Raw genomic sequence first — 144,179 nt, 5'->3', positions numbered from 1 at the left:
CAGGGAAAAGACAATCAATCTATGCCTTTCAAAATCAGTCTAAATAATCACTGTAATTGACTATATCAAAGATATCCCAATTGAACAGTAATGAAGGTATGAATCCGAGCACTGACCCTTGCAACCACCGTTTGTCACAACATTCATGTACAAAAGACACAGAGTGTTCCTTCAAGTGAACAAAAGTAACAATTTATTAAATCAAATAACAAGAATCAATTAAACAACTTGATTCACCAACATTAAATATCCAAGGTTAATGGAATGATCTAGGTCAATGAACATTAAAGCATAAATGATAATTTGGTACTTTGAATAAATAAATCCTACTTGCTAAAGCTAAAATCACACAAACTATGTACAACATAAACACCAGTGTGTATGTGTGTGTGTGTGTGTGTGTGTGAACAAGAAGAGATAAGATAAGAGAAGGGAGTGACGCGGTTGATAGTCACTCCCCCTTTTGACACCAACATGGTGGAGCATGCGCAGTAGCTGTGACTGTAACGCACGCCTCCACCAAAGATGGCGCCAAACCACATTAACATCAGGCTGCTGATCTTAGACCGAACATGCGACAGCATGGCTGTAGGAGCGCGTGTTCGACTCAAGATGGCGCCTGTGAGACCTTTCATTCATGAATGAAAGAGAGAGTTTGATTTTGCGTGCAGACACAGAGGGTGGTTCGAGCCCAGTGTGTTCTGTGACTGAAAAACAGGATCGTGTGTAAGTTGTAAGTTTTATTAAAGGTCGCCAAACACACGATAATATTAGAAGAACCCTCCATATTCTAGACAACGCCCAAAAAAGTGGCACAAGTACAATTCTGGTTAGTTTAGATGCTGAAAAAGCATTTGATAGTGATAGTTGGTTATTCTTGTATGAGGTACTAAAGAGATTTGGCTTCAATGAAAAGGTAATCCAATGTATTAAAACTTTGTATAAAGAGCCCACAGCTAAGATCAGAGTCAACGGAAGCTTGTCCAATTCGATTCAGTTAGAGAGGGGCAAAAGACAAGGCTGTTGTCTGTCTCCCACTCTTTTTGCCTTATACGTGGAGCCTTTAGCACAGGCAATAAGGCAGAGTGGGGAACTGCAGGGTGTCAGGGGGGACTGAACATATCATTGGCCTGTTCGCAGATGATGTCATTATTTTTCTTGAACAACCAGATATATGTTTCCCACACTTAATGTCTCTTCTGGGAAAGTATGAATACTATTCAGGGTATAAACTGAATATGTGTATTATTATTATATTGAAGAAGATGTGGCCATTTGAATGTAGGCACTCCTCAAACTGCTTTAGGGAGAAATTCAGCCTAAAAGATTTTGACCTACTTGAGGAGCCAGGCCAATAGCTGCTCATTTGCATCACATTTACATGGTCACAACCCCCCACCCAGTCTAGCTGTCAGTGACATCTGATATCTGTTAGCCCACAGGACAGAAACAGTGTAGCAGTTTGAAAACAAAGGAATGAATGTAGTTCATGTCAATGTAATGTTATTTGCCTTAAGTACTTCAGTGGACTGATAAGAATCAGAATTTACTTTATAGATCCCCAGAAGGAAATTCTTCTGTTACAAAAAGCACTTGAATAAAAATGAGAAACAAGAAAGGTGAAAGATAGATACATACTTCAAATATCAAATAAAATATATCTAAGTGTGTGAAGAAGAGTTCAATATTTTCCAGACCATGGACTATATTATCATCTTCAGTACCAGTTCCTCCCCCACAATGTGGCTGTACCCACTCTGTTCATCACAGTTGATATGCGGGCTAAATGTACAGGACGGGAAGACTGTCAACCTGGGTTGCGCAGTAGCAATAAGATAAGAGAAGGGAGTGACGCGGTTGATAGTCACTCCCCCTTTTGACACCAACATGGTGGAGCATGCGCAGTAGCTGTGACTGTAACGCACGCCTCCACCAAAGATGGCGCCAAACCACATTAACATCAGGCTGCTGATCTTAGACCGAACATGCGACAGCATGGCTGTAGGAGCGCGTGTTCGACTCAAGATGGCGCCTGTGAGACCTTTCATTCATGAATGAAAGAGAGAGTTTGATTTTGCGTGCAGACAGAGGGTGGTTCGAGCCCAGTGTGTTCTGTGACTGAAAAACAGGATCGTGTGTAAGTTGATGGCTGTGTAACTCACACAGACTTGACGTAGGCAGAACCAGGCCAGTCTGTGAGTCGTGACGTTTAAACAGCCATTATGATCTGTCGTGATCTGTCTGCTCGTTCACAGCAGGGGAGGATAACTGCGGAGCTGTTGATCCTCGTTGTCTCTGAGTGGAAGCAGAGCGGGCGTCAGGTATGGAGCGATGCGCCAGCGGAGATGCGGGCGGCTTCTTCAAAAGGCGCATAGTTCGTGCTGCATGGGAGTGTCGCATGTCGGAGAGCACGGCCGGAGCCGCGTGGCCCGAGGGCCAGGGGCCCAGAGCAGGAACCAGTGCAGCAAGGAGAAGAGCAACCAGGAGAAGAGGAAAAGAGAGCGAAGAAAGAGTGTCTCTTGGTTTTATATGGCTGACCAGTCGGGGGTCATAAAACAGAGATGGCCAATGAGACTTAAAGGAGCCTGCTACCCCCTGTGGGGCTCTCCGGTCATAAACCCCAAGGAGTTTGGGGGTTGCCGATTGTGAAACTCAAATTCAGGCTTCAAATCATGAATACAGGCCTTAGTCAGAGAACAATAGATTATAGCCACATGCTTTAGGGCCCAACAGAACATTTCTGGCTTTCATGAACTTTGGTTGGGCATTGGGTTTCAGTTGCAGCTTGACTGTTATCCCCTTCAGACTCCGAGTTCATCCTTAAAAATTAATTTATGTCGCTTCAGCACGGCAGACAGTGTTTCCTCTGAGGAAACCAAATTAACACTCTTCCAGTCCAAGCACAGCTTCTCCAACCTTGGTCTACCAAGCAGTGCTGGAAAATCCCCTTTAGCTATGTAGATCGGGAGTCTGGCCTTTTTCGCCTTTATCTCCACATTGACTTCTGTCATTCCAGCTGTGGGTACAGCCTGGCCAGTATAGGTTCTAAGCTTAGCTTTTGGAGGCATAAGGTGAAGGTAACTTAGCTGCTCCCTAAAAATCTTCTCAATGACACAGCTGCTCCTGTGTCAACCTCCATTCTGACAGGTTGCCCTTCCAACACAGCAGTGACCTCATAAGCTGGTGAGGATCCTTTAACTTTCAATACTTTAATCGGCAGCTCCTCTTCTGAGTCTGTGTCAGTATTTTGAGTCTTTAAAGCGTAAAGTGTTTTCTTCTTTTGACCATAGACAGTATTTTTCTCCTTTCCCTGTTTTCATTTGAAATAACTTTTGTTTGCTGTCTCTTTTAGCTTTACATGCTCGCTCCACATGTCCTTTCTTTTCACAGTTGTGGCAAATTAATTCCCTTGCCCAACACTCTTGCTGGATGGTGGCCTGACTGTGCACATCTGTAACACTCTGTGGTGCTTCCTCTTTGGACACTTTGTACTGCTACTACATTGTGTACTCTGGTAGAAGCACCTAGCTGCTGTGCTTCCTTAGCTGCTAGTTCCATATACACAGAAATCTCCACTGCTTTATGTAGTGTGAGGTTATCTTCTGTCAATAGTCGTTTCTGTATGGCTTCACTTCTCAGCCCACAAACACGCCTGTCCCTTAGTGAGTCATTTAAAACAGCATCAAATTGGCAATGTTCAGTCAGTTTCCTCAGTACTGCCACATACTGGCTAACTGTTTCACCATCCTCCTGGTTTCTTTTATGAAACCTAAATCGCTCGGCGATCATGAGTGGCTTAGGACAAAAATGCCCCTCCAACAGGTGGACAATTTCCCTGTAAGATAGTTCACCTGGTTTATCTGGCTGACACAAGCTCCTCAACAAGCTGAATGTTTTAGCTCCCATCACACTGAGAAATGTTGCCACCACTACTTCAGCTTTGATGGAATTAGCTTCTACAAAAAATGTAAAACGTTCTGTGTAAGCATCCCACTGCTCCACTGTTTCATCAAACTGGCCAAATGTGCCTGTCAATGGCATTTTCACAGCCTCTTTTCTTCTGGAGAAAGCAACGATTCCCCCTAAGACGTGCGCGTGTGGTTACAAGATAGCCGGAGCGGACACCCATGCCACTTGCTCTGCGTGCCTCGGGCTGCAACACGCCCGAGATGCCCTAGCATCTCCGGTTGCCTGTGAGCACTGCGCCTGTCTTTCAACTAAGACCCGCCGACTAGCGCGCCAAGCTAGTCTGTCGATCGCGGATCCTATGGTGGGGGTATCCATTCCCCCACCACCGGAGTTAACGGAGAGCACCCAGGGAAACAGCATCCCGGCGGGAGCCAGCTGGGGTGACCAACTTGACGCTGCCGACCCACTCTCCAACGCTGATGATCAAGTTCCCCGACATGTTTATGGGACACGATGACAGCAAAGATTGTGACTCCGAGATAGGAGACGAGTCCGTGAGCCTTGGCTCTGATGACGACGAGCAGGGGACCGGTCTCTTTCTCCTTTCACCTGCTGCAAAGCCAACGCACGGCGAAAGCACACGCATCGGCTCCCCAAACCCGACTGACGGTGCGGACCTGCACGTAGTCTGTAAGAGGGCAGCTGCAAAGCTGGGCATTACGTGGCCAGAAGTCCCCATGGAGACCACCACGTCTCGTTATGAGGGAAAACGGCTACCTAAAGCTAAATCAGCCTCTAAACAGCTGCTGCTGGCATTCCCCGAGTGCCTGGAGGAGGCGACGCGGTCGTGGAAAAAACCCCTTTCCACCAAAAACCTGGACTGGGTAGGCATGGAACAAGATGGTTTCTCCCACCTGCCACTGGTCGAGCCCCTGCTGGCGTCTCACCTCCACCCCACATGGAAGTCCACCTTGACTCCAGTGGGCCCAGCCCTCCCCTCCAAAGCTGATCGTTTTCTGTCGTCGCTCACTGAAAAGGGGTACAAAGCTGTGACCACGTCCATGAGGGCGCTGAACGCGTCATCGCTGCTGCTGTTGTACCAAGCCGAGTTACAGGATGACATGTCAACCTCACCCACCCCGACTGTATGGGACGAGCTGTGCGTGGTCACGGACCTCTGCCTTCGCCTACACAGATGTGCTGTCCAAGCCTCCGGGAGAGCTATGGCTCTTATGGTCGCCCAGGAGAGAGCCAAGTGGCTGAACCTGTCTAGCCTCTCCCCAAAGGAGAAAACACACATCCTTGACGTTCCTGTGGGCCCGAAAGGCTTATTCGGCCAAGCGGTGGCCACGATGCAGAAACGCTGCGAGGAGAAGAAAAGGGAAGGTGAAGCGCTTCAGTTGTGTCTCCCCAGGAAAGTGCAACCGCCCCCTCCTCCTGCACCCCAGCACGCGTTTGCCCGGCCGGCCGAGGTTGGGGCAAGCGATCAGAGCTCAAAGGTGCGTGGGCAAAGAAACCCTTCATCCCCAATGTGACGGTAGACCAAGCGGCTCCTCAGGCACTGCGGGCGGGAAGAAGAAGCAGCACTCTACCTAAAACGCTTTCTCCAGGGAGGGAAGTCAGGTGCAGCCAGACACTTGCTCTTTCCCCCCCGACAAATGTTCTGTTCCAGGCCCTACAAGAGGCGTGCAGAGGCCATTTCGGCGCTCGCCGTTCACGTCCAGGCGAAGAGGGAAAAGGTCGGACCTGCACAGAGTTCAGTGGGACTACAGCAGCGTGGATCACGCACACACCAGTGTACAAGCACACACCATTGTTTTTTTCCCATACCAAAATTTTCCATAAAAATGTTTGCAGGCACGCATCCAGGCCATATACAATGGGCGCAGCCACGAATGTTAATAAAAAACATGAAAACAAACATGAAAATAAGAGAACAATGACAAACGAACAGAACAGGCCTGTGCACATGAGCCCTCTAGAGGGAGTCATCGCGTTTGGAGTTTGGAGCTCTCAGATGCGTGCGGTGCACATACATTGTCTGGAGCTCCAGGCCGTCATACTGGCGCTGAAACATTTCCTGCCCTATCTGAGAGGGCGACATGTTCTCGTCAGGACAGACAACACCACAGTGGTGGTGTATATCAACAAACGGGGGATTACGCTCACGTCATCTGCACACGTTGGCGCACAGACTGATTGTATGGAGCAGCTCTCACCTGTTATCGCTGAAAGCCACGCACGTGCCCGGCATCCTGAACCGGGGTGCCGATTTGCTGCCCAGAGGCAGTCCCCGCTACAAGGAGTGGAAACTCCACAGCGCGGTGGTGGCTCAAATTCGGGAAAGATACGGTCGGGCGGAGGTGGACCTCTTTGCGTCAGAGGAGAACACACAGTGTCCTCTGTTTTATTCCCTGACCGACCATGACACACAGATGGGGCTGGATGCTTTGGCGCACACATGGCCGCATGTTATCCTGTACGCGTTTCCCCCATTAGAGCTGATCAGTCCTACTCTCGCCAGGGTGAGAGAGAGGGATCTCTCTCTGGTTCTGATAGCTCCCCGCTGGCCAGCGAAACACTGGCTAGCGGAGATACATCTGTTGCTATGCGTACGACCGTGGCCGTTGCCTCTCCGCAGGGACCTCCTGTCGCAGGCAAGCGGAGAGATTCATCCTCATCCAGAGCACATGGCTCTGTGGGCCTGGCCCGTGAAAGGCTGAATCTGACGACGGTCGGGCTGCCACAAAATGTCATTGAAACTATTCAGTGCGCCAGGGCATCCTCTACACGTTGTGCTTATGATGGCAAATGGCGTGCGTCTAAGGAATGGTGCGTAAAAACGTTATTGATTTCCAGAGTCCTATTCCTGTTGTTTTGACATTTCTGCAGAGGCTGGTGGATAAAGGACTGGCTTTCTCCACCGTTAAGGTGTATTTAGCCGCTATTTTGGCTTGTCACGTGGGCTTTGGGGACAAAACGGCAGGTCAACATCCTCTCGAGTATCCGTATGATCGTAGGAGCTAGGTTGTCCGGGGCTTAATGCCCCTGGTAGGGTCTCCCAAGGCAAACAGGTCCTAGGTGACGGATCAGACGAAGAGCAGTTCACTTACCCCCTTATGAGAATAAATTACATCAAGACGAGTACGTCTCCCGGACTGGCATTACCGGGCCCCATCCTAGCCAGGCCCGGGAGTGGGGCTCGCAGGCGAGCGCCTGGTGGCCAGGTCTTTGCCCGCGGGACCCGGCCGAGCTCAGCCCGAAAGAGCGATGTGGGCGCCCTTTCAAGTGGGCCCACCACCCACATGAAGGGCCATAAGGGGCCGGTGCAATGCGATTTGGGTGGCAGTCGTGGGCGGGGGCCCCGACGGCCCAGACGGCCCAATCGCGGGACAACAACCCTATCTATGGGGACATGGAATGTTACCTCGCTAGGGGGTAAAGAGCCTGAGCTTGTGCGGGAGGTGGAGCGGTACCGACTAGAAATAGCCGGGCTCACCTCCACGCACAGTCTGGGCTCTGGAACCCAACTCCTTGAGAGAGGCTGGACTCTCTACCACTCTGGAGTTGCCCAAGGTGAGAGGCGGCGGGCTGGTGTGGGCTTGCATATAGCTCCCCAGCTCAGCCGCCATGTGTTGGAGTTCTCCCCGCAGAGCGAAAGGGTCGCATCCCTCCGTCTTCGGGTTGGGGGTAGGTCTCTCACTGTTGTTTCGGCTTACGGGCTGAACGGCAGTGCAGAGTACCTGGCCTTTCTGGAAGGCGTACTGGAAAGTGCTCCAACCGGGGACTCCGGAGTTCTGTTGGGAGACTTCAATGCTCACGTGGGTAATGACAGTGTGACCTGGAGGGGCGTGATTGAGAAGAATGGCCTCCTCGATCTGAACCCGAGTGGTGTTTTGTTATTGGACTTCTGTGCTAGTCATGGTTTGTCCATAAGGAACACCATGTTCAAGCATAAGGGTGTCCATCAGTGCACGTGGCACCAGGACACCCTAGGCCGGAGGTCAATGATCAACTTTGTGGTCATGTCATCTTGCCTCCGACCGCATGTCTTGGACACTCGGGTGAAGAGAGGGGCTGAGCTTTTCAACCGATCACCACCTGATGGTGAGTTGGATCTGCTGGCAGGGGAGGAAGCTGGACAGACTTGGCAGACCCAAGCGCGTTGTGAGGGTCTGCTGGGAACGCCTGGCGGAATCTCCTGTCAGGGAGGTCTTCAACTCCCACTTCCAGGAGAGCTTTGACCAGATCCCGAGGGAAGCTGGAGATATTGAGTCAGAGTGGACCATGTTCTCCACTTCCATTGTGGACGCGGCTGTTCGAAGCTGGACGCCGGAAGTAAGGGATGCTGTCAAGCTGAAGAAGGAGTCCTATCGAGCCTGGTTGGTTCGAGGGACTCCTGAGGCAGCTGACAGGTACCGACAGACCAAGCGGACAGCGGCCCGAGCAGTCGCAGAAGCAAGAACTCGGGTCTGGTTAAAGTTCGGGGAGGCTATGGAGGAGGACTACCGGTCGGCCTTGAAGAGATTCTGGCAAACTGTCCGGCGCCTCAGGAGGGGGAAGCAGTACTCCGCCAACATTGTTTACAGTGGAGGTGGGGAGCTGTTGACCTCGACTGGGGACATTGTTGGGCGGTGGAAGGAATACTTCGAGGATCTCCTCAATCCCACTGACACGCCTTCCCTAGAGGAAGCAGAGGCTGGGGACTCAGGGGTCGACTCATTCATTACCCAAGCCGAAGTCACTGAGGTAGTTAGGAAGCTGTCCAGTGGAAAGGCACCGGGAGTGGATGAGATCCGACCTGAGTAACTTAAGTCTCTGGATGCTGTAGGGCTGTCCTGGTTGACACGTCTCTGCAGCATTGCGTGGCAGTTGGGGACAGTGCCTCTGGAATGGCAGACTGGGGTGGTGGTCCCTCTTTTTAAAAAGGGGGATCGGAGGGTGTGTTCCAACTATCTGGGATCACACTCCTCAACCTTCCGGGGAAAGTCTATTCCAGGGTACTGGAGAGGAGAGTTCGGCCGATAGTCGAACCTCGGAATCAAGAGGAACAATACGGTTTTCGTCCTGGCCGTGGAACACTGGACCAGCTCTATACCCTTCACAGGGTGCTTGAGGGTTCATGGGAGTTTGCTCAACCAGTCCACATGTGTTTTGTGGACTTGGAGAAGGCGTTCGACCGTGTCCCTCGTGGCATTCTGTGGGGGGTGCTCCGGGAGTATGGGGTCGGGGGCCCTTTGTTAAGGTCCGTGCGGTCCCTGTACGACCGGAGCAGGAGCTTGGTTTGCATTGCTGGCAGTAAGTCAGACTTGTTTCCAGTGCATGCAAATCTTCCCTTACTTTCTAAAATCTTGCTGTGACAATCCATCCATCCATCCATCTTTCCATCCATCCATCCTCTCATTGACAGTGACGTTCAGTAATTACCTCCATAGCTCCAGATCTCATGATCATCAAAGTGCGTGTCGCCAGCCATTTCATCTCTGCCAGGGAAGAAGGCATGGGCCAGGGTAACTCCCCTCCCGTCAAATGGGTATCCATCATCATGAAGAAAATGGAAGAAAGACACTCTGATGTCACCTCCGCCGCTGTCACTCTGCAGCCGACGAAAACTCAGGGGAGCAGCGTCACTCCAGGCTTTGAAGGCATGGGTCAGGATCCCCTCCACCAATTCATGATTAGGGATGGAGAGCGGGAGGGTGATGGGAATTAGTGGAGACTGCAGACAAGAACAACACAGATGTGTAATGTCATGTTTATGTGTAGCTTCTAAATCTTCTTCTTCTAAAATTTAAAAAAAAAAATATATATATATATTCTTTGAATCCTATTTATTGTCTTTTTATTCATCTTCTTTTATTCTCATGGTTTCTTTTGTTCTATTGTTGTTAAGGAAATGTATTTCTATAAGAGGAATTTTCAAAAGTAATGGTTTATCATGACCTATTTGTGACCTGGGATCATAGAAACCTTTTGTGTTGTTTTACGACAGGTTACGACTCAAATGGTGGTGTTGTTCCCTCCTTTGCTGTAGGAGGTTATAAAGTGGTAATTAATATACAGATAACACACCCAGAAAGACAGTTAAATGCAATGCTTTTCTCCTAGATCTTTGAGTCTTCACTGGTAACAGGACCTGTATGTTGCTCTGTGAATTTCTCCTCTTGTACAAGATTAAACCCTTGTTTGATTCCTGAGCTGGCTCCAACTTCCTTTCTCCATTACTAAATTATCACTAGATTATTTTGACAAATGTCATATATGGCTTAGTGGTAGAGCAAGTCAATGTTCAACAGTGGATTGTGGGTTTGAGTCCCAGTTCTGCCAGTTTACATACCGATGTGTCCCTAGGCAAGACACAACCCCACGTTGCTCCTGATGGCTGTGCCGGCAGCGTGCAAATGGGTATCAAAGATGAGTGATAAAAAAATGTGCTCTACTGTATGAACGTGTGAGTGAAGGCTGAATGACAAAACTGTAGTGTATAGCAGATTTGAGCGGTCATCAAGATTAGAAAAGTGCTATATAAATACAGGATACTAACTCAGTGTAAAACACAGATCTATGTTATCACTTACAGCTGTGCTTTTCCTCCACAAATATGTAAAATGCCTGCTGTGAAAAAGGAATGTTCATTTCATTTATGACAACATGAATAGAATAGATAAATAGAACACAACAGGATCTGTACATCGTGTAAGTATTTCCCCCTGAACACTACCCCCCAAAAGAAAAAAAAAATGTTCTTCTATCTAAAATTGTGTTTACCTCTACCATAACAGTCGCTGACTTTAAAAAAAAATAGACTTTTGGTTAAAGTTAAGATATTAATATTTTTGGCATTAAAGGGACACTGCCTAGTATTTATGGGTTTATATTACCCAAAATCCATGTTTGTATGTACTCCTGCATTGTCTAGTCGCTGTATAATAGTTTTTGTTTCGTAGTGTTTCAAAAAGTCATGTAAAATAACATGTTCGCGGGCCGGTGTTGCATTGCCACGACGCCATGTTTCTAAGGGAGCCTGTATAGACAAACCCGAGAGAACAAATCGAGCGCCGAGACGAGGCTGAGAGCGGATCTTTTTACGCGTTTACAATGGAGGACCACACACGTATTTTACAGCGGATAAAGGAACACCAGTAGCTGACCGTACGCCCGCACCACGGAGAAAGACGACGAGGACGACATTTGACCGGCTGAGGATACCGTATCGCTCAGGGAAGGGAGGGGTAGAGCAGAGGAGCAGTTTGTTGTTGTAAATTTCAGCCTCTCCTCTAGATGTCACTATAAACTACTTACTTCACCTTTAAACAATTATAACTGCATTCACAGAAAGCCTCCTGAATTCTGGGTATGATATTCACATCACTATGATTCATACAGAGAAGTGACTAAACCACAATGAGGCATGACAGGAACCACACTTCCATGTGAGGTCGGTCTTATGCCACTTGAGGCCTGACAGCGCATATCTTCTCCTCCTCCTCCACTTCTTCAGCATATCCTCACTCCCAACAATGTCCGGCAGAGAGCAACGTGGTGTGGACATGAGTTTGAGGTAGGGATGTCACGGTTAACGGTGTGACTGTAAACGGCGATAACATTTTTGACGATAATAATTACCGTCTTCATTTAAAAAAAATTATTATCTTGGTGAATAACCGCGCCCGCGTTGTAGGCACCGTGAGCCTTTCCAGCGTCTCCGTCTGCTGAAGTTGCCGCGCAGGCGCACTCTGTAGCCTACAACCTGATGTTCAAACTTTATCAAAGCTGGAATCATTGCCGAAGGAAGAGACGACAGCCCTCAGGACATATACGTATATACAGTTAGGCCCATAAATATTTGGACATCGACACAGTTCTCTTTATTTTGGCTCTATACACCACTACAATGGATTTGAAATGAAACGAACAAGATGTGCTTTAACTGCACACTTTCAGCATTAATTTGAGGGCATTTACATCCAAATCAAGTGAACGGTGTAGGAAATACAACACTTTCTATATGTGCCTCACACTTTTTAGGGGACCAAAAGACATTGGACAAACTAAACAATCATAAATCAAACTTTCATTGTTTAATTCTTGGTTACAAATCCTTTGCAGTCAATTCCAGCCTGAAGTCTGGAAGGCATAGACATCAACAGACACTGGGTTTCATCCCTGGTGATGCTCTGTCAGACCTCTACTGACACATTCTTCAGTTCCTGCTTGTTCTTGGGGCATTTTCCCTTCAGTTTGGCCTTCAACAAGTGAAATGCATGCTCAATCAGATTCAGGTCAGGTGATTGACTGATAACATTCCATATTTGCCTTAAAAGACTCTTTGGTTGCTTTTGCAGTTTGCTTTGGGTCATTGTCCATCTGCACTGTGAAGCACCGTCCAATGAGTTCTGAAGCATTTGGCTGAATATGAGCAGATAATATTGCTGGAAACACTTCAGAATTCATCCTGCTGCTTTTGTCAGCAGTTACATCATCAATAAATACAAGGAAACCAGTTCCATTGGCAGCCATACATGTCCACGCCATGACACTACCACCACCATGCTTCACTGATGAGGTGGTATGTTGTGGATCATGAGCAGTTCCTTTCCTTCTCCACACTCTTCTCTTCCCATCACTGTGGTACAAGTTGATCTTGGTCTCATTTGTCCAGAGGATGTTCTTCCAGAATTGTAACGGCTTTTTTAGGTGTTGTTTGTCAAATTCTAATCTCGTCTTCCTGTTTTTGAGGCTCACTAATGGTTTGCATCTTGTGGTGAACCCTCTGTATTAACTCTGGTGAAGTCTTCTTTTGATTGTTGACTTTGAAACACATACACCTACCTCCTAGAGAGTGTTTTTGGTCTGGCCAACTGTTGTGAAGGGCTTTTTCTTCACCAGGGAAATAATTCTTCTGTCATCCACCACAGTGGTTTTCAGTAGTCTTCCAGGTCCTTTGGTGTTGCTGAGCTCACTGGTGCATTCTTTCTTTTTAAGAATGTTCCAAACAGTTGATTTGGCCACACCTAAAGTTTTTGCTATTTCTCTGATGGGTTTGTTTTGATTTTTCAGCCTAATGATGGCTTCTTCACTGACAGTGACAGCTCCTTGGATCTCATATAGAAAGTTAACAGCAACAGATTCCAAAGGCAAATGTCACTCCTGGAATCAACTCCAGAACTTTTACTTGTGTCATTGAATATGAAATAATGAGGGAATAGCCCACAATTGTCCATGAAATAGCTTTTCAGTCAATTGTCCAATTACTTTTGGTCCCCTAAAAAGTGGGAGGCACATATAGAAAGTGTTGTAATTCCTACACCGTTCACTTGATTTGGATGTAAATGCAATTTATAAAGTGCAGTTAAAGCACATCTGGTTTCATTTCAAATCCATTTAGGTGGTGTATAGAGCCAAAATAAAGAGAACTGTCTCAATGTCCAAATATTTATGGGCCTAACTGTAAAAACTCACCCATAACAGTATAGCGTGGTGCTGGCGTCACGTCATCAACTCAGACAACTACCGTGTGTGTCCTGCTCTCTTTCAGCCGCTGAATAATCCATCTGTTTGTTGTTTTTGTGACGATGAAGTCTGCTAACACGTTAGCATAAAGATCACTAGCTTAAAATGCTAACAGTCCACACACCAGCAGTCTCTGTGCTTTCGCTGTCATTGTGAAGATGTTCAGCCACAGACAACTAGTGTCATGTTCTCCTTGCCTTCCTTTGTCAAACAAAGCTTTTGTTGATGACTGCTTTGATGACAATCACGCTTTAATTTCGCACTGCACACACACACACACACACACTGCACACATAAGCACAGGAAAGTTCCATGCACTATCTCTCCCCTCCCCTCTCTCTCGCTCTCTCTGCATGCATATTAATTAGCCATGTGTATTCTCCGTGATCATCAGCTGATTGGCTGAAAAAGCAACAAAAGCAAGGAATGTGAGATCGCCACACCCAAACTAGGAGTGATTCACAGCGATAAAACAACCTTAATTCAAACACAAAGTTTATGGTTTTAAGACCCACAATACTGTGTCAATAATGTTAACATGATAGTACAGCTGCAGCGCCCGCGGCCAGCATATTAAAAAAGCATAGCTTTTAGGACTATCAATGCTTTCTGAACATATTCACACACTTTTAAAAAAATACCGTGATAATACCGAAAACCGCGATAATTTTGGTCACAATAACCGGGAGGTTCAATTTTCATACCGTGACACCCCGAGTTTGAGGGTTTCACTGTCTGGAAAAGAAGTTCCAATAATAAGATATTGTTAAAAACTCATGACACTGCAACAGAGGTAGGACTAACTTACTGTTTTGTGAGTCACAGTCTTTCCTAGACTAAAGTCCAACACAAGTCACAATAAGTTTTTTGTAACTTATTGTGAAAACTCTGAGTCTGTTAACCCTGAAATGAGGGAAACAGAGTTTTCCGTTTCACAAAGGGAGGTAACTCAAACTAACTTAGTTAACTTAAGCTCTGAGTTAACTTAAGCTCTCGGTCAGTTACCATTGCAACTTAAGCTCTCGGTCAGTTACCCAGTTACCATGGTAACATGCTCTATGAACCTAACCTGGTCGGGGTTTTTCTCAACTAACCCGAGTTTTCTCTGTCTCCGCGCTCTTTCAGACACACAGTATTTGATTTCCTCATTCATTCAGTCAGCAGGCGAGTTTTGAAGTCTGTTCTGCCATCTACATTAGAAGTTATATCAGGTGGCGACTATTGGCATGTACTTTTGACAATGATCACGTGGATGAAGGTGCAGCATTACTGCACAGAGAATTAAATATTCCTTGGGAGATGATTATCAGACTGCGCATAGATTTTCAGACACTTCTCTTTTTGAGCGGTATAGTTTCACGTCACAGTCCATCATTTACATTCTTCAACCTAATCCGTCCTTACATTTCCAACATTATGTCATGCTCTCACATCCCAGCAGAAATTGTGTTGCGCCGCGTCTTTTTGCAAACGGGAGGTTTTTTTATACAAAGTCGGAGATGCAGAGCACTTGAACATGATATAGATGAGTCATTTATGTGTGTGAAAACATCATTATGTTGGGGATAAAACAACTGTATAGTCAAACAGCCACTTCATATTTACTTTACAGTGTAAAACATGATCAAAATGAGGTAATCCCATGAGATTATACCTGTTTATACCTGTTTGAACAATGTTTTTCTGTTTCATCTTAAACTGCTGCCAAGTGCACTTCCACACCTAAAAACACTTAAATGAAATAAATTAATAGTCTACCACTCAAGCAGTTTCCCCCTGTAATATTGTTGTGATTGTGTAAAGGACGACATTTAAACTTACGCATTGACCCGAGCAGCAGCGTTCTCCCTCTCATTTGCTGCTATAGTGGTGTTACACTCTCTTCTAAAAACATGGTCAAACTCACCGCATGAGCGCATTAAAATTTCCAACTCCAGTGGGGTGAAGAACGTCATCCTACGATTCCCCTTTGCCATGGTGACTCGTCGAAACGGGGTTCCATTGATGCTGTCTTTTTATACTTGTGGTGCACGTGCTTAACTTCAGGTGAAACTACTCCAAGTGGATCAAACTAACTCAAATCAGCTGTTGTGGAACCGAAAACTCAGTTTCCTATCTCAGAGTAGATCAACTCAGAGTTCAGGGTTAGACTCAGTTTGCTGAACCTGCTTTGTGAAACTGACCCCTGGGCCCGTATTTATCAAGCGTCTTAGAATTACTCCTAAGAACCCTGCTAAGAGTAGACTTATGAGTAAAAAAATTATTCGCTGAAAGCTGCACTTAAAAGTTAGTTATCAAGCGTCTTACTCACACTTTCAGCGAAGTGTAGGACTGAATCTTAAGTGTCACTCTCAGAGCTGAATTATGACAGTACTATGTGCCGTAAACTGAATTTTAGGTGACGTCACTTCCGTGTCCATAGAAATGACCAATCACGAAAGGGAATCCCTTGTCTAAGAATAAAGAAATATCGGAGATCGTCGAGCACTCACATGTGCCAGCCTACGCTTGTCATTGATTTGTTAATGATCACTAACTATCAACGGGTTGCATTGTAATGTCAGAAAACCTATCTGCGGTCCACAATGGACCAAGGCTGAACCACCACAGGACATTGTAAAAGAATAACAACCTGGAAATAATAGCGCACCAGTTTATAAGACGCACCACTACCAGAGGAAACATATTCGTCACCAAGAATTAAAAAGAATGGTGAGTGACAAAACAACAAATTAAATATTTGTTATAGGATGTGTCAGAATCGTTTTGAATTGCGGATTTGGTCCATGATTTGCGTTTATTTGAGCCTTTTTGCTGTAGTTTTGGTGGTTATGATGATTTCTTTCTGTGTGTGTAGTTAGTAACACTTTAGATTTAACCTACATTTGTCTCATTAAAGCCAGTTTTGATCATTGACAGTATAATTAATATCAGGTTTTGATTAATTAATGAGTGAAGTTCCTGTTGAGTCGGTAGGCTGTTATTACCTAAAAACTTATAGGCGGTTACGGTAGCTACGCTGTTCAATCCAGGCTGTGGTGTTGGGTTGTCGATTTTTCTTTTTTCTTCTTCAGTCTTTTGCGTTAGGATTGCATAATTGAGATTAAAATCCTCTTATGCATCACCAGTGTGTAGACTGTGTTTGTGAAAGAGATCGTGTCCATGTGCGTGCGTGCGTTCATTGCGGCCGCTGCTGTTAATTGATCTAATGTGTTTTACTATGAGAAGAATGTGCGCGTGTCAAAATAGCAACAATCATGCAAACACGATGATGAGCACCCATCAGCAAAAACATAAATTGGCGCCCCTGCCGTTTGATCAGCTGCTCGTCGTCTAACAAAGCCAGGACATCCTTCTCACCTCAGTGCCATCCCCTGCTGGCAACTCCTAACCACTTAAGACACCTCTGGAGGTCTCTTAAATATCTGGGAGAGTAGGAGTGATTCTTAGACTTAAGAAAGTTGATGAATAGCTTTTATTCTTAAGTTTGAGAGTAGGACTAAATTTCACAAATTCTTAAGTGTAAAAACTTAAGTGTAAAATGGCACTCTAAGACGCTTGATAAATACGGCCCCAGGTCCTTTGTGTATAGTGTATTGTACATTGTGTATTGTGTCTAGCCTGAACTGACACCTTCCTACAACATCCGCAGGGAGTCGGCTACCCGATACCCCCAGTAGACAAATAGTGTCAAAAACACCGCCTTCAATGGCAGACTTTTTGTCTATTGGAGGAATGCAAAAGTGGAGTTGCATATCTATGCCCTGAAAAGGTAGATTCCTTGCCTATTGGAGGAATGCAAAAGGGAGTTGCTCAGGCATAAATGTGGAGTGGTCACTTTGCTCAGAGTCTTTCTCCAGCTGGGATCACACCTATGAAGATTGACCTTTTCCTTGCAACGAAAATAAAAACTTGTATGCTGGCAGAAGTTCTCTATTTCATTCTTCACCAGCAACAGAGAAATTTCCACAACAGTTACCAAGAGCCCTTGAAAAACCCTTCCTTCAGGTGTTTCAGAAGCAAATGGTTCCAGATAGAACATCAGCCCTTAGAAGGACCCTTTTGGAACCCTTATTTCTAAGAGTTTAGTGTCAATCCAAGGCTCAGATAAATGGAAGGCTTATGTCAGGAAGAGCATCCTCAAATTCAAATATGTGGATCACTGAAAAAAGCAAGTTAATCTGCTGTAGCAAGCCCCAGAGAAGGAGAAGCCAAAAGTAAAAACTGCAAATAATTTTGATTTGAGTGCCTCTGCAGGAGGCGTGGTTGACCCACTTTCCCGGTGACGCTGGTGATCACTGCACCTGCGCGATTCCACCCAGCTGCTCCTGATCATCAATCAGGAGCACTCTTAAGCGAGTCTTTGCCGTGACACCAGCGTCAGAGTGTAGTTTCGCTACCGCCGGTAACTACTGAATTGACTTGCTACTAGAAACGTACTCTAGCCGACACTTACCCTGTGTCCTCCTCAGGTCTCCACGTGTCCTGCCGGCTGCCGTTGACACGGAGCTTCACGTCAACTCACCTGGTTTCCCTTCGTCTTCCTACGTGAGCTAACCACTAGCCTTAGCCTGCTGTGCCCTTCACCTCCACCCAGTTCAGTTCCCGCTAGCGTTTCCCTCCTTCCGGGGCTTCAGCTCAGGAACCGTTTGTACCCAATCCCGAACGTTACTCTGGGGAGTTAAACCACTGCTCTAGCTTCCTGTTCCAATGTTCTCTTGTGTTCAATTTGCAACCAGCTACGTATCCCACTGACCAAGCTAAAATCGATTCTCTGGTAAATCTACTCTCAGGCAGGGCCGCTCAATGGGCAGCTGCTACGTTTAGCCATCCACACGCTAGCCTGGTTTCATACTTAGCCTTTGCTAGCGAGCTGCGCCGAGTGTTCGACCATCCCTCACAGAGTAACGACATTGCCAATCGTTTACTAAGCCTTAAACAGGGTAACTCATCTGCCGCCGATTTCTCCGTTAATATCCGTATTCTCGCCGCTGAAAGCGGGTGGAATAGCACAGCCCTTCTGGGGTTTTATTTCCGAAGTCTTAATGATGACTTACGAGACGTTTTAGCTACGAATGATGAGGTTACGGACCTCGATGAGGCCATTGAGATAGCGATTAAATTGGACAATAGATTGCGGGAGAGACGACGCGAGAAGCAGCGAGCATTACCTGTACTTCCGGGTTTCAGTCAATCAACCCCTAACTCCCATTCCACACACTCACCCCACAACACTCACGTTCCTGACACAGAACCCATGCAGCTGGCACGGACCCGACTCACTCCCTCCGAGAGGCTACGGAGACTCAAATCTGGGGCGTGCATCTACTGTGGACAGTCTGGTCATCTCATCTCTGCCTGCCCCAGCCGCCCAAAAGACTGAGCTCATCAGCACACGCAGAAGTGCTGGTGAGCAGAGCTGCTTACTTCCCAGACACCACCCGAGTGACTCTCGCCAGCCAAGTACGGTGGGGACAGACTACTATTCCCATCACTTGCCTCATTGACTCTGGTGCCGACGAGAACTTTATCGATTCACAAGTCGTTAGGAAGTGGGATGCACGGAATCCCAGCCTGTTTAAGCCAAAGACTATTTGTGACCTTCCTGGGTCCTCCCTACCATCTAGGCGGCTCTACAATCTCTCCCGCTCAGAGAGACAAAGTATGGAGGATTGCGTCAACCAGTCGCTGGACGCAGGCTTGAATCGTCCCTCCTCTTCTCCCGTCGGTGCAGGGTTCTTCTTTGTACAGAAGAAGGACGGAGCCCTGAGACCCTGCATCGACTACCGAGGATTGAACGACATCACCATCAAGAACCGGTACGCCCTCCCTCTTCTAGACGCTGCTTTCTGTCCCCTGAGCCGAGCACGTGTCTTCTCCAAACTGGACCTACGCAACGCGTACCACCTCGTCCGGATCAGGGAGGGCGATGAATGGAAGACGGCCTTCAACACACCTATGGGGCAATTTGAATACCTGGTCATGCCTTTCGGCCTCACCAATCCCCCGGCCATCTTCCAACACCTGGTCAATGACATTCTCCGTGACATGCTGGACAAGTTCCTCTTCGTCTACCTGGACGATATCCTGATTTTTTCCGAGGACGAAGAGGAACATGTCCAGCATGTTGGAGAACCAGGAACGTCAAGCCAGATGACTTATCCCGCCTTTACTCTCCTGATCCCCCGGACCAGCAACCTGACCCGATCCTTCCCCCCTCGTAGTGCGTAGAGCCAACACACCGAACCTGATCCTGGTGGTGGCCCTCCTGATCGGCTGTTCGTCCCGTCCACCATGCGATCAGAGGTTCTTCAGTGGGGACACTCCTCTAAGCTCGCCTGCCATCCTGGAACCACCCGCACGATCCAGTTCGTCAGGCAGCGGTTCTGGTGGCCTATCCTACCCCAAGACACCGCGGCGTTTGTCTCGGCTTGTCCCATCTGTGCCCGGGGAAAGACGTCAAACCGCTCTACTGCAGGTCTCCTCAACCCCCTCTCCATCCCTCATCGACTGGATGAGGGCCTTTGTCACAGGCCTCCCTCCCTCTGACAACAACACCATGATTCTGACCGTCGTCGACCGGTTTTCCAAATCCGTACACTACAAAAACTACCCTCGGCCACTGAGACCGGTGACCTGCTGGTGCAACATGTCTTCCGCATCCATGGTATCCCCACAGACATCGTCTCCGACAGGGGCCCACAGTTCTCATCACAGGTGTGGAAGGCGTTTTGCTCGGCTTTGGGGGCCTCCGCCAGCCTATCTTCAGGTTATCATCCCCAGTCGAACGGCCAGACCGAGCGCTCTAACCAGAGCATGGAGGTCGCTTTGCGCTGTGTCTCTGCTCGTCATCCCACCGCCTGGAGCTCCTTCCTACCATGGATTGAGTACGCCCATAATTCCCTCACTTCTGCATCTACCGGAGTTTCCCCCTTCATGGCCTCCATGGGTTACCAACCACCCTTATTCAACTGCCAAGAAAGGGAACTGGCTGTCCCACCCATCCAGGCCAGAAACAGGCCAACCGACACCGGAGACCAGCCCCCGAGTACCAACCGGGCCAAAAGGTGTGGCTTTCCACCAGGGACCGCCCTCTCCAGGTGGAGTTGAAGAAGTTGGCCCCCAGGTTCATTGGTCCCTTCCCCGTCGACAGGGTCATCAACCCTACCTCTGTACGCCTGAAACTGCCTGAATCTCTCAACATCTATCCCACGTTCCATGTCTCCCTGCTCAAGCCTGTGGTGGAATCCGACCTGGTCCCTCCCGCCGAACCCCCTCCTCCACCTCGGGTCATTGACGGTGGCACGGCCTACACCGTCAACAAGATCCTCAACATCCGTCGACGTGGCCGGGGATTCCAGTACCTGGTCGACTGGGAGGGTTAGGGTCCAGAGGAGAGGTCCTGGATCCCTCGCCACTTCATTCTGGACCAATCCCTGGTCCGAGACTTCCACCGCGACCATCCTGAGGCTCCCGTCTTGGCGCCAGGAGGCGCCCGTTGAGGGGGAGGTACTGTCACAATCCACACTCTCACTCAATCCCTTTAAGTTTCTGTGTTTTCCCTGCTGCTCCGTGTCTTTGCTCATACCCGAGTGAGTCCGTTCCATTGGAACCCCCCTACGAACTTTGAAACCTGCCACGAAGAAACGGCTGTTCCTCCGCCTTACACCTGCAGACTGACTCACACACACACACATACTTACAGTATTGCCAGTTGTTTACCTGCTTACGTTTTTATAATAAAACCCTTAAAACTCTGTTTGTGTCCTGTCTGCATCCGAGTCCTTAGACTTAGTTGTCGATATTCCCTTTAAAGGGAATATCGTAACATCCAGCCATATGCAGTGTGAATGAATGTGTTTGTTTCCATGACATTGTGTTGTTGTCAGCGCATTCTGGTTTGGGGATGCTTATCAGTCAGTAGTGACTAATGCGTCTGTCCAACCAGCATCGTTATTGATTTATTTATTATTTGCAGTTACCAGGAGCAGCCAACATTTCTCACAACAAACAAAAAGTAGACTAATGGAATTAAATGTTGTCCATTGACAGTGTGAGTTAAATGAAGCTTTGTTTTAGTTCATGCAGGACACCGTAGTCGTCTAAGCCCCAGCTGTAATCACTCATGTAAATAAGCTTCATCTTTGGCTTCACTAATCTTGCCTCAGTCCACTGCTGCTGGCAGAGCTTGGCCACCTTCCCAGCCTCCATTCTTCTAAATGACTGTCTAATGACTGTCTAATGACCGCAAATGAGGCTCAAAAGTTTGAACTGTTATCTATTGTCTTGCTTGTCGTAAAGGGCTTTAATTAGGCTTAATTTGGCTCAGTGTGCTGCTTGGACAATCCAGGGAACATCTAAAGCATCATCATTGACAAGTCCAACTGAACTTCCATTTGTTACAATAAATGCAGTTTAATTATGATGAGAATGATTTTACGTCCCTATCTGGGGCGCACCTGCAAAACCAACAGGGCCGACCAGTCAAACAGCAAGAAGAAGTGAGCGTTTTCCTCAGAATTCGTGAATTTAAACATGCTCATATTCTGTGAGGTGAAACTTGTGTTAAGTGGCCAACATTTATTTGTACTTCTGTCCCTGACAGCAGCGGCTTCAGTGTTGACTTCAATACCCTTGAAATGGTCCCTTTAAAGCAACATGCGGGACGATATTTTGTGGCCCCCCACTTGATATCAGAGTTTAATGTAAGTGCGGCCCGAAGTGACGATAAGGAAGAGCGGCACAAGAGGGAGAGAAAAAAAGCTACAGACTGTAGCAGCTGCTGATTCAAAACAGCAGTTACACACACACACACGCGCACATACACACACACACACACCTCTATCACAGCGTCTCAGCTGCTGTCAAGTTACTATAGCAGCCTATATGTGATTCTGTTTTTGCTTATACGTGCGCCCACGCATCCTCAGCGGCTGCGCTCCCCCGCCACACCTGTAGAGCTAGAGTCTCTCAACTCACAGGTGCCAACACTCACTGCAAACAGGATAAAACAGCGGTGTTCAACAGAGTCAATGGCCCGTTAGTGGGAAGTTCGAGGATAAGACAGTGACTGTGGCACTGCTGTAATGTCACGAAGACAGGAGCCAAGCGCAGGCTTTTAGCCAGCAGGGACGCCCGGTAGGGCTGGGCGGTATACCGGTTCATACTGAATACCGGTTCATATCTTCGTTATGATATGAATTTGTCATTTACCGCCATACCGGTGTATTTGATTACAACTTTCTGAACGCTGTGCCGTGCGACGCTGTTTCGGAGCCCTTTTCAATGTTGCGCATCTAAACACGCATGGTGAGACTGCGAGGTTTAATGTTTAAAGCACTCTGGTGTTTGTGAAGATGGATAAGATATAAGTACTAGTAGAACATGCTGACACAGAAGAACTCACAGAAGCCGCACTGTGGCTGTGTGCTTTGCCAGTGGGCGCGCTCTGCGTATATAAACGTTTGATTAAGGGTTTAGGGTTACCGGTTGAGCATGTACAATGAAGACCATTGTGATGCTGCTCTCCACGAACTGCTCGAGTGCCTAAAAAATCCTGCAGATTTACCCGAGCACATCGCTGCAAACCTGATGTGTCGCTTGATGTTGTTACAGCAACATAAGGATCAGCTACTAGCCGTGAAGCGGCAACAGCAGCTCGATCTGCTGTATCAGCAGCTTGAGTATGAGACTGAGACGGAGAAGATAAGGGAGGCAAACAAGCTTCTTATAACCCGAAGCCAGGAGGCCTCGACCACACCCAGGGCAAACCCTGAGGTGTTCCACCACGGTGGAATCCGGTTCCACTGAATTTCCCTCCTCCGGCCTTCACTGCTAGAGAACCTGAAACCAACAGGGATTTCGGAAGGGGAAGACTAGCACCTCCCAGGGAGCCACCTGCCAAGAGCCTGTCAGCCCTGGTCCAGGAAGGCTCGACCCAGATTGTGCGAGGCGTCATGAAAGCATTCTCCTCAACCTCTCCAGGGGCAGGGAGTACACCATATGCCCCAGGAGGGTGCCAACCTCCTGCTTCTGAACGGCGGACAACCCACCTGGTCCAGAGTTTGTCCCCAACTCAATGAGTTGGAGACCGCTTCCTGGACCAAAGCGGTTATGGTGGACCTGGTCCTGCAAAAGCTGGAGGTGACTGCCACCAGCTCCCAGAGTGCAGCCAGGATCCTCGGGAGGTAGAGGGTATGAGACGACACCTGGAGGAGCTAAGTGATTATGGCTCCTTGGATGAAGTTGATGGCATTGGTGCACCCGGGACCTTGGAGCTAGGGGAGCACAGCTCAACCAGTTCCCAGTCCAGCCGGGCTGTCTCCCAGGAGGAAAGGGATGCACCACGTGCCACAGTGGAGCATCAGCTACAACACCTGAACGGTGTGAAAGATGATGGCTTCTCAGAGGAAGCCGATGGAAAGGGGGCATACAGGCCTCAAGGGCGGCCCATTTGTAAAGGAATTCTCCACCGCCTGGTGGACCTGCCCCACGCCACACGAAGAAAAACTGAAACGGAGTTAGAAGACCCAGGAACCAAAGTAAGAAATGGAGGGTCTGATCCAGCAGTACCGGGCAGAGGCGCTGGAATCTTGAAAGAGGACGCCGTGCCTTCCTGCATAACCACTGCTGGATCCTTATTCCAGTTTTTCTTCAGCCTGACAGGGCTTGTAAGTCATTCTGACTGCCCAAAAAGGGGGACCCTACTTCAGTCGCTGAGGCTGAAGCAGACTCTGACCCTGGGGAGCAAGAGAATGCAGTTGTTCACCTGGTTTGTTGGTTGTTTGTTGTTGAGTTTACTCCCTCTTTGTGTACCCTTACCTGAAGCCCAGTGTAACTGCATGCCTGACACTTCCCTGCATGCAGTAACCCCGCTAGTAACCAATGAGGTCATTAACTCGATCCGGTTCTTGTTCGGTGCACTTGGCATAACCTTGGCAGTACAATTTCCCACTAGGGGAACCCCACAGTTCAGAAATTGGCCCTCTACTCCTGGTCTAGCCACTGGTTAATCAAATCCACCAGAGAAACATGCGTTTGAAACAACTCAACTTCCCTTCTTCCTCCCTCACGATCTTGATTGCTTGTTTGTTTTGTTTCATTATTATTTCAATATCATCCATTCTTGCACTGTTTCCCTGTTTCCTGTACCACACCTAGAACCCATCTAGTGAGTGTTCAAGTAACAAGAATGTTGTATGACCGTATTGTATGTTGTTTAGGATTGCTTTTGCTTTTTTTTTTTTGGTGTATAGTTAGCATCGAGTTGTCTGCCCAGACACCCTCAGGTAGCCCAGACACGATCCGCTTGCTAGAGCCACACTATGAACTGTACCTCAAACCATTGGCTGTTCTCACTGTTCCCCTCAGAACTCCAGTGACTTTCCTTCCTTCCCAGGACATGCAGCTTTCCTGACCAACAGTCAGGTGAGAGCAAGGCCCTTCACTTGATCAGAAACCTGCGGCCTACTCCCCAGCCTTTTCAGATCAAAAAGGGGATTGTTGGGCCTAGCCATTGTAATCTGTTGCGACCTACTGGGAAGTCATAAAGCCTGAACTCAAGCCTGGACTTAAAATGGCGGGAGCTACATGGTGGAGAACAAAGGAAAGGAATCCATCCCCCCAAGGCGTCCAGCTGTACTCATTCCCCACAAACCAGTGCGGCAAATGACATCACCAACAGGCAACTACTGACCCATTGGTGGACATCACGGGAAGCCCCGCCCCCGAGGAAAAGGTATCAAAACTGAAATTCATACCTGAATTCAGCCTCTTCGAACCGGCTGTTAGCGCGAGCAGACATCTGTGTTTTGTTGGAGAGGATCAACACCTTGGAGATCTACATTCTTGCTGCCCCATTTTTGGTTTTTCCCCTTTTTGCTTTCTTTTATTTTTGATCAGAGACTCAATGAATAACTCCCTGCGAGTTATTCCTGGCTATACCTGCAGAAGAGGAGACCGTGCTCCTAAATCACCGTCGACCAGCTGTCCCTGTCGTGAGTCGGTGGACCACATATTACACAGCTTCAGAGACGTGCAACGAGACACCCGCTCTCTTCTCCGATACTGGTACTGACCGAAGTACGGATTGAATCGCGTGAAGCGATACCAGGACCCCCCCTTACTCGTCAGATGACGACTCACACGCCCCCGCTAGTGACGAAATCAGAGCACGAGCGGCATCTTGCGTTGCCTCTCCGTAAGTGATTTCTGCGCTCATATCCATGCCCCTTTCCTGCACATTTGAACACCTTTATCAGTAGTTATTTAGATTAGAGGATTGATGTTTGTTTGTGTTATTGATCAATTTAATACTTCAATAAATGTTTAACCTTTATTTTAAAAGTACTGTTTCTGTCTTTTGTGCTTACTTGTTTGTGACAAAGGGTAATTGAAAGAAGCCAGTGTACGATCTCACACCTTCCTTGTTAATTATTAATTAATTTGTGCTGTCAGTTAAACGCGTTATTAACGGCGTTAACGCAAACCCATTTTAATGGCGCCAATTTTTTATCGTGCGATTAACGCTCTTTTTGGCCGAGCAAACTGTATTTTTTTTCACAAGATTTTGCGTCAACTAGTAACGTTAGAACAACTACAACACCACACGGGTCTAGATAAACCCGAAACACAACATCAGACACGCTGCGCGACCCGGTCAAAGAGTAGTCCGCTCGCGTGAGTAAAGAGTAAACGTTCCGTTTTGAGCGGATGGGGAGCGCTTCTCCGCTAGCTCCTTCAGCTCGGGTTAGCTCGTTACGGCAACAACACATCAAACCACGGGACTTCATCTGCATTAAAGAACGGCTCTTTATTCACAGAACTGCGTGATACACTGGGTGATACACAGACTCTGTTATTATTGTGCGGCTCTATCACAATGAAAGGAATAACTCAACATATGCAGAGCGACGGTGATATTCACCTGCGGCTCGCTAATGTAAACAACACATTACTTCCTGCTTCGCCTAAGTACCTCTCGTACCTCCTACAGCACACACACACACACAGCTCCTCGCTCGCGCACACACACAGCTCCTCGCTCGCGCGCACACACACACAGGTCCTCGCTCGCGCACACACACACGCACACACAAAATTGAAATTGCAGTAACTTGTATTGCAATTTAGATAAATTTCGATTAATTTTTCCGCCCTAGACTACAGTATATGCCAAAATATGCAAATAACATTTACACAAAGCAAGCCAATCCACTTTTCTATGTTGATTAGTGTATTAAAATGAGGAAAATAATGGTACAAAAAGAAATCGAGGAACATTTAGAATAGATAAAAATGACATGATGCGATTAATCGCAATTAAATATTTTAATCGTTTGACAGCACTATAATTAATACTAATTTACTTATTATTAATTAGTGATAACTGATGGTCGAGAGACACTTGAAGGTCGTTAAGTGACAGTCTTTCTGTCATTCTCCTCTCCTTAAGAGGAGTGGTGCCCCGTTTTTTAAGAAAATTAATTATTAAAATAATTAATCATTTGTATTAATATTTTCTCACCAATTACTAAGTTGAATCACAACACTAAGCTTTCCAACAATGTCAAACACATGTACATGGCCATTTGAATGTAGGAACTCCTAAAACTGCTTATGGGAGAATTTTAGCCTCAAAGATTTACACCTTCTGAGAGCCAAGAGACAGAATCATCACATTTACATAGCACAAGTATAGTCTAAGCTGTCAGTGAAACCACACCCTGCTCTGTATGAGCACATATGCTATTGTTGTGAGCTACACTGCTACACAGAACAATACATATAAAATACATCAAAAAATTGACATAAAATCCTCTTAAGATTTGAAATAAAATAACCTAACAAAAATATGGGGTGGGGGGCTTATTCTGTTATCATTTGTGTAGTCATACAGTGGTATGCAAAAGTTTGGTCACCCTGTAAATGTTCATGATTTTCCTTTATAAATCATTGGTTGTTTGAAAAAGACATTTCAGTTAAATATATCATATAGGAGACAAACACAGTGATAATTGAGATGTGAAATAACGTTTATATGATTTACAGAAAGTGTGCAAGAATTATTCAAACAAAATATATGATTTATAAAGGAAAATCATGAACATTTACAGGGGTGCCACTACCATACCACGCATACCACTGTATTTCCATCATCTGTTTTTGTTGTTACATGAAAACAAAATATACTATATATACTTAAGAGAGAAGGATCAAAGACAGACATATTTCTACTATCAAATCAGACACTAATGAAATACATTGAAGTGTCTCTGTGGTGTAGTGTGGATGGATCAGTCTGTCACTGAATGAGCTGATAATGTCCTAACTCACAACTCAAATCATTAGCATCACAGTCAATATTTCACACACAAAGCTGTGTCATTCACACATGATTCAAACACTTCATCACGTTTGTGCTGGAGCAAGTGAAACAATAACAAGAAAAAACGTCCCCGTACGTGACTGAACACTAACGTTACGTATATGAAAACTCACCCATAAGAATATAGAGCGGTGCTGGCGTCACGTCATCATCTCAGACAACTACTGTGTCTGTCCTGCTCTCTTTCAGCCGCTGAATAATCATCTGTTTGTTGTTTTTGTGACGATGAAGTCTGCTAACACGTTAGCATAAAGATAGCTAGCTTTAAATGCTAACAGTCCACACACCAGCAGTCTCTGTGCTGTCTCTGTCTTTGTTAAGAAGTTCAGCCACAGTTCAGATATTATCCTGTTCTCCTTGCCTTCCTTTGTTCAACAAAGCTTTGATGACGACTGCTTTGATGACAAGCACACACACACACACAACTGCTGGAACATTCCAGACACTCTCTCTCTCCCTCCCCTCCCTCTCTCTCTGTGTGCGTGCATATTAATTAACCATGTGTATTCTCCGTGACCGCCAGCTGATCGCCACACCCAAACTAGGAATGATTCACATCGATAAAACAACCTTAATTCAAACACAAAGTTTATGGTTTAAAGACCCACAATACTGTGATTTGAAGCATGTAGTGACTTCTTCAAATCTTAAACTTGTGTAATTTTGAAAAAAAACGAAAATCCCTAATTAAAAAAAAAAACAAACGTTTTCCTGTTTTTTCTTGTTTTGCGCTGGGCCGACTTGTTCCCGCTTGGTCCGTGGCGGGTGGATGAGGGCAGGGCCGAGGGTTTTTGCCAAACCAAATGCAGGCCGATCTCTCAGACTGTCTCACTAAACACAAAATAAACAGGGAAGGCACAAACCATTAACTTGTAAGATTGTCAAAACCCTATGTGTGTGTATATAAAGGGATCCACAGTCTTATTTACTCTTACCACAACTTTCTCAACATGAATCTCCAACTGCAGGAAGGACACGAGAGAGAGTGGTAGAGTCCAGGCTGCTCTTGTAGAGTGTGTCCTGACTGCTGATTGGCCAGTCCACAGGCTGCATGTCCAGACACAGGTGGTTGTCATTCACACCGATCAACCTATAGAGTGTATAGAGTAGGTGACACTCTGGACACAGTGGTACGTGCCCAAGAGTCAACAGCCTGTGTGATAGGCGGCTCATCATCATCACCATCCTTTGGCCGACTCGACGGCTTACAAAACTTCTGTGTGATGAGCCGAAGATTTTAAACTTTGATTCATCAGTCCATCACACCTTCTTCCAGACTTCAGTCGTCCATTGGCCGTGTTTCACGGCCCAGACAAAGCCTCTTCTTTTTATTCTGATGTCTGAACAATGGCTTTCTTGCTGCAACTCGACCGTTCAAACAACTCGATGTCTTCTCTTCACAGTTGAAAGTGAACTTTCTTACTACGACCACGATGAAGCTGTGCTTAAAGCTGTTTCCTGTGAGCCGCCTATCACCACAGCTGTTGACTCTCAGAAACTTGTCTTGTGATTGTGTTGTGGCTTTGGCTCTGCCAGACCTCTTCCTGTCAGAGTTTCTCCAATTTTTGAGTGAAGGAAACTCTACTCACTGACACCTTGACCTTCTTCTTTTCATTTTTGGGTAAAAGAAGATAGTAGATATTAGTTATAGTAATAGTTTCACCTGCTGGAAAGTTCTATGCTAAAACAATATAATAAATATCGCAAATAAAAAGGACAATCAAACAAACACTGCCATGACCTGCCATGATTTAAATGACCTGTTAAAAAGCCTTCAGACATTAGGCAACATGATGAATAAACAAAATGACTGACAGTCCTTTCACACAGAGCCAGACAAACCAGATATTAAAATCACATCCAGTGACTTTGTTCAAAGCTAATCTGTGTGCAACAACATGGCATCAGAAGCCTCATCTGTGAAAAGGCAGACAGAGTTGGACTTCAATCTTTTTTAAAAATCAATGTGTATCCTGACACATGTCAGTGATTTAATAACATTTTGTGCAGGTTGCATGCACACCCAGAATGTGTCTGTGCAGACTGTGACCCTCCCATGTATCTGAAGGCCTTCTTGTACTGTTCTCTCTATGTGTTTTGCTCTTGCGTGAACACAGATTAAACAGCCAGCCAAACTCCTTATTCAAGAGCCAGGAAGTGAGCGGCTTGCTCCTTTAATATCCTCTTACACATAAGTCAGCATTTCTGACTGCACTGAATTCGGTGTAAAACTAGAAAAGAAAGATACAAAAAACGTCTTAATAAACAATAAATATCAGTATCAGTGTATTAACTGCTTAACATTAACTCAACAGGCATAAACACAGCAGGCTAGAAAAACAAGGCACATTAGCAGGTAAGTATTGACACTGCTGTCACACAAGCCACGACATACTGTTTAATTTTATACACAAAATACCCTTAAAAGATATTAACAAACCTTATCAAACCTATAAACAATGTGTAACACTTACGACCATTGCTTTCTGAGCGATTAACTGCGTTGATGCGGCCATGAGACGATGCACACACACGTTTTTCCTTCTGTTTACATTTTACTTCCTACTTCCGGTTCGGGAGATTTTCAAAATAAAAGCGCTGCAAATACATATAACGATAGAAAACGGTAAACTAATATTTCTATGTCATTTTGAGTGTCTTTTAAACATATTCAACATATTCAACATATTCAGGGCAGAACACTCCCCGTCTGGCATTTACTGATGCCACTTAAGACTTAATTGTCCTGATTTGACCCCTGGCTTTCCTTTGCCAGGAGTAAGACCACCTCAGTGACAGGCCTTAAGAATGTCTTTACTTTGTCATGTGATGTTGTCCTGACCTCAACTTTGTGGACTTTCCCATCACCGCTTGGACTGGTAGATGTGACCAAACCCATTGGCCACTCGTTGCGGGGGGAATCAGTCAGTTTAAGTAGCACAATGTCTCCGACTTCCAGGTTTGGCTGAAGGGTGTGGAGGTATTCAGTTCTCCATCGACTCCAAAACTCATTAGCAAGTGCCTGCACCTGTCTCCACTGACACTTGAAAAGATCCTTTTCTCCGAAACTGCCGTGTAGAGGAGGGGTCGGAGGAGACCGGGACTAAAGGTCTGGCATTGATTATAGCACACACCTCCGCCATTAAAGTACAGAGCACATCATGAGTCAGGTGAGTATGCTTGGTTCGCAGCAACATGGAATTGAGTATCCTCCGGGTCACGCCAATCATGCGCTCCCACACCCCTCCCATGTGGGATGCGTGCGGGGGGGTTGAGTTCCCACGTGCAACCATTCTCATGTAAGTACTTCAAAGTGCTGGTTTGCTTTGGATCGTCCGGTCTCATGCCCAGTTCAGAACTAGCTCCGATAAAGTTTGTGCCCCGATCTGATCTCAGCTGCTTCACTGGCCCTCTTAGAGCGAAAAACCTTTGTAGGGCGTTAATGCAGCTGGCTGTATCCATTGATTCTATGACTTCTACATGCACAGCTCTGGTACTCATGCATGTAAAAAGTATGGCCCAGCGCTTGCTCTGAGCTGCGCCACAGTGAGAACCTCCCAGGGGCCAAAAACATCTAACCCTACATAGGTGAATGGCGCTGACAAGCTCAGACGCTCTGGAGGGAGGTCAGCCATCTTTTGGACCTCAAGTCTTCCGCTCAGCTTGCGGCAGGTGACACAACGATGAAGGACCGAACTTATCAGCCTCTTGCCAGCAACAATCCACAGGCCTGCAGCCCTGATTGCACCCTCAGTGAATTGTCGCCCTTGGTGTTCAACTTTCACGTGGTAATGATTCACCAGTAGTGTTGTGACATGACTTTGTTTCGGGAGAATGATTGGATTTCTCACCTCTGGACTGATCGATGCATGTCTCAGACGTCCTCCAATCCGTAAGAGGCCATCATTCATGGAAGGATCGAGGTTCAGAATTGCACTTGTTCTTGAAATTTCTCTGTCTTCTTGCAGTGCAGCGTACTCCTCTGGATAAGCATCCCTTTGAACAGACTTAAGTATGAACCGCTTGGCTGCTGTCAGCTCTTCTGGAGTACGAAGTCTGCTGCATCGATGCCATCCTTTACATGTGGCTGGTGAGTCAGATCTGAAAGAACGAGTTTGATGGATCAAGAAGGAAACTGCCCTCAGCAAAGACCCCCACGTGGAGAAGCGTTGGAAACGTTGTGAGGTAAGTTTACATTCACTAATGCAGGTAGCAAGGGTGGTCAGATGAGGTCTCACATCTGCATCTGTTTCAGGATCCACTAACTTAAAGGTCTCCTGTGTTTCAGCCAGAAACGGTTTGTGAAGGAACTCTGGCCCTGTAAACCACATGCTGCTGGTAAGTTGGGACGCTGGAACAGATCTGGTGGCCAGATCGGCTGGATTTTGACCTGTAGGCACATAATTCCACTGTTGAGGGGAAGTTGTCTTGCGTATACGGTGAACACGGTTGTGTACATACACAAAGAAACGCTTTGACTCATTGTATCTATAACCAAGGACAACTTTACTGTCACAATAGAACCTCACTGCATCTGGTTTGTGGTCAAGCTCGTCCAGGATCAGTTCAGCCATCTCGACGGCCAGCACAGCTCCACACAGTTCGAGGCGAGGGATGGTAGGCTCAGGCTGATGAGCCAGCTTAGCCTTTCCGAGCACAAAGCCAACTTGGCACTGTCCATCTGTCACGACAACTCTGAGGTAAGCTACTGCCCCTATTGCCCAGTTTGAAGCATCTGAAAAAAGACATAACTCTGTGTATGTGGCACTGGAGAGAGACCGTTGTATGTATGAGCGGGGAAGATGAAGGGCACTCAGATCCTTTAATGATTTTTTCCATGTTTCCCACTTGTTTGACTTGTCTGTAGGAAGTTCGGTGTCTCATTCTTGAATGTCGGCAGAAAGTTCTCTGAGCAAGGCTCGCCCTTTAATGGTCACTGGCGCAACCAAGCCCAATGGGTCGAAGAGGCTATTGACAGTGGATAGCACGCCACGGCGGGTGAATGGCTTGTCGTTGACTGCCACTTTAAATGTAAAAGTGTCAGAGTCTATGTTCCAGCACAAACCGAGACTTCTTTGCACTGGAAGCTCTTCTTTGTCGAGGCCCAGGTCTCTCAGGCCTGCAGCCAGGTCTTCAGGTGTGAAGGCTTGCATCACTGTGACACTGTTAGAGGCGATTTTATGCAGTTTCACATTTGATCCTGCCAGCGAAGCTTGAGTGCGCTTGAGCAGATCAATGGCTTCAGTCTCAGATGGGAGGGAGATGAGCCCATCATCCACATAAAAGTGCCGTTCAACAAAGTGGCGAGAGTCAGAGCCATACTTTTGTTCACCTTCTTGGGCAGCTCTCCGGAGGCCGTATATCGCAACTGCCGGCGAAGGGCTGTTCCGGAACACATGTACTCGCATCCTGAGCTCCATCACCCCCTTAGTCAGATCGTTATCCTTGTGCCAGAGGAATCTTAAGTAGTCTCTGTGGTCTTCTCTCACCAAGAATCCATAGAACATTTGTTGGATGTCGACAGTCAGTGCAACAAGCTCCTTTCTGAATCTGAGCAGCACTCCCAGGAGCGAGTTATTTAAGTCAGGGCCTGAAAGCAAGACGTTGTTAAGAGAGATGCCATCTTCTTGTGCGCTCGAATCAAATACAACTCGTATCTGACCCGGCATTTGGGGATGGTACACTCCAAAAATGGGTAAGTACCAGCACTCTGCACTCTCAGGAAGACGAGGAGCTTCTTCAGCATGCCCGTTTACAAAAAGCTTCTCCATAAAGGCAACAAACTGTTCTTTCGTTTCAGGATTTTTTTTTTCAGAGTACGCCGCAAGGAGTGGAGACGAGAGAGGGCTTGAGCACGGTTATTTGGAAGGCTTGGCCTGGGGGACCTGAAAGGTAAGGGAGCAGTCCAGCTGTTCTTTTCATCTCTGTGGAACTCCTTTTCCATGACCTTCAGAAACGTTTCATCCTCAAAAGACAAGGCAGGTTTGTCATCATTCTCTGTTCTCATGAACACACTGCCTCCAAGTTTGTCTTGAGCTGCCACACCGCTGCCTTAAAGACGGCTACAGTGGGTTTGTAAGCATCTATCAATACAAACTTCCTGTTACGTTTCCCTTTAAAGGGAAACAAAGACCTTTAAGAGTGGAGGACCCGGATGCAGACAGGACAACGGTAGGTATATAAAAATACAATTTTATTACCCTATATAGTACAGACTAACATGGATGAAAAAGCACAGAGCTAAACGGAACGCAGCTGGGCCAAACTTATGGCGACTCCTCGTGGCAACAAAGTTCGTTCTGGCGTTCACAAGGAACGGACTCACTCGAGGTGTTTGGAAATGACGAGTGAGAGTCCACGAATGCCGAAGAGGGAGACGGCTGCGGCGGGGAAGTGGAGGAGACGAAGGAGCTGGAGAGACAACAGGAGGAAGCGATCCCGGAGGTATTGGAATCCGCAGGAGGCTCCGTGTAACTCTCGTGTGCAGGAGACGTGGTGACCTGCAGATGGAATTCCAGGTAAGTTTCGATCTTGGGAGTCAATGTTTCTAGTAGCGAGTAAGTACAACTATACCGGCTGAGTGAAAACATGGATCTGACGCCAGAGACTCGCGAAGCTCCGCCTTATAAGCCTGCATGATCGCTGATCAGGAGCAGCTTGGCAGGAGCTGCGCAGGTGGAATCACTCTCTGACGTCATCTGGGAAAGTGGGTCAACCATGCCCCCTGCAGGGCGAGAGAGAGAGAGACACACGGAGCAGCAGAGAATACAAACATAGGTAACGTATAGAATGTGGAGTGTGGATCGTTACAGTACCTCCCCCTCAACGGGCGCCACCTGGCGCCAAAACAGGAGCATCAGGGTGATCACGGTGGAAGTCCTGGATCAAGGTTTGGTCCAGGATGAACCGGCGTGGAACCCAAGACCTCTCCTCTGGGCCGTATCCCTCCCAGTCCACCAGGTATTGGTGTCCACGACCTCGACGACGAATGTTCAGGATACGGTTAACCGTAAATGCCTCTTCGCCCTCGATGATCCTGGGCGGAGGAGGGGGATCGGAGGGAGGGACCAGGTCCGACTCGACCACAGGCTTGAGGAGGGAAACGTGGAATGTGGGGTGGATCTTGAGAGACTGAGGTAATTTGAGACGGATGGAGGTGGCGTTGATGATCTTGTCAATGGGGAAAGGACCGATGAACCTTGGAGCCAGCTTGCGGGATTCGACCTGGAGAGGGAGGTCTTTAGTAGACAACCAAACTTTCTGGCCTGGAGCATAATCTGGTGCAGGGGTACGATGACGATTTGCCTGTTTTTGAGATTGTAGGGAGGCCTTCAGGAGTGCCGCTCGGACCTGTCCCCATACAGCCTGGCATCGTTCCATATTCGCCTGTACAGAGGGGACTGCTACCTCTCTCTCCTGAAAGTTTAACAGGGGAGGTTGATAGCCCATGGAAGCCATGAATGGGGATACGCCGGTAGAAGCAGAGGTGAGGGAATTGTGAGCATATTCTATCCATGGGAGGAAGGAACTCCAGTCCTCGGGGTGGCGAGCGGCAACACATCGGAGGGCCACCTCCATGTTCTGGTTAGCCCTCTCAGTTTGGCCGCTGGACTGCGGATGATAGCCGGAGGACAGGCTGGCAGAAGCCCCCAATGCAGAGCAGAATGCCTTCCAAACTTGAGAGGAGAACTGGGGCCCGCGGTCTGAAACAATATCCACTGGGAATCCGTGGATGCGGAACACTTGTTGGACCAGAACTTCGGCCGTCTCCATGGCAGAGGGGAGTCCGGGGAGGGGAATATAGTGAACCGACTTCGAGAACCGGTCCACGACAGTCAGGACGGTTGTGTTGTTGTTTGACGGGGGAAGTCCTGTGACAAAGTCCACTGCTATGTGCGACCAGGGGCGGTGGGGAATGGGTAGGGGGTGCAGGAAGCCGGCAGGGGGACGATTGGACGTCTTGCCTCTGGAACAGGTGGGGCACGCAGAGACGAAAGTGGCGGAGTCTTGGGACATGGTAGGCCACCAAAACCGCTGTTTGATGAAGTGAATGGTGCGGGCGGTTCCAGGGTGACAGGCTAGTTTGGACGAGTGGCCCCACTGGAGTACCTCAGAACGCATGGTCGCTGGGACAAACAGGCGGTCAGGTGGTCCACCTCCAGGATCGGGTTCAGTCCGTTGAGCCTGGCGGACCCTGGTCTCCACTGGCCAAGTTGCTGCGCCAAGGATGCAGGAAGAGGGCAGGATGGGATCGGACTCAGGATCCGGTGGGTCGGGAGATTAGAGCCGGGAGAGGGCGTCAGGCTGGACGTTCCGGGTGCCAGGACGGAACGTCAGGGTAAACTTAAAACGCCCCAAGAAGAGATCCCAGCGGGCTTGTCGAGAGTTCAGGCGTTTGGTGTTTTGTAGGTAGGCTAAGTTCTTGTGGTCGGTCCATACAATAAACGGCTGGGCGGTCCCCTCTAGCCAGTGCCTCCACTCCTGGAGGGCCAGGACGACAGCCAGGAGCTCCTTGTTTCCGACATCGTAATTTCTCTCCGCCGGGGAGAGACGGCGGCTGAAGAAGGCACATGGATGGAGCTTCTGATCATCGTGGCTACGTTGGGAGAGGACCGCCCCAACCCCTGTGTCAGATGCATCGACCTCGACCACGAACTGCAGTTCCGGATCAGGATGGGCGAGGATCGGAGCTGACGTGAACATCTCTTTAAGGTGACGGAAGGAAGCCTCGGCGTCATCGGACCACAGGAACACCTGTTTGGGAGAAGTAAGCTTGGTGAGAGGTTCGACAATGCGGCTATAATTCTTTATAAATCTTCTATAAAAGTTCGCAAAACCCAGGAAGCGCTGTAACTGCTTCCGGGTGGTAGGGGTGGGCCAGTCCTTGACGGCCGAGATCTTGGAAGGATCTGGGGCTAGGCTGCCCTGCTCCACAATAAACCCAAGGAAAGGGACGGATTGAGTGTGAAAGAGACACTTCTCTGCCTTGACGAACAGTCTGTTCTCTAACAGTCTTTGAAGAACTAGGCGGTCATGCTGGACGTGTTCCTCTTCGGTCTCGGAAAAAATTAAGATGTCGTCTAAGTAAACGAAGAGGAACCTGTCTAGCATGTCGCGCAAAATGTCATTGGCTAGATGCTGGAAGACAGCAGGTGCGTTGGTGAGGCCAAAGGGCATGACAAGATATTCGTAGTGGCCAATTGGAGTATTGAATGCCGTCTTCCACTCATCCCCCTCTTTGATCCGGACCAGATGGTAGGCATTACGTAGGTCCAGTTTCGAGAAAATCTGGGCCTTACTGAGGGGGGTGAAAGCGGCGTCCAGGAGCAGAAGAGCATATCGGTTCTTTAAGGTAATGTCATTTAAGCCTCGATAGTCTATGCAGGGACGTAGTGACCCGTCTTTCTTCTCCACGAAAAAGAATCCAGCGCCGACTGGAGAGGAAGAAGGACAAATGAGTCCAGCCGCCAGAGAGTGGTTGATATAGTTCTCCATGCTCTGGCGCTCGTTTCGGGAGAGATTGTATAGTCTCCTCGAGGGAAGTGTGGCGCCAGGAAGAATGTCTATCGCACAGTCGTAGGGACGGTGAGGTGGTAAGGAAAGAGCACGGTCCTTTGAAAAAACCTCCGCGAGGTTGTGATAATCCTCGGGAACGCCAACGAGATCCGGAGGTTCAGGATGTGTGTCGGGAGGTCTGGAAGATGTCGGTTGAGCGGACTTCAGGTATCGGGAGTGGCAATGGACGCTCCAACTGGTGAGTTGACCGGAAGCCCAGTTGAAGGTAGGGTTGTGTTGTGCGAGCCAGGGAAGACCCAGAACCACCGATGCCGATGAAGCAGGAATCAGGAATAGCTGGACCTCTTCCACATGGTTACCGGACAGAATCATGGTGATGGGGGTGGTGCGACGAGTGACCTCCGCCAGCAGGTTCCCGTTGAGGTCGGAGATGATCTTGGGTTGAGTGAGAGGAATCGTCGGGATCCCCGCCTGTTCAGCCAGATGAGTGTCAATGAAGCTGTCGTCGGCTCCCGAGTCGACCAGGCAAGATAAGGAGATCTTCTCTTGACCCCAGAGAAGCTGGGCCGCCAGAGAGACACGAGTAGGCGCAGGACAGGTCACCGCTCTACTCACCAACGCTCCTGCGTGCGTTGGTGAGCTTAAGCTTTTGGGCGAAGAGGGCAGGAGGCGATGACATGGCCAGACTGTCCGCAGTAGATGCAGGCCCCAGACTGCAAACGGCGTCGTCTCTCAGTGGAAGTGAGACGAGTTCGGCCCAGTTGCATAGGTTCGGCGCTGCTAACATTAGCGGTAGGAAAAGGTGGCGACGATGGAAAAGAGACGGAGGACGGCGATGCTTCGAACAGGCGAGAAGGTGGGTAACGTCGTCTGTCGCGTCGCCTCTCTCTTAGTCTGCAATCGAGACGAATAGCTAGTTCAATCGATGCGTCGAGACTGGGTGTAGCATCCCGGGTGGCTAATTCGTCCTTGAGTTCCTCATTAAGGCCACGCAAAAATATAGCACGTAAGGCCGTATCATTCCAGCCACTCTCTGAAGCGTGGATGCGAAACTGAATGGAGAAATCTGCTGCTGAAGAGTTACCCTGTCTCAAGGAGAGCAAATGACTAGCTATGTCACTGTCTTGAAAAGAGTGATCGAATACCCGAGTTAGCTCGTTAGCAAATGCGTCATAGGTTGTAGGCCGTGTGTGTACGTTGCGGAGGAAGGCTGCTGCCCACTGCGCGGCTCTACCTGACAACAGATTAACAACAAATGCTATTTTAGCATGGTCAGATGGGTAGGTAGCAGGTTGTAAATTGAATACCAGGGAGCACTGGAAGAGAAAGCTACCGCACTGATTAAACTCACCCGAAAATCGTTCGGGAGTGGGAACGAAGGGCTCTCGAGACTGTAGCGTAGGAGCTAACATAGGTGGCGCTGGGTGTGACTGAACCAGAGGTGTAACGGGAGGAGCAGGGTGAAGCAAGGGCCGGAGGTTAGCTGTTAGCTCACGGATAGAAGACGCTATGTCGACTAGTAACGCCTCGTGTCGGCCAATAGACTCGCCGTGAGCGGCTAATACCTGTCTGACTACGTCTCTGTCTGCCCGGTCCATTGTTGGTCAGATCCAACTGTTACGTTTCCCTTTAAAGGGAAACAAAGACCTTTAAGAGTGGAGGACCCGGATGCAGACAGGACAACGGTAGGTATATAAAAATACAATTTTATTACCCTATATAGTACAGACTAACATGGATGAAAAAGCACAGAGTTAAACGGAACGCAGCTGGGCCAAACTTATGGCGACTCCTCGTGGCAACAAAGTTCGTTCTGGCGTTCACAAGGAACGGACTCACTCGAGGTGTTTGGAAATGACGAGTGAGAGTCCACGAATGCCGAAGAGGGAGACGGCTGCGGCGGGGAAGTGGAGGAGACGAAGGAGCTGGAGAGACAACAGGAGGAAGCGATCCCGGAGGTATTGGAATCCGCAGGAGGCTCCGTGTAACTCTCGTGTGCAGGAGACGTGGTGACCTGCAGATGGAATTCCAGGTAAGTTTCGATCTTGGGAGTCAATGTTTCTAGTAGCGAGTAAGTACAACTATACCGGCTGAGTGAAAACATGGATCTGACGCCAGAGACTCGCGAAGCTCCGCCTTATAAGCCTGCATGATCGCTGATCAGGAGCAGCTGGGCAGGAGCTGCGCAGGTGGAATCACTCTCTGACGTCATCTGGGAAAGTGGGTCAACCATGCCCCCTGCAGGGCGAGAGAGAGAGAGACACACGGAGCAGCAGAGAATACAAACATAGGTAACGTATAGAATGTGGAGTGTGGATCGTTACACTTCCCCCACTATAACCCACCCTAAATCTAAACGCTGGGCAAAAGGTGCATTGTGGGGTCCACTGATTTGCTGCCTCACCTTGTGGACACGTATGAGGTCTCTCCCCAGTAAGATCAGGATCTGCGCCTCAGGATCAGGCTCTGGGATGTAAGGCGCCACAGGTCTCAGGTGAGCGTGGGAAAGAGCGACCTCTGGTGAGGGGATTTCTGATCGATTACTCAGGATCTCATTACATTCAATGAGTGGTGGTAAGTCTAAACACACTTCGCCATTTATTGCCTGTACCTGGAAACCGACTGCCTTCCTTCCAGTCATTTCAACGGTGCCGGCGCAAGTTCTCATCAGGTAGGGTGAAGGGTTGCCTTGGATACCAAAGAGCTGGAAAAACTCAGCTCTAGCCAGCGAGCGATTGCTTTGGTCGTCAAGGATGGCATACATCTTGACTGAGCGTTCCTTTTGTCCTTGTGGGAAGACTTGAACCAAGCATATTTTTGCACAAGATCGTGTCGGGAGGCCTTCTCCGCAGACCTCAGTGCACCTTGACGTAACCTCTGAAGGTGTGTTGTGTTGTTGCTCTGTGTCTGGCTCGCTTGCAGAGAAGTGTATGTCTGGATGCATGGCTGTGCAGTGTCGATCACTCTCACACTCGTAGCATTTCAGCTCCATGAGCAGGTCGCTAAGTTCTCTTAGTTTAATGTTCTCCCTTGAAGTGAGACGAGGAAAATTGTCCAACCGCTTGAATAGAGCACTCTCTATCACTTCAGGGGTGGCGTAGCACTCTCTGAGCCTAGTCCAAGACATCTGAAGTGCTGCGGCTTCAGGGTTAGTGACATGTACTGCTTGAATTCTTTTAATGTGTTCAGATGATTCCTTTCCAAGCCATTTTACCAGGAGATCTAACTCTTCACCAGCTGTTAGGTCTAAGTCTTGAGTGGCATTAAGAAAAGAGGACTGCCACGCTCTGAAGCTCTCAGGCTGGTCATCAAACTTGGTAAGACCTGTAGTTACTAACTCTCTGCGTGCCAGATATTTAGCAAAGTCTATCATGTTAGCAGCTGGAGCAATAGCAGAAGCCTTTGTGTGCGTTGGTGTTGTGGGTGAACCATCATGACGATGGATGGGACTTAATTCGGGGGCCTCCTGCGCTGTCAGTGGCTGTGTCCTTTTGATATGGGGAGGGGACAGTGTGTTTGGGGCAAGTGTACTAGGACGGAAGCTGGTCTGAGCTTGATGGTCCAGATATGCCTCTGTTCGCTGTTTAATTACCTGTGGTGAGACGTCACTCCTGATGACACTGCCTATATCCCCATATTCTGACCGTGCTGCAGCTTCTAAAATCTCAGCCTCTGCGTTGCTGCCTTTTCAGCTGCCTTTTCAAGTTCTAGTGCTTCTAGATCCGCTTCTAGTGTAGCTTTTTCCAAATCCAATTTGGCTCTTTGCTTTTTCAATTCCAACTCCTTTTGTCCATATGTGACTATGTGCTCTGCTCTGGCTTTGGTAGCAGCGCTAGCCACTGAATGCCTGGAGGAAGATTTGCGCTTTGAGCTGGCTACTGACGCTGCTATTTCATGCTTCTGTGTTGTCTGGGCTTCCATAACTGCAGCAGGCAAATCCCTCTGATGATATGGTCTTTTACTGTACTGTTCTCTCTATGTGTTTTGCTCTTGCGTGAACACAGATTAAACAGCCAGCCAAACTCCTTATTCAAGAGCCAGGAAGTGAGCAGCTTGCTCCTTTAATATCCTCTTACACATAAGTCAGCATTTCTGACTGCACTGAATTCGGTGTAAAACTAGAAAAGAAAGATACAAAAAACGTCTTAATAAACAGTAAATATCAGTATCAGTGTATTAACTGCTTAACATTAACTCAACAGGCATAAACACAGCAGGCTAGAAAAACAAGGCACATAAGCAGGTAAGTATTGACACTGCTGTCACACAAGCCACGACATACTGTTTAATTTTATACACAAAATACCCTTAAAAGATATTAACAAACCTTATCAAACCTATAAACAATGTGTAACACTTACGACCATTGCTTTCTGAGCGATTAACTGCGTTGATGCGGCCGTGAGACGATGCACACACACGTTTTTCCTTCTGTTTACATTTTACTTCCTACTTCCGGTTCTGGAGATTTTCAAAATAAAAGCGCTGCAAATACATATAACGATAGAAAACGGTAAACTAACATTTCAATGACATTTTGAGTGTCTTTTAAACATATTAAACATATTTAACATATTCAGGGCAGAACACTTCTCCTCTGCCCACAGTCCCCTCCTCTCTCTTGTTGTTGTCCTTGTTTCTCCTCTTTCTCCTCCTCTTTCTTTGTGGCCTTCTTCACCTCTGTGTAAGAAGGAGCTGACTCACAAGGACAATGGAGACTCTTTAATACATCTTCCCATGCGTCTCACCATCAAATCACGTTGCATGTGATTCTTTGTGTTGTTGATAGAACACACTGTGCTTTGAAACACACTCTGTGAAGCCCCTCCATTCAATCTTGTACTCACTCAGCTCCCTCACAGGCGCCAACATGTGTCGAACACACGTGCCTACAGCTATGCTGCTGTGCATTTTGGCCCAAGATCTGCGGCCTTGTGTCCATGTGTTTTTGGTGATTTGGTGTAAACGGTGATTCTAAATGTGTGCACACTTGGAAGCAAATGGAAGCAAAGGGACAATGGAAGCAAAGTGTAAACAGATTGGTGGTATGTGCCACTGACACATGCTGATAACCTTGGCAACTTTTATTGCAAATGATGACTTGCATGGTAGCCTATGATTCAATAAATGTCAGCACTGTATAATCTGCTCACATCATTCTTGATGTCTTAGCCCGGTTTATTAGATCCACGTCACACAGTGTGACTTCTAATGATCGTATAGGATTGCTGAAGTGTCAGAGTCTGTAGGAGGATGAAGAGCAGATGATCTGGCAGGTCATTCAGACTGCAGCACACCTGAAGACAATCACACAGAGGTCTGTTGTCCTTGTCTTAATAAGCATGTGTTGAACCTCTATGTAACATTACTTTTGTAATGAGATCAATGTTTGATCTCTTCTTCATGACCACTGTCAAATCACCTGCCCAAAGCAATTTGTCATCAATTCATTTTGATTTAGTCACAGATAGACATGAGATGATCTAGAAACTCCCCACCACCTTTATCTTGCCCAAAGTAATTATACAATAATAATAATACAGTCATTAAAAAAACAAAGTTGTCATTAATGAAAAATATAAGCGTTTAAACGTTTAAAAAATGAGGTCAAGGAATAGACAATAGTATGGATTATCAGTCTGCAGTGACCTTGTGTTCCTTGAGCTCAAGTGAATGCTTGTGCCAAATGTGTCAAATTTGAAAGGATTCCCACAAGATGTTCTTCAGATATCATCATCCTGAAGACTTAAAGCCTCTTTAAACCCAAATCCACAAAAGTCTTCAATGTCATTTAGGCTCTTATGTACATAATATTTAACATGTTAAAATAATAGAAATCAGTTTTTTTAAACTGTTGAAATGTAGGTTTCAATTGGGTGGAGTATATATAACACTCAGAATATGAATGATGCAACAGTAACTGAGGTGTTTCAGGGAAAGAGTCTGGGGACATCTGCTGGTCAAGTAGAGAAAAGCTGAGATAGAGTGACGTCAGTAAACAGAGACTGTGCACTGTTCCTATAAAGGAAAGTGTCCATGATGAATTGATAAACATATTGACAGTTGATTTAATATGATTTGGACCTTTCTTCTCTCTTTAAAGCAGGGGTCTCAAACTCAATTTGCCTGGGTACCCAGACCCGGCTGCAGAAAAACATTTAAGGGGGGGCATTCAACTTTTTCAACCTATTTTTTATAGGTTTTTATAGCCTATTTTATTTATTTATTTGCTTCAGGGTGAACAATATGGCTCTGTGACCACTCCTACAGTGTAGAGAAATAATTTCACTCTTACTAAAAAGGGGCAGTTCATCACAAAAAAAAAAAAAAATGTGTTGCGCTGTGTCCATTTATCAAATAAAGCATGTATTCAAGAAGATGGCACCATACAGCAGCTTCACTACTAGAAACAGAAGCACGGATGTCAACCTGAACACTTAAGTAAACATTCATACTGGGAGAGGTAGCTACAGCAGCTAGGGAACACAAGGAGAACCACAAAGTAGTGTTACCCTTCTGCCTACACGTAACTTAAAGTTTGTGAGTGAGTGAGTGCATGATGCAGGTGAGTTACACTCACTCAAACTAGGCTCACCTGGAACCTAGTTTTAATGATTTTTTTTGGTCAAATGGAGCAAAGAAACCAGACAATTGTATTAATTGTTAAAAAAAAAAAAAAAATCTCTCTAAAATCGATTAATTCATTGTTGCAGTTTACTTACTGTTGCAGTCACTGGTTACCTAAAACAAAACAAAAAAATGATTTTGGGGTGCTGGGCACTATAGCTAAAATAACGGACTATGCTGTGAGCGAAACAAAGACTTGGGGCTGAGGCACGAAAAAAGCTGCAGTTTACCCGAACGTGCACCTGACCTGCGCACCCCCCAAAAACAAAACCCTGCGGATATGCGTGATTCACGTGAGGCTCATTTTTAGGCCGAAAAAAAACAGAAAAATCACACCCCTGATGAATGTTTACGCCAGTGTTACTGTTTACTTCACTGCTTTGGTTTCCAGTAGAAGTGAATGGCGCTGCTAATCCTACAGGGGATCAGAGTAGATCTAAAACATGTTGACAGATTCTCAAGATCGCACTTTTCAATTGTTTTCACTCCGGTTTGAATCTAGAAGACGCTTTAATGCTGTAATTAAGGAATAACAAATCAAAAAGATGAGCTGATCTCTTTAGTTAACTGCTCAAAGAGATTTTCCAGCATTTAATAGGTTGCTGGCCGCAGTTTTTGCGTGCGTCATCACAACATCGTTTCGGTGGTTACCGGGGGAAAACGGGAAGAAAAAAAAAGGTGTCCATAGGGCGTCCTGCCTAAAAGTAGGGTGTCTAATTTCTTATTATTTTCAGTACAGTACAGTCCGGGTGACCAAAAATATATATCACGGTATTTTTCAAAATTCGAACCTGATTATGCATTTTTTTTTCATGCATAATCAGGTGTTCACAGAATTTTCTACTGGTTGAGAACATAATTACTGCAGTAGATGAACTATGGTCTATTTTACTGTCATGAATACACAGAAAAAGAAAACATAGATATTAAAATATATTTGCGAGACTTGCTGATCACGTTTTTAACTGCACAAGGATGATAAACAAAACAAAGACACACACAGGGTTACACAATTAAAGTGATTGTTAGTGGTGCTAATCGTCAGAGGTTTACACAATCTAACATACGCTTGACAGCACAATATCCACACTAGTTTGCTTCAGCACAATCCTAATGGCAAGGTGACCCCCAGTAAAGGTCACCAGTCAGTATCCTAGCTGACTCGACACTGTTTCTTTTCCTGTTTAGCAGGAAGAAACTGAATGTCTGAGTAGCTAGTAGTTTCAGTGTTTTGTACAAGCGTGCCAGTGACAAGATAATATACTAAGAAGCCTCACACGGGGCACCAATTATGTTGTGATTCAACTTAGTAATTGGTGAGAAAATATTAATACAAATTATTAATTATTAATTTTGTGGGGCACCACTCCTCTTAAGGGGATTGGAGAATGACTGAAAGATTGTCACTTAACGACCTTCAAGTGTCTCTCGACTATCAGTTATCACTAATTAATAATAAGTAAATTAGTATTAATTAATAATTAACAAGGAAGGTGTGAGATCGTACACTGGCTTCTTTCAATTACCCTTTGTCACAAACAAGCAAGCACAAAAGACAGAAACAGTACTTTTAAAATAAAGGTTAAACATTTATTGCAGTATTAAATTGATCAATAACACAAACAAACATCAATCCTCTAATCTAAATAACTACTGATAAAGGTGTTCAAATGTGCAGAAAAGGGGCATGGATATGAGTGCAGAAATGTGTGTGTGTGTGTGTGTGTGTGTGTGTGTGTGTGTGTGTGTGTGTGTGTGTGTGTGTGTGTGTGTGTGTGTGTGTGAAACAAAAGGGGGGTGTGTCACTTTAGCAGCTGGTGACAGCGTGGGAAACAGGAAGTAAACAAACAAAGCCAAAAGGTAAACAAGTTACAAATTGGATTTTTTTATTTGTGGATCTCAAAACACACATACAAATCAGTGTGGATCACAAGCTGCACATTCGTGTGGCTCTGTGGGACTTTCATGCAAAGAATGTCTCAAAAATCTGTAACTGTGGAAAGCGAGGAATGTGTGTTCTGCCGATCCATAAATGCGAAATCACATTTCACAAAAGCGAGAAATGAGTGTTCTGGTGATCCACAATGGTGATCACAATTCACAAATGCAAATTTCAGTTTTACAAAGTCACGTTATTTACAAATTACATCTTTATTTGTAAAAATCAATATACAAGTTACAAATTGGATTTTTTTATTTGTGGATCTCAAAACATGCATACAAATCAAGAAATACGTGTGGATCACAATTTGTACATTTACAGATATCAGTGTAACAAATTTAACTCCATAAGCATGGCATTGAGGTACGTCTATTGAGGTAAACCGCGTTGTTTCTTGCCATAAGGCGTTGTCTTGGTTGTGAGAGCTGCAGTCTCCGGCGTGATTTTGTGATGAGTTCACTGTGCACTTTAAATCCACAGTGATCGAACAATATATCACAAAACTTCTCATCTCGGTGCTTTTTGGGAGCATGGCAGCTGCAGTGGACATTATTCCAGACCTGCATTATCCAGACATCTTCAACTTTCTGATAAGCACTCGTCCTTTTCTAAAGAGTCCTTGAAATCAAAATAAGACCCTGGAAAAATAATGGACGCAAATTAGGTTTGTGACACAAACCTCAACTTACTAGCTAAAGCTAACGATAAGGGCAAGTGTCACTTGGTTAATGTAGTAGTATGTTTGCATAAGGGATGAGATGAGATGACGACATCCATTCAGCTGCTTGTTTGACTCAGCATCACTTACAGATGTTAGCACAGTTGTAAAGTTGCATAGTAAAATGCTTGTTTTTTTTATATATATGGAGTCCAAATTGTCCTGATGATCGTTTATGAATCAGAGGAGGTGCAGACTCTACTTCATAAATCAACTCGCTGCATATGCGTTGCTGCTCTTGGCGTTAAAATTGAAAATGACAACAGCTGTGTGCAGCAATTTCCCAGTCTAAAGATATGAAGGAAAGGAACATGAGCCCAACAACATCATAATCAGCAGTTTTTCATTCAGTGATGCTATGAAATGCAAAAATGACCATTAATTTATCATTCTAAAATCACAGCTCATTTTAGTGGGAATGGTGATCTCATGAAGCAGGGCTGTGCACCCTCTGCCAGAGTGTGATCAGAAATGGCATCAATAGATAAAAGCCTTACCATGTTTCACTATACACTATATACTTGTATCACACAGTCTTTCCTATGTAAACAGTGTCTGATGTTGCACCTTGCATCATTTAACATGTTTCATACTGGTTATTTATAATATACTTATATAAAGTGTATGTTCATCAATATTCAGGAATATCTTCATGGCTGGAGTTCTGAATGAAAGCTGGATGTTGACAGTCCACTTCTCAGAGTTTGAGGCTTGTGTGGACACAATCACCAGTAAGGTGAAAGAAGCCCTTCGACAGCAGGAGTCTATTATTTTGACTCGTACTCAGGGAAACGGAATAAGACTCTGATGGAACTTGGGGTATGTTTGAAATGACTGCTGTGTGAATGTTATTTTCTGTAGTCACCTTAGGTGCTAAGAGTTCACACACTTAAGAGCTAAAATGAGGTGTATACACCAAAGTATTATTCTCACATGAAAGTACATTTTGCATCCATAGCTATCAGTAGTGCTTCAAATCCTTTTTTTGGTGTCCTTTTTTTTATTGGCAGGATCGGCAAACTGGAAGCAGAATTCCAGAAAAATATTTGCAGTGACTGAACAACAGATTGAGCTGCTACAAGTCAACAAAAGGAGGTTGAGGTAACTGAACTGAAGATTATTATTACTCTCATTATACAATTTTCTTTTTGCACACCATTCATGTGGTTTCTTTTGGACAAGGCTACGATGATTCTTACAGAGTGTACTAGAGTGTGAACTCATATCAAAGTCTAATTAAATGATAAATTGTACATGTTTTACTATGGATCAATGGAAAGATGGAATGTGAGCTCAGAGGCACTAGACATGCCTCTTCTCTGTATGTTAGCATGCTAATAGATCTCAAATGCTGTGTGGACTGACTTTATCTTTGGTCATTTTACTACAGTTGTTGGGGTTTGGCCTTTGTACAGATAGCTTCTTTACTGCTGGATTATCCATCTACTTAACACAATAACAATATATTGCAACTTTTTGAATCTACAGTTCCTGTTCTACAGCCAATGTTCTCCGCCTGCTGCAGACGCCTAATCAGGTGTGTTGAGCTGAATCAGAATGGGTCTTTAAGAACTACACTTCCCAGAGTTCACCAGCAGCAGCAAATGATCAGTCCTTGTCACTGATTTGGAGCACCTGTGAAGACATGGAGGGACTCACTTATTCAGAGAGAAGACACTCCAAGTTCACTTATGGTTCAGTCCAAAGACGCCAATGGTCGGTGAAATGTTTTATTTACTTTCATGGTGTTTGAAATGCTGCTTAAAATGTTCACGTTAATGTTTAACTGCTGTGTAGATTCATTGATTTTGTGTTAAATTAGTTTATTTCTAAACAATATTTGGTAACGCTTTCTTTTACAGTCCCCTAATTACCAGGTATTTACCTGGTAAATTCATGGTAACACCAAAGTGTTACTAGGTAATTACCAATGGTAATAAGAAAGTAAATACAGTGAAACTGTTGCCAAAATACTGGGCATTTACCTGGTAACTATATAGTTAATTATAGCGTGTTATTACTGCTGTTAATAAGAAGGTATGTACAGCTAAACTATGGCAAAACTATGGTAAATGTAAGTGTATTATTGGGTTATAAACTGGTAATAAGCAGGTACCTACAGTCCCCTAATTACTAGCTATTTACCCAAGGGGTAATCTAACAAACCTAACCCTAAAAATGTGTGTAATTACATGGAAACAAGCTTGGCTTTCTTTTACAGTACAGTTTTACTTTACTTACCGAGTACATTACCGTGCATTACCCAGTATTTTGGCAACGGTTTCACTGTATTTACTTATCTTATTACCCTTGGTAATTACCTAGCAACACTTTAGTGTTACCATGAATTTACCAGCTAAATACCAGGTAATTAGGGGACTGTAAAAGAAAGCGTTACCCAATATTTTTGACAACATGAGTTTCAGAAATGGTATAAGATACAAAAGGATGGTGCAAAGTTAAATGATAAAACGTCACTTAAAAAATGTGGAAAACTAATGAAATTATTCAATTTAATAGGCTTAAGTGGTTAATTAATTTGAAAATGTTTAATTAAAATGTTTAAATGAATTTAAAATGTTTAAATTCATTTAAGATGATTAAATTCATTTAAAATGCATTTAAGATGTTTACTTCAAATTGTAACTTTTGTTTTTGTCCTTAAAGGTTTACAACCTAATTTACTGACCAGACCAATCAACTGACAAAGCCAAAAGGAAAATAAAAGTGATTGAGTCTGTAATTTGAGTTGTCCTTGTGTCCTTTGGATGGTGAATAAGAGAAGAAGTTGACAGGGTGTAAGGCATGTACTGTGGAGTGGAACAACAGTTACTGCCCAAAATGTCATGCTGTGGATGTGCAGAGTGTCTGGACTCTCTGAGACCCTGGCAGCACTGGAAAAGTTATTCCTGTAATATGTTCTATGCCTCCTGCTATGGAGGCAACAAGTGTTTGTTCACACAGTTCTTCAAAGCATTGATAGAGCAATGAGTATGTTAATGTTAAAGCCTAAAGCACTTTCTACAGCACTGTTACAAGTTATTGTGACACTCAGTACTGGGTTTACAAGATTGTATACTTGTATTTTTGTACATTAAAAGAAAATATGCAGAGTTCTGAACAAACTTCATATGTATTCATCCGCAACTAAGCTTACAAGATCAGTTTCACACAAAACTACTATACGTATGCCTAGTTTGACATATCACCAACTATATTTATCGTGTCTTTCAGTAATACTTATCAGGTAGAACAGTGGCTACTGAAACATGATGTGGTCTTTGTTAACCACTGTTCCAAAAAGAAGAGACATGTCTGGAAACCTCTCCAAACAGCTGCTCAGCTTCACATCGGTCTTAATCTGATGAAAAATAAAAAAATGGGTCAGACCCAAAGGCAGATACCAAGTCAGGGAGGACTACAACTCCTGCTTAGGGTTAGGCTAACCCTCTGCCTAAAATGGTTAAAGATGTATTTATTTTTTTAGCTTTGGACGAAACAGTTTTAAGACTCTATACAATTATCATACGTTACCTGGAATCCTGTGGGCATTCCAGGACCAAGTTCAATCTGACTCACTTGACATGCCAGCTTTGAGACACCAAACCTAGTCACATGATCCTACATGTCAAGTACCTCCTGATCCAGCAGGTGAATCAGGGCCTGTTTTAGGGGTTAGTTCACCCGATTATTGACTTCTGGCCAAATTCTTTCCACTCCAAGGTTCTGTTTAAGCAAAAGAAAAAACTTTAAAAGTCTGTTTGAAACACTTTTTTTAACAACCCCAAATCAGGAAAAGTTGGTTTGGTGAGTGTATAAGCAGACCGCAGTGATTTGTAAATGCCGTTTGATCTTGAATTTCATTGGACACGGTGTGAAGTCGAGATATTTCACCTTCAAGATGAAATATCCACCAATTCCTGCCATTCAAGCCTGCTCCTCATTCCAAGATGTTGGGACAGACGGGACAGTTTAGACATGATGAGGTCAAACACTGAAGGATGATGGGTAAACAGCTGATGTCAGCAGTGGCTGCACAAGTTCACAATATAACCTGCAATCAAATCCTCATCATGCCTGCAGTGCCAAATGGGCTTACTACTTACCCTTACTTATCTTTTGGAAAAATCCAAAAAACAGCCGTTGCTGCTTTTAATGAATCATGTAAGCACTAACTAATCATGTGAGCATTAACTAATCATGTCAGCAGGAAGTAACTATTCATGTCAACACTAATCTTGGTCCGAATGATTTTTGAATGTGTGGTATATTGATGTGTTTTGTAGTTATTGTTATTGCAATGTTTGTAGTGGTAGGCAGGCCTGCTGCAACAAGGCAGGCAAACCAAGCTGTAGGTGCCGTGTGACTGATAAAGTAGTTCATAGTTATTTCACTTTACTATGTTGTATATACTTTGTATTTTGTAGTAGTTTAATAATTTACTTGCATTTAAAAAAGATAAGTAATTGAAATTATCATTATTATTTAATTATTATTTGCACAAACTCTGATAACTCATATTTTGATGTTGTTAATCATTTTGGTGGAATGGGTAAAAAATGGGCCTCTGTCTCTTTAAGAAGAGAGCAGGAGTGCGGTGTTTAGGGAAGTGAGCCGGTGTGGATGAATGGAGAGCCTGAGGAGCACACGGTTTTTCTGACCGTGTTAAAAGCCGAGTTAAAAGTGTGAGAGGACAGGTATCGGGAGTTACAGTGGAATTTTATGCTTTTTATTTTTGTACTTTGGTGAATAAACCTGTAAAACCAATCTTCGTGGAGGACGCACTTTTTTCTCTGTTTGGACAACACGCGTCAGCCATACGCTCCGGTGGAACTTGAGAAAAAGAGAAAAACTAAAATGACAGAGAGGGCTGTCGTGGAAAAAGTGCATCGATTAACTCAATCCAGGAAAGCTAAATTGGGCCATATAACTAGCCAAATTAACGAGATTGAGCGGCTAATGGAAGACGATGCTAATGTAAATACAGTTAAGCAGAAAATACGTTTGGAATACCAAGACTCGATAGAAGAATGGTGCAAGACAAATGACGCTTTAACTATACTGTTGAGTGAAGAAGAATGAGAATAGGATCAGAGTTCATGGTTTGAGCCTAAGTTGATGCACAATCGTGGATTTGTGCAACACGTGGAGACATGGATAAAAGCAGCTGATGATCGTGCTAAACAAGCTAAAGAATGTGATGCAGACATACAGCCAGCGGATAGTGTATCGTTGGTGTCAGCTGCTGAGAGCAGAAGGAGCAGGTGGCGTGGTTCAGGTGTTGGGAGCAAGGTGTCTACTGCTTCCTCCGTGCGCGCCTCAAAGCGGAAGTAGAAAGAGCTTCGTTGCTGGCAAAGCCCGTAGCTCTTAAACAAAAGCAAGACCTCGAACGTCAAGAAGGTGAGCTGAAAGCTAAAAGAGAAGCTTTGGATCTGCAAACTGCCATTGCAGCATCAGATGCTAAACTCAAAGTTTTAGAAAATTACGAAAATGAACACCTATCACATGTAAGTGCAGGAGGTGGAATGACTATGGATTCTGGATACTTGCCATTACCAGTGAGTCAAAATCCAGTTAGCGACATGAGGAATGGAAATGGGAGTTCAGGCCACTGCAACCTCAATTTACCACGTCACGACAGTCCAGTGGTGTGTTTGTAACAGGTGATCACACTGTGGCGAATCTCTGTAGTGTTATGTCAAGACAGAATAACATAACAGAGCTAATGGTCAAACAACAGAGAATGATGACACTGCCTCCATTAGACATCCCTACTTTCAGTGGTGATCATCTGGATTACAATTCATTTGTGAGAGCCTTCGAGCATGGTGTAGAATCGCGCACTGAAAGCTCTAAGGACTGTCTCTACTACTTGGAGCAGTTCACTGATGGACAGCCAAAGGAGCTGATAAGGAGTTGCCTTCACATGAAGCCAGATGCGGGCTACCAACGAGCCAAACAGCTACTAAAAGAGCATTTTGGAAACAATTATATAATCGCCATAGCCTACATGAACAAAGTGTTGGACTGGACACCTATCAGGCCAGAGGATGCAGAAGCTCTGAACGCCTCCTCACTCTTCTTGACAGCATGCTGTAACACCATGACTGAGGTGAGTTATATGGAAGAACTGGACAATGTTGCAAACTTGAAGGCTATTGTTGCAAAGCTTCCATTCAAGCTGCGTGAAAGGTGGAGAAATGTTGTGTGTCGCATACAAGAGGAATGTGATAGAAGAGTCAAGTTTAAGGATTTGGCAGACTTTATTCACAAACAGGCCGAGGTGGCTCTTCATCCAGTCTTCGGTGACATAAAGGATAACGTGGCAGCTAAAACATCGTCACATAAACAAAGCAATTACAAAAAACAGAATAAAGGCATAATCAGGAAGTCTTTCACCACAAGTGCTGTAAAGTTGGAACAGAGGGCCGCAGAGTTAGTGGAACGCTCAGCTCCTGCTTCACCATCAACACTGGCATGTATCTTCTGTAAAGGTGAACATGTCATGGAGACTTGTAACAAACTTAAAGGCAAGCCTCATAAAGAGAAACTGGAATTCTTGAGAAGCAAGGGACTTTGTTTCAGCTGTCTCAAACATGGACACATGAGTAAATTATGTAAAGCAAAATTGAGCTGTGAGGTGTGCTCTTTTACACATCCCACTCTTCTGCACATCAAGAAAATGGACAGCGTTGCTGATGCAGGAAAAAGGGAAAGTGACGGTAAGACAGTCAGTGCATTTGTCTGCGCTCATTCTGAAGGTCATGAGCTGACTGGGGCCGGGGAGGATGACTGCACACTCGCAATAGTTCCTGTCCAAGTCAAGTCCAAGTTTGGAAGTGAAGTAGTGCATACGTATGCCTTCCTGGATCCGGGCAGCTCTGCCACTTTTTGTACCGAGGCACTGATGAATAACTTGAAGCTTAGTGGACGGAAAACAGACATGCTGCTGAGAACCATGAATGAAGAGAAACCTGTCAGTACTTACGTTGTATCAGGCCTAGAGGTTAGTAGTTTGTCAGGTGATGAGTTTATTGATCTTCCAGATGCTTTCACTCATAAGACGATACCTGTAGGAAAGGAAAACATACCACGGCAGAAGGATCTTGAAAGGTGGCCATACCTTAAGGAAATACAACTGCCTCAGATTGAAGCTAACATCGGATTGCTCATTGGAGCAAATGGGCCAAAAGCTATGGAGCCGTGGGAGGTAGTGAGCAGCATTGGTGATGGACCATATGCGGTAAGAACCAAGCTTGGCTGGACTGTGAACGGGCCTTTAAGGGAAAGCTGCAGTTGGACAGATAAAAGGAAACCTACCAAGATCATGGCAAACCGCATCTCTGTGGCGAGTTTGGAGAACCTTTGGCTTCAACAGTTTCAAATGGATTTCCCAGAGGGAGGAAAACATGATGAAGTGGAAATGTCTAAAGAGGATCACCAGTTCATGGACATGGTCTTGGAATCCACTGAACTGGTTGACGGACACTATGTCATATGTTTGCCTGTGAAGAATAGGAAAGTCAACTTGCCAAATAACCGTATAATGGCTGAGCAGCGAGCACAAAATCTAAAGCGGAAATTTATCAGGAATGAATGCTTTCACAGTACACAGACTTCATGGACGATATTCTTCAGAAGGGCTATGCCGTCCGATTGTCTGGTGAAGAATTGAAGCATGAGGAAGGTAAAGTGTGGTATATTCCACATACTGCTGTTTATCACCCTGTGAAGCAGAAACTAAGAGTTGTGTTTGACTGTGCAGCTTCTTATCAGGGAACGTCACTAAATGACCAACTCTTGCAAGGCCCGGATTTAATCAGCAGTCTGATCGGTGTCGTTATCAGATTCAGACAAGAACCTGTCGCAATCATGGCAGACGTTGAAGCAATGTTCCACCAGGTTAAAGTGGCTGATGACGACTCCAATTTGCTGAGGTTTCTTTGGTGGCCAGGCGGAGATTACAATCAAGCTCTGGCTGAATACAAGATGACTGTGCACCTGTTTGGAGCCACTTCTTCACCCAGCTGTGCCAGTTTTGCACTGACGAAGTGCGCTGAAGATCAGAGTCAGCAGTTCAGAGCTGAGGTTGTACAGAATTTTTATGTAGACGACTGCCTCAAGTCCGTCGCCACAGAAGACGAAGCCATAACAATGTGCCAAGACCTCATGAAAATATGTGGCCATGGAGGCTTTCGTCTCAACAAATGGGTGAGCAACCGTCGGAAGGTGCTAGACTTCATCCCAAAGTCTGAATTGGCAAAGGAGATGAAAACCTTGGACCTTGATCAGGATGAACTTCCTATGGAGAGAGCTCTGGGTCTCAATTGGTGTGTGGAGTCCGACACATTAAAATTTAAAATCACCATCAAGGACCGTCCATTCACGAGAAGGGGACTTCTCTCAGTTGTCGGATCAGTGTACGATCCACTGGGCGTGCTAGCACCTGTGGTTTTGCCAGCAAAGGCTATTCTCCAAGATTTGTGCAGGTTGAAGATCCGATGGGACGATGACTTACCTGAGCACATGAAAAAGAGGTGGTGCGACTGGTTAGCCAGTCTTACTGCTTTAGAGCGCTTCAGTTTTCCCAGATGTCTGAAGCCAGAAGGATTTGAAGAATGTGAGTTTGCACAATTGCATCACTTCGCTGATGCTAGCGAGTATGCATATGGATCAGTCAGTTACCTTCTCATGCGGGACACAAGAAACAAAATGCATTGTGCTTTCTTGATGGGCAAGTCCAGAGTGGCACCTCTCAAATCGCCCACCATTCCACGGATGAACTTACTGCTGCTACAGTAGCAGTGAAAATGGATGGGGTCCTAAGAAGAGAGTTGCAACTTGACCTTGCACAATCAATATTTTGGACTGATAGTACAGTGGTGCTAAAGTATCTGCAAAATGAAACAACACGTTACAGAACGTTTGTAGCAAACAGAGTGTCCACCATTTTGAAAGGCTCTGATGTGGAACAATGGAGACATGTTGGCACCGACAAAAATCCAACTGACTGCGCCTCTCGAGGGCAAAAGGTGGATGACTTCATGAAGAACACAAGTTGGATTTCAGGTCCAGAGTTCCTTTGCAATCCAGTTGAGTGCTGGCCAAAGAGTCCTTTTAGCGATACAGAAATTGCTTTGGATGCTCCTGAGATCAAAAGAGTTACAGTTAACTCCATAGGTGTGGAAGAAAGTGTAACACCGTTTAAGAAACTGATCCACTACTTCTCGTCTTGGATGAAGTTGAAACGGACTGTGGCGTGGTTCTTGAAGTTTAAAGATTTGCTGTGGAGTCTCTGTCAGAGGAGGAAACAGATGTGTGGAGCCAGTGAGGAAGCATGCTTGGACAGTAGTCAGCAGCTGATCCAAAGTCAGATGAGCTTGTTTAAGAAGAACTACAGGAGCACACACATTTTGGTGGAAGACCTGGAGAAGGCGGAGCTTCACATTATTCAATTCTGTCAGAAAGAGAAATTCTCAGAAGAGATTGCAGCTCTGATCAAAAGACAAAATGTGAAGCACAGCAGCCCCTTGTTCAAGCTGAACCCCATACTTCAGGACAGCGTGCTGCGTGTTGGTGGAAGGCTGAGTTGGGCAGCCATGCCAGTGAATAGCAAGCAACCTATCATTCTGTCCAAAGACTTTCACATTTCAGATTTGGTTCTTCAACAAATTCATAAAGAAACTGTGCATGGAGGACGCAATCACATGCTGTCTAAGTTGCGTCAGAAGTTTTGGATGACGAGTGCCAACACGGCTATAAGAAAGATATGTGGAAGGTGTGTGACGTGTCGTCGCTTACATGGTAAGGCCAAGTAGGTCTAACCCAGGGCCGGAGTACCCACGCCAGCCCTCCCCTTACCATTACGGGCACTCCCCTTACACGCGGGCACGCCTCCTCAACAATTCCCTTACATGCAGGCACCTCTCCTCTGACATGATGACGTTTGCTTTTGTCAAAACTTTATTTATACACGCGTATCCCATGCAAACTCATTGACAGAGACTTTTTACCACGGTGTGCGACAATAATAGAGACGAATAAAATACTCGCTGACATTTTTGAACACATAAGTGTACTTTGTATGCAATTTATGAATAATTAAAGCCACTTTGTAAACTATTATATAATATAGCCAAACTGCTAAAATATATAAATGCAGATTATACACATACACATAATTATCACGTTTCTGATATAATAATCACGTTTACAAAATAAAGTATCAGGTTCATAAAATATAATTATAACGTTTATAAAATATAATGATCACCTTTATAAAATATAATGATCACGTTTATATATTACAGTATCACATTATAACGTGATACTGATCCCCAAAAAACATTTCCACTGTGACGGCAATAGCTTCTGTAAAATGTAACGTTTGTGAGTAATTACATTTATTTTTGCAAACTTCCATGATCACAGCAACCTGTAGGTTATAAAAAGTTGTGTTTAATAGCCTACACTTTTTGAATGTCTTATTAGTCTGTTTGACATAAAAAGTATTAGAACTATAGAATTCTACTTGTTCTGTTTTTACACTCCCATGAGGTACAACTACAAAATCACTCAACAAAGCTTTCAACAAAATCAACAATAAACTAAACTATTGCTGATTATGTCATTAAGGAGTTGTTACCTATTTCCAGGTAGATATGTGAAACTCTGGTATCTGAATCAAACACAGTTGGACATCAGTGGATATTTTGATGAATGAAGTCATACAAAAGCTCTGAAACACTTGATTCTGCACAGAAAGTTGTATAACTTTCAAATCCATGTAATGAATACAAGAAATTAATGATATATTATTTTTATTCGTGTAACACAAAATAAACTTTTTACACTTTTGACAAAGAGCCCCTGCTGGAACAAGGGCCTTTCTGCATGGAGTTTCCATGTTCTTCCCGTGTGTGCGTGGGTTTTCTCCAGGTTCTCCAGCTTCCTCCCACAGTCCAAAAACATACAGATTTGGGGATTAGGTGATTTGGCCGTAGGTGTGTGAGTGTGAGTGAACGGTTGTTTGTCTCTATATGTGTCCCTGTGATGGACTGGTGAACTGTTCAGGGTGTGACCCCGCCTATCACCCTATGTCAGCTGAGATAGGCACAGCACCCCCGTGACCCTTCAGTGGAGGACAAAGTGGTAGGTAATGGACAGATGGATGGAAAACAGTTTGACTCGAATCACAGTCGCTGAAGAAAGTCCTCACTCTCTAAAGCGCTCTGGAATCTGGCCAAGAGGCTTTCGAGTTTGAGCCTTGCTTCATCCGACAGGTGGCTCTGAAGCTGTTCACTGAGCAGTGTTATCTCACTGATAAGACAAAATGATACAACAAAATAATGAATTCATTAATGACACTCATACATTTGGGAATATACACTGCTGTGAAAGTTGGTTTAACAGTTTTATAAACTATCTGACTTACCTCGAGTCAAACTTATTTCCACATTTGTACATCTCAGTGGCTTTGTCCAGGGAAATGGAGTGTCCAACTGCCAGGGCGAATATTTTTGCCTATGTCATGAAGATTAAGATTGTGTTGGACAGTGACCATGTGTTAAAAGGAGACATATGCAGTTATATAAAATATGTAGTCTTTGAATCAGTGTCTGATATCTCACCTCTGGCAAAAGTACATCCATAACGAAAGCCACTGGATCAGCGTACTTCTTGTCCGCTTTGTACTTTCAAGTACTCCAGACAAGAAGCTCATCACCTTGTCTACTTGGTCGTCGTCTTCAAAAAGAATGACGACCCTGTCCTCCTTCTTGGCCCAGGGAGACACTGTGCTGGCGCTGATGATTTTCTATAAATATATTATAGGTTTTTAGTTTGGGTATTCATATATAAATACAATAAATAAATAAATCCCACACAAAATGCTTTTTGACAAACTCACTTGAAGGTGTTGCAGCATGCCTTGATCCTCAGTAATTGCTTGAACAGGCAACTGGACTCACGCCGTTTCTTTTTTGCCTGTTGGGCCCTTTCCTAAAATGAAATTATACAATGCATAAATATGCAACACTGTATATATTCAAGTACTTTGAATTAGACAATTTCTTTCCCTGATCATTTGCACTTCCTTACGTACCACAAGACTCTTTGTGGATGCATCATCGGAGCTGACCACAGGAACATCACTGCCCTAAATGGATACACAGATAAGTTTGAATGAGACAGAACACATCTGTGTGTTTACTGATGTATGAAAGAAATGCTTAGACTAACCAAGTCTTTTGCAGGAAAGATGTACGGCATCTTGCTGTATATATGGTCATCTGCATCCGATGGCACCTGTAGACGATCATCATCACAATCAGAATTGTGCCAGCATGTGTCATATGCAAATGTTGCAAATCTTCAAATGGCAAATCGGACACTGAAAAGTGTCTGAGTCACATTGCCTCAGCTCAGGGCCTGCTCCAACAGGAAAGGTCATGTTGCTCTGTAAGAGAATTTTAATATTTAATTACATTTCTTTTGTATTTTTAATAGGGAACATGTTTCATCGACAATCCAGTAGAAATTAACTGGATTACATTTGCCTATAAGACTTTACCTGTCCTAAAATATATGTAGGCTAACTGAAATGAAATAAATTTAACTATTGACTGTGATTCAACAGAACTTTTTATCTCTAAACGTGAAATATATTATTCATTATCAAATGTTTCATCTTTACAATTGTAGAACTGAGGTCACGTTTTCAAATTAGCAAAGCTGTGTGCAACTTCAGTCATTTAAAGATTTAGAAAAATTACTAGATAAAACTAAATAAAGAGCATGTAGTTTATCGTAAACGTTTCTTAGTGGAAAACGTGACTCACTTTGTCAATGTTATAACCTGTATGAGTAAAGGCATTTAAGAAATCATTAAAACAAACTAGAAAAAAAAATCGCTTCTCTTGCTTACTGATACAGTCGCTACGGTTACAACATGCAGACACGAGTCACGACTGGTTAGCAAACTAAACTTAATTGACTTAATCTATAATGTATAAATAACGACAATAAATACAGTGTTCAATATCAAACTGTGTATTAAACCATTCTTACCTTTTCTTCCGTCATTTTTAGAACTTCCGTAGTTCTGCAGCTTTCCTCTCTTTCTAACTTCTCGCTTCTCGTCCTTCTTTAAAGAACAGCTCATGGATGAACAAAATCTTCACACAGTATTGTGTGAGGCAGAGTCGATCATCAATGGCCGACATATCACAAAGGCGTCCAATGACCCAAACGATTTGGAGGCACTGACGCCTAATCATCTCCTGCTTTTAAAAACGAAACCGAACTTACCTCCAGGATTGTTCAGCCAGGATGACCTCTATGCGCGGTGGAAGTGGAGACAGGTACAATATGTGTCCAACCTGTTTTGGAAGAGATGGATCAAAGAATACCTGCCTCAACTCCAGGAGCGCCAGCGCTGGGCCACAGTTTCCCGAAATTTCACAGAAGGAGATGTGGTTCTTCTTGTGGATGACTGTGCACCGAGGAACTCGTGGATTATGGGAAAGATCATCGAGACTGTTCCTGACAAGAAAGGTTTTGTTCGCAGAGTTCGGATAAAAACGAAGACTAACATCTTGGACAGACCCATTACAAAGATCTGTTTGCTCGTGGAATCTGAATGGGCCAGTGGTAAAGACTGAGCTCCCACGATGAGCCAAGTGCTGGTAACCTCTGGCTCTTTCTCTTTCTGTCTCTTTCCTCTATCTCTATCATTCTATCTTTTTCTACACGACTGATGAAGATGTAGAGTGGCTGCCACTGGACTTATTATCCTTGTTCGAAGTTGATAGGCAAAAATTGACATTTCATATGCCTCTTAAAGGCAGTCTTTTGTGTTTAAAAAAAAAAATTAATGAATGTTCTGGAAATTGTGGTAATTGTTCTAAGTTATGTTATCAGAACAATTAGGGGCCGGTAATGTAGGTGCCGTGTGACTGCTAAAGTAGTTCATAGTAATTTAAGTTCACTATGTTGTATATACTTTGTATTTTGTAGTAGTTTAATAATTTACTTGCATCTAAAAAAGATAAGTAATTGAAATTATCATTATTATTTAATTATTATTTGCACAAACTCTGATAACAAACCTGTAAAACCAATCTTCGTGGAGGACGCAATTTTTTCTCTGTTTGGTCAACACGCGTCAGCCATACGCTCCGGTGGAACTTGGTTAGAAAACCTACACAAGCAATTGCTTGGGGCCCCGAGACAACGACTGGTTATGAATAAAATGCAACGATAAACTGTGTGAGCACCCCTTTGATAGACAATGCACTAAAGTGCAATGACGCTGTTATCGGGATCCCCCTCAAGGGGGCCCCTCTGAGTTGTCGCTGACATGTCCATTTTGCTTGGGGCCCCCAAATTCCTTCAAACGGCCCTGGTGGTAGGTACTTGTTTTTATCTGTACCTGCCCAGGGACTGCAGATGGTAACCAACTCTGGCAAAAATTATCTCTTCTCATTGCGTGCTCCCTAAAACAAGTAGAATTTAATTAATGCAAAGTATATTAACATTTAAGCTTATGTTCAAATTATTTAAAAGCTTAATACATGCATGTACTATATTACTATTATAGTAAGTATAAATGTAAAGTTTCATGAGGTCACTAACTTCAAAAATCATCTTTTTGTTCTCTAATATAATTAATGTGGGTCACTTCTATGGCTCATTATATGGCCGGTGCACCCCTCTAAGAATCCTTCCCACTCCACTGATGACAGCTATCCTGTCATGAATCTTCGTCCATAAGATGGACCATGTCTGTCAAGACAAAAAAAAAATGCCAACTTGATTTAAACACTGTAGAATCAGAGAAGAAAACAAATTCCATGATCAATGGCCCTAAAGTGAGGGGCAAACGCACTGAAATCAATATGCTTATAGCGTACTGCAGGCGTCTGAAATGTCAACACCACAGAACCAGCAGTGTTTTAGGAAAATGGAGCTATTTGTTTAGATTATTCCTCCATAGTGACACAGAGGACTCTCATTCAGCCTCACTCTGGTCGCTGATACGCTGCTCTTAATTACTAGAGGCGATTAAACGGAAAACGCTCGTTATCCGTTTTTTCCACTTTTCATTTCAGCACAAAATCTGATATTTTTCAATTTGATTTTGTAAACAAATGTTGAGTTGAGTTATGTTCCTTCTGTATAACTGCTGTAACCTCAAGAGAACTCTTGAAACTAAAATGTGTTTTCCAGCCCTGACCTGGAAAGGGGTAGCCCTTATGTAACTGGAAATAGGTTTTTGAAGCCTATAGGCTTTGTATAAAACTATAGTTTTGTAAGACACTGACTAATGACACTGACTTTGCTGTGAAAACCCTCTTTACCGGGAACCAGCCAAAAACATGGAATCTCACAACTTGGAAAAACACAGGTGCCAGCAGACACATTTTACAAAATGCTCACCAAATAAAACCAACCAACTCAAGTCCAAGCTTTTTATTTTTCATCCAGCTTCCTTTAGGAGTCGCCACAGGGAGAGGCCAAAAGAATATATCTTAAGAATGTGTTCCCCAATTTAGCCATTGGTTTACAAAATGACTCATATTTTAGTCGGTATGAGGTGAACCTTTTGTTGAGGGGCTAAAATATGCTTTTCATTGTGTGCTGCTGGATGTACTCAGTGAGCGCACGCATCTGCGTCTTAAACATTGCACAGCCAGTGCTATGGTTTGTTGCTGTGATACTGCCACTCTGTGGTCAAGTTATGTATTACATAACCTACCCCACAATCAGGGATGGTTTTATGTACTTTTACTGCCCCTATTCTAGGTATTGGTACCATTGGTATTCAGACTTTAGAACACGATGGGATTCTAATAAATGCTTTGAAGGAAGCACATTGTAAAAACAATATAAAAGTGCTAGTAGAAGAATAAGATGAAAGGATAAAAGGCTTTGAGGTGGTATGATCGCATTATGTGTGAGTGATGACATCAGGCTAATGGTGACCTCAGCATGTGGTCAAGGTAAAGGAAAAGTCAAGAGAAGGACAACTGCAGTTAAAAGAAGTTTTAAGAGGGGAGACGACTCCACTGAACCTGTGAGCCTTATCTCCTCAGGTAGATCATTTTACTATCTACCTCTTTATCCTATTAGTCATCGGTCTTGGAAACCACTTTAAATTGCAGGATGTGTTGTCCATGTTTGGAGATTAACTTCTAAACAAAAGCTGTGCTGTCACAGTGAAGCCACTTACTCTGATTAGAGACACTGACTGGACCGTGCACAGCAGACATCTTTGCCTGCCTTGTTTGTGGTGTAAATGCTCTTGATATTTATGGTTTTTATGTAGCACTTTTCTGGTCTTGATGACCACTCAAAACTGTTATACACTACATTTTTGCCATTCACGTTCTATCATCATGCACATGCTGCTGGCGCAGCCTTCAGGAACACTGTTGTTGTGATTCTACTTGTAATTGGTCAGAAAATATTTATACAAATGATTAATTATTTTTAATAATTAATTTGTTATTCATTTTCTTAAAAACCCTTGCACGGGGCACCATTATGTTGTGGTTAAACAATAGTGGAAATAATTTGATTGATAAAAAATAAAGTAATAAACATTAATTAATTCATTTAATAATTAATTAACTTTAGATCGGGGCACCACCCTGAAATCATGGAAAAGACAATCAATCTATGCCTTTCAAAATCAGTCTAAATAATCACTGTAATTGACTATATCAAAGATATCCCAATTGAACAGAAATGAAGGTATGAATCCAAGCACTGGCTCTCTTCAACCCCCGTTTGTCACAATATTCATGTACAAAAGACACAGACCATTCCTTTAAACGAACAAAAGTAACAATTTATTAAATCAAATCGACTCAAGATGGCGCCTGTGAGACCTTTCATTCATGAATGAAAGAGAGAGAGTTAGTGAATGAGCAAGTGCGAAAGCGGGAGTACACGATTGATCTTGCGTGCAGACACGGGGTGGTTCGAGCCCAGCGTGTTCTGTGACTGAGAAACAGGATCGCATGTAAGTTGATGGCAGTGTAAACCACACAGACTTGACGTAGGCGAAGCCAGGCCAGTCTGTGAGGCGTAACGTTTAAACAGCCATTATCTCACCACGTGATCTGCCTGCTCGTTCACAGCAGGGGAGGATACCTGCGGAGCGCGGCGCTGCAGCACTGCTGCAGCACTGCTGCAGTGGCGGTCTGCAGTGGAGGCTCCACATTCAACAGTAAAACCCAAATAACGAACACCAAACGTAAAAAAAGAAACATGTGGTTATGACGATAACACAAATGCGAGCGTGTGGGTGCGCAGTCCAACACGTTCAACAAAAAGAAAAATTAACAAACACAGAAATATAACATAACTCTGCCCAGAACACATTTGCCTCTTACTGTAAGCGGATCTCAGGTTTTGTGGTCAGTCCATGGGTCCGGTCGAGTTTGTTGGAGTCGCGGAGTGTGGATGGGCCGGAGTGTGGTTCGCAGTGGACAGCTGTTGATCCTCTTTGTCTCTGAGTGAAAGCAGTGCGGGCGTCAGGTATGGCTGGATGCGCCGGCTTCTTCAAAAGGCGCATCGTGTGTGCGGCACGGGAGAGCCGCATGCCGGATGGCATGGCCGGAGCCATGTTGCTCGGGCCCCCGGGGGGCCATCGGCAAGAGAGGAACAGGAGCAGCAAGGAGAAGAGCAACCAGGAGAAGAGATCAAGGAAGAGAGAGAGAGCGAACAAAGAGTGTCTCTTGGTTTTATATGGCTGACCAGTCAAGGGTCATAAAACAGAGACGGTCAATGAGACTTAAAGGAGCCTGCTACCCCCTGGGGGGGCTCTTCAGTCATAAACCCCAAGGAGTCTTACAAAATGGAGGATTTGTTAAGTGTGAAACTCAAATTCAGGCTTCAAATCATGAATACAGGTCTTAGTCAGAGAACAATAGATTACAGGCACATGCTTTAGGTCCCAACACTGTGGTTTTACAAATCACAAATGCAAGTAGACTAGTGGTGCCCGGGAATCAAACCCACAACATTCAAGCTGAAAGACGAGTGGCTACAACTCGGATAAGTTTAGAAACTACAACTCTTTAGCCTCTCATGTACAGTTCACTAACGGCTGGGTGCAAGGCCTTCAAATCTTGAAAGTGGAAAAACATTCAGAAATAACCAAAACAAACAAAGGTAGACAGAGCCGCTGTGTCCGCGCTCTGCTGCGCTTTCTCCGCAAATGTTCACGGTTGTTCTCTCCGTCTCTCTCTCTCTCTCTCTCTCTCTCTCTCTCTCTCTCTCTCTCTCTCTCTCTCTCTGTCCGTGTGTGGACCCAGCCTACTGCAAGAGACCAGAACTAGGTTACAAACGTGCTTATATAGCTGACTGATTACCTGATTCTGTCCAGCTGTCTGATCACCGGCTGAGCCACTCCTCCCTTCTCTCCAGCAGCCGTCGCTCTAACCAAGCCCCACTGCCACACATTCAGACTAAAGTATGTGGAGCTAAACCTAGTAGCATGGGTGTTATGCTACTAGGGGGCATGGGCATTTCAACCACTACTACTACTACACTACTACTACTACTAAGTGGATGAGGGACAGTCTGTATGGAGAGAGCAGACAAGTCCAGACATAAGCATGAAGACAAACACAAATATACAAATATATATGTTATTAATATTATTCAGATATAAGTAATATGATTCTGATAGAAAGGCATCAAGGCAGTGCTCAGATAAGATGATGACGCTTCTCATGCCTCCATATGTTTCATATGAACGTCGTCCAAAGAAGCTACATGTACAAAATATGCATGCGTGTGTGTATATATGTACTGTATATATACATATACATATACATATATGTATATGTATATGTATATATATTGGACGATACAAATCTAAGTGGACAGCTGCTGCAGCCCATAACACAGCGACCTTTCACCAAAGGACTGAGGAAAGGTGCATTATGTAATAAATCATAAAATCCTCTAATATGTCACAGAGACTCAGGAATAATATTCATATAACAAACTGAATTCACCAACAACAACAGTACAGACAAAATATTTGCATTGTGTCACAACCTGGCTCAAAGTCTGTGGCAAAAAAGGAGACCACACATAGTCTGTGCATAGTTGAACATATTTAATGAAATAAAGTAAAGAAATACTTAAACATTAACAAATGATGTCATTGGGCAGACCAGAGGAAGAGGGCGAGCATCTGTGGCAGGTCTGATTAAATAGCCTCCTAAGCTGTGTTCAGGTGTGCTGCATCACTCAATCAGCCACAGCGCCACCCACTGGAAGAGAAGGCAAAACGGACAACAAGGGAAACAACAACATGGCCAGCTCTGAAGCCGTCACACTTCCCCCCATAAGACAGGGTTCCTACCCTGAACCTTAAGGTGCAGACATTTACATTCTAACCATAATGGACAACTTAACTGTATGGCATGATGATGCAATGGGCTGGTCCTATACACTTGCTGGTCTCCGATAAACTCCTGCTGGGAGACAGAGAGATATTCAGGTACATGTAAATCAATGGCATCATAACTCTCTTCTTCCTGAACTGAAGAATCTGGCTTACCTTTTAACATTGACTGTGTTACAGCACAAGCTGTGAAGACCTCTGGGAACTCCTGTTTACAATGATCTGGTTCTTTTAACAAAGGTGTAGGATTAACAGGTGGAGTGTAATCAGCCCAGACACGATTGCCAGCCACATCAGAATCACATATCCCATCTAAAGGTACAGCAGGCCTAACCCCAATGTGGACCTCACCACTCACCAAGCCACATGACAGAATGACCTTGTGTACAGGAACCAACAGAGTGGTTAAAGCCATTCCCCGTACTGCAACACAATCACCAGAATCTGAGTCCTGAGAAAAGGGCAGAACAGAAGCTAGAATAAATGAACTCTTTGCTCCTGTAATCTTCACAGGCACTTTAATAATAATAATAATGCATTATATTTAAGGCGCCTTTCAAGACACTCAAGGTCGCCGTACAACAACAAAATAAAAATAAAAAATAAAAATAAAAAATAGCAAAAGGTAAGAGCAACGGGTAGAGAGTTAGAGAGTTAGAGGGAGTAGGCCTGTTAAAAAATGTGGGTTTTCAGATGGGATTTGAAGATGGCGAATGAGACAATGTTCCTGATGCTGGGGGGGAGGGAGTTCCATGGCCCCGATGGTGGTCAGAAGGGCAGGAGTCGCAATGAGGCTGATAGATGAGCCAGATCAGTTTGACAGACGAGATCTTCCAGGTCTCGCGATAAATTATCGTGAGACCTCCTCCTCTTCCGGTGAGACGGGGCTGACTGGAGTAAACAAACCCAGGTGGTGTAGCTTCATTGAGCTGAGAGAAATCATTAAGTTGTTGCCACGTCTCGGTTAGACATAAAAAGTCATACTTGCGGTCGAGGAGCAGGTCATGGAGCAGACGTCCTTTGCTTGTGAGAGAACGGATATTAATTAAACCTACTTTGATGTTGCAACGGTCGTTGGATAAGCTAACGTTAGCCGGCGCTCTGGGAATGCGAGCTAACACACTGTGGTCCACTTTGCGGGTAGAGATTCACGGTCGACTGCGTTTCGTGGACCAAATGGAGTTTAGGCAGTGGAGTCATCAATGTGGAAGCTTCGTCGGGAACCACGGTGAATGTATTTCCGATATGACAGGCGAGCGATGTCTGGATAGAAGTGCAGCATCGGCAGTTGGATGAAACCGAAGCTGGAGGAGCTCAGCAACTGTGTATTGGAGTAGGGCTGATTATGGATTTAATAAGATAGACATAATAGTCCAAAGGAGAACAAGCCTCACAGGCAGGTAAATCCGCATGATGAGCGAGTGAGAGGCACCAGGAGATAACGGTCGGGAGGAGTAAGAGCGCCACGAACAGGTAAAAGACGTCCATAAAGATAAACACACACGGTGCTAACAGCAGATCGTTTGCAGAGTCAGGACGAAAAAAGTTCAGATAACAGTTAAGATCAGAAAGGGGGAGAAAGGGGGAAAGGGGAAGCCGGAGAGCAGCGGCAGCCAACCGCGGCAGCCAACCTCAACCGTAAGTGATGAAAAACATCATCATTTAACATCATCGCCAATAAGAGACACAAAAGCTTCAACCTTTGCCCCATCAAGTACCTCCTCCAAGAGAACTGGAACGTTTCTAACTGGAACAGTTAGCTGTGTGCTTTACCTTGCTTCTTAGTACAGGACACTGCATGATCACTGCAATAATTGCAGACTTGATCAAAACCCACTGAACGTGGACCACGATTTACCTTAGTAGACTCAGACCAAGAAGATTTAGGAGAGTGAGCAGAAGCTTTAAGAGAAGCCTTTTCTCAAACATAGCTCAACCTGAATGTTCCTTTCCGTGCCAGCACATACTTATCAGCTAGAGTAGCAGCTTCAGAAGCTCAGAAAGATGAGTGGCGACCTCAGGTGGAATGCAATCTTTAAATAGTTTCGAGCACCATCAGATGACACAGGTCTTTAACCCTTCATCTCCCGCCCCTTACTTTAGTGTTCCTGGTCAAAATTGACCGGTCTGTTTTAACTGCTCTTAAATTAGCACAAAAACTATTTTTCACCACCAAATTGTTATTCAACATTCTTTAGCTGTGAACAATGTCTCAAAGTAGTGTTTAACATGAGTGAAATTACAAATAGGCACTGAAAATGTATTAGAAAATGAACATGTAATGGAAAAAAAATAATGGAAATCCAAAGACCAAACTCAACATGAAGTGTGTGTGTGTGTGTGTGTGTGTGTGTGTGTGTGTGTGTGTGTGTGTGTGTGTGTGTGTGTGTGTGTGTGTGTGTGTGAATTCATGCACATGAGTGGCATGTGACACTCAGGTCAGAGTGGGCCTTGCAAATATAGTGTAGCTACACCGGTTCAACAAAAGCCACGATTCGTACAGCTGTCTTGATTTTTCTGTTTATTTTATTCTCCTTCGCCGTCGTCACCAATAAATCATAAGACACCGTGAAAACTATAAATACAAAACAAAAGAGTCCATATGAGTCCATTGAGGCTTATGTTAACAATCGAAAATTACATACAAATGACAATTAATACAAGTACAATTACTGTGTGCGCCTCTTGAACACAGTGCAGAAAACTTCAGAACTCATAACCTCTTGCCTCCATGACAGTGGTCCCGCTTCTGACCCACAATCCCTCAGTTCAACCTCAAACTGACCCCAGTCATGTGATAATGGACTTCAAAATAAAATGATCCCACATCAATGTAATTAAGTGAAATTAAAGGTATTATACCAACATGTTTTAATTCAGTTATGCATAAATGTAATGCCCTTTTGGTCACCTATTTATACATTTTAACACTTAATGACCTCTAGTTTATAACAATGAAATCTGTCTCACAGACAGTTACACTCCCACCAAATTACTGTGATTTATGTAAACCTTCAACCTTAAATCCAGTAATTTATCAAACCATACACAGAGTTTAAATCTCTTTACACAAGTATGTTTTAAAGAACTATGAAAATACTTTTAGTTACTTTCCACTATCACAACCAGCTTATGAATAGGACGCTCAATAATAGACAAATTAGTGAGCCTTTGACCTTCCTTCCCTAATTTCTTGTTTCCTATCTGTATGGTGGCTTTCCGCACCAAACCATCATCATCTGTACAAACATCCATCACTTTTCCCAGTCTCCATTCATTGCGGGGAGTCCCCTCTTCTTTGAGAATAACAACATCTCCGATCTTAACATTCCGTTGTGGAGAGTGCCACCGTTGCTGAAGAGTGATGTTTGCCAGATATTCCTTCCTCCATCTACTCCAGAATTGCTCTGTCAAATATTGAACTCTGCGCCACCTTTTCTTGGTGTACAAATCTTCTGCCACAAATTTTCCAGGAGGGGGCAGAGGAACAGAGGTTTTCATGGTAAGTAAATGGTTTGGAGTGAGTGGTTCTTGACCTTTAGAATCACTGATGCTGTCAGTGGTGAGTGGACGGCTGTTTATTATTGACATGGCTTCATAGAAGAATGTTCTCAAGGAAGCATCGTCCAACCTCCCGACACTCTTTGAAAGAACCCAGTTCATAGCACTCCTAACTGTCCTGATCTGCCGTTCCCAAACACCCCCCATGTGGCTAGCATCAGGTACATTCATCATAAAATCACACTGCTTCTCTGCTAGATAAGCAGCCAATCTGTCTTCGTCCACTTCTTTTAAAGCCTTTGAAAGCTCATTCTTAGCCCCTGCAAAATTTGTCCCTTGGTCTGATCTGATCTGTCTCACAGCTCCACGGATAGCTATAAAACAGCGCAAGGCATTAATGAAAGCATCAGTTGTTAGATCTTCAAGCATTTCAACGTGAATGGCTCTCGATGACAAACATGTGAATATCAGACCATATCTCTTATATTCCTTTCGACCTTGTTTTGTATGAAAGGGTCCAAAACAATCCATCCCACAGAATGAGAATGGAGGCGAGGGGTCGATACGATCCACAGGCAGATCAGCCATTTTTTGTGTCTCTGTTGGCCTGCGAGCTCTTCTGCATGGTACGCATTGTTTGATGTGATTTGCCACAACTTTACTGCCACCAACCACCCAGAAGCCATTTGCTCTCACTTCATTAAGTGTTTGACCTCTGCCTTGATGCTGAGTTTTCTCATGGCAGTAATCCAGAATCAGTCGTGTGATTGCACCATCTTTTGGTAGGATAGCAGGATGTTTTATGTCTAAAGGTAAGGATGCTGCTTTTAATCTCCCTCCCACCCTAAGGACACCCTCTTGCAGTACCGGATCGAGCTGGAACAAATGATTGTTTTTTGACAGTTTTCCTTTCTTAAGCTTCTGTATTTCTTCTTTGAAGGCTTCTTTCTGAGCTAGTTTCACAAGCACCAAACTAGCCTCTCTCCTGTCCTCAACCATTATGTGCTCTGATGATTTTTTCTTTTTTGCCAACCGTAGAATCCGAGCCACGACGTTCAAGGCAGTTAGCCACTTAGAGAATCGTGTGAATCGCCCCAGAAAGTTGTCATCCTTGACTACATCGATTTGCAATGCTTGAGCTGTTTTTACCTCAGGATCTCCCACCATGAGCTCTGGTGTTGTTTTTGGGGTGGTAATCTGTCTATCCCAGAGAAACTTTGGTCCAGAAAACCAGTTTGAATTGATCAGATCTTCCACATTGAGGCCTCTGGAAGCATGATCAGCCGGATTTTGATCAGTGTCGATGTAATACCACTGCGCTGGATCAGTTGTTTCTCTGATTCTCTGGACTCTATTTGCGACGAAAACGTGAAACCTCCGGGCTTCATTAGCAATGTAGCCCAGAACTACCTTTGAGTCCGTCCAAAAGTACTCCTGATCCACCTTGAGCTCCAGCTCCTCCCTTAACATGCTGCTGATTGCTGAGGACACCACTGCAGCTGTTAACTCAAGCCTTGGTATGGTTACTACTTTTGAGGGAGCAACTCTTGCCTTGCTTATGACTAAGGAACAATGAACTTTATCCTCACTCACCACTCGGATGTATGAACACTGCCCATACCCATAGCTACTTGCATCTGAGAAATGATGCAACTCAATTCTTTGAGCCTTCCCTAAGGTTTCAGGAGCAAAGCATCGAGGGATCTGGAGTTTTTGCAGATTCTCTAAATCTTTCAGCCAATTCTCCCAGTGTGGCTGCAACTCTCGGGGCAGTGGTTCATCCCATGCTATGCCCTTTTGACACATCTCTTGAAGCACTTTCTTTCCCAAAAGAAGAAAGGGAGCTAGAAAGCCAAGTGGGTCAAACACGGAGGCTACAGTTGAAAGAATTCCTCTACGTGTTGCTCGTTTCTCATTAAGGGACACACTAAAGGAGAAGGTGTCATTGGTCACATTCCACTTTACTCCCAACACAGTCTGGATAGGGAGATCCACTTGGCTGAGGTTCACATCATGGACCCCACCAGCTCGTTCACTGTCAGGAACTGACTCTAAAACTTCCCTGTTGTTGGAAATGAACTTGTGCAGATGCAAGTTCCCCTTTGCACACACAGTTTGTATCTCTTTCACTAATTTAATAGCTGTGTCTGCTGATTCCATCAACATAGAAATTCCTTTTAATGAAGTTGGCTGCAGATGGATACTCTTCTTCATTTTTGCTTGCCAAGTACCTCATACCATAGTTAGCACACCCTGGGGAGGACGCTGCTCCAAAGAGGTGGACCTTCATGCGGTATTCTTTTGGCTCTGACTCGGTATCACCCTTTTCCCACCAAAGAAACCTCAAATAGTTTCTGTCTTCCCTGCTCACGTGAAATCTGTGGAACATTTTTTCCACATCACAGATTATGGCTATTGGATGTTTGCGGAATCTGCAGAGCACCCCTGTCAGGCCATTTGTGAGATCAGGTCCGGTTAGCAAGTGATCATTCAGAGCCGTGCCTTCATACTTAGCTGAACAGTCAAATACAACTCTTATCTTTTCTGGTTTTCTTGGGTGATAAACCCCTTGGTGTGGAATGTACCATACATTTCCAACATCTGGTGAATCTTCAGCTCTTTCTGCCTCCCCTCCCTCGATGACTCCTGCCATAAACTGAACATAGTCCGCTTTGAATTTGGGATTTCTCTCAAACTTTCTTTTTAGGTGCCTCAGTCGCCCCAGGGCTAGTTGTTTGTTTCCAGGCAAAAGTGGACGTGTTTTAAATGGAAGTGGCATTTCCAAGTGGCCCTCTGTATTGTGCTGTATTCTTTCATTCAGAAATTGCGTGAACTGGATGTCATGCTGTGATACTGTCTTTTCTCCAGGATTTGTGTCTTTGAAGTCGGATTCCAGGACGCTAATGACAGCAGCTGGTGTTAATACTGGGAGTTCCTTGACTGCTACGCGATGACACAGCCCTGTCACTTCTGTTGACCTTGCAATATTTGGTGAGCTGCCAACAATGCTCCATCCCAAGTCAGTTTTAACTGCATATGGCTCCTCATCACCTCCAGTGATTACATGTCGTGGTGCTAGTGCTCTACAGCAGTCATATCCTATCAAGAGTCCAACTTCACAATCTAGCAACTCTGGCATTTCCTGTGCTATAGAATTCAGGTGTTTCCATCTCTTAGCTGTTGCAGGAGTCGGAATATGTGAGCGCTCAAGTGGGATGAAGTCTCTGGTATATGCTGGTGGCAAGTTGATAAAGCTTCTTGAGGAAAACCCTCTAACTCTAAGCCCACTAACCTTCTCACTCTGAACAATGGAATCTTTTCCCATTATAGTGGTAAGCTTCAACTTGACTGGTTCTAAGTCTACACCCATCTTCTCACATATCTCCTTGTCTACAAAAGTGGTGCTACTCTGGGTATCTAAGAGAGCATATGCTAATTTCTCTGTTTCAGGGGACGTGACTGATGATATCCATACTGGCACTATCATTGATGTGCTCCCACCATCACCTTTGTCTACACAGCATGAAAGTGAAGATGAATTTTCTTCTGCCTGGACAGCATGAGCGGTTGTGTCTGGAGCAGTGCTGCGGTACTCATGCAGCGGTGTTGGATGGTGTTTTTTACATATAGTGCAGGTTGCTTTGTTCCTGCAGTCTCTTGAATTGTGTCCTATTTTTAGACAGCCAAAGCACAAGTTTTTGTCAAGTATAAATCTTTTCTTTTCTTCTGCTGACTTATTAGTAAATGTCTGACACTTGTGGATGGAGTGACTTTCACTGCAGTACATGCATTTAACTGGACTTGCAGAATGAAATGACATGTTAGTCCTCTTATATTGATTGGCATCTTTAAGGCTGTTCTCTACAATGTCTTGTGTTCTCATTACTGTTTTTAATTTATCTGGCTCTTTTGTGTTTGTGATGAACACACTTGCCTTTGGACGCTTCATATCTCTCAATGGCCTTTCCTCCGATGACTTCAAGGCGTGGAAGGATACAGGATTGCATGCTACATCTGCTTCTTGAGCCAAAAACTTGGCAAACTCCTTAAAACTGGGGTATTCATGTGTTCCCTGCAACTGTTTTGTAACATGACGGTTCCAGCGTGATGTCACCCAATCAGGGAGTTTTTGGAGCATCCTCTGATTTTCTTCGCAGTCATTTAACACCTGAAGACCTTTAATGTGTGGCATAGCATTGCTGCAGGCAGTCAGAAAATCACTGTATTGTCTGAGTTTAATAGAATCTCGTGAATTGATCTTTGGCCAATTGTTCAGCTTTTCTCTATATGCACGCTGGATTACAAAAGGATGGCCATATCGTGCATTCAGTGCCTCCCATGCTTGATTGTAAGCTTCTTCATCCTTCCTGTAGAAGCTTCCTTCCAGCACTGATTGTGCTTCACCACTGATGTACTTCTGTAAATAAAACAACCTGTCAGCTGGATTCGTGCATCGCCGTTCTATCAATGCCTTGAAACTAGTACTCCACTCTAAGAACTTAAGTGGGTCTCCTGAGAACACCGAAGGCTCGGGTGCTGGGAGTCTAGTGAGAGCCATTGTGTCATGCAAGGCTTGTACTAATGAAACTTCATTGTTAGCAGGTCTCGTTAGTTCATTGTTGTAGTTTTGATGTAATTGTTTCTCTTTGGTCTCTTTTTTAATAGACACAGGAGGACAATGGTTTACTTCACTGCATACATTTCCAGGGGCTTCACCTGAGCCTGCTTCAGAATAAGCCTTCATCTTAGCAGCTATCACTTGAAGATCACGCTGATTTTCTAGTCTTTTGAGTTCCTGCTTTTGTGTAGCGAATGCCTCCTCCATTTCCATTTCTGCCCTTTTTGCGGCATATTTAGGGCCCTATGATTTCCGTGTTAACGGAATCGCGGACGGAATCGGCCAATAAAAACGGAATCTAATGTTAAACGCAGAATTTCGCGGAAATTGACATAATGTGACTGAAATGCTGTCATCGTGAGGAGAAGGAACGTTTGTGTGGAGAAATTTTCCGGGGAACGCTCATTCGTGGCACCACCCGTGCATCTCGTCACAAACACTCACCCGGTCAGGGTTTCCCCCAGTGCGTGTTGCTTGTTTATTTACTTAATATACACTTTTTTTTTCTACACCGCGGAACAAGTGCACTGCGCCCGCATGTAACCGGCGAGCGTCCCCTTGTCCAGGTGCCGATTGAAACTCAGTCACATACGCCATTATTACGGTTATATTGTTATTGTCAATAAAGATGTTATATTTAGGAATGCACCGATAATTCGGCGGCCGAAACATGGCGAGTAAACTGTGGAACATCACCTGTTAAATGCTGGAAAGTCTCTGCGCAAAAGTGAAACTTATGAACTCCCCGCGACTTTCACTTCACAGCAGAGAACATTCTCTCTCTTTGAACAGTTAACTAAAGACATCGGCTCATCTGATGCATCTGTTATTCCCTTAATTGCAGAGTTGTAGGGGTAATATTGCGTGTAGAGAAATGATCCAGTCGGATACGGAGAAGCGGACGGAGCAGGAGAACAGTACAGCGCAGGGGCGGTGCGCAGAAATCCGTCTGCACCAGATGAGGGGGCACTACCACTTATTTATGTTAATTATTTTATTTTTAAATGTGACCAGCATTGCATGGCTTGTTTTAAGATTCACTGGCATTTACTTAATTAGGATTTAACTTAAGTCAAAACAATTGAACAATTGAGAAGTCAGTGGATTCAAGAAGAAAGTTGCATTTCAGTGGACATTTTATTCACTGACACAAATAGGACACATTCTATGGTGGTAAAGTAGGTATAAAAGGTAAAAAAAACAGAATAAAAAAAAATAAAACGGAAAAAACGGAATTCTAAAAAAATTAAAACGGAAAAAACGGAATTTGGAAAAAAATAAAACGGAATTTGGAAAAAAATAAAACGGATTTCATAGGGCCCTACATATTGTGCAACACAGTCTGCTCTTTTTGCTGTGATGCTTTGTTGTTCTGATGGACATCTTGACTGATGGCTACCAACAGAAGATTTAGGGTTTGAGTTGCTAAATATTGACCGAGCATACTCTCTGTCAAGTACCATGTGCAATCTTGCATTTTCTGCCTTAGCATCAAACTCCTCTAGCTCCACTTCACTCATGCGTACTTTCATTAGCGCCATCACATCTGCAGTTACTGCTGTGCAGGAATCCATTTTTCGTCTGATATCAGTAGAAGGTGCAGACACTACTCGAATATTTCCATATGCATCTTTCACTTGAGATTCTAGCTCCTCCACAGTGTCCATCATGTGACACAAGTCTTTGTCAGAACACTCATCTTTGAGTGAGGAGCGGGTTGCTTTAATTTGTCCTTTCCACTTGTCATACAGCATGACAAACTTACTCTCCTTTTGAGAGACCTCCTGTTGCTTCAACTCCAGCATTTTGGGGGTTAACCTTCTATCTCGTGAGGATTTACGGGGTTCAACTGTGCTGGTGAAGGTAGGCTCTATTATTGATACACTTTGAATGGGTATTTTAGCATGAATATCACCTATAAGTGACTCTAGTCTCTCTATTTCAATCTCATCGGTTTGTAATGTTAACCGTTAATTTAACCTTGATAACTCTGCTTGGAGGTACTCAATTTGTTCACTAGGACCACCACACTGTGATTTTTCACTATGCAATGACATTGTAATGAGATAGAAATGTTACCATATCTATCACTAAATTACTACAAGACATGTATATGTACCAGTAGCGAAAGTTACTCTTATAAACCTCTATTGCAAATAGACAATAAATTTCAAAGAGTTCAATTCTTTCAACATTTACAAATGTACATACAGTTGAAGGCTTGACATTGTCAAATCAAATGCTTACTGCAGAGCTGCTCTCGTCTGCATTAATGCTGTAAACAATGCCAGGTGAAACCAGGTAAGGATATATGCAGAGCTGTGGCACCCGCTGTTAAACTCTGCCCTCTGTTGGTGGAACCGCGGTACGTCTCGATTGGCGCTGACGTCCTCTCTCTCGTCATCCAGCCGTAATGAAGTCGCAGTATTTGACGTCCTCTCTCTCGTCATCCAGCCGTAAAGAAGTCGCAGTATTTGACGTCCTCTCTCTCGTCATCCAGCCGTAATGAAGTCGCAGTATTTGACGTCCTCTCTCTAGTCGGCTCCGTGGACGTTACAACCACACGTTGCGGCGGCAGCAGTCACTCTTCCTTCTGGCTCGGGCACTCGCAGCTCTCGTCTCTCAACTTTTGGCCGCGTCGGCGGTACGTTTTCACTGTAGCTACACCGGTTCAACAAAAGCCACGATTCGTACAGCTGTCTTGATTTTTCTGTTTATTTTATTCTCCTTCGCCGTCGTCACCAATAAATCATAAGACACCGTGAAAACTATAAATACAAAACATAAAAGTCCATATGAGTCCATTGAGGCTTATTTTAACAATCGAAAATTACATACAAATGACAATTAATACAAGTACAATTACCGTGTGCGCCTCTTGAAAACTTCAGAACTCATAACCTCTTGCCTCCATGACAGTGGTCCCGCTTCTGACCCACAATCCCTCAGTTCAACCTCAAACTGACCCCAGTCATGTGATAATGCACTTCAAAATAAAATGATCCCACATCAATGTAATTAAGTGAAATTAAAGGTATTATACCAACATGTTTTAATTCAGTTATGCATAAATGTAATGCCCTTTTGGTCACCTATTTATACATTTTAACACTTAATGAACTCTAGTTTATAACAATGAAATCTGTCTCACAGACAGTTACATATAGGCATCACATTTGCAGCATCTCAGGCTTGTTTTGTTGTCTCTAGGGGCACAGAGCTCACAGCTTCCTTTTCTGCCCATGTCCTTGTTGGGGGGGAGCAGCCAGGGCTGGGGCTGGGGCTTGCACAGTCCTAACCAGACTGGCAGAGGCTGGTATGCGGGGCGGCACGTCGATTTCTCTCCAGGTTTCCCCAAACACACGCTTCCTCTCCAGGTTTGTCATCTCCAGTATAATTCCCTCAATGGACTCTGGTAAAAAAAGAGTTGGAAGCTGGACTTGATGTCATCCACACGAAATGTCACATACAATGTTGGCCCTGGCATATTATTGTATTCCACTCTCCCACTACTTCCTCTGTCCTGGGGGGATGAAGACCAGAGCAAGTGTCCACTCTTGGACTGGAATGTCTCCTAAGGTGCCTGTTCTTCAGGTGCCTCTCCCTGACTGGTCAGTCTCCTAAAGGTCTGGATCGAAATCTGTGTTGTCTTCCACTTCAGAGACATCCTCTTCTATCTCTGGTTCAATTTCAGTGCCTTCTTCGTCATGTCCAAAGAGCTGGAACCAGAACCTCTTCGACAGAGAACCGGTTGGTCAGTCGCCTACTCATTGTGCTCGGAGTAAAAGGAGTACAAGGCAAACATCAAGCTATATATATGGGGTCTGTGTGAAGATGATACATTGATTAGTCTGGAAAGTGTGGTTCACGTGGGGGATAGGCACAAAAGCACGGGAAAGAGATGGGTTCACATAACAGACACTGTCTAGTATGTGTGAAGATATGATACATTGTTTCAGCAGGAAGTTGGTTCACGTGAGAGGATCGGCACATAAGTGCAGGAAAGAGATGAAAAAGAAATGTGAGTGAGTGAGTAAGTGAGTGAGTGAGTGAGTTGGGGTGGTGTGTATGGGGATGTTTTCTGTCTGATGGATGAATATAGTCTGGATACCCATTAATTTCCTATGGCGATCACTTTTGACCGGGAACACCACAGGTGTAACAAGGTTGATTAAAACACTCAAAATTAAATGAAAGAGGTGATCATCACTTTTATATGTTCAAGTGCATAATGTGGAGGATATCATAAGGCCTTGAGGCAATCGGATGTAGAACACAATATTTATGAGTGTTTTAAGTTGTAAATCGGTCAGATTTGACTCGAACACGACAGGAGGGTTAAAGGTACTAACCTCCAAAGCAGAACACCAACGGTTGAAATGTTTGGTTAAGTCCATGGCAAACTCAACATGCAACTGCTTATCAGGCTTCCTCCATGACCTGAAACCTTGCCGATAGGCCTCTGGGACCAACTCGTATGCTTTCAAAACTGCATCTGGATGAGATGGATTCCATTTCTTTAGTGTGATAAGTGACAGCAGCTTTAACGTCAAAGGAGTTGACCGGTGCCTCTCTAACATGATGAAAGCTGTCTCATGGCTCTTAAAAGATGACGTTCAAAGAAACAAAGTTGAACAAAGAAAGGCATCTAGGACTGCGCCTTCCTAAGCCGTTATCTTGTTGAACTGCGACTGCTGTTGCCTCTGTCATTTTTTTTTCCTTGACACATTCAAATAAGTTAATTGTAGATATATTAAGACGTTATTCATACACATCTGTGCGCAGCCTTCAATTCATTGCGGACAAAAGGAGAACACACCTTGCAGAGAATACCTTGAAGTTGCAGAGTAAGGAGTTTTTGATTTCCTGTTAAAATCTTAAGTTCAGTGAAAGCTCATAGGCGAGGCCCCATCAAAGAAGGTGGAACCTCCACTCAAATCAGTGTTTTTTTCTTTTCATACTGTTTGGTGTTAGCATAAAAACAAGCATTCTCTGCGCCGCAGTGTGTCCCCTGAGGACAGGTTGCACAAGTGCCCGACTTGAAGGCAAAGTCTTGCCCCTTCATTTCATTTTTGTTTTGATGACAGGATTTGCTAAATATTTAAAGGAAAAAGAAAATCAGGCCTCTGTTAAAGGTGAAGCATTTTTAATAGTTGAGCTTCTCATACATTTCATCTTGTGTGGTCATAGTCCACGTGTTAGCAGGCGTCCGTGACTTGAATATCGTTGTCCGGTGGTGTTGGTGGTGTGTATGCGGACCTCCCCGTTTTGTAAACACATGGATTGTATGTGCTGACAGCTTACAAGTTCCCTGTGGCACTACACTTTCCAGTCCACTTGATGGTGCACTCTTGTTTTGGCCAATAGAGAAAAAGAAGAAGACATTAACTGTGGATACTTGGTTTAAGTTTTGCAAGGAGATCCATGCACACTCAAAGAAGAAGTGGATGTGTGGAGCGCTAGACTGAAGGACCCTCATTCTTACTAAGAAGGGATCGTGGTAATGTCTGCACAAGCAGAAATGCGTAGCCGCTCCAGGGTATCGCTTTTTGAGGATGCGATAACACAACTACAACACGGAACTAAAGTAGACCACCTGTGCTGCCTGGTGACAATTTATAGAGCACCACTAGCTAGTGCTATAGAGCACCACCGCGGTGTGTTACAGCTTAGCATAGCAGCAGAGAAAACTTAATGAAAGTCCACAGCTAAGCCAAATTGCTTCCATAAGATGGGTAAGTGCAAGTTCAACGATTTGTGGCTCCAATTTTCCTTCATGTCTTTTGTACTTTTTGCCAGTATGGATGTGAAATGGGTCTTAAATTGTATTCATTATGGTCTTTAAAAAAGTCTTAAAAAGTCTTAAATTTGACTTGTTGAAACCTGCAGAGACCCTGCCGCTCTCTGTGTGACCAGAACGTGTTTGGTATGAGCCAGGCCTTACCAGGTTGGTGCAGACTGTTGTTAAATTTAGATATATCTTCCTGCTGGCGTTTGATTTGAGTTAAAGCATGAAACAAACTGTTAAGTGAGAGACATTTCTTCCAACAGGGTCATGGCCAAGAACTCAGGATATCCATTCAGATAATGTTGTAATCCTGCGTTTCTGTCTATTTGAACTCCTCTGGTCAAAAGAACATATTGTTGGATTTAATGACTTTTTTTTTTTTTTCCTGGCTCATGATTTTGTGTTTCTACTTTTCAGTCTTACAGAACTTGTGTTTCTTGCATGTTTACTGGTGGAAATGAATGAGTCAGAGGTCCCTGCCCATGGCCACAATAAGACTAGAGTAACAAGAGTAGCAATTTTAATATAGGTTCCCCCGACGAGCCACTTTGTCAAACAGTGTTTAAATGTGAAACTAGTGTGTGCTTTTATTAGTTTTACTGTAGCTTTAATGTATGGATTTATAGCACTTTATCAAAACAAATTGCTTTTATCTTTTCATTGCTAGAAAAATATTTATGTACTGGCCAGAAATACTCCTTGAAAGAATGGCTCTTTTCAGAAAAAAAGTAGATAAATACAGAATTATTTAATGTAACTCAGGTAGTGTTGATAAAGCCATCACTGTTAAATATATATATATATAATTTTTTGGGGGGCGGCTTGAAAAATGTTCACTTCCCCTTTAAAACAAGACAAATTAAGCACAGTGCTCCATGCGCTGTTTTCAATGTATACTAGACTGTAATCCTACATTTGTTTGATGCTTAATTTTCATCTTCATGTGTTATGCACCTCACCTCTTTATTAGTGCTGAACACAGCTTAGGAGGCTATTTAATCAGACAGATGCTCGCCCGCCACAGCTATCCCTGACGCCTACCCCGGAGTCAACCACACAACTTCTCCACCAGAGGGAAGCAGGCAGAGGCTGACATAGGGATCCCAGCCAGGGGTTCCCATGAACAGGAGACAGCAGGATCCCGGATCCGCCCACATGGCATGATTCAGAGGCTGAAAGATCTGTCACGGCAGACCCCGCACCCACCCGGCACAGGGACCCCAGCTCGCCGCCCACCATCACCCTTCCCAGGAGTCATGGCAAGCCACGGCCAGCCCTCCGACAGACCTTTACCAAATTTTAGGGGAGGATGAGGCGACATCACCCCACTTCTTGCTGACAGCGGGGTTGTCCATATGCCCCACCCCACCCCCAAGCCCAAGTGTCTAATATGCCATAAAATATTGGGGGAGAGCGGAGACCCCCGGAGGGGAAGATGGGGGACAGACCTAATGGACAGACATATGGCACCTTTAACAGATGGAGTAACAATAGAGAACACACATACGAGCAGCAGCAACATAAACAGTAACAACCACAATGGCGAAATCCCCAAACACTTCAAGCTAGTCCCTAAATGACCTTTCCTAAAACGAGTCGTTTTTGCCTTTAAATATGCAAATGAGGCGGTGGGTGACAGGTGGGAGTGTGGCCTTGACTTGCAGCGACGGTACCATGAGTGCTAATACTTACGGTGGATGTATCGCAGTGGCTCATTGACCTGCAGTTGTTCAGTTTGACCCAGAATCTGATCGGGATGGAGAAGCACCTGTAGAATTAGAACATCTGTTTTTGTGTGTGTTTCAGTGCTCGGTGTTACTATTACACAGCAAAACAGTTCAGTGACATTCTTATTAGTGTATGGTAGAAAGCAAATACTGGTACTGACATTATATGGACAATTGAACTACATGGTGGCATAACAGTCGGTTGGTTGTCAGCGGGATGCAGAGCTAGTTGATGGTTTTCTTGTGGCTGGTCACACATGGTCTCATCTCTTTTGAATTTCAGGTATCAATGAACCACAACTCGGCAACAAGTCCCACTGTTACGCTGGCTCAACTTCCAAATGAACAGATGGTTCAGGACCACTGTGTCATCCAGGGTCAACAGGCCCAGGCTTTACGAGTACTTGACACATGTGCACCAGCTCACACAGAGACAAGCTCAGTGTTAGTACCATATTCCAGCTATCGCATTACATTTATTTGACGGTTTATTTGTTTATTCCAGATTTCCACCAAACCTCAAAGTGAGGATTCACAGGACTCAATAGACAGGAACAGAGAGACCATGTCACTGTAACCAGCTGTAATTCCCAACTACAGTAGCTAATGCAACTCCTGTTCAAGTTAGTCTATGTTGCCCAACAAGATTTTTCGATTATATTCTCATTTAAAGAGACCCTAGTTTGATGTAAATGAACTGTTTTTGTGCGTAACTAACGGCTGTTTATTGGAACAGGAGAATTCTGAACGACCTGTTATCCAATGCACCACCTGTCCCTCGTGGAGCCCAGGAGGAAAAGGATACATCTGCTGCTTCACCTGCAGTTAACACAGCATCTGTCCCCACGTCCATGTACCAAAAAAAAAAATACAAAAGTGCAAAAAGTGCAAAAAAAAGAAAATGGCAGATGTAATGGTAGTGGCATTGGAAAGATTTTTGAGGTATTTTATGTGCTGTAGATGTAAAAGTATAACTAGCAGTCAGAAGAAAAATATAACAGTATAAACAGTGTGATATACAGTATGTTAATGAATAAGAATAACAGCAAGAAAAGTATAAACATTTAAACATTTATAAACAGTCTGGTAAAAATGGTAAATGTTCAGCTTCCTGACAGCCTGAGGGATGTGGCTGGGGGGAGGAAGGGGAGAGAATTTAGCTTCCTGACAGCTTGGTGGATGAAGGTTTTTGTGAGTCTGGTGGAGTGGGCACAGAGGATCCTGTACCTTCTTCCAGACGGCAGGAGGGTGAACAGACTGTGAGCAGGGTGACTGGCATCGCTCACAATCGAGATGGCTTTACGGGTGAGGCGGGTGGAGTATATGTCTTGTAGGGAGGGGAGTAGGGCACCAATGATTTTTACAGCTGTATTCACTATGCGTTGTAGTGATCTCCTACTGTACTCAGTACAGCTCCCGCCCCACACAGTGATGCAGCTGGACAGGATGCTCTCGATGGTGCCCCGGTAGAATGAGCACATGGTAGGTTTGCGCAGGAAGTAGAGGCGCCGCTGGGCTTTCTTCGCCAGTGATGCAGTGTTCGTGGTCCAGGAGAGGTCCTCGCTGATGTACACCCCGAGGAATTTGGTGCTTGTCACTCTCTCCACAGCAGTGCCATCGATGGACAGTGGTGGATGCACAGTGTGGCCTCTCCGGAAGTCAAAAACAATCTCCTTAGTTTTACTGACATTCAGCAGGAGGTTGTTGTCTCTGCACCACGTGGTCAGAAGGTCAATCTCCTTCCTGTACTGGGTCTCGTCGTTCCTGGTGATGAGACCCACCAGAGTGGTGTCGTCGGCGAACTTCACCATGTGGTTTGAGCTGTAGGTTGGTGTGCAGTCGTGAGTCAGCAGGGTGAAGGGCAGGGGACTGAGCACACAGCCTTGGGGGGCCCCTGTGCTGTGTGATGCTGTTCGAGGTGTTGTTGCCTACACGTACTGCTTGTGGCCTCTGACTGAGGAAGTCCAGCAGCCAGTTGCAGAGGGAGGTGTTGAGTCCCAGCTGGTCCAGTTTACAGATGAGCTGTTGTGGGATTATGGTATTGAATACTGAACTGTAGTCTATAAACAGCATTCTCACATATGAGTCTGATGTGTGGGTGAGGGCTGGGTGGAGAGCAGAGCAGATTGCATCCTCTGTGGAGCGTTTGGGTCGGTATGCAAACTGAAAGGGGTCCAGGGTGGGGGGGAGGATGGGACAGCAGCTTGACTCAGAGAAGTGTTAAAGATCTCTGTGAAGACTTCCTTACCCTGGATTTCCACTGGACGCGGAACGGCAGCGGCGCGGTTCTGCTTCATCCTCTGCTCGGCGTCAATCCCCACCGGGCGCGTTACGGCAGCGGCGCGGAGCCTTGGGAGCCGGCGGTATTCACGGAAGATTGCGCAATAATCTCGAACGGACGCAAGTTCACGAGATTCAGCGATAGACTGTGTGTATAAAGGAAACAACAACAACAACACAGCTTCTTTTCATTGTCTGATGTGGAAGAACTGTTGATCTGGTGTCATAAATGATTTTATGTTTCTCCACTTCAACAGTCAATCAGTCTCTCCTTGTACTTTATGACTCTCTGAGACGCTCTGATTAATTGACTGTTTACCTGGCAGCACCGGTCACGATGTAATGTTGATGTGAAGTTGTGACAGGCTGTATGACCTGCGTATTGTGTTTATTTTGAAAGGGGGGCGGAAATGTTTTACTTTGATTCTGTGTCGCTTTTCCTGTCTGGTGCGAACTGCTTTGTTGAAATTTACGAGGTTCAGCAGCGGCAACGGAAAAAATAGAACTGATTCCTATCGATAGCGTCTGGTGGAAATGCTCTCATTGATTAGAATGGAAGCGATTTGCAACGGGTTAGGGTAGGGTTCGGCGTCCAGAGGAAATCCAGGGTAAAGCTCCTCTGCGCAGTCCTTCAGCACACGTCCTGGGATGTTGTCTGGGCCTGTTGCTTTGCGGGGGTTGATGTTGGAGAGCGACCTCTTCACACTGGCAGCAGACAGGCACAGAGCCCGGTCGTGGGTGGAGGGTGATGTTTTCTGTGGGCTTGTATTGTTTGTAGCATCAAACCGTGCGAAGTAGCTGTTGAGATTGTTGAGCAGAGAGATGTTGTCATCGCAGATCTGTGGCGCAGGCTTGTAGTCCTTAATGGTCTGAATGCCCTGCCACAGGCTCCGTGTGTATCTGCTGTCTTTGAAGTGGCAGGTTATCTTTTTTGTATAATTCTGTTTCGCTTTCCTGATGCCACGGGACAGGTTGGCTCTCGCTATTCTTAGGCCATTTTCATCCCCAGCTCTGAAAGCTTTGTCTCTGGCCCTCAGCAGCTGGTGGACTGCTCCCGACTGCCATGGCTTCTGGTTAGCCCGAGTGATGATGGTCTTTGTGTGGGTCACATCATCAATGCACTTCCAGGTGTAGGAGGTCACAGTGTCTGTGTACTCCTCAATGTCTGTGTTATTGTATGTTGCTGCTTGCTTGAACATATCCCAGTCTGTTGTTGCGAAGCAGTCCTGAAGAGCAGACATGGCGTCCTCCGGCCACACTCGTACCTCGTTCCTTGCGAACCGGTTTCGCAACCTTCACTCTGGGCCTGTATGCTGGCATTAGCATGACAGTGATGTGATCAGAGAGTCCGATGTGGGGGAGGGGGGAGGCCTTGTATGCTCCTTTGTGGGAAGTGTAAACCAAATCCAATGTGTTTTCCCCTCTTGTTGGGAAGTTGACATGTTGGTAGAGTTTTGGGAGGACAGTCTTAAGGTCAGCATGATTAAAATCTCCAGCGAGGATGGTAAATGCAACTGGGTGTGCTGTCTGTTGTTCACTGATGGCCTGGTACAGTTCACAAAGTGCAGCATTTCCGCCGCCACGTTGTTTACCTCCGTTAACGAGGACTCTGTCCGCTGTTAGCTGTTCCAGTTGTACAGCAGAGTCTGGGATGTTGTCGTGTAACCATGTCTCGGTGAAAACAAGCACACAGCAGTTACTCACTGTTCAATTCGCTGACCTCAGCAGTCGTAATTGATCCATTTTATTGTCCAAGGATCGTACATTCGCCAGGATGATAGATGGTATGGATGGGCGAGATGGGCTAGCCGCTAGCTGAGCCAGGATACCTCCGCGTTTGCCCCTCTTCTACTTCCTCGCACACCGCTTCCTACGTTTCCGTTCCGGGGGAGGAGTGTTGTCGCAGGCCGGCGAAGTAATCCGAGCTTCAATAGTGTGTCTATGTCAATGTCCAAAGCTTTGTGAGTATTACTATTGCAGATGTGTAGCAGAGCCTGTCGACTGTACTGATATTCCGGGGTATACAGACGGAGGAACACGACGAACTATCGGACAAACACACATTAAAAAACAAAGACACCGCGTTGTCGGGAAAGCGAGGAGCCGCTGACTGGCGGCGCGTACAAACATGTCATGATATCAACCGCAATGACCATATTTGCAATAATTACACAATGTGACCTCTCAACCATTACAAGTGTAACCTTATAAAGACTGGTTTAATATTTACAGTTTGTGGTATTTCTGGGGCTATATTGCTTTAAAATCCACCTCCGCCAAGGCAGCTCAGTGTGCAGCGTATACGACTCACGCCCAGAATGTAATCACTTGTTCCTGGTCCCAGTATGTTGGTCACTAACAGACAAACTCCAGTGAAAACATATACCTCCTGGCGGAGGTCAATAATATACATAATAAAATCACGACCCTCACAAAGTCCTCCACAATCGCGACACGCCATGTTTCTACAGGAGGCTGATGCAGACAAACTTCTCCTTCGTGGCTGGAGTTGGCTTTCCCAGCGCGACATACGTATGTCATGTGTCCTAGGAGGAAGATGTAGGAGGATGGAGGGTCATATTTACTTTGTTCCTGAAGAAACAAAGCAGCAGCACCTGAATCTATATCATGAGAGAAAAGAAAACACGGCACAGAAAAGAGCGTTTGCAGCAGCCGATAAGAAGATATCAAGAGTAAACATGGCCGTTACAGAGCGGAGTCACTGACAACGGACAAACGTTTACAAAGTTTTCTGCTGAACAGGTAATTTCACATACTTATCTACATGTTCTGTGTAGTTTTAGATATGTAACTAGAACACAGAGCAGTGTTTGTGTTTGTATTTCATGGCTATAGTTTGTTGCTAATGCACATAATAACATGAATGATTTTGTTTCTGGAGGTAGTCTTGTTGTGTCGGTGGGTCTGTGTTTGTGTCGGTGTGTTAGGAGTTTGTTCTCCTCCTGTGCTCATGTGAGTGAGAACATCCTCCCTCATCTGAACATGAATGCATTGTGTTTGACTGAGGCTGTAGCTCAGAGTGTTTCAATATTCCTGTTGTGTCTTAAAGCTGTGAGAGAGTTCACTGTAAAAGAGACAACACTGTCCAGCACTGGTGCTTCAAATGGGACAGACAGGTAAGCTACGCAAGTTTTAGAAGACAAGAAGTTTACAGCAAGGCTATTCAACTTAAGGCCCAGGGGCCAGATCAGGCCCTTCAAGCAATTTGAGCCGGCCCGCTGCCCATTAACCCATAAATAATGAATGTATTATTAAAAAGTCAATAAAACCGAAGCTTCGCCTATTTCTGGCACTTCGCAACACTTTGTGATACTTTGTGTCCCTTTTTGGCAAATACTAGTACAGCTGTAATGTATGTACCAGAATATTTTGCACTAAGAGCCAACGGTAGCAGTTGTACCTTAATATTATTGGTACTGTTACTTATATTTCTGCTCAAATAGCCTTTTGTGGCCATTGCACCTTAATGTTGTTTATATTGTTACCTCTAATTTTTTAAGAGCCTTATCCAAATGTTGGTTTTACTGTAACTGTTACCTTTTTTGCACTATACACAAATTGTATTGTACCTGAATGTTGGTGGTTTTGTTACCTTTTTAGCACAAAACTAGCAGCCATTTCAATAAATAAGTGCTAAATAATGAAAACATTTTTTGCAACACAAAATAGTAGTACAGGGTTGACCGGCCCACTGGCTGCACAGCCTTCCCAAAAGCTGGCCCCCTCTGGAAATTTTAGTTGAATAGCCCTGCCTTACAGAGATGAGTGTTCAAAGTTCATCAGAGAGGCATTAGTGTTGAACAAAGGTAACAGATAAACTGCCATCATGTCTTTGCACTTTATGTCACTGTTTTTTATTCAGTATTCTGTAGTATTTAGTATATAGTATTTTATTTGTAATATCCTTTTTTTTGCAGCTTATAATGACATGCACATTGTCTATGGGGGGAAATGGGTTTACTGACCCTGTAAACAATGTCAACGTTGACCTTTACATTTGTTACCCTTTGGTGTTATTTTACAGCTATAGTTTGTCCTTTTGTTTCATGTCCTGTTTACAGATGAAGGTTTACCTCACTTTCAAACCCAGATGATGATGATGAGAAGCATGACAGCTCTGATGGCCTGGTTTAGTTTAACCCAGCCCTGCGTCGTCCACATCAGTGTTGATGCAGACAGGAGTCATGAGAGGTCTGGGTAAGTGACAGACATTTCACTGCAGTCTTTACTGCAGCATATCATCAACAATCATACACTGATTCTAATGTGATGTGACATCACTGTCTTCAACAGAACCTGACTCCCAGACTGATGCTGATGTGGACTGAAAACAGCTGGAGTTCACCACACTTTTGTTTCACAACAATAAACCATGACTCATGAGCCTCTCAGACAGTTTTTTTCTGTTACAGATTAGCTATTTATGTGATAATATTAAAATGAATACAGCACATATATCTGATCATCTTTTATTTATTTCCTCTTCAGTTTGAACCAGAAAAAAATATACAGGTATAAATATAAGTAAACTAGCTAACATTAAAATACAGAAAAAATGAACATAAATACATTATCAGTATTAATATTGTAATATTATCATAATGTTATCATCATTTCTGCATCTCAGCCTCTCCTTGAGATGTCACTAGAAACTACAAACTTCCCTTTTGAGAAACATTTAGTGAAACGAGACATGAAAGGTCTTTTTTGAATGTGAAGACCCATCCATCCATCCCTCCCTCATCTACCACTTTATCCTCCACTGGAGGGTTGCGTTGGGTGCTGTGCCTTTCTCAGCTGAGATAGGGCACATTCACACCTACAGTCAATTGACCTAATCCCCAAATTTGCCTGTTTTGGGGCTGTGGGAGTGTTGTTTTAGTCAGGCTTCCTTCTTCTTTAAGAACAACAGGTTATGAGATGATGATGTAGTCAGAAACTCCTCTGACACAAGACTCGTATCGAACAAAGGGAATTTTATTTGTCTCAAGTCAAGTGTCAGATCGAGAGAGAGTGTACATGTCGAATCTCTGAACAACTCTGCCTGCAAAGCATAAACCTAGTTTTTAAGGATTCTCTGACTTCCTTATCTTAAAACCCACATTTGTCACCCCTGTCTCCTACTTTTATGAAGGTAGCTTTCCTGTGAAACACGTTGTGTCAGCCAAATCTGTACATCCTCACGATTGTCTCAGAATCGATCCTCTCACAAAACATACATATACCGGTTTTGACATTTGGTCTGAACAGGAAACATCTGTACTTCTTTGACCTTATGAATTGTTCAGGACTGGCAGACAGGCTTCTGTTGCATCCAGATTTTAGTCCAGACTAAACGTAAAGTTCCTGTTTGTCTTTCAATGCATACTCTTCACACAGTCAAGACAGAAATCAGCTGAGTCAGAATTAAACAGTAGCACTTCAGAACCAAAGATTAGCTGTGTTGATGTGTTCATCTTTGTTCATACACTTCTGGAGGAAGCTGGAGAACCTGGAGAAACCCCATGCACACATGGTAAAAACACACAAACTCCATGCAGAAAGGCCCTTGTTCCAAGTCTCTCCTTGTACTTTATGACTCTCTGAGACGCTCTGATTAATTGACTGTTTACCTGGCAGCACCGGTCACGATGTAATGTTGATGTGAAGTTGTGACAGGCTGTATGACCTGCGTATTGTGTTTATTTTGAAAGGGGGGCGGAAATGTTTTACTTTGATTCTGTGTCGCTTTTCCTGTCTGGTGCGAACTGCTTTGTTGAAATTTACGAGGTTCAGCAGCGGCAACGGAAAAAATAGAACTGATTCCTATCGATAGCGTCTGGTGGAAATGCTCTCATTGATTATTATTGTCCAAGGATCGTACATTCGCCAGGATGATAGATGGTATGGATGGGCGAGATGGGCTAGCCGCTAGCTGAGCCAGGATACCTCCGCGTTTGCCCCTCTTCTACTTCCTCGCACACCGCTTCCTACGTTTCCGTTCCGGGGGAGGAGTGTTGTCGCAGGCCGGCGAAGTAATCCGAGCTTCAATAGTGTGTCTATGTCAATGTCCAAAGCTTTGTGAGTATTACTATTGCAGATGTGTAGCAGAGCCTGTCGACTGTACTGATATTCCGGGGTATACAGACGGAGGAACACGACGAACTATCGGACAAACACACATTAAAAAACAAAGACACCGCGTTGTCGGGAAAGCGAGGAGCCGCTGACTGGCGGCGCGTACAAACATGTCATGATATCAACCGCAATGACCATATTTGCAATAATTACACAATGTGACCTCTCAACCATTACAAGTGTAACCTTATAAAGACTGGTTTAATATTTACAGTTTGTGGTATTTCTGGGGCTATATTGCTTTAAAATCCACCTCCGCCAAGGCAGCTCAGTGTGCAGCGTATACGACTCACGCCCAGAATGTAATCACTTGTTCCTGGTCCCAGTATGTTGGTCACTAACAGACAAACTCCAGTGAAAACATATACCTCCTGGCGGAGGTCAATAATATACATAATAAAATCACGACCCTCACAAAGTCCTCCACAATCGCGACACGCCATGTTTCTACAGGAGGCTGATGCAGACAAACTTCTCCTTCGTGGCTGGAGTTGGCTTTCCCAGCGCGACATACGTATGTCATGTGTCCTAGGAGGAAGATGTAGGAGGATGGAGGGTCATATTTACTTTGTTCCTGAAGAAACAAAGCAGCAGCACCTGAATCTATATCATGAGAGAAAAGAAAACAAGGCACAGAAAAGAGCGTTTGCAGCAGCCGATAAGAAGATATCAAGAGTAAACATGGCCGTTACAGAGCGGAGTCACTGACAACGGACAAACGTTTACAAAGTTTTCTGCTGAACAGGTAATTTCACATACTTATCTACATGTTCTGTGTAGTTTTAGATATGTAACTAGAACACAGAGCAGTGTTTGTGTTTGTATTTCATGGCTATAGTTTGTTGCTAATGCACATAATAACATGAATGATTTTGTTTCTGGAGGTAGTCTTGTTGTGTCGGTGGGTCTGTGTTTGTGTCGGTGTGTTAGGAGTTTGTTCTCCTCCTGTGCTCATGTGAGTGAGAACATCCTCCCTCATCTGAACATGAATGCATTGTGTTTGACTGAGGCTGTAGCTCAGAGTGTTTCAATATTCCTGTTGTGTCTTAAAGCTGTGAGAGAGTTCACTGTAAAAGAGACAACACTGTCCAGCACTGGTGCTTCAAATGGGACAGACAGGTAAGCTACGCAAGTTTTAGAAGACAAGAAGTTTACAGCAAGGCTATTCAACTTAAGGCCCAGGGGCCAGATCAGGCCCTTCAAGCAATTTGAGCCGGCCCGCTGCCCATTAACCCATAAATAATGAATGTATTATTAAAAAGTCAATAAAACCGAAGCTTCGCCTATTTCTGGCACTTCGCAACACTTTGTGATACTTTGTGTCCCTTTTTGGCAAATACTAGTACAGCTGTAATGTATGTACCAGAATATTTTGCACTAAGAGCCAACGGTAGCAGTTGTACCTTAATATTATTGGTACTGTTACTTATATTTCTGCTCAAATAGCCTTTTGTGGCCATTGCACCTTAATGTTGTTTATATTGTTACCTCTAATTTTTTAAGAGCCTTATCCAAATGTTGGTTTTACTGTAACTGTTACCTTTTTGCACTATACACAAATTGTATTGTACCTGAATGTTGGTGGTTTTGTTACCTTTTTAGCACAAAACTAGCAGCCATTTCAATAAATAAGTGCTAAATAATGAAAACATTTTTTGCAACACAAAATAGTAGTACAGGGTTGACCGGCCCACTGGCTGCACAGCCTTCCCAAAAGCTGGCCCCCTCTGGAAATTTTAGTTGAATAGCCCTGCCTTACAGAGATGAGTGTTCAAAGTTCATCAGAGAGGCATTAGTGTTGAACAAAGGTAACAGATAAACTGCCATCATGTCTTTGCACTTTATGTCACTGTTTTTTATTCAGTATTCTGTAGTATTTAGTATATAGTATTTTATTTGTAATATCCTTTTTTTTGCAGCTTATAATGACATGCACATTGTCTATGGGGGGAAATGGGTTTACTGACCCTGTAAACAATGTCAACGTTGACCTTTACATTTGTTACCCTTTGGTGTTATTTTACAGCTATAGTTTGTCCTTTTGTTTCATGTCCTGTTTACAGATGAAGGTTTACCTCACTTTCAAACCCAGATGATGATGATGAGAAGCATGACAGCTCTGATGGCCTGGTTTAGTTTAACCCAGCCCTGCGTCGTCCACATCAGTGTTGATGCAGACAGGAGTCATGAGAGGTCTGGGTAAGTGACAGACATTTCACTGCAGTCTTTACTGCAGCATATCATCAACAATCATACACTGATTCTAATGTGATGTGACATCACTGTCTTCAACAGAACCTGACTCCCAGACTGATGCTGATGTGGACTGAAAACAGCTGGAGTTCACCACACTTTTGTTTCACAACAATAAACCATGACTCATGAGCCTCTCAGACAGTTTTTTTCTGTTACAGATTAGCTATTTATGTGATAATATTAAAATGAATACAGCACATATATCTGATCATCTTTTATTTATTTCCTCTTCAGTTTGAACCAGAAAAAAATATACAGGTATAAATATAAGTAAACTAGCTAACATTAAAATACAGAAAAAATGAACATAAATACATTATCAGTATTAATATTGTAATATTATCATAATGTTATCATCATTTCTGCATCTCAGCCTCTCCTTGAGATGTCACTAGAAACTACAAACTTCCCTTTTGAGAAACATTTAGTGAAACGAGACATGAAAGGTCTTTTTTGAATGTGAAGACCCATCCATCCATCCCTCCCTCATCTACCACTTTATCCTCCACTGGAGGGTTGCGTTGGGTGCTGTGCCTTTCTCAGCTGAGATAGGGCACATTCACACCTACAGTCAATTGACCTAATCCCCAAATTTGCCTGTTTTGGGGCTGTGGGAGTGTTGTTTTAGTCAGGCTTCCTTCTTCTTTAAGAACAACAGGTTATGAGATGATGATGTAGTCAGAAACTCCTCTGACACAAGACTCGTATCGAACAAAGGGAATTTTATTTGTCTCAAGTCAAGTGTCAGATCGAGAGAGAGTGTACATGTCGAATCTCTGAACAACTCTGCCTGCAAAGCATAAACCTAGTTTTTAAGGATTCTCTGACTTCCTTATCTTAAAACCCACATTTGTCACCCCTGTCTCCTACTTTTATGAAGGTAGCTTTCCTGTGAAACACGTTGTGTCAGCCAAATCTGTACATCCTCACGATTGTCTCAGAATCGATCCTCTCACAAAACATACATATACCGGTTTTGACATTTGGTCTGAACAGGAAACATCTGTACTTCTTTGACCTTATGAATTGTTCAGGACTGGCAGACAGGCTTCTGTTGCATCCAGATTTTAGTCCAGACTAAACGTAAAGTTCCTGTTTGTCTTTCAATGCATACTCTTCACACAGTCAAGACAGAAATCAGCTGAGTCAGAATTAAACAGTAGCACTTCAGAACCAAAGATTAGCTGTGTTGATGTGTTCATCTTTGTTCATACACTTCTGGAGGAAGCTGGAGAACCTGGAGAAACCCCATGCACACATGGTAAAAACACACAAACTCCATGCAGAAAGGCCCTTGTTCCAAGTCTCTCCTTGTACTTTATGACTCTCTGAGACGCTCTGATTAATTGACTGTTTACCTGGCAGCACCGGTCACGATGTAATGTTGATGTGAAGTTGTGACAGGCTGTATGACCTGCGTATTGTGTTTATTTTGAAAGGGGGGCGGAAATGTTTTACTTTGATTCTGTGTCGCTTTTCCTGTCTGGTGCGAACTGCTTTGTTGAAATTTACGAGGTTCAGCAGCGGCAACGGAAAAAATAGAACTGATTCCTATCGATAGCGTCTGGTGGAAATGCTCTCATTGATTATTATTGTCCAAGGATCGTACATTCGCCAGGATGATAGATGGTATGGATGGGCGAGATGGGCTAGCCGCTAGCTGAGCCAGGATACCTCCGCGTTTGCCCCTCTTCTACTTCCTCGCACACCGCTTCCTACGTTTCCGTTCCGGGGGAGGAGTGTTGTCGCAGGCCGGCGAAGTAATCCGAGCTTCAATAGTGTGTCTATGTCAATGTCCAAAGCTTTGTGAGTATTACTATTGCAGATGTGTAGCAGAGCCTGTCGACTGTACTGATATTCCGGGGTATACAGACGGAGGAACACGACGAACTATCGGACAAACACACATTAAAAAACAAAGACACCGCGTTGTCGGGAAAGCGAGGAGCCGCTGACTGGCGGCGCGTACAAACATGTCATGATATCAACCGCAATGACCATATTTGCAATAATTACACAATGTGACCTCTCAACCATTACAAGTGTAACCTTATAAAGACTGGTTTAATATTTACAGTTTGTGGTATTTCTGGGGCTATATTGCTTTAAAATCCACCTCCGCCAAGGCAGCTCAGTGTGCAGCGTATACGACTCACGCCCAGAATGTAATCACTTGTTCCTGGTCCCAGTATGTTGGTCACTAACAGACAAACTCCAGTGAAAACATATACCTCCTGGCGGAGGTCAATAATATACATAATAAAATCACGACCCTCACAAAGTCCTCCACAATCGCGACACGCCATGTTTCTACAGGAGGCTGATGCAGACAAACTTCTCCTTCGTGGCTGGAGTTGGCTTTCCCAGCGCGACATACGTATGTCATGTGTCCTAGGAGGAAGATGTAGGAGGATGGAGGGTCATATTTACTTTGTTCCTGAAGAAACAAAGCAGCAGCACCTGAATCTATATCATGAGAGAAAAGAAAACACGGCACAGAAAAGAGCGTTTGCAGCAGCCGATAAGAAGATATCAAGAGTAAACATGGCCGTTACAGAGCGGAGTCACTGACAACGGACAAACGTTTACAAAGTTTTCTGCTGAACAGGTAATTTCACATACTTATCTACATGTTCTGTGTAGTTTTAGATATGTAACTAGAACACAGAGCAGTGTTTGTGTTTGTATTTCATGGCTATAGTTTGTTGCTAATGCACATAATAACATGAATGATTTTGTTTCTGGAGGTAGTCTTGTTGTGTCGGTGGGTCTGTGTTTGTGTCGGTGTGTTAGGAGTTTGTTCTCCTCCTGTGCTCATGTGAGTGAGAACATCCTCCCTCATCTGAACATGAATGCATTGTGTTTGACTGAGGCTGTAGCTCAGAGTGTTTCAATATTCCTGTTGTGTCTTAAAGCTGTGAGAGAGTTCACTGTAAAAGAGACAACACTGTCCAGCACTGGTGCTTCAAATGGGACAGACAGGTAAGCTACGCAAGTTTTAGAAGACAAGAAGTTTACAGCAAGGCTATTCAACTTAAGGCCCAGGGGCCAGATCAGGCCCTTCAAGCAATTTGAGCCGGCCCGCTGCCCATTAACCCATAAATAATGAATGTATTATTAAAAAGTCAATAAAACCGAAGCTTCGCCTATTTCTGGCACTTCGCAACACTTTGTGATACTTTGTGTCCCTTTTTGGCAAATACTAGTACAGCTGTAATGTATGTACCAGAATATTTTGCACTAAGAGCCAACGGTAGCAGTTGTACCTTAATATTATTGGTACTGTTACTTATATTTCTGCTCAAATAGCCTTTTGTGGCCATTGCACCTTAATGTTGTTTATATTGTTACCTCTAATTTTTTAAGAGCCTTATCCAAATGTTGGTTTTACTGTAACTGTTACCTTTTTGCACTATACACAAATTGTATTGTACCTGAATGTTGGTGGTTTTGTTACCTTTTTAGCACAAAACTAGCAGCCATTTCAATAAATAAGTGCTAAATAATGAAAACATTTTTTGCAACACAAAATAGTAGTACAGGGTTGACCGGCCCACTGGCTGCACAGCCTTCCCAAAAGCTGGCCCCCTCTGGAAATTTTAGTTGAATAGCCCTGCCTTACAGAGATGAGTGTTCAAAGTTCATCAGAGAGGCATTAGTGTTGAACAAAGGTAACAGATAAACTGCCATCATGTCTTTGCACTTTATGTCACTGTTTTTTATTCAGTATTCTGTAGTATTTAGTATATAGTATTTTATTTGTAATATCCTTTTTTTTGCAGCTTATAATGACATGCACATTGTCTATGGGGGGAAATGGGTTTACTGACCCTGTAAACAATGTCAACGTTGACCTTTACATTTGTTACCCTTTGGTGTTATTTTACAGCTATAGTTTGTCCTTTTGTTTCATGTCCTGTTTACAGATGAAGGTTTACCTCACTTTCAAACCCAGATGATGATGATGAGAAGCATGACAGCTCTGATGGCCTGGTTTAGTTTAACCCAGCCCTGCGTCGTCCACATCAGTGTTGATGCAGACAGGAGTCATGAGAGGTCTGGGTAAGTGACAGACATTTCACTGCAGTCTTTACTGCAGCATATCATCAACAATCATACACTGATTCTAATGTGATGTGACATCACTGTCTTCAACAGAACCTGACTCCCAGACTGATGCTGATGTGGACTGAAAACAGCTGGAGTTCACCACACTTTTGTTTCACAACAATAAACCATGACTCATGAGCCTCTCAGACAGTTTTTTTCTGTTACAGATTAGCTATTTATGTGATAATATTAAAATGAATACAGCACATATATCTGATCATCTTTTATTTATTTCCTCTTCAGTTTGAACCAGAAAAAAATATACAGGTATAAATATAAGTAAACTAGCTAACATTAAAATACAGAAAAAATGAACATAAATACATTATCAGTATTAATATTGTAATATTATCATAATGTTATCATCATTTCTGCATCTCAGCCTCTCCTTGAGATGTCACTAGAAACTACAAACTTCCCTTTTGAGAAACATTTAGTGAAACGAGACATGAAAGGTCTTTTTTGAATGTGAAGACCCATCCATCCATCCCTCCCTCATCTACCACTTTATCCTCCACTGGAGGGTTGCGTTGGGTGCTGTGCCTTTCTCAGCTGAGATAGGGCACATTCACACCTACAGTCAATTGACCTAATCCCCAAATTTGCCTGTTTTGGGGCTGTGGGAGTGTTGTTTTAGTCAGGCTTCCTTCTTCTTTAAGAACAACAGGTTATGAGATGATGATGTAGTCAGAAACTCCTCTGACACAAGACTCGTATCGAACAAAGGGAATTTTATTTGTCTCAAGTCAAGTGTCAGATCGAGAGAGAGTGTACATGTCGAATCTCTGAACAACTCTGCCTGCAAAGCATAAACCTAGTTTTTAAGGATTCTCTGACTTCCTTATCTTAAAACCCACATTTGTCACCCCTGTCTCCTACTTTTATGAAGGTAGCTTTCCTGTGAAACACGTTGTGTCAGCCAAATCTGTACATCCTCACGATTGTCTCAGAATCGATCCTCTCACAAAACATACATATACCGGTTTTGACATTTGGTCTGAACAGGAAACATCTGTACTTCTTTGACCTTATGAATTGTTCAGGACTGGCAGACAGGCTTCTGTTGCATCCAGATTTTAGTCCAGACTAAACGTAAAGTTCCTGTTTGTCTTTCAATGCATACTCTTCACACAGTCAAGACAGAAATCAGCTGAGTCAGAATTAAACAGTAGCACTTCAGAACCAAAGATTAGCTGTGTTGATGTGTTCATCTTTGTTCATACACTTCTGGAGGAAGCTGGAGAACCTGGAGAAACCCCATGCACACATGGTAAAAACACACAAACTCCATGCAGAAAGGCCCTTGTTCCAACCCGGGCTTGAACCCGAGTCTACTTGCTGCAAAGGCAAGAGTGCTAACCACTACACCAACCATGTGGCCCCAAACGTTAAGATCAAACCAGACATTTAAAATGACTGCACGGTTTTCATGTTCATGTTGCGCACAGACAAATGACTTCAGCAGGATGTCAGCTGGATGTAGGATACGACTTCCTGTTTTGCAGCAATGTTGCAGCTTGTTTCACAGTGTTGCCTGTTTCCAGGGCTCAACATAGTTTACTCTACAGTTGGCTATGGAGTATTTCTATTAGCAATAGATCTGAGTGCTGCTACTACATCCATCACCAAAATATGGCTACGCATTAGCAGCTGAATTATTCAAATGTGTTTTAATTCTGAGTCACAACAGACAACATTTGATGGTTTATTAGATATAGGCCATGTTTACATGATATTTTTTAAAGCAGAATTCATTTCTTTGGTTTAGAATTCAAACTCTCATGTAAAACACAGCCATAGTCACATCTTAACCTTTGCCTGATGGACTCACATGATGGTTGTTGTTTCTTTATCTAAATGCTGACACATTTCCTTCTTGTCCGGTTTTGTTGCAGACTTCTAGTCTAGCCTTGATTAATATTGATTACCACTGTTAGAATGACAGTAGAATGATGTAATGCACATTGTATAAATGTCTGTGTAAATCTCGCTATTGTTGTTGTTCTGACTAAAGCTCTTGCAGGAGCAAACGTCAGAGCAGACCAGTGCTGAATAACATTGCCTGAGATAGAATAAAGCTTGTTGTTTAACTGTTCTTCATAGTTTAAATCTCATCATTGAACCATTGTGAATTGATCCAAAGAATTGGGGTGAGGTAGCTTAGGCTACCCTTAACAGGTTCATAAGTGTCTGACCAAAGTGTGGGCCTCGCTGTGAAAAGTCATTCATTTAATGTTCAGTTTTGCAATTGGGTTTGAAATAAGAAATACTTGTGAGGAATATAGCAAAACCATGTTGTTTAAATTATGTGTTATTTTGATTTCATCTGACCTAATATAGCAGGTGTCAGCATATGTGTTGATCCACCTAATTAATGCTGGAACATAGCCTCTCCCTCATTATCAATAGAAGGATATGCACGTGAATGGCATGTTCAACGTTCAAGTGATGTTTTTTAACCCTAACCCATTGTGGCATTTATGTGCAAGTATCCACTAACAGCTGGTCCGCATACAGACCTAACATTTCAGTATTTGCACTCAATGATTTCATTCATTTGTTAAGTTTAATGAGTGAGCACTTTGTTGTGAAGGTAAACCTTTGAAATATTATATGGAGCACAGCTGTAAAAAGCACACACTCTTAACCCGAATTAGTTGACTTAACTCGCAAATCACGTGGAAACCCGTTGCCCTAAACCACTTTAGTTTTTTACACAAGCTGAAACTAAACGTGTTGAGTTGTATTAACATGGACCCCTAACTTTTTACACAAGCTGAAACTAAACGTGTTGAGTTGTATTAACATGGACCCCTAACTTTTTACACAAGCTGAAACTTAACGTGTCGAGTTGTATTAACATGGACCCCTAACTTTTTACACAAGCTGAAACTAAACGTGTCGAATTGTATTAACATGGAACCTTAAGTTTAGTATTTATATTTATTAGTAGTGTGTACTCAAAATCATTAGATAAAAGTAGCTATTATGACTTGTTATTGCTACTCATCATTTATTACAATTACTGTATTTTCCTCTAATTTAATTAGCTTTTGATTTGTTTAAAATATGGTATGAAACATTGTTACACAATTAAATTGGATGGAAAAAAGAAACACCTCTAAATGCTCCAATGCATTTTATTTTTAAGAAAAATGGCAAAACACAGCCAATCTTGTTATGACAAACTTAACATCAGGTCAACATCAACACATCCAACCTAAAATGATTAGTGAAAAAGGTCATTTCAAATCATTGAAACAATTATGTGTGTGGGTGTTGTATGTGTTTGTGTGTGTTGTGTGTGTGGGTGTTGTTTGTGTGTTGTGTGTGTGTGTCTGTGTGCTCTGGTAATTATCACATTGTGGGGACATCGGTCTGTTTACACAGTCACCGTGTGGGGACCGCTGACAGTCTGGGGACCAAAATTGTGGTCCCAGAACGTTTTTCTTTTGAAAAGCCTCAAGGAGTTGTTCTGAAAGTGCCTATGTGATTTTTGGCTTTGGCCCAAAAAGCACATTTTTCCATAATTTTTTGTGTGAGTGTGAGAAAAATTGCTCCCCCACATGGTCTCACTGGGAATTGCACCCTCTGCTTCACACACGCACCCTTCCAAATATGGTAGGACCGCCCTCTTCCTGGTCCCCATTAGTAAGGTTTTGAGTAGCAAATGACATTTTCAGTGTTTCATTGGAAATGTTGTTTTTGCAGCTGCACAAGCATAACAACAGGAGCAAGAAGAAGAAGGGAGGTAGGCTTGCACTTTATGTGAGTGAGATAATATTATTTATTGTTATTATTATTATTGTCATTATTATTATTGATAATACTAATAATAAAAATTTAAAAAACAACAACAATAATAATAATTACATTTAAATGATCTACCAAGGGAGTTTACATCCACCATTGTGATTGCTGTTTACATCCCCTGTCAGCTGTTGCAGCAATAAAATTACTCAAAAGCATTTAAAGTTAATTTACAGTCATTCTACATAACAGAGTTTGCACCACAAGACATAGTGTGGAGGTTAAGTTGTAGAAAAAACATTTAATAATGTTTAATAAAAGATGCTCTGTCGCTAATATATACTTTCACAATAAAATATGATAGGGTATGTGCAACTATGACTTCCGGTGAAAGGCTTTTACTTTGAAATCACACAGGAAGCTGACTGTACGTTTGACCGCAGCTTAACAGTAAACTACGTCGCTCAGTTCATGCGCAAGTTCACAGCTCAGAAGCAAGATTGGAGAGGATTGTGTGCGGTAAGTGACACAGTATTTCTCATAAATGCAACATATTCAATCAATTCTAGAGTTTTGTGCCATGTGACACAGTTTAGTGATGAAATATGTCGTGTTTGGGATACTAATCACAGCCGCTGTATGTTAATTGGATAGCAGCTTAGCTAACTGCCATGTGTCCAGGTGCTAGCAATTGGTTATGACTCAATGATCATGTGAGCTAACACTAAGAAGTAAGTAATATTAAGCTAGCAAATTGAAGTGGAATTGATTTTTTCTTCACACAACAGATTTATTATATTAAGTAATAGTTTGAAAAGTGAGGTGGTGTGATATAACCTGAAGTACTATTTAAATGCCAATATTTACATTAAAAAAAGTAAAAAAAAATATGTGAAGTACTAAAATGGAATAAAAAGAGGTGTGTCTTGACTAGGCAGTTTAGTACTATGTCTCATGTCTTTAGGTCACATGACCTGGAAGCTATTGAGCTGAAATGCTAATATTTACATTTAAAAAAATATTTTTGCTCAATAGCTTCCAGGTCATGTGACCTAGTGATTTGAAATGAATACAATAATATTAGAATCTTAACATTTGACTAGAAGTGAAGCAGAGACTCTTATTTGTAGATATTTGTCTGCAGTTTGAAATGCCATCAAGGCTCAGTCCGACAGCCGATGCCATCCATCATGTTCTCTCAAAGATGGATAAAACCTCAAAACTGGAGGTGAAATACATAAATGCAGTGAAAGGTAAGACATTGTGAGATCTGGTATTTTGTGTTTTAATTTCTCCAAGTAATTGAGAATTTGAGTATTTCCTGTTGCACTTAAAATATCTTGTTGTTTTTAAAGGACGAGGAGTATTTGCTACAAAGACATTCTGCAGTGGAGACTTTGTATTGGAATATAGGGGTGATATGATCAGTGATGTTGAAGCCCAAAAAAGACGAAGGATTTTCCACCCATCTTGCACTGCCTTTTTTTTGCTTTCAAGTGGAGAGGGAAATTATGGTGGTAAGCAAAAATGAACTATAGTCTGTATACAAATCTATACTGAACTCCTTACAAACTCAAAGAGAATGGATAATGAATCACATTGTACCATAAGTTAATGTATGTCAATAGCATTTCTATGTAGAAGAACTGTACATATGAATACCAAATCGGTACTCACTTTCCCTTCTTTCTGTCTTTAAGCATTGATGCCTCTAGAGAAGACGATTCATTGGGGCGACTAGTTAACGATCAGCACAAAGGCCCAAACTGCAGGATGAAAAAGATTGATGTAGATGGGAAGCCACACTTGTGTTTTTTCGCCATCAAAGACATAAATGAGGGGGAAGAAATTACCTATGACTACTGAGGGGATGACTGCCCATGGAGAATTCAAGTATGTGGAACTTCTGCAAACTTTTTAAATGTCCCGGAATAGCTTTTTGAATGACAGTGACTAATTTGAAACATATCAAAACTAATGGAGACTGATTTACTTGGTCAGAGCTCTGTCCTAAGTGAATCCCTTTGAATAATGTCACATTGTGCTGTAGCCTCGCTAATGATAATGGGATGTTCAGGACATAATTTTATCTTTGTAGAGATTTTACATTTGATAAAATATCCCTCTATTCTGGAGCATTTACGGGGTCCCCACAACACACTTTCCCCTCAGTGTGAGCTTGTAGATTGTGTGAAGTCTTGATTTGCTCTCATCTAAGCAAGCGGTCCCCACAAGTGGTGACTAGAGTGTGTGTTTGACGTGTCCCCACAAAGCTTGTTCCTTCAGTTAGTGTGAACGCGGTGAGTGGTTAATGATAATGCAGGAAGAATCACTGCAGTTGATATTGTATCTCTTATATTTAGTTTCTCTTACCATGTATCCAAATTCATAACTGTATCTTTAGTGAATCCCTTAGAGTAACTACACATTATGCAGTGCTAATGTAATAATGATCAATTGTTGTTCTTTAATTGACAATATTTCTATGTAAAATACTTGCAGACAAGCACACATGCTGAACATGACCCTTCTGTGGATGGTACCCATGCTGAGGTCCCTTCAGGGCCACAGGTGGATGATGACATCACGTCTAATGAACAGGTACATCACACAAGATGAATTCATAGAGTTATCCTGAACTCTTGTTGTTTCTGGCTTCATTTAAGTTGGTGGATAGACATGGATATGTGCATAATTATGTAATCTCTTATGAATCTGAACTGTTAAACACTTGAATATAAGATAAACAGATGGCTAATGATAATGGGATGTTCAGGACATCATTTTATCTTTTTAGAGATTTTACATTTGATAAAATAACCCTCTATTCTGGAGCATTTACGGGGTCCCCACAACAAACTTTCCCCTCAGTTTAAGGTTGTAGATTGTGTGAAGCCTTGATTTGCTCTCATCTAAGCAAGTGGTCCCCACAAGTGGTGATTAGAGTGTGTGTTTGACGTGTCCCCACAAAACTTGTTCCTTCAGTTAGTGTGAAAGCGGTGAGTGGTTAATGATAATGCAGGAAGAATCACTGCAGTTAATATTTTATTTCTAATATTTAGTTTCTCTTACCATGTATCCAAATCATAACAGTATCTTTAGTGAATCCCTTAGAGTAACTACACATTATGCAGTGCTAATGTAATAATGATCAATTTTTGTTCTTTAATTGAAAATATTTCTATGTGAAATACTTGCAGACAAGCACATATGCTGAAAAATGACCCTTCTGTGGATGTCACCCATGCTGAGGTCCCTTCAGGGCCACAGGTGAATGATGACATCACGTCTAATGAACAGGTGCATCATGCTGAGCACTTAAGATGAATTCATAGAGTTATCCTGAACTCTTGTTGTTTCTGGCTTCATTTAAGTTGGTGGATAGACATGGATATGTGCATAATCATGTAATCTCTTGTTAATCTGAACTGTCAAACACTTGAATATAAGATATACAGATGGCTAATGATAATGGAATGTTCAGGACATAATTTTATCTATGTAGAAATTTAACATTTGAGAAAATATCCCCTCTATCCCTGCTGAAAAAACCAGCTTAGATTGACTAGGCTGGTCAGGCTGGCAGACCAGCCTGACCAGCCTAAGCTGGGATGGTTTGCTGGTTTAGAGGGGTTTTGGACACTTTAGCTGGTTAAGCTGGTCACAGTGGTCTAGCTAATCACCATACCTGGTTAAGCTGGTCACAGTGGTCTAGCTGGGCACCATAGCTGCTTAAGCTGGTCACAGTGGTCTAGCTGGTCACCATTGCTGGTTAAGCTGGTCACAATGGTATAGCTGTTCACCATACCTGGTTAAGCTGGTCACAGTGGTCTAGCTGGGCACCATAGCTGCTTAAGCTGGTCACCATTGCTGGTTAAGCTGGTCACAGTGGTATAGCTGGTCACAGTGGTATAGCTGGTAAAGCTGGTCAGAGTTTGGTCACGCAAAGCATATATTATGCAATAAACACTTAAACAATACTGGAATCTTGGAAAACATTTATTGAAAATGATCTACAATATAAAATCAAATTCAGCATATTTCAGGTCACTGGAACACAAACAATAAAATAAGTCAACAATCAACACCTGTTGGCCTCAAGAACAGCTTTTAAATTAGAAAAAGGTAGTTAGCTCTACTTGCACGCAAGTACTCTTGTCTGAAGGGACTTCACCTGTTTGGACTCCCCTCCTGGCATTTTATAGACTGCGCTCTGTAGGAATTCCCACACATTCTTACACTGCTTTGGATATTCAATGTCGAAGATGAAATTGCCTTAAAGCAGACATCAATGGCCTGAATCATGCTCCAAAGCCTCTCCGGCAACAATAGTAATAGCCTGAGATGGATGGTGATTGTCATTCCCCAGTGTCAGGACATAGGTGTAGGGTCTGGATCTGGCCTCATGAAGATACTCCACCATGTTTGTTCCAGGCTAAAAAAAAAAAAGAAACGAAGAAAGAATGCAAGAGAGCAAATGTGAGTGAGTAAGAACCAAATGTCTATCAACTATAGTAGAATTAAAACTAGACATTGTGAGGACCATTTTCCTGGTGCCCACAAGAACAATGAGTCTTTGTTAGGATTACTATTTGGAAAAGATTCAGTGTATTTATAATTCAAAAAGTTGAACTTTAATAGTCTACCTTTCACTGCACATAACAAAATATTCCAAACTTTTTTTGTTTAAGTCTTAATGGTTATGGCATATAGCTCACATTACAGAAAACAATTAAAAAAAGGATTCAGACCTGAACTGACCTAAGAAGCCACAAATTAATTGAGGGTCTATCATTACAATAAACATGTTCTGAAAATGTGTGCAGCCCACCTATTGAAAAAAAAAAGAAAAAAAAAAGGAAATTATATTTCATAAGAATTTATACAAAAAAGGAATGCAGTCAACTCCATAACTATCCAAATTATCACTATGAATAGTGCAGAATTGATATGCTGTGGATGGGTGGAAAAAATGGTATTTCTTACCTTAAAATATTACTATAAGCTCTGACAGTTGCCACTCTGTCAGTGTTGGTGATAAAGCGCGATTGATCTGAAACAAACACAAAAAGAAATTGTTTGCTCCATAAAATGACAGAAAACCTGATCAGTGTTTGTCAAACCTGGAAATGACGATGCTCTAAAATGTCTTGTTTTTTTCCACAAACCTAAACAATTCAGTTTTAATGATTTATTTGTTATGTGGAGCAAAGAAACAAAGCAAATATCCACATTTAAGAAGCTAAAACAATCAGAAATCTTGTTTTAATAATGAAAAAAGCTTCAAACCGATTCATCGATTATCAAAATAGTTGACGATTAATTTAGCAATCGATTGTTTCAGCTCTATATTAACTATTCAGATATCACCATGCAAAAACCAATGCATTCAAGCAGCAGAATGTAATCCAATGTGAAGATAGCAAGCTTGTTTGTGGGTGAAAGAAACCAATTCTCCCTCTCGCCCTATACATATATATATATATAAAAATGTATGTAATATACACATACATACATAATATACAGCCTTCCCAACACTGCGCTTAGTCTGCCATCAACCCCAAAACACACCCCCTTACATATATATATATATGTATGTATATACATATATATATATATATATATATATATATATATGTATATATGTATATATATATATATATATATATATATATGTAATATACACATACATACATAATATACAGCCTTCCCAACACTGCGCTTAGTCTGCCATCAACGCCGAAACACACCCCCTTACACCCCCCCCCCCCGCCCCGACGAAATCCCACTCCGTCCGAACTCACCTCAAAACTGTATGTGTGTGTGTGAGTGTCTGTGCGTGTATAAATATATACATAAATAAAAAAGTAAATTGAGTTAACGTTACATGACTTCGGGATATTTAGCCCGCGACGTGAGAGACGTTCCGGTGGAGTCGATAGCTTGTGAGCTTCCATGCTAGCGGCTAAATGGCTAGCTACGTTGTTATCCAAACCAACCCACCAGCCTCGACAATATAAATATACTACTTTAATAGAAAACGCAACACAAAGTGTGAATTATATACCGTATGTAGTGTGCACAGACCTTTTGTTCCCGTTTTCCTTCGCCGGTCCGTTTCCCCGTTGGTGGCTCGCGCTTCGCGGTCTTCAGAACCTGGCGAGGTGTGTGTTGCGTCATCTTCTGTCGACGTGATGACGTGTGACGTTGGACGCACAGACAACGTTGATGGATTTTGACCCAATCAAGTTTTGAAGTTTTTTGGCACATAAAGTACATGTGCCAAAATAATGATATTTTTTTCTCTTTGACCACACCGATCACTTTTTGGAGTATTGGTGTGTTGCGACGTGGTTAGTGTCAGCTGTCCTTGGGCAGCAGTCTCGGGAGCACGTCCGGAGGATTTTGTGGAGTTGCCTGTTAAGGTCGCTTCTCAAAGCCTCGTGGGTTTCAGTGCGTGAATACCCGCCGCGGACCCACACGAAGACTAGGGGTGAGTTTATCTAGTATTGGTTAGGCAGTTAGGGGGAGTACTCCTGGGGCTAAGTTTGCCTCATGTATACTTCTGGTGGGTGGTTAAAGCTGTGCATTCTGTTCGGTGTTTTTTAAAATTAATTATGGCTTCCGTGTCGGAGTTTTTTGCTGCGCCTTCAGAGGTATTTTTGAGTAGATGTACGAAGGAGCAATTATTGCAAGTAGCCGATCATTATGAAATTACGGTGGTAGATAAAAAGCGTAAAGATGAGATAAGGTGTGTTATCTTGTCCGCGTTATTAGAGAGCGGTGTCTTAGGGAAGGGAGAACCTGTGGGGGAGATGGCTGCGCTATCTGTCGGTCCGGCTGGTGCGTCGGGTTATGTGCCAATGTGTAATTTAACGTTTGAGCAACAAAGAGACTTAATGTTGTTGCAATTTGAGCAGGAAAAGCATAAACTGAGAGTGGAGGCGGACAGTAAGATGGAACTAGAGAAAGTTCGGCAGACTACTGAGCGAATGAAATTGGAGCTGCAGAAATGTAAATTGGATTTAATCAGGGACGGTAAACTGTCGGGCGAGTCGGGAGCGGATGGTGCCTCTGTCTCTGCTACTGTGCCGCGTTCGTGTGATATGGGCTTAAATTTACGTTTATTGCCGAAGTTTAATGAGAGGGACCCTGATACGTTTTTTACGCTGTTTGAGCGCATTGCTGATGCGAGAGGGTGGCCGGATGTGGACCGGACTCTGATGCTTCAGTGTGTGCTTACGGGCAGGGCTCAAGAAGCATACTCTGCATTGAGCGCAACTGACTGTTTAAGTTATGCTTAGGTTAAGTCGTCGGTGTTGAAAGTTTATGAGTTAGTCCCCGAGGCTTATCGTCAAAAATTCAGAAAATGGGTAAAAGGTGATAAGCAGACTAACGTGGAGTTGGCCCGTGATTTGCTCTGTCACTTTAACCGTTGGTGTACTGCTGCTGATGTGGACAATTTTGATGACCTGCGGGAGTTAATGGTGTTGGAGCAGTTTAAAAACTCGATTCCTCAGAGCGTAGCCATTTATGTCACTGAGCAGAAAGCAACCACTGTTCTTAGAGCCACTGAGTTGGCGGTTGATTTTGCTTTAACCCACAGAGGGGTTAGTGATGTATGCTCTGGCGGAGAGGCGAGACGTAGAGCTAGTAGCTATGGTAACTCGCGTTACAGTAATCCGTCTCCAGCGGCTGCGCCCTCTTTTACATTAAAGAACGTACGTGCTAGGAATGACAGCAGTAAATTATGTAATTACTGTCAGGAACCTGGTCATTGGAAGGACCAGTGTCCTGTTTTGAGGTCTAAAGGAAGAAATAAGTCTTTCCTACCGGCACCTGTTCTGTCCTGTTCCAGTGCCCCGGTGTGTGCGGAGCTGGGCTGTGATGCTGGTTTTGATCCCTTTATTACGAGCGCTGTCGTGTCTTTAGTCGGCGGTGATGAGCGTGTGCGGATCAGGCTGTTACGGGACACGGGGGCGAAACACTCATTCATCTTGCGGTCAGTGTTGCCTTTTTCGTCTGTCACGGAAACGGGGGAATGCATTGTGATGCGTGGGATGGAGATGGGGCTGGTTCCTGTGCCACGGCATAATATGGTGCTTAACTGTGATCTTTTTCAGGGCACGGTTGCTGTGGGAGTGCGCCACGCGTTGCCTGTGGAGGGTGTGGAGATGATTTTAGGAAACGATCTGGCTGGTGGTGCTGTATGGGCTAACGTGCCTCCTCCTCTGGTAACTGCTAGACCGTTGTCGACTGGGGCGCGGGATGACAGTGACGGGGGGTTTCCAGACGTTTTCCCTATTTGCGCTGTGACGCGCGCTCAGGGCCGCGCTGTAGCTCCTCCAGACTTGTGTGAAAGTGGGGATAATGTGGGGTGTGAGTTTGTGGTGCCTTTGCCTGATCTGCCTCCGTCTGTTTCTCGGGAGGAGTGGGTAAAAAGTCAGCAGTCTGACCCGACTCTGTCCACTGTTGGATAGTGTTCTTCCTGGAGACGAGGTACGGGACGTTGCGCATGGCTATTTCCTCCAGAAGGGCTTGCTGGTGCGGAAATGGGTGCCATGTGAAGGTGATTCTGTCGGAGAACCATTATTCCAGGTTGTTGCACCGGAGAAGTTCCGCCACACGGTGTTGAAAATTGCGCATGATGACTCTGGTCATTTAGGAGTGAGGAAAACTTATGACCGTGTTTTGCGATATTTTTTTGGGCCAAAGTTGAAGAGTGATGTTTCCAGATATATTAAGTCGTGCCATACCTGTCAACTCACTAGTAAGCCGAGTCAGTCAATCAAACCAGCACCGCTTTGTCCTATCCCAGCTATTAGTCAGCCGTTAGAGCATTTGATTATTGACTGTGTGGGGCCATTGCCTCCGTCAAAATCTGGCTGCCTGTACTTATTGACTGTGATGTGCCAAACTACGCGGTACCCGGCGGCGTATCCGTTGCGCTCTGTCACCGCCAGGTCTATTGTGAAGGCTTTATCACAGTTTATATCTGTTTTTGGTATACCCAGGGTAATTCAGAGCGACCAAGGATCTAATTTCATGTCTCATCTCTTTTCACAGGTCCTCAAGCAGCTTAAAGTCAGGCATAACCGTGCGTCAGCGTATCATGCACAGAGCCAGGGGGCGTTGGAGCGCTTTCACCAAACGCTTAAGTCGCTGCTGCGCTCTTATTGTGTTGACCTTGGGGGAGATTGGGAAGAGGGCCTGCCTTGGCTGATGTTGTCAGCCCGGGAGGTCGTGCAGGAGAGCACCGGATTCAGTCCAAATGATCTCGTTTTTGGTCACACAGTGCGCGGTCTGCTTGCGATCCTTCGGGATGATTTGACTGAGGCCAATCCACCCACAAATCTGATCGATTATGTTAATGGTTTTCGGCATCGCTTGTTTACAGCTGTTGAGAGGGCACGTGAGAATTTGGATGAAGCTCAGTCTAAAATGAAAAATCTTTACGATCGTCGGGCGGAGCACCGTCAGTTCAGTCCAGGGGATCAGGTTTTGGTCCTGTCTCCTATTCTGAATTCTCCATTTGAGGCGAAATTCACAGGACCGTACACTGTGGAGCAACAAGTTTCTGAGCAAAATTATATCATTGCCACTCCGCAGCGGAGAAAAAAATCCCGTCTCTGTCACGTAAATTTATTGAAGCCCTATTATTTCCGTGCGGCTCCTGAAAAATCTGTTTCCGAGTCTCAGTGTTTACATGTTAGTCCTGCACTTATTGTGAATGATGTGTCTTCAGGTTTGGGGTCTGCTGCCTTGGGGTCGGACGCGGAGGTGGATGTCAGAGCACCGGACGATCCTGTGGTTTGTGGTAGGCTAAGAAACTCTGAGACACTGCGTGATTTGGGGAGCCTGCTCAGTCATTTGACTGCATCTCAGCGCTCTGAGATGGAAGAGTTAATTAGGAGCTATCCAACACTGTTCGGGGACACTCCATCGCGTACACACCTCATAGAGCACGACATTGACATCGGGGGTTGTACCCCAATAAAGCAGCGTTTTTATAGGTGTGCGCCACATAAACGTCAGGTAATGGAGTCCGAGGTAAAATATATGTTGGATAACAATATCGCAGTCCCGTCATCATCTAGTTGGGCATCGCCTTCGTTGTTGGTTGACAAATCTGATAAATCGCACAGATTTTGCACAGATTATCGAAAAGTAAATAAAGCCACAAAACCAGATTCGTATCCGTTACCTCGTATGGAGGACTGCATTGACCAGGTCGGTGCAGCCAAGTTTGTAAGTAAATTCGACCTTTTAAAAGGTTATTGGCAAGTTCCTCTTTCTGCTTGCGCTCGGGAAATTTCGGCCTTTATAACGCCCTCTGGTCTGTATGAGTATACAGTGATGAGTTTTGGACTTCGGAATGCGCCCGCGACCTTTCAGCGCCTTATGAATTTGGTTGTGGGGGGTCTCGAAGGTTGTGCAGTTTATTTAGATGACGTAGTCATTGTAAGTGACACATGGGATGCTCACGTGCAGCGCATCCGTGCGTTGTCTGGCCGGGGCGCGTCTCACTGTCAATTTGGCGAAGTGTGAGTTTGCCAAGGCGACGGTGACGTACCTGGGCCGGGTGGTCGGACAGGGCTATGTTCGTCCAGTAGATGCGAAGGTGAGAGCTGTAGAGCAGTATCCTATTCCATGCACAAAGAAGGAGCTTATGCGCTTCTTGGGGTTAGCCGGTTATTATCGGAGTTTTTGTAAAAACTTTTCCACAGTAGTTGCACCTCTGACGGATTTGCTGAAGGGGAAAGTGAAATATGTGTGGTCCCCTCGTTGTCAAACTGCCTTTGAAAACGTTAAGTCTCTGATATGCTCTGCTTCGGTCCTGGCTGCACCGTGTTTAGATAAACCATTTAAGATTCAGGTAGATGCCAGCCAGGTGGGGGCTGGGGCAGTTTTGTTGCAAGAGACAGATGGAGTTGATAGACCTGTGTGTTACTTCTCAAAAAAGTTTAACTCATACCAGCGTAATTATTCAACAATTGAGATGGAAGCACTGGCTCTTATTTGGGCGCTTCAAAATTTCGAGGTTTACGTGGGTTCTGGGGGTGGGACTTTGGTCGTTTATACCGACCATAATCCTTTAACTTTTTTGGGTTCATTGCGGTGTCCGAACCAGCGTCTCATGCGGTGGTCTCTGCTCCTGCAGTCTTACTGTTTAGATGTGCGGCACATTAAAGGCAAGGATAACATAATGGCGGATGCTCTTTCCCGTGCCCCTGTGGGCTAAGTATGTATTACATGTGTAAGTTTTGTATGTAAATACAATTGTATTGTATTATGCATTTGCCCTTATGCCTTGTTTTTTTTTGTTTTGTTTTGGGTTACGTGTTCCTTTTTGGGGACCCCGTCTTAAGGGGGGGGGGGGGTGTGGCGACTCCTGCTGGTGTCTGACAGTAGTTGGGAGTAAGTTGTTGGATGGCAGGGGGCTGGGCCAGTTTGGCAATTTGATAACTGGGGACACCTGGGCCGTATTCGGGTTTGCCATATAAGCAGGTTCTCATTCATTGTGTCTCTCTCTCTTTTTCCCTTTGCAGACAGACGCCTGTCTCCCCGGGTGACGCGGCAGCCTTAATCCTTAGTTCTTTTGATTTCTTTTATGCATCATACAACATCCACACACACCATATTTACCATGCATGCACACCTTACATGACTGATCTGACTGACTTTCACACCTCACGTTATTGTATTTCCTGATTTATCTTTATTATTGATCTAAATAAATATGTTTTGTTATTCCTTTAACGGTGCGTCTCCATTTGTTTGTCATGGCCTCGAGCCAGCTGTGACAGTGTCATTGATATATAAACTGTGAAACAAAATATGAGGAAATAATTTTCATTGCTCTTCATGGTTTGAATGGATCACAGGTATTAGGACAGTCCATGTAAATCCTCTAAAAACAATAGTTCATGAATTCATTTTCTCAACCTGCCTTTGCCTCTTCATGGGAAAGGGGGACTATTATTGGTTTGATATATTTTTGTAGAGCAAATACGATAGACCTGTTGTAGGTTTTAGCCATAACTTTTAATCTACTAACCAACACTGCCTTGTGGCTTCCCTATTACACACACATACACACACATATATATACACATATATATATATACACACACACATATATATACACACACACATATATATATATATACACACATATACATATATATATAAATATATACACACATATATATATATATATATATATCAGGATGTATTATTTATACATATCATGACAATTATGAGCCATGCTTGCCCAGTCCAGCCTGGTCAGTCTAAGAGCTTGCCCAGCTTACCATCCGGGGTTTGCTGGTCAGGCAGGTTGAGACCAGCTTAGCCTGACTGGGTGACCAGCCATACCAGCTGGCCAGCAACTGACACACCAGCCTGGCCAGCTTGTGCAGCTTGGTAAACCAACTAAACCAGCCTAAGACCAGCTAAGACCAGCTAAGACCAGCTAAAACCAGCTAAAACCATCAACCATCCTAAGCTGGTCTAAGCTGGTTTTTTCAGCAGGGATTCTGGAGCATTTACGGGGTCCCCACAACACACTTTCCCCTCAGTTTGAGCTTGTAGATTGTGTGAAGTCTTGATTTGTTCTCATCTAAGCAAGCGGTGTGTTTTTTTGACTAACAGTAATGCAGGAAGAATCACTGCAGTTGATATTTTATCTTTAACATTTGGTTTTCTTTTTCCGTGTATTTTATTTTAGAGTTATGTCTTGAAAAATCAAATATCAAAATTATAATAATTTCCCTAATTTGAATTAAATGAACACTTTAAACATTATTAACATTCTTCACAAACTTCTCAAATATGCTTTAATAATGTGTTGTATTGCTGTTCTTTACAGATTGTGACAGATGTCGGAGATGAAGATAGAAGTACTTTTTGGGAAGAAAGTACTTTTGTGCCAAAACTTAGACGAACAAAAAGTATCATAGTAAGTACTCAAATACGTGTCTGGATCAGTAGTAAGCTGATCAAAATGTCATATCATACAGCCCTTTATGTAATTATGTTTAAACTACACATCGTATGCTATTAATGTCAAGTATACACTGTATTATCTAAGTTAATCAATTTGTTTTCAGATGAAAAACACAGATTTTGAAGACTCTGATGAATTATATGATTCTACAGACAGTGGCGATGAGTATGTGCCAGATTCCACCTCTGAAAGTGAAGACAGTGATTTCAACCACACCACAGTCATTGGGACAAAAGGGTGTTCCCTGATTGAATCATGTCTTGACTCTCAGTCTCCAGAGTGTGACACCACGACACCAGACCTTGAAATGTTGGAAAATAACAGCAGTGCATGTGACATCAGTGCGAGTGAAGAACCCTGTTCAAGTCAGGATGCAATTGACACCATAGTTGTGCAAGCTTCTCAAAAGTGCAGTGGCAAGAGAGTGTACAGCAAGAGACAATATTGCTTGTATTGTAAGAAAGCCTGTGCAAAGATGGCAAGACATCTCGAACGTGCACACCATGATAAACTGGATGTTGCTAAAGCTCTCAGTTTACCAAAAGGTTCCTTGGAGAGAAAGAAACAGCTAGAGTATATTCGCAACAGAGGCAACTATGCCCACAGCGCTACTGTTATCGAGTCAGGCAGCAGGGAGTTGGTTCCTTTTAAGCGGCCAACTAAAGATGCACAGGCAAAGGATTTCATGCACTGTGCATACTGCCAAGCACTTTTTACACAAAAAGTCCTGTGGCGACATATGCGAAGTTACAAACTTAAGCCTTCATCAGTACCTGTCAAACCAGGAAAGAATCGAGTTCAGTCCATGTGCACATTCATGCAACCTGTGCCTTCACACGTCAGTAGACAGATGTGGGGAGAAAAATGCTCAGAAAATGCTGAATGCATTGGAACTCCTGGTTTCAGAGAGAAAGACTTGCGGGGTTCTCGAAGAAAATTGCTACATGTTTGCAAGACCAGCAGCTAAAACACATTTTCTGTGGTTTTGCACGAGCATGTGGTGCAAAGTGTCCCAAGGCACTGACTTCCGCCAGGCTACAGAAACATGCTGCAACACTCAACAGTCCTCAACATGACAGACACAGAGATGGACCAGTTGGCCAACTTTCTTGGGCATGACATTCGAGTCCATCGTGAGTTTTATCGACTACCTGAGAAAACACTGCAGCTTGCCAAGGTCAGCAAACTTCTAATGGCCCTTGAGCAAGGAAGACTGGCTGAGTTCCATGGCAAAAACCTGGATGAAATCACCATAGGTCCAGATGGTATGTTGTTTTGTTGTTTTTATTTTGTCCACCATGATTTTATTTTAGTTTGCTGATATTAAACTGTCTTTGTATGTCTCCCACAGACACCGTTCTTTGTCATGGTGAGACAGATGAGACCAGAGAAGGACACTATTCATCTCAAGGTATGTATTCATTAATCTCAAAGAAGCATTGCTCAAGTTAAAGCTTCTGTCCAGGACCTTTATGTTTAGTTGATTACTCTTGCCAGAGCAGTATGAGACTCCTGTTGTCATGAATCTCATTCACCAGTTACAACGCGCATTTGTTTTGGAAGACAAAGAGAAGACGACACAACACCTCTGTTACACGCTTCAGCCAGCTGTGCATACAGCAGTTTGAAGATTTTAAGTAGAAGTTAAATATTTTCTGTATTAACTAGTGATGCACCGATACCGATCCGATACTACTGTTGAATGAATGAACTGTATACCTTACCATGTGAGTGAAGGCATTAGGCTTGACATAAACATAAGCCTCGTCAAAGTTAACAAATGACCACAGATATAAATGTACTTGATATTTTTATTAACAAATAAACAAATAACAAATTGTACATTAGCAGCAAAAAGAAATAACACTTCCATGTAAACATTTAGTGCACTGCAAATAGATATTCAAAATCTAATATAAAATATAGCAGCTGAAAACCAAAAACAAGTGGCTTAATGAACTTGGGCAACAATACAAAATAAACAGAACTAACATTTCCATGTAAACATTTAGTGCTAAGTGCTGTATTGAAAGAACAGTACAATTCAGGCAGAGCAGTCTCCGAAAAATATTTACGAGATAGTAAACTCTACCTTCGCCCAAGATGCTTAACTATGTGGTGATTATGTTTGTTGCTTTCACGCTGCCGGGTGGAAGTTTGTCACGTCTGCAGTGCATCCACCAAAGTTAACTGCGTTGTCGTGCTCTGCATGCTCCTTAGCATGGTGCTTTTTGAGGTGCTTATTTAAGTTTGTGGTGTTGCAATTTTCGCATTGCAGATGTTCCACGTAGCAGTCGGACTTGTTGGTGTATCAAGTTTGAAATGTTTCCAAACAGCTGACTTAGCTCAGTCTGCTCACTCCATGTTGCTCTGTGTTTGCCTGTTTACCTGCATGCTCTGCATAGTGACGTAACCAGCATTGCAAGCACAGAATTGAAGTGACTAGATCACCGTAACTGCTGTGAAAAAAAGTGACTGGATCAGGAACGCTGGACCTGTCTCATTCATCCGATATCCAATCAATCCGATATCGGATCGGGTATCAGATTGGTTCATCTCTAGGATTTACTAATTATAATGTTGATAGTTGTCAGCTTTCTTTAGTACACATATGTTCAATTATTTAATATATGTATGTACTTTTTTCATAGAATCTTTGGCAGAAGAGACTCTTCCACTTACAGAGGAAAATGACATCCCACCACCACACAAGAGACACAAACCATCATCAGCAGAGGATGACAGAGTTGGAGCTGTGACACCAGTTGAAGGTTTATGTATATACATATATATATATATATATATATATATATATATATATGTATATATTATTATTATTATTATTATTATTATTTTAGTAACAGTACAATGATCACCTGAAATTGATATAGACATCTCAAACATGTCCATCTCTACATTTAAAGATAAATAGAATTTCCTCTAACTTCTACTACCCCCTCCGGAAGATAAGCATATGTAGTTCTTCAGCTCTACAATGACAAAAACTCCTCCCAAAAGAGGAATGGCAACAGAGTGTACAGCGAGAGACAATATTGCATGTATTGTAGTAACACAGCAGCCCAACTTGCATAAACCTAAATATGGGCTTTGTCACAGCACCTGTGAGCCTTAATGCATTAAGAGACTGCCCTACTTAGAGTAAAAGATGATATTCTTATGGCCTCTGAAAAAGGACTGGCTTCTATACTGGTTCTGTTGGATCTCAGTGCAGCATTTGATACTATAGATCGTGAGATCCTGCTACATAGACTAGAACAAGACGTTGGGATTAGAGGATCGGCACGGTCTGGTTCAAGTCCTATTTATCGGACAGATTTCAGTTTGTTAGTGTAAACGAGAAATCCTCCATACTCACTAAGGTCAACTACGGAGTCCCTCAGGGTTCTGTGCTTGGACCTATTCTTTTTACCCTGTACATGCTGCCATTAGGCAACATTATCAGGAAACACAACATAGATTTTCATTGTTATGCAGATGACACTCAGCTATATGTATCTGCACGACCGGACGACCCAAACCCATCTATTAAACTCCAGGATTGTCTCATAGACATACAGACGTGGATGACTCGTAATTTTCTGATGCTTAACACAGAAAAAACTGAGGTCATGGTCCTTGGGCCAAAAGATATAAGAGCAGCACTTGGAGCTCTAAACCTAGGCAGTAACACTCCAGTCCCTTGCACTACAGTAAGGAACCTAGGAGTCCTGTTTGACCAGGATTTATCACTGGATGAACACATTAAGCATATATGTAGAACAGCCTTCTTCCACCTTCGCAACATCAAGACAATTAGAAATATTATATCAAGACAAGACTCTGAGAAACTTATCCACGCCTTTATAACCTCTAGGCTGGATTACTGTAACTCCTTACTGTCTGGATGTCCTAGTAAGTCCCTGAGAAGCCTTCAACTGGTCCAGAACGCAGCAGCACGTATACTGACTCGAACCAGACGACGTGACCATATAACTCCTGTCCTGGCTTCTCTTCACTGGCTCCCAGTGAAAAGTAGAATCGATTTTAAAAAACTTCTACTTACATACAAGGCCCTGAATAATCAGGCACCTTCTTACATTTGTGACTTAATCACTTTATATCAACCGAATAGACCGCTGCGCTCCTTGAACTCAGGTCTACTGGTTATTCCTAAAATAACTAGAAGTAGAATCGGTGGTAGAACATTTAGCTACCAGGCTCCTCTCCTGTGGAACCAACTTCCGCTTTCAGTCAGACAGTCTGACTCGGTCTCTGCCTTTAAGGTGAGACTGAAAACCTACCTTTTTAACATAGCCTATAGTCGAAGCTAGATCAGGTAGTCCTGATTAGAATAGTCTATCTTATGCTGCCATAGGCTTAGACTGCTGGGGGAATTTCCCATCATGCACTTAGAATGAGCACACAGACTTTGCACGAGCCGCACTTTCTCTACCCCGTCCTCGATTTTTCATCCCTCACCACTTACCCGATGTACCCCCATGAGATGTAGCACATAAATCTACATATAGCACATCTCTAACTGATTTTAATCTCTTACAGTTCTGCTGACACCAGTGAACGACATGAGGTCAGGACAGGAAAGAAGACTCCGTCATCCTCAAGTCTCTGACCACAACAGTCCTCACTACAGGCTGTGATAAACCCAGTGATCCAGATGATCCTGGCATTTAAAGACTTTTTTCACTTTTTATTCTTGTCATTGTGTATTGTATGTTTTGGGTAACATCTACTGCACGTCTGTCCGTCCAGGGAGTGGATCCCTCACCTGTGGTTCTCCCTAAGGTTTCTACCCTTTTTCCCTTTTACAAGGGTTTTTTTTCCCTGGTAGTTTTTCCTTACCCTGGTCGAAGGTCTAAGGACAGAGGATGTTACCAACCCTGTGAAGTCCCGTGAGACAAACTATGTTTTGTAAACTGTGGGCTATATAAATAAAGATTGATTGATTGATTGATTAAAAATTGGATGATGGATGAATGGATGGATAGATAGTAAGAAGTATTGGATAGAAGCAGTGGTACTGATATTAATACTAGTGCTGAGTTTTTGGTAACTGCTTAGTGAACTCATTTTGTTTCATGAAACAGCCTCACTCAGAGAGAGAGAGAGAATAAAAGAGAAATTGTAACTGCTAAGATACAAAGAACATTATCATTCATTACTATGTATTTTGTTAATCTAAACATGTAATGTGATTGCAGAACTACTTCTCTTTAATAGCTGAATTGTTCACATTTTTAACCCTCATCAAGCATTTAATGGGTTAGGGTTACGGTGAGTCCTGCAGCACAGAGACATCTGCTTTTCATGCTTATCCCACTATCTGTATACCTTATGAATATCATTTACTTTTTTCATGGAATCGTCATTAGAGGTGCGGAGTCCCATCAACAAGCAAGAGAAGCAAGCCACCATCAGGATAGGATGGCGGGCTCAGAGCTGTGACATCTGTCAAAGGTGATTCTTCTTTCTTTTTTCTAATTCTAACAGTGCAGCTTTATCGTGCAGCACCTGTGTACACACACACACACACTATGATCAGACAACGTTTGATCATAGTTTGTGAATGCACCCGTGTTCATGCTTTGGTGCTGCATAGGTATAAGGTCCATTTGTGTTAAAAAAAAAAATTCTGCCCACTTACAGGTAAAGCTACTCAAAAAAGAACACAATGGCAGGAGGAAGAGGTAAAAGCCGTTGAAAGGAACATGAAGCAGTTTATCACATCTTGCATTGTACCAACAAAGAGTGACTGTGAGAAATGTTTAAGGGCTGAGCCAGCAGCTCTTAAGAACCGTGACTGGCAAATGTTGAAATATTATGTGTACAACCGCATTACAGCCTACAAAAAGAAAGTTCAGCGTAATTTGTAAGGTGATGCCCAATGAAAAGGCTAGAGTTGTAATGTTTGTCAGTGTTGGCTTTAACTATGGCTTTAACTCTGTTCATTAAACAGTTGAAGTCTTCAACTTGGTTCGGAGTTGGTCCTTATTGATATTCATTACTAAGAACTACATTACTCAGTAGGGAGAAGAAGCAATATCACATAAAGGGATGATGTGCTTCATACTACTGTAATAATATCATGTGTTGTTGCTACTTTGCCAGTGGACAACACACGATCGTTCCAGGTGTCAGGTAGAAGGCTTTTGTGTAAGATTGAAGATCGATGGGTTGACTCCTCCAACATTGCACCTCTTCCATTTTCTCTCTCTCTCTCCTTACAATTTTTAGTTAATCAAATGCAATAGTTTGGTTAAATCAAAATTAAATTGTAAAAGATGCATGATTTTGTTATTATTATTATTATTATTATTATTATTATTAATAATAATAATAATAATAATAATAATAATAATAATAATAATAATAATAATAAATGTGATACTAATAATTCCAGCATGGTCCCCACAAAGAGAAGTATGACGGTGTGAAATATGCATGGTCCCCACAAAGAGAAGTATGACGGTGTGAAATATGCAAATGATATGCAAATTCGGTCCCCAATTAACACAGTGACTAGATTTTTCAGAGGTCCCCAATTAGGATGTTGAAAACATTTCAATGGAAATTTAAAGATTTTAACGCATGTATGAGCTAACTACACACTGATGAGTGTGCTGATTTTTTTTCACACTTCTAAGACCTCTGGAAAGGGTGGTCCCCACAGGTGATGATTAAAAAGTTGGTCCCCAGGAAACATATAAACCAGTATGTGTGTGTGTATGTGTGTGTGTGTGCGTGCGTTTTGTGTGTGTCTGTCCATCCACTTGTTTTACAGAAAATAAAAAGGTTTACCCACACGTAAGGAAGTGTTTTACTGGTGTGGCAAAAAAAATGTAGTCAACAGCTTCTTACAGTAGACTTGACATCTCTTTACATTGCGAGCTGATTTTTCAAAGTCTGTAGCTTCGGCTTTAGGTCAGTGTGGCCTAGCGAGAGCAATACCTGTTGGATGAACTGAAATGTGAGCTTCATAGCCTTTGGGTAGTTAAGATGGAGTGCATACGTGAGTCCAAACAGAAAGCACATTGCTTTTGGCAGGTCTTGAATGTTGTCCATCACGACTTCTCCCTCAATGATGATTCTCAACGAGGCTGGACTGAGATGCTGGGAAGATGTCAGCACAGCACCTTCATGCTCAATGAGAAGTATCCCAATGTCAAGGTCACGAAAAGAATCATCATCATCAGATTCCTTAAAGGTCACATAGAGTGGTCCTGTTGCACATATATGTGAGTTATGGAGGTCTACTTACATATATTAAGTTGTTTTTATGGTCAAAATCCTCCTAGTTGATGTAAACGAGCCGATTGAAATCTGTCCTTTTCGAAGCGCTTGTCAGTCGCGCTATTTTTAGCCGTAAATCTCGCCCGAGAAGACAGAGTGTGTTGTGATTAGCCAGCCAGCGTAGAGCCTTCCCACCTGTGTTGTGATTGGCCAGGTATCTGGAAGTGACGTAATCTATCACGTCAGCTCTCAGAAGCGCAGCTCCCTCTCTGGAACGGTGGATGCACTGCTCCTCATTATCAAAACATTGTTTTAACAGTGTTTAAAAATAGCTTTGTCACGACTCCCCGCCGCAGTCCCTTTATGACTTTAAACCGGAGTCAGACCCAGAGTCAGAAGACACTGTTGCTCGTGAAACACCTCCACAACAGACGTTATTCTACTTCTGCGGTTCAATGTACGCAACCGGATGTGCCCGGACTACCGCCCGGAGCAGGACAATCGGTTGTTCAGGAGAACCGCTGCTTACGTAACGTTAACGGGATTTTCAGTGATCTCGTTGAGCCCCGAGATTACAATAAAACACAACTTTCTCAGCAATGGCTGAACTGTTTGTTTCGAACCGTCAGGCTTCATAAACAAGGTAATGACGCAGATACACACCAAAAAAAACAGCGATAATAGGAACTTCCGGTCTAGTTCCGCTTTAAAAAAGAATAACAGAAGAGCACAATCATTACATTAGATTTCTCATTTGAAAAACAACTAAGCAATATAAAAGTGTCATGGTGAAAAATAAATAATGGTGAAAATTATAAGAAAGCAAGAGCTTACTTACAAAGCCTGTTTTGAAGAAGTCTGTGGGGTTGTCCCCAAGGATGATAGGAAGCCCTCTGAGCACCTGTGTCTGGATCGCAGTTGGCTCTGTAGTCTTTTGGGAATTAAACACAGTACCACAAGTTAGATAGCTAAAATGAAAAACAAATAATGATCTCTAAAAAAGCTTAAACAAACCAAGCAATGTTTGGATTCAATTATACAACTAATAGAGTAGCATTGTGATATGTTTTTACAAAACCTGTGAAAAACAATGCCAAGTACATAATGTGTATGGACCTACATTGGTCTGTTGTGAAATCTGTGTCAACAATTGTCCAACATTCCCTCTCTTGGATCGAAATAACTCAAGGAGACGAGGACTGTGCCGATCGATGCTCTCATAGAATTCCTGCTTGAGGTTCTTGCCCACAATCCTGCTGAACTCCATGAACACCTGAAAAATACAGAGAAAAAAAGAAAACTTAGAACTTAGATCAACTGAACTATACAAGGCAGCTAAGCCATCTGCAAAGTAGTGCTGAAAAACATCCACGAATGTCCTTTTTATATGATTTGAAATGTTGATGTTTAAATGAAAACATCATGCCCAAAATTAAAAATGCCAATGTTTCCCTTAAAGAGGACAAGAGAAATATACATCCAGACACATTATATAATAATAGAAAGATAGTTATGTGTTATCTTCTCTTTTTTAAACATACTTGATCTTCAGTGAAAAGGGCAGGCCAGCGTTTCACCATCGTGCTTATGGCGGGTTCCGACTCCACTTCCTCTTTTCTTCTCAGAAAAAAAGTCTGATCCATCTTCTTTTTCACAAGAGGTCCATTTGGTGTTCTCTTCTGCATTTCATCAACCAAGTCTTTGCAGGCTGCCTGATCAAATCCATCCGGAAAGTTGGGCAAATAGTTGATTTCACCTTTGTTTGCCTTCTTGATGCGCTTGTTAGCTGGTTGTCCTGCTGAATGCCTTCCCCGCTTACCTGCATTTACTGCAACATCAAGGCATCCTGATTGCCTACGCTTTGTTCTATAATTAGCCATTTTATGCTTTAGACAATTTTTCCCAACCACAACAGCGAGTGGTTGAGCCTCGCTCCTGGAGACAAGGGCGCTTGTTTATCAGTGCTACTGCAACACTTTCGAACTGAGCAGCAGTTGGGTATGCTGTGTAGCTATACATGCTCTCTGCCAATCTTTCAAGTATCTCGTGTTTTAGTTCTTTTGATACTTTAAGGTATGTACCTGCACTCATAAACAGCAGATCTGCTTGCCTAAGTCTATACTATACATCAACAGAAAAGGTTGGGATATCAAAAAATTCTGGCCACTGTTTCTGTCGCTCCTGAGATGAGTGTGAGAGTATGTCTGTATCTGCTGTACTGGTTGTGTCACTGAAGACTTCATCAGATAAGACAGGTACCAGCTCAAGGACAGGCATGACTTTAACTGTTGTTTTTTCTGGAAGTTCTTAAGTATCTGTCAGATTGCATAGTTCATTATTGAATTCAGGGTCTTGGTATTGGAGACTGAAGTCATAATGAAGTCCCAGTGATTCTTAAAGCTTGCTTATCAAATCTTCGACTGTAGAAGGCCTTGTAGTTAGGACGACTTTTCTTATATCCGCCTTTGTTAGAATGACCCTCACGGTCATCTTCTGGTTTGCAGTCATCTTGGGAATAGAAACAATAATTAGGTCATTAGAAATATACATATCCAAAAGACCATTCAATTGCCAAGCCACTGCTATGTGGATCACAAAAATAGCTGATTAATAAGAAATATTAAAGATAAGTTACAATACATATGGGTTTATGTAGAGGTGCAATGTATCATCAAGAAATAGTTTTACACATCTATGTAATAAGAGAGCTGCAACGATGAATAGATTAAGTTACTAATCTCCAACTATTTTCATAATTGAGTGATGATTTCAAGTCAAAATATCTGAGAATGTTACACTGGGCTTTGATAAACACTGATCACCATTTTATGAACCAAACTATGAGTACTATTCTGAGAAAAAAACTAGGGAATTCTCAAAAATCACACTAACAAATTTACTGATGTCCCGTGAGAATGAAGTGGTAAAACCATTAAAAGCTGGGTGTGTTGTTGGTTTGTGGGTGTTGTCCGTGTCTGTGTTGTGTGTGTGTTGGTGTTGTCCGTGTCTGTGTTGTTTGTGTGTGATTTGTGTTGTCCACATCTGTGTTTTGTGTGTGAGTGTTGCCCGTGTCTGTGTTGTTTATATGTGTGGGCGTTGAATGTGTCAAAGATTTACAAGAGAAAAAGTGACTGTCCCCTGAGATTAGTGGTAAATCCATTAAAAAAAATCAAATTCACAAGAAATCCCCACTCAAATGTACAAAAAAAAACATTTACAAAAAAGTCACAAATTTAGGAAAAATGAAAAAAAAAACTTCTCAGAGACTGTATCATTATAAATGTCAACATGAGCTCTAAAATAAGCTACAAAATGTTCCATAACAGCCTAGAATGACTGCAGAAATCACGCTGTGGCTTCTAAACACAGAATATAACGCCTGAGGTTCACTACTAAATTATCACCATATCTGTACGCTGAAAGAGGGAAAACATCATTCAACTCTTTCAGCTGCACCACACACAGAGAGGGGTTACTGCTGTCACAGATGAGTTCGAAAGATCTCAAATGCTCATGGTACCATGCAGTCATCTCATTGCAAACAAACAGGATCTCAGTGTTTAGTGCCACTATCTGTTTGATCTGCCTAAATGAAGGGAGGCCAGCATATGAACCAACAGAGACTATCATGTCAGCACAATATCTAATTCCATCTACATAGACTGATGATGCAACAAGAACTGATGTTAGCTGAGGAACTCTCTGGCAGAAAACCTGTTGGACATTCTCAGGATAAGATGTGATCAATGCTGTAGTGACCTTGTCCATTTCAATTGAAGGCTTGAAAAATGAACTTGTGTCCAAATAGTAAGCCATCATTTTCTGATGCTCAACTGCCAATGTAAGAGCTAAATTTTTGAAGTTGTTGGCATTACGAATGACCCGTTTGAAGAATTTGTGTTTTCCCTCAAAGCGCATTGTCCAAACATCTGAAAGGGGACCAAATGCTTTGATCCTCTCAGGGTAATGCTAAATGTAGTGGTGTTTTGGCCGTAATCTAAAATCTGGGAATGTTGTTTGAAACAAGTCTCTATGTTCTGACACTTTGCAGTCAAGGAAATGTGCCGACTCTTCAGTGTGCTTTGTTGCGACAGCCAACTCAACAATGTCTTTTAAGAGAAGCAGAATGTTCCATGCATTGTCTCCTTCAGGGACTTTATGGCCAATGATAAGTGGGAGCAGCCTGAGTAGGGCCCAGTTCTCATGCCCATTGCCACCTATGGTCCCTTTGGTAGAGAAGCCATGGGCAATTGGCTGAGGCTGGTCAGTTTTGTCATGAAAAGCATATTCAAAGGTTTTCATGGCATGGTTCAGTGTTTCTATGGTGAAATATTTCTTAGAAATCATGTCTGAAATGAAGAGGGATAACTCAACAGGAACAATGCCTTCCAAAAGGTCATGGAGGATGTCAGGGGGGTACCCACGAACAACATGAAAGTGCTTCAGACCGTCAGTAAATACACACCCTCGTTTCACACTATACCGTTTTGCCACAGTGGGATCCTGCTTTACCTCCTTCACCTGCTGGTTGTGAGTGTCTATAGTGCGGGGTTCAAAAGCTCCTGAATTTACCTCGTTGGCTTGCATCTCGCCTCTCGTTGCTATACAGAACCTGCAGAATCTGTCCACCCCAAAGCTTTCGAAGAATCCTGCCAGAGAATGAGCAGCCAGGTTATCAGCAGCCACATATAAAACCGTACCTTTGACACATTCTCCCAACTTCTCAACATATACACCATGTTGCTCCTAAGAAGCCAGATCGTGAATGAGAGGGTGGAGGATTTTAGCGTAGCCAAATTCTTTTACATCAGAGGATTTACATAAAACAGCAAGCTGAATGGAGTGGAGTGTGGATCTGTATTTTGATGGCACATTAGCTATGACCCAATAGACTGCGCTCATTTTGTGTTTCTTTCTAGATGTTCCTAAAGGATTGTACACTTCAAAATCATCTGTATAAAGTCCAACAGCGATTTTGAATTCCTCCCCTTTAAGGAGGTCATTGTCATTGCAGTACGAGCCATCTCTGTATGAACTGTACTCATGTTTCACAGGCTTTTGGACGAAAAGAGCTTTGTCCAAAATATCTGCCCTATTCAACATCTTCTGTAGCATTGGATGCAAAGGAACATATACAGCACTAGATCTTTTTCCTCTTTCAATAATGTACTCCACTGGTTTAACCTCTGTGAAGATTTTATTCACATATGCTGCTCTCCTTTTTGTTGTTGATAAGGGGCCATCCTTGCCACAGAACTTCATGATCACATTGCTCTTTGCGGCAGCCCTGACTAACTCTTCTACAACTGAATCATCTGTATCTGTATGTTGTTTCAGAATGTCTTTGAGTGCATTATGCAGCAGCGGCTGGGATAGTTCACACATCTGTAACAGCTGTTGTATGACTTCTTGTACTGTACTTTCTGGAATGTGTAGGACCGTTTGCATCTTTAAGAAAAGAGCTGCTAGGTTGTGCTCCAGCTGTTTCCCCTGAATCCTCACTGTCTTCTGATTCAGGGGTGTCATTTGGAGGCTCATGTTCTTCTTGGGCCATTTCATTAGTTACACTACTAGAGACTATTTCTGGCCTGAGCATCCTCCAGTTGTGTGTTCTGTGCTCCTTACTTCTATGTGCATTAAATGTAGAATACACATTTGTGTGAAAGTTACAGCCATTATATGGACACTGGACTCTGTGATTTACCTTTAAATGTGTACTGCGCAGGTGAGTGAGAAAGACTGCTTCTGTGCAGGGTGCAGAAAAATCACATGACTGACAGTGAAAGGTTAATTGGGCAGTTTCACTCTGTTGTGCACTCTGGGTTTTCTGGTGAATCTTTGCTAAGTGGACCTTAAGTGCATTAATGGAGTTAAATTTGCACACACATTCTTGGTGTAAGCAGGGAAATGGGACAGTTCTACCATAGTTTCCGTGTTTTAACCGATAATGTTTTAAAAGGCAACCCCTTTTCTCACACATGAACTCACAATACTTACACTTCCACAGCATCCTCACACCACAAGGATCTGTAAAAATAGAAAGAAAGAAAACGTTTAACTCAACACCTCAGCTCAACAATGTCACTGTTAAATACAATAAGGTAATAGAACCGAAACGACGCCTGTGTTACATAGAAAAACGGCATGTAAACAAGCATGTGTGTGAAAGTGAGTGAGAGAGGGAAAGAGAGCGGCCAAGGATGGGTCGAGTGGATCAATGCGCTGCAAGCAGCTCACGGTGTCCACAACGTAAACACCTCCACAGCGCCTGCTACACTCCTTTTCCCCGACAGCGAATCGCTTTTCTATTGCGTAAAATGACGGTTATATAAATGATACAGTCGAGCAAACTCGCTGGTATGTGAGCCGTCCTGAGACTGTTAACACTAAGCTAACTTTAACATTCAGCTGACATTTTTTGAGTGGACATTAGCTAGTGTTAGCAATAAGCATGTACAGTGGAAACCGCTTATCACGTTGGTCCAGAGCCAATTTGATCACTATAAGCGGTCGTTCGCTATAACCGAATTTTTATTATTTCATGCAGAATATCTAATATCTAAATGCCATTTGTATCGTTTTTCAACGGCACGTTTATTTACTGCGCAGACAGAACTCAAATACAGTAAGTAACTCATTCTGTGCGTCGGCTCTGCCGCCGGTGTATTTTTTTAAACAAGTCTTAAAATAAAGTTTGAAACAAACTGTTTCATAGAACAACAACATAGAAGATAACAACTACATCAAGAAAATTTAAGCTACCTCTGTTTTGTGTTGCGGCTCTGCAGCGCAGCATTAAGAAGTCACTTCACAAATTTATCCATCCATATTATTAGTTTTGGCAATTCGTCATAATACTCGAGGAGACAAAGTTTTTCATTAGGAGACGATGACTTCCTTTTTCCGGCCATGATTCGCGCGCTTCTGCCGAGCTAGCTAACATAAGGAGTTGGCACCGGCAGCAAGCCCGTCCCAAGCCTTTTGATCCATATAAGCGGTTGATTACTATATCCGTGATCACTATAAGCGGTTTCCACTGCATTAACACCACATTGACACTGCGTCAACAAATTATCTGCAAGCTTTTGGGTATTAAAAATTCCCACAAACATAGGCTACAATAGTTATTTTACATACTAACCATTCCACTTGGCGTAAAGTTGCTTCCTAGTCAGGGTACCGTCTGCTGCCGATGCCTGTGCTCGTCCCGCCAGGTGAGCCTCTTGGACGCAAATAACAAGACGCTGGTCTTGTCATGTGACCAGGCAGGTTTTTGAATTAGCCCCCTCCCCTTTCTTAAGAAAGTAATAATACCAAGTTATCTCAGCTAAACCTGATTAGTGCAATGAATCTTTCAGCTAAATAGTACAAACAACTAATGTTGTTAAGTAATGATAGCAGGTTTTTACAAAACATTAAAGAATAACTAATGATCACTCGTAAGTTTGATTAGAAACAAAATCTGGGTTAAGAGTGCATGCATGCAGTGAAAGATCTAAGTGGACTGATTATTAATCTGCACTGATTTTTCTGTATCCCCGTGTTCACATGAAAGCAGAAATACTATATATATATATATATAGGAGGAACTCCTGCTAAGTCTTGTGTCTTGATCAGAGTCATTTGTGGTTTGGGCATCAGATGATTTTCAGATTTCAAAGTGGACCCTGACACTCTTAAGTTTGGATATGGCAAATTGCCGCCCACAGAATACACAGCAGCCATGGATTCTGATATGACGCTTCTCACTCACATTGCAGGGCCACATATTGGATGTATGTGTGATATAGGACAGCATCCTGAAGTGACACAAATATGATTTGAAAATGTCTTTCTGTGTCCACACAGCCCTGAAAAAAAAGTCATAGCCAACGATGTCATGTGTCATGTTTGGACACTTCCTGAGGGATGAAAGGAGCTGTGGCGGATGACTTTGAACTGTGATAGACAGCTTCAGGCAGAGGGGGGCAGCATTGCAACTCTCAGCCTGCTGGACAATATTATTCTTAGAAGAAGAAGACAAGAAAAAGAACTGACTTATGGTAGTAGGAGTCAGTCACTACATTCACATGCATGTTAAAAGTCAGACTTAAGGTCTTTGCACACCGGACACCTTTTTTTTCTAATAATTCACAAATATTTGAAAACATATTTTTGCAATTGTTATATTTACAGATTGTAGTCGATATCCCCAAGATTTATTTTCCGACAAATTTACAGCTAGCCAATCAGAAGGAGTGTTGTTGATGACGCTGGTGGATAGCTCAATTGTCTTTGTTTCCAAAAAAACCCCAAACAAATATGAAACAATTACTTAGGATTATTAACACGTGTGTACGGGGTTTGCAATGGAGCTTCAGTGGATTGGTGTATGTACAACAAATTTCACAATAGTTTTCACCAACATTCGCCATGAAGGCAGCAGCTGCTGCTTGTGTGTGTGAAACCTGCTCTGGTCTCAGACCGTAATGCCATTTGTTCCCCTCATAATTGATGAATTCCTTCGCTTCACGCTTGATGTGCATGGGGGTGGGTGTGTTGTAATGTGCATCCAAATTATCCATACTTTCATCCCAGATATTGGCAACTCGTCCAGTGTTCAAAGACCTTAAGAAAATTGTTTGGTTTTCTGTGTCTGTGTTCTGTTTTTGTGTCACGTAAACATGTTAGTCTGAGTAAAATTGATCTAATCCTAGTTGGACTAACATCTAGATCATTTGATTCAAAGTGTGATTACTCCTGCATGGAACTGCATGGAACTCTTAAACAGACTGGAGTTGGAGTTCTTTGTTGTGAGTCATCAAAGGACTTCAATGATGCCTATCAAGTAACCCCAGATACAAAGTTACTGCAGGAACTTTAAATTTCAAGGAGAAGGATGACACTGAGGAGAGAATGTCAAACTGTTAAGAATTTAAAACTTTGGATGGCCCTCTTAGTGCGTAGTCTGCGACAATTTGCTGCTCTGTGTTAGACTCACATCCAAACATAGTAAAAGACTACAACATCAGCTTCATTTAACAGGTTTCTGTCCTTTCCAAATCACACAGTTGAAGTCACACAGGGTGGGGCTATTCAACTAGCAAATAGCAGTACAAACCAGGTCCAGAGCCTCCAAACTTTGACAAAGACCAACACAGCAGCTGCTGCCCAACCTGGAGCCATGATCCTCCAATATGCACAGATGAGGGATGGCCAGCAGATCCTGGTTCCGGCTAACCCGATGGTTGTCCAAGGTGAGTCAAATGCCCATGCTTAAACAACAGTAAATGAACAGGAGATAAAAGTAGGGTTCACTTTAATGTTCTTCAATCTGCACCCTGTAGCCACCTCCAGTGGGGTTCAGCCATATCAGCTCCGGACAGCCGCTGCTGGCTCCATGGCCCATGGAGTGATTATGGCCTCTACCCCTGCCCTCCTCACCCAGGGTGCCACAAAGGAGGTGACTCGCAAACAAGAAGTCCGACTGATCAAGAACAGGCATGAACATGAAGATAATCTGTGTCTTCTTGTGTACTGTAGCCACAATTTCTCAGAGAGACAAAAAACAGCTGCACGTGATTTTGTTGTGGTTGAGTTTTCGTATCAGCCAGTGGTGGTTTTGCACATTAATCCCTGTTCAGGCTTGGTAACAATGCTTTGATGAATCTGGATTTCTTCTGAGTAGGAATCTGGCATTGACATCATAAATGAATGGACCCAATTTATCTCGAGTCAAAATTGCTGCTGGTGGCAGAGCAACCTGGAACCCTAACCCTAAAAGCAATGAATCCAGATTTTAGTGCTTCAGAAAATCTGTATTACTGCTAACCAAATTCATCCTTCTGTACTTCCATTCTTAAAAATTACCTCATGTTACATGGAAAAGGCATCTTCAACTGGTTCCATGAACAAAATTATTTCTGTGACGTTCAGTGGCATCAAATTGAAGTTACCAGCGTTTTATAAAAAGGTCACATTACAAATAAGTAATAATAAATGACAAATACAAGTGGTTGAATGTAGGTCTATGACCTTAAACAGATAAACATTGAATCAATTCATATTAGTATTACTAATAATAAAACTAAATCCCAACAGCTACACTATTAGAATATGGATCAAAGCAAAATTAAATAACATTCCCAAAACCCTCGGAAAACATTAAAAACAAACAATGTCTTATCCTTCCCACAGAGAGGCAGCCCGTGAATGTCGCAGGAAGAAGAAGGAGTATATTCAGTATCTCGAAAACCGAGTGACCACCCTGGAGCACCAAAACAAGATCATTGCCGAAGAAATTCAAGCAATTAAAGCCCTGAATAAGAAAAAAACCTGAGTAGGACCAGAGTGGAGCCCAGTTTCAGCATGGGAATGTCATGGCCAAGAAGGCCCAATGTTGTAGTGGTCGAGGAAACTGGATAAACGCAGGAATAGTTCAATAGTAGCTGTAATAGTTTGAATTATCTAATTAAATATTATTCTCACATGGATAAAACCATTAGTCAAATAAAGAATTTGACACATAAAGGAGTTAGTCTCTTCATCGTCTCACTGGTCACTGACTTTGTCTGCAGACTCCTGATTTGATCAGCATGCCAACAAATGTGCTAGTCCACAAATCTAGAACAAAAAGCTACTGAAACGTGTCGAGTTTAATACATTTTGACAGTACATTGACTTCATGTATATGGCGCCATGTGCTGACTGATTTGACTACATCGGTGTTAATATGGAATAAATTAATATCATTTTGATTTACTTTTCAGAGCCGTTTTCATCAAATACCATGTATACTGTATATCCTCTACCTGTCCTCTGCCTCATGGAGCTTGTTGAGATACAAAAGCAATGAATGCTACATAATCAGAGGTGGAACTTTAACCTTTCATTTAATTTTTATGTAATTGAGGGAAATTCCGAGATCTGCCATATGCAAAACTTCTTTGACTTGATATTTTGATCAACAAGTTGACCACATGACATTTGATCATAATCTTTACCCCGTGTAGCACCTAAAAACAATATGGTAATCTGGTTACCTCTGGTTTTCTACAGAGCCCCTTAAGGGACATGGAGGAAAAAAAAACGGTTTGCGTTATCTCGCGAAGGTTTGCGTATCTCGCAAAGTTGCGTATCTCGCAAAGTTGCGTATCTCGCAAAGTTTGCGTTATCTTGCCAATGCCTCCTCACCACAGTCCTCAGGGGTTATGGCTGTCAAATCTCCTAACACTGTACCAGTCCCACAAGTACTACATATATAGATAATACATATATTATATATTGTATAGATACCGATTTATTTATAGTATTAAAAGAATTGATAAAATTGTGGGTATGGATGTATGGAGAGAGAGAAGCGGAGCGGAGCGCAGACGGCGGCAGAAACAGCGTAGTGAAAAGTGGGATTTGCGGCAGTTATCGTCCCTGAGAATTGCTGTGAAACTCCCAGTCAACTGTGTATTTCAGTCAGTTGCCGATAACTGCCAGGAATTGCCATAACCTTGCTGTCTAGGTGAGAAAGTCACCCCCCCAGCTACTAGGAGCGGGTAAGGTTTTCACATGTAAATGACCATGCTGTGATCTGTTCAAATGCAAATCACACTGCATGAAAACCCAGATTTGCGGCGCCGCGAACGCCTGATAACTGCCGCGAACGCCCGTGATTCTCTGCAGTTATCAGCTGTTCTCCGTGTGACAAAAATAAAAAATACAGTCAGGTCAGATACATTTACTTATATTCCTACGTAAACTGTGTTTTTTTTCCTTAAAATCTTACCCTTGTATGGAGTCACAACGCCTGTCGTTTCCCTCTGAGTTATGAAGACGAGAGAAACATATTTACTGCAATTTTGGGATTGTGACCCTTCTTTTCCTCTTCGTATCATAACAACCACAGTTTGTTGCTCTGGATCCCACAGCTGCTCCAGCGACGCCAGTCTGACCTCCATGGACGCCATTTTGGTGTCTGTTTCCCTATAGAGTAGATGTGTGAACATTAAATGCTCTTCGGTATTTGGATTCTACAAAATTACAATTCTACTTAATTTTGCTATTCACGTGTTCTTTCAAAGTCCCAATTGACAGCTGAGTGGCACAGTTTTGACGTCTGTTTGAGTGGCTATGTGGATAAAATGACCCTGGAATGGAAAATAGTAAAGATATTATAATATCTATATTATAATATAATATTAAAATAATATTACGGATCATACAAAAAAGACTGGCATTACCTTACTTGAATCTTCGTCATATTACAATAAGTTGTTCTCTACTCAAACATAATACACGTCTTTAGCTTTAGCTGCATATCTCAAGTGTTTCAACATATGTAGGATAATAAACACACATTTCCTGCACGGCCTGCAAACAGCTCTTAGCCTGGAGAACGTTATGTTTACTGGCGTGAGAAACACACACACACGCAAATGAAACACGTGTAGCTTAGCACTTAGCCGCCTATCACTAATGCTACACGACAGAACAAATACACAAAGACAGTTTCATTGATGGCAATACTTACAACTTGAGCTGCAGGTAATCCACCAGATATTGTTGACACTGCTCCTTCATTTAGATGAAGTTGTGTGTGTAATGGAAATTCACTGGCTTTGCTGTCATGTCTGGCAAAAAGGGTACACATCCCCTTGTCCTATGCATCACGAGTCCGTTGCTATGACAGCCAGACTACTGTATGAGCATCACGAGTTGCTAAGATAGCCAAACTGCTTGATTTTTTCACTTTTACTTCTATAAAATCTTCTCAATAACAGGATATGACTTAAATGCAGAAGTGACAGCTTGTCTGGGTTGACAATATAAAAAGTGTAACTTTCTCTAGATAGACAGAGATCTCTCTGCATGCACCTTTTTTCATATATGACTTTTGACGAATAAACCTTTGAATGCAGCTCGACTGATAGTAATTCTTCAAACCAGAATCTGCCTCCACATGTGCTAAGTCCAGCAGTTTTTAGTTGTTAATATCATGTCCAAAGCCACTGCATTCAAACATGTCCTTGCTAAAGTTTCTTGGCTTCATCTCCAGCCAGACAGACATTTTAATGACAGCCAGAAGAAGTTTGGAGTTTGCAGGGAACAGACACATCACACCCAGAATAGTTTCTGTAGTTAAGCAGTAGAGAAAAGGTGACAGTAGTCATACCACTCTGCACGCCGGCTGAAATTTAGAACAATTCAGTTCAAGTCTTGTGGCACTTTCTCTGGAAACAGTGGAATTAGTCTGTGATAACTGGGCGTTTCCTTTTAATTTAAATCCAAAATCATAATTAATTTGTGTCATATTCAACAGTTTGACAGGCTTTTTTTCTGAAACTATACATCAGAATGTCTTGATGCTTGCTGGGTCACACTATCAGGTCACATATTATCACCCTGAAGTGGAATTATTCTTTGATAACAGGGCGTTTCTTTTAAATTGAATCTAAAATCCTAAGTAATTTGTGTCATATTTGACAGGCTTTTATTCTGAAACTATACATCAGAATGTCTTGATACTTGCTGGGTCACACTATGGGGTCATGTACTATCATCCTGAAGTGGAATTAGTCCGTGATAACTGGGCGTTCCTTTTAAATTGAATCCAAAATTATATGTAATGTGTGTCATATTCGACAATTTGACGGCATTTTATTCTGAAACTGTCAGAATGTCTTCAAACTTACTGGGTCACACCACCAGGTCATGTACTATCACCCTGAAGTGGAATTATTGTTTGAAAACAGGGCGTATTCCAATAAAAAAAGTAATGGCTTAAGCTTACAATTGTCAATTATATGAGCTTTTATTTTGAAAGTAGGATTCACAACGTCCGTACATTTCCATTGACAGTATTTGCTTTAGATGATAGTCCTTCGCTATGTACCCGATGGATGCTTTTATATTTATATATTTTATATATTATATTGAAACCAGTTCTGAGACGATATAATCACGCACAGCAAAAAACTGGGTTGGCTGGCTTGACTATCGTTCACGATGTGTTGGCTGGCTTGACCGCAGTCATTAGCGATACGCGGCTAAGGGCTAAGCTACACGTGTTTGCCCCTGTTTCATTTGCGTGTATGTGTGCCTCTCACGCCGTTAAATGTAACGTTCTTCAGGCTAAGAGCTGTTTGCAAGCCGTTTGGGAAATGTGTGTTTATTATCCTACATATGTTGAAACACTTTAGATATGCAGCTAAAGCTAAAGACTTGTATTATGTTCGAGTAGAGAACAACTTATTGTAAATATGGCGAAGATTCAAGTAAGGTAATACTACTCTTTTTTGTATGATCCGTAATATTATTTTAACCTTTACTATTTTCCATTCCAGGGTCATTATAACCACACAGCCACTCAAACAGATGCTAAAACTGTGCCACTCAGCTGTCAAGTGGGACCTCGAAAGAACACGTGAACAGTAAAAGTAAGTAGAATTGCAATTTTGTAGGATCCAAATACTGAAGAGCATAAAATGTTCACACGTTTCTACTTCATAGGGACCCAGACCCCAAAATGGCGGCCATGGAGGTCAGACTGGCATCTCTGGAGGAAGCAGCTGTGGATCCAGAGCAACAAACTGTGGCTGTTCTGATTTGAAGAGGAAAAGAAGGGTGCACAATCCCAAATTTGCACCCTTCTTCGAATGAACTACACTTCCCAGCATCCTTTGGGAACAAATCCCAGTCTGATTGATCCGCACAAATGCGTCATATGCATTTATGTCCTTTTGACTCGCTAATGAAGTGATTCACACACATTTGGAGACTGGGGTCTGATTTAAAATGAGCTGTCAATCACCAAAATTGACAAAGGTAAACCAGAGCTATGGCGCTGCGTAACTGAAGACGATGCAGAGTCACAGAGTTGTTATTACGCACCGCACAGGGAGCATCGATTTACAGCCAGTTTTTGTATTTTTTTTTTTTTTTTTCAAAACAAGTTCTTTTCAGACCAATAGTGACATGGGTTTTAATAATTTGGCACCTAAGAATCTCAAATGGCACAGATGGTGCCAAACAGTGCCAAAAGAGAGAACGCATAGACATCTCTTTACTAAAACCTCAGTGATTCCACTCTGCTTCATTTCAGCAGCATCAGACTGCAACTGCATATTTTAAAGGTGATAGTTGCTTTAAAATCCAATGTTTTTTTAGTCGAGAGAAAAAAATCCTTAATTTATGCTATGTTCCATGTGCATTTACTCTGACACAGTGGCATCTACACTGAAACTTACACCTCTGGTGGAATCTGTGTTCTGGATATCTTGATATCTTATCTTGATACCAAGATAATTCACATAGAGCTTGTAACTGCAGAGATTTACTCTATTCAGTTTGGGCATGTCATTTTCGAGCAGGGACTCTTCTTCCCTTCTTCCCCTAACCCTCTAAATTGACTCATGGGTTAGACCATGTGTCAAAAGGAGGGATGATGGAGGCTATGGCTCAAAATTGGTTCACAAAGAACTTTACAGCCTATGCCCAGAAATATTGTCAAGCATGCATGACCTGTGCATCCCACAATCCAGGCAGACAAATTCCTACCACACACCAGGCTGCACATCCTACGCCGCCTGGTCCATTTGAACATGTCATGATGGACTTTATTGAACTATCCCCATCTGAAGGGAAAAAATACTGCCTCGTGATGGTGGACGTGGTCCAAGTGGGTTGAAGCATTACCCACAGCAAAAGCTGATGCGTCGGCTGTGGGACGGTTTATTTCAAACTTTAAGTTTTATTTAGAAACTTTCGCAGCTCATAATGTAATAATGGCTCATTGTGTAATAACAGCTCAAAATGTAATATCGGCTCATAATTTAATTAAATCATGAGCGCATAACGTCTTTGCTCGCAATGTAATAATGTAACAATCTATTACATTAATGTAACAATGGCTTATACTCTGACAAAAGTGTTGCATTATAACCATATTTTACCTTTTGTCATTCCTGCAGGGTGAAATTACCTGTTGTCACTGTTTTCACCTCAATGATTGTCTGTCTGTATGTAAGCAGAATCCGATTTTGCAGAATTTCTGCAAAACCTGGTGGAGCATTAAGTCCAGAATTGACTACTAGAATTCACCTACAGGTGGAGGTCTATGTTTGACTATGATTTCTGCATACTCTAGAATGTTGACTGAACATGTTATGCTGCTTGTATCATGTATTTAATGTAAGTAGTAAGAAAATGTTTAAAAGTGTTTATTAAATTGGCATTAAAGACCAACAATAAAAAAAACTCTTTTTAACTCTAGAATTCAAAGAAAATTATGAAACCCACTTTCTATATACTAGCTATCTCCTTTATATTATCAGTAAGTGCCACTTTTTACAATATATGCCAAAATATATTGTAAATATATTGAAGTCAGGATGTGGTCCCCATCAGGGTATAAAAACGCACACACAAACACACATACACATCTGTGTGCATGCGTCCATGTATTACTCATGTTGTGGGGACCCACTGTCTGGCGCAGAAGAATTAAACACAGGTTTAAAAACAGTGGATTTACATGAACTGAAAAAAAAAAAAATTGTGGAGTTCACTTTGTAATTCAATAAAAGTGTGTGTGTGACTTGTTTAGGAACATGAGAAAAATAACCTTACAGATATTAAATGTTGTTCTGATTTGATTATGAATAACAACATTTACTGAGGTGCAACACACTCGGGAAAAACTTAACTCTTGTTATTTTGTCATCATCACATCACCTCCTTAAACCTGACAATTAACTTTTTTTTCTCAGGAGGCCGAGGGTGGAACAAAGAGCCAAGGCTGGACAAGAAAAGACAAGTGTTTCCAGTAAGACTGACGACATGTTTGTGCCTGAGGCTGAGAAACTGAGCCTCAGCAGCTGTTGTGTTGGAAAAGAACTCAATCTGACATTTAATTAGAGGCCATCCCAACTCTTCACTGCAGCACAGTCAATATTCAAGCACTCAATAATCACACATTAATCACAAGGTCCAGTTTAAAGTTAAAGATTCAGCAATGTCATCACAAAGTTTGGAAAAGAAACATAAACTAATGTAACCCCTTTGAAAATACAATTGGTTAAATTATTTTACTATTTTATTTTATTGACGTTTTTTGTGTTAAATAATTAGTTGTTGTGTTTTAATTTGTGAAGAGAGCTGTGCATGGTTGTACTCTGTGTGAACACAGGAGGGCGCTCTATACACAGTCGATGAAGGAAATCTAGGGATACGTGCATTGCATGCTGGGAGAGAGAGAGACGCTACTGTGATATGGATATAGCTAAGCCCGATACTGATGCTACCACGATCTTTTAATGAACAGGATTATTTACATTTTATGGAAGGATAGCTGCTTTATTTTCATAGACTCATCTGTATATGTTTTTGAGTTGTCACTGGAGTTCCAGGACAGCGGCGACCGGGACTATTGCTGTATCTTGTTTAGCAACTGAGGACTCCGGTGAGTTATTGGATTGCTATGCTCCGTTGCTATGCTAAGTTGCTAACCGCTACGCACATTTTCAGTTAGTTATCAATGTGGATTATTAAACTTTTGTTTATGCTATAAAACCAATCGGAGTCAACCGGAAATATTATTTTAAAAATGCTGTAACTAGTCAATGTGCTTGGTTTTGAGATTGGATGACTTGTTCACGAGTAGCTGTGATTTTTGCTGCACTTCTGGACGCCATGTTCAATGTTGAGTAAAAATGGCTGCGTGCGCACTAAAGTTCATGATATGTGCATGTACATGTGTTAAGTTCATTGTAAAATGACTTAAGAAAAACGAGAGCCATGATTTATTAGAAATCATAATTAATTTGTGTAACGTGATTTATATAATACTGTTAAAAGACACATTAATGGTGACTGAGATTTTTTTATGTCTCATGATACAGTTGCTCATTATTTTGTGCTCAGTATTAGCAGTTACATTTGAGTAAAGATAAAGATAAATACGATAAAGTACAGAAATTGCTGATTGTTAGTTAACTTTATGTTCTGCAATGGCAGATTGTTTTTTTATGCAGAGTGCTGAATCTACGTCGAGTCGACAGCATTGATTGTGACCAGGATTTCCGTCTGAAACGGGATTTGAGAGGATCCAGTATTCTCCACTCTCATCGTCTTCACGGAGAGTTCACCTGGAGCAGTAAAGATCCGAACAACACACATACTACCCGGGTAGCACACATACACACACTGACTTTGGACCTGTCTGACCAGACTTCTATTTTAACAGCAACAAGCTGTCAAAGGACACTGTATTCTGTTTTGTTTGTTTTTTTATTAACCAATGTGGAGATTTACAAATTTGAACTGATCCCACTTTTGTTGTTGTTGTCGTGGGAATAAATGCATTTGTGTTTACCTACTTAACCATCCCTCGCTCCTTGAGTCGAATTGTCATTGAAGTGTTCCTATCAGGGTTACACAGAGTTATTTTTGGCGAGCTAGCCAGGAGCGAGGGTTATATAGGTTAACTGTTCAATATGAGCTGTTACTTTGAACACAGGAAGTTGCTCTTTTCTGAATATCCCCACTATTGTTTTGTCTTTTTACCTTTCACTTAATTGAAGAAAATGGCAGAAAGTAATGACAAACTGTTTGTGTGTGTGTGTCTGGTGTTACCAGTAGTGATGCAGATCAGGACATCATTGATTCCCTTGAGCAATATGGGCCAGTAGCTGGAATAAGGAGAGCATGAGACACAGAAGGAGAAACAGTTATTGTTGAATTTCAGTCAGGAGCTGCAAGAGCCAATATTGAGCCTCTTCTCCCTATGGAAGTGGTGAATGTGACCAATCCCAGTGTAAAGTGGCAGGTAGACCATAATCAAATGCTTACATCGTCCACTGACTCCAGCAGTTGCAGTGACTCTGAAAATGGTGCCCACTCAGACCACAGCACCAACCCTCTAGTACGGAGAAGCAAGAAGAAATTTGAACATGTTAAGCCCCTCTCACCACTCACAACTACTATGACACCCAAACCAGATGATTCAGGTGCGGTTAAAAAGAAGTGCACTGTACGTGCAAGCCCCACAAGCCTGTGTAATGAAGTGACAAACCCATCTGAAATCCAGCGTGTTGTGGTGGAACATGTGATCAAAAGTCAGCCAAGCAACTCCAAGTGGATGAGGACATTCTCAGGTAAAATCCCCAAGCCCTCAGATGAGGCAGATTATGAGACATGGTCCTTACATGTAGAGTTGATGTTTGATGATGATAACCTTCCAGTTGATGTACAACGGAGAAAGATACTAGAGAGCCTGCTTCAGATGTGGTAAGGCAACTGGGAACCTCTGCACATCCCAGACATTACGTGCAGCTGCTCGACTCTGCATATGGAATTGTTGAGGATGGAGAGGCGGTGTTTGCCAGGTTTTTGAACACTAATCAGAATTCAGGGGAGAAAGCATCTGATTATCTGCAGCGACTGCAGAGTCTCTTGTGCACTGCTGTGAAGAGAGGTGGTGCAAAGCAGGTGAATGCAGACCGACATCTACTGAAACAGTTCAAGGGTGGTTTGTTGGAACCACAGTCTGGTCTTACAGCTGGAGCTTAAAAATGAAACGCCTCCTAATTTTGCAGAGCTGTTGCTTCAGGTACGTACTGAAGAGGACAGGAGAGCTTCAAAACATGACATAATGCAACGTCACTTTGGCTCCTCAAAGACCAAGCCTTCAGTAAACATCCATTCTGTGGCTGATATCTCTCTCTGTGATTCCAATACCAGCTTGCTGCAGTCATACATCTCTGAAACAGAAAGTCTGCGAAAACAGGTAGCTCAGCTACAGATGCAGCTCAATAGCAAGAAACACAAGAAAGAGAACAAACAGGAATTTAAAGCTGCAGTATTAACAAATAACTCACATGCACCAGTGGCTGAAGCACAGGCTCATCAAGTGATGTTGCAAGACACCCCCCCTCCAAGACCTCAACCAAAGGCCTGGTCTGTTATAAGTGTGGAGAAGATGGCCACATCGCTAGGAACTGCGACAAGCCTATGAACAAAGCCCTGGTAGACCAAAAATACACAGAACTGAAACACAAACAAGACGAGTGGAAGGCAAGACAGTCTTTAAACTGGAATGGGTTCCAGTAATGGGACCTACTGGAACTAAGGACACAGAGGAGAGTCCCATATCAAAATGGAGATGTGAAACCAAATGTCAACAAGCCACGACCACTGCACGTCGGCTTGAAAGGAGATTGGTTGGCTCGAGACATGTAGCCAGAGTCACAGTCTTTCTTAGGGCATAATTTGCGCATGTCGCCGATGATGTAGCACCGAACAAGTGCACAGTCATTTTATAATCCACCATGTCCCGCTCGGTGATTTTGACTTGTTGTAGGGTTAGTGAGTGTGTTAACTTCTTGACACTTTGAAGCCAGCAATGGCAGATTCGCAGACCGGCGATGAGGAAGGCTCATCAGCCACGGGGATGCACGCATCCACAGAAATGGGTCCTTGCCTGCGTCGATGCATCACTGCAAGAAGATCAAAGCTAAGATCACTAACCACAAAGTCGAAATCATATAGAACGTCTTATGGAAAACGACAGCAATGTCGGCCACGTCAAGCAAGATGAAATGGGGAGTTATAGAAAACTCTATGACGACTTCACTGATCTAAACCGGGCTGTAATCCAGTACATGGGCGAAGACGAGGTGGAGCCAGACCAAACATCCTGGTTTGAGCCTAAAGCGTCTTACTGCCGAGACTTTATGGCAAAGGTGCAAGCCTGGGCCGAAGAAGTAGAGCTCCGCGAGGACTTGATTATGACAAGTGCTAAGGACATATCTCCCAGGGACAGTGTGTCAAATGTGTCTGCGAGACGAAAGTCCAGCAGGGCTTCTAGTCACGGCAGCCGAGCGAGTTCCCACAGGTCCTCCATCACTTCAATACAACAGAAAGAGGAGGCCGACAGAGCAGCTCTCGTCGTGGAGGCAGCAGCACTGAGAGAAAAGCGGGCGATCGCAATGCGAGAAGCCCAAATAAGGGCAGACAAAGAGCAGCTGAAGATTGACACACAGCTGGCAGCCATGGCTGCACGACTCAAGATATACTCAGATTATAAGGCCCATAAGCAGCAGCATGGTGGCGGTACAACGTCACAGCCACGAGTAGAGGACGACGTTGAAGGCAAAGTGAGTGACGAAGGATCAGCCCAAGACGCCAAGACAGGCCATTACCCTTAATGAACGAACCAGTGGTCAGACCTAAAACATGCGCCGACCAGCCACCAGTATCCGTACCCGCAGCAGAGTCGTCGCAGCCGCAGCAGCGAAATGACGTGTTGGAGAACTGAGCAGCGTGATGAAGCTGCTCGTAAAAAGCCAGCAGTCGTCACGCTTGCCACAAAGAGACATTCCCCTGTTCTATGGGGATCCACTCGAATTCCGGCCCTTCTTGAAGGCTTTCAACCACACTGTCTCCAGAGCCGACGACGATGCGGACAAATGGTACTTCTTGGAGCAATATACAAGGGACACGCCACGAGAGCTGGTAAGAAGCTGCCAGCACAAGCCAGCAAGGGCACAGATACGACTGCGCGATGGAACTCCTCAACGAGACCTTTGGAGACGTAACAGTGATTTCCCTGGCTGTGTCACAAAAGGTATATGATTGGCCCAAGATTAGGTCGGAAGATGGACAAGCCCTCCATGACTTCTCGCTATTTCTCCTGAACTGTCACAATACCATGGAGGACCTTGGAGCCATGGAGGAGCTGGACACCTCTGCCAACATGAGGATAGTAGCATCAAAGCTGCCATACAGGCTCGTGGAAAGGTGGAGGAGGCATGCATACGAGATGCAGACCAAGCGGGAAAGCAAGATCAGGTTCGCTGACTTCGTGGAATTTGTGCGCCACGAAGCCAAGGCCGCAACGCACCCTATATACGGTGGCGTACTGGAGCCCTCAGCAGCCAAAAGGGAGGACAAAGGTAAACCCGACATGGCACGACGCGCAAAGGCTGAAGGAAAAAGGGGAAGTAGCTTTGCCACAAATGCTACCCCAGCCAAAACTGAGAAGTTCAGCACCCACCAGTCAAAGGGTGCTTCCAGTAAGCGGTGTCTGTTCTGCGAAAGAAACCACACTCTGGAAGAGTGCCAAAAAATGCTGAAATGCTCGCGTAAAGACAAAGTTGAGTTCCTCAAGAAATCCGGACTATGCTTTGGATGCCTAGCCAGAGGGCATGTTAGCAAAGACTGCAAGAAAAGGATGACTTGCAGTGTCTGTGGATCGAAACATCCCACCATGTTACACATAACCAGATCAGAAAGTCCCAGCAACGAAAGAGAAAGGGATCTAAAGGAGCCAGATGACTCCGCTCCAAACCCAACACCCACAAGGACACCAGTCACGGCCAGCAGCGAAACAGCCACATATACCGAGGCCGGGGTTGACTGTAAGCTTGCCATTGTTCCAGTGCGGGTGAAGTCTAAGAAAGGCAGCAAAGCAATTGAGACCTATGCCCTTTTGGACCCGTGCAGCACCGCAACTTTCTGCTCCAACACACTTGCAAGGCAGCTGAACCTGAAGGGCAGACGGGTCGGGCTGCTGCTGAAAAGCATGAGCTCTCAACGTCACTTGGAAACCTTCTCACATACGGACCTGGAGGTCTGCGGGATCGACAACAATAACTACATTGATCTGCCTATGGTATATACAAAGGAAATAATTCCAGTTTCAACGGAAAATATCCCGACACAGGAAGATATAGAAAAATGGCCCCACCTCAGCGAACTGAAAATACCCAGCATCAATGCGGGCATCGAGCTTCTCATTGGGGTCAACGTGCCTAAAGCATTGATGCCATGGCACGTGATCAACCCTAGTGGCGAGGGTCCATACGCCGTCAAAACCACCCTTGGGTGGACAATCAACGGTCCCCTTAAAGGCCACCCGAGCACCTCCTCAGGGGGCTATGGACACCCAATAGCCGCAGTAAACCACATCTCAGTGGAGAATGTAGAGCGGCTCCTGCTGCAACAATACGACCAAGACTTTCCAGAACGCCTGTGTGACGATAAAGAGGAAATGTCGCAGGAGGATCGACAGTTCATGAACCACGCCACAAACTCGACACACCATATCAACGGCCATTATGTCATAGGACTGCCAAAAAGGAAAGCTGCTCTCACAATGCCTAATAACCGCAGCGCCGCAGTGCAAAGAGCTCTCTCGCTAAAGAGGAAATTCAAAAGGGACCCTGGCTTCTACCAAGAGTACGGAAACTTCATGAAGGACATGATAGCCAAGGGCCACGCTGTTCGAGTTCCGGAGAGTCAGCTTGGGCTTCAGGATGGTAACATATGGTACGTCCCACATCATGGCGTTTACCACCCTCAGAAGAAAAAGATACGAGTGGTATTCGACTGCGGTGCTAGTTTTCGAGGCACTTCGCTGAACGAAGAGCTTCTGCAGGGTCCAAACCTCGCAAACTCCCTAGTCGGAGTGCTGACACGCTTCAGGAAGGAGGAAGTTGCCTTGATGGCAGACGTAGAAGCCATGTACTATCAGGTCAAGGTGCCCGAAGAAGACACCAACCTCATGCGCTTCCTCTGGTGGCCGGAGGGAGACACCGAGCGGGACATGGTGGATTATAAAATGACTGTGCACTTGTTCGGTGCTACATCATCGGCGACATGCGCAAATTATGCCCTAAGAAAGACAGCGCAGGATAACATTGTTAAAGCATCAACGGGGCTGTGGATACGATCCTCAACAACTTCTA

This window comes from Microchirus variegatus, assembly GCF_963457635.1.
Source record: "Microchirus variegatus genome assembly, chromosome: 7".
In the NCBI taxonomy this organism is placed as follows: domain Eukaryota; kingdom Metazoa; phylum Chordata; class Actinopteri; order Pleuronectiformes; family Soleidae; genus Microchirus; species Microchirus variegatus.
Note: the sequence above shows the minus strand (reverse complement) of the source record.